This window comes from Felis catus, chromosome E3, assembly GCF_018350175.1.
Source record: "Felis catus isolate Fca126 chromosome E3, F.catus_Fca126_mat1.0, whole genome shotgun sequence".
In the NCBI taxonomy this organism is placed as follows: Eukaryota; Metazoa; Chordata; class Mammalia; order Carnivora; family Felidae; genus Felis; species Felis catus.
In genome coordinates, this window is record NC_058383.1 from 7,484,745 (window position 1) to 7,587,297 (window position 102,553).

General features: G+C 48.2%; 5 protein-coding genes and 2 long non-coding RNA genes across 18 annotated transcripts; 3 read left to right on the forward strand and 4 right to left on the reverse strand.

The window, feature by feature from the left end:
* Positions 1 to 1,456: 1,456 nt before the first annotated feature.
* LOC109495132 lies at positions 1,457 to 9,998 on the reverse strand. Its single transcript, XR_006591223.1, has 5 exons — positions 9,860 to 9,998; positions 4,292 to 4,382; positions 3,994 to 4,138; positions 3,510 to 3,627; positions 1,457 to 2,923 (listed from the first exon to the last, which is right to left on the reverse strand). It is a non-coding gene; the product is annotated as an uncharacterized LOC109495132 (long non-coding RNA).
* On the forward strand, positions 8,901 to 26,832 carry PILRA (paired immunoglobin like type 2 receptor alpha). The gene is made up of 7 exons (XM_011290397.4): positions 8,901 to 10,054; positions 10,377 to 10,766; positions 21,340 to 21,534; positions 25,447 to 25,477; positions 26,002 to 26,051; positions 26,280 to 26,311; positions 26,478 to 26,832. The coding sequence occupies exons 1-7, from the start codon at positions 10,000 to 10,002 to the stop codon at positions 26,610 to 26,612; spliced, it is 888 nt and encodes a 295-aa protein (XP_011288699.3). The 5' UTR covers positions 8,901 to 9,999; the 3' UTR covers positions 26,613 to 26,832.
* A 522-nt stretch (positions 26,833 to 27,354) lies between these two features.
* Positions 27,355 to 59,613, reverse strand: ZCWPW1 (zinc finger CW-type and PWWP domain containing 1). Its single transcript, XM_045047984.1, is given in 20 exon segments — positions 27,355 to 27,826; positions 28,376 to 28,525; positions 29,078 to 29,138; positions 36,925 to 37,028; positions 37,466 to 37,532; positions 38,380 to 38,463; positions 39,714 to 39,797; positions 39,880 to 39,984; positions 40,407 to 40,482; positions 41,243 to 41,363; positions 42,106 to 42,222; positions 49,376 to 49,439; positions 49,441 to 49,499; positions 49,681 to 49,838; positions 50,347 to 50,434; positions 51,285 to 51,363; positions 51,783 to 52,006; positions 52,746 to 52,804; positions 56,434 to 56,481; positions 59,070 to 59,613. Coding segments are annotated over 18 exon segments (1,977 nt in total). The 5' UTR covers positions 52,774 to 52,804; positions 56,434 to 56,481; positions 59,070 to 59,613; the 3' UTR covers positions 27,355 to 27,518.
* Positions 59,614 to 59,758: 145 nt separating this feature from the next.
* On the forward strand, positions 59,759 to 65,505 carry MEPCE (methylphosphate capping enzyme). Of its 2 annotated transcripts, XM_003998479.6 has the most exons (4): positions 59,759 to 62,695; positions 64,256 to 64,474; positions 64,653 to 64,779; positions 64,903 to 65,505. In XM_003998479.6, the coding sequence occupies exons 1-4, from the start codon at positions 61,025 to 61,027 to the stop codon at positions 64,953 to 64,955; spliced, it is 2,070 nt and encodes a 689-aa protein (XP_003998528.1). In that variant the 5' UTR covers positions 59,759 to 61,024; the 3' UTR covers positions 64,956 to 65,505. The 2 variants fall into 2 exon arrangements, 1 of the variants encoding a protein (XP_003998528.1); XR_006591212.1 differs by lacking the exons at positions 64,653 to 64,779; positions 64,903 to 65,505 and adding an exon at positions 64,067 to 64,150 and having other exon boundaries at positions 64,256 to 64,475.
* Positions 65,506 to 66,323: 818 nt separating this feature from the next.
* PPP1R35 (protein phosphatase 1 regulatory subunit 35) lies at positions 66,324 to 67,547 on the reverse strand. Its single transcript, XM_011290390.4, has 4 exons — positions 67,210 to 67,547; positions 66,877 to 67,129; positions 66,662 to 66,798; positions 66,324 to 66,575 (listed from the first exon to the last, which is right to left on the reverse strand). Exons 1-4 carry the CDS (start codon positions 67,444 to 67,446, stop codon positions 66,402 to 66,404), a joined length of 801 nt encoding a protein of 266 aa, XP_011288692.3. The 5' UTR covers positions 67,447 to 67,547; the 3' UTR covers positions 66,324 to 66,401.
* An 813-nt stretch (positions 67,548 to 68,360) lies between these two features.
* TSC22D4 (TSC22 domain family member 4) lies at positions 68,361 to 99,502 on the reverse strand. 11 transcript variants are annotated; one of them, XR_006591217.1, is made up of 13 exons: positions 98,996 to 99,502; positions 97,539 to 98,572; positions 95,271 to 95,437; positions 90,061 to 90,109; positions 87,165 to 87,488; positions 83,157 to 84,268; positions 79,434 to 79,563; positions 76,154 to 76,282; positions 73,594 to 73,748; positions 72,737 to 72,832; positions 71,412 to 72,216; positions 69,810 to 69,905; positions 68,361 to 68,656 (listed from the first exon to the last, which is right to left on the reverse strand). XR_006591217.1 is itself a non-coding variant. In XM_003998482.6 (5 exons), exons 2-5 carry the CDS (start codon positions 98,298 to 98,300, stop codon positions 89,457 to 89,459), a joined length of 1,188 nt encoding a protein of 395 aa, XP_003998531.1. In that variant the 5' UTR covers positions 98,301 to 98,572; positions 98,996 to 99,496; the 3' UTR covers positions 88,978 to 89,456. The 11 variants fall into 11 exon arrangements, 1 of the variants encoding a protein (XP_003998531.1); XR_006591214.1 differs by having other exon boundaries at positions 73,528 to 73,748; XR_006591216.1 differs by having other exon boundaries at positions 72,737 to 73,745.
* Positions 88,043 to 89,041, forward strand: LOC123382610. The gene is made up of 2 exons (XR_006591222.1): positions 88,043 to 88,168; positions 88,710 to 89,041. It is a non-coding gene; the product is annotated as an uncharacterized LOC123382610 (long non-coding RNA).
* Positions 99,503 to 102,553: the final 3,051 nt, after the last annotated feature.

The following is a 102,553-nucleotide window of genomic DNA, read 5'->3' on the forward strand; positions in this document are numbered from 1 at the left end:
CAAATATCGCCAACCCAAAACAGAACATCCAGGCTCCTGTAATAATAATCAGTTCAACTGTCTTTGTTTTGCTGTCATTTGCATAAAAACACATTTCTCAATTTTGTATTATGAAGGCATACTTCTCAAGGCAGAGAGATATTATTTGCCAAGTTATGATAACTTAAATATTTAGACATAAGGCACAGGGCTCTGGTTGTACTCTGGCCTTTTGCTGGCACCGAAAAATTACATTTCTATAGACACCACGAGTTAATAAAGGTCCGTGACAGGGTGTGTGCCTGGGAGCCATTTGCAGCTATTACCCCCAGACTCTGGAGAAGCCTCTTCCACCTGGGGTCCTTATGGGGGTCACCACCCACGCTCACTCTTCTCAGATGCAAACTCCCTATCTCGGGTCTCCTGGGTCTCACCCTCATCCCAGCTTGTGTTGTCCAAGATGCACTGGTAACCACTTTATCACAGTAATTATGCTCCAGTGAAAGATCAGGGCCACCAGGGCCAGCAGCCACTCTGCATCTGAACAGGGAATATAGGGAAGCCAATTGTCATGCTGGAAGGCAGACATGGGAGGGAGAGACTGCGTGGTGCCTCAACGGGCCCAGGACCCTGAGCCTGCTTTGAGCTCCAGAAACTGGGAGAGGCGGGAAGGATCCTTCCCTAGAGCCTTCAGAGGGGGCACAACCCGTCCACACCAAAACACTTTCAAACCAAAAACACATCAGTACCAGGGGCCAGTGACACGCAGTGAATGACGTGAAGTTTGAGGCCGACATGAACCAAAGTGTCACCTCAGCTGAGATCCGTTGGCCAGCTCAGGCCTTGTAAGAATGTGCTCAGCTCAGGCCACTAAAAACATATTTCAAATAAAGGAAGGAAAAAAAGGAGGAGGACTATGTGTCCATGATAATTCACCTTAAATTTGAATTCTGTGAAATGCACATCAACAAAAGCATTTTCTGGCTTTTTCTTCTGAATTTGCTAAGCCACCTGATGACCATGGATAAAGGGGATCCCACAGACGGAAACGTACTGGAGCTGATTATTAATTTGGGGCAATGTTGTGAGCCCTTTCTCAACACAGCCACTGTTAAATATTAAATATGTGTACAACAGTATAAATGTACCTAATGCCACTGAACTGTATACTTAAAAATGGCTAAAATGGTAAGTTTTTGTTAAGTATGCATTAACACAATAAAACATTTTTAATCAAGGGGCGCCTGGGTGGCTCAGTCACTTAAGCCGCCAACCTTGGCCCAAGTCATGATCTCACAGTTCATGAGTTTGAGCCCTGAGTCAGGCTCTGTGCTAACAGCTCAGAGCCTGGAGCCTGCTTTGGATTCTGTGTCCCCCTCTCTCTCTCTCTGCCCCTCTTCCACTCGTGCTCTCTCTCTCTCTCTCTCTCAAAAATAAACATTTAAAAATGTTTCCTTAATTTTTAATCAAGAAAAAAATATAACCTGGGGCACCTGAGTAGCTCAGTCAGTTACTCCTCCAACTCATGGTTTCCGCTCAGGTCATGATCTCAAAATTCATGAGTTTGAACCCCGTATGGGGTTCCACACTGCTAACTGTGTGGAGCCTAATGAGATTCTCTCTCTCTCCCTCTCTCTCTGCCCCTCCCCCCCCAGCACTGTAAATAAATAAATACATACATACATAAACCTAAAAAAAAAGAAAAATACAACCTTACAATAAATTATATTAAAAAGGAAGAAAGCTCGTCTCTGCCTACATAGTTTACCACGTATTACTATTATCTATGCTCTTGACGTTATTTATGCTGTCGCATCTGCATGGTGGGAATAACGTAGAAGCACCTGCCGCTGTGCATTTCTTCTTGGCTCAAATTCAGTGACTTCACATCGGGAGTCGTATTAGTCTGCTCGGGCTGCCATGATGAAATGCCACAGACCGGGTGGCTTAAATAGCAGGAATTTCTCTCAGTTCTGGAGTGTGGGAAGTCTAAGATCAAGGTTTGGCAGGGTAGGTTGTGTCCTGAGGTCACCGCCTGTAGCTTGTAGGCGGTGCCATCTTGCTATGTGTTCACAAGGCCTTCCCTCGGCAGGTGCGTGTGGAGACAGAGACAGCAGCACTCTGACGTCACTTTCTGTAAGGACACTAGTCCTAGAGGATCAGCCCTCCACCCCCATGACTCATTAACCTTGGTTATTTCCTTAGGGGCCCCACCTCTGAATACAGCCCTACTGGTGCTTAGGGCTTCAACATGGGAATTTGGGGGGTCCAGTGGGGATGCAAACATTTGGTCCACACAGAGGTAGCTAACTCCATACTGTGGGAGTTCTTGCACCATGGAAACTGGCAAATGCTATGAATCGGGGCTTCTGGAGAGCTGTTTGTGACACAGAGGGGAAGGGCGACAAGGGTCACCTCTGAGAGTATCCTTCCTCCTCCCTCAAGCTGGGAGGACAGCAAGGTCAGGAGTCAGCCGGTGCCTCCCAGTCCTCAGCCCTCTGCTCTCACCTCTGAGAGGCTCTGTTGGCATTTGCCACATTGATCAGGAGCTGGAATGCAGCCGGCGGCCATGAGGAGGAGGCTGACAGGTGAGGAAGTCTCGGTCACATGACAAATGAAACTTGTGAATGTGACAGTGGCAGACTCCACAGAAGGCAGCCCCTGGGTCAGACTGCTGGGCAAATGCCTTCCCTTCCCCGAGCCTCAGTCTTCTCACCTGTAAAGTGGGGATAACAGCTACCTCCCTTAGAGGGTCTGAGGGAGGACAGAATGGGGTAAGACAGAAAACACTGCACACTGACTGGAAAGCTACATGGATCGTCATCACCTGACACCCACCTCTGTGTTCTTTCCACTCACACCAGTCGGCACTGACTGCCCCGTGCACTATGCCAGGTGCCAAGGACCCAAAGCTCCATGCCCCGGTCAGTCCTCAAGCATGTCCCTGTGTAGCAGGAAGACAACACAGAAAAGGGAACCCTTGGGTGCTGATGTGGCCCAGAGGACTGTTGACGGTTGTCACTGCATGGGGAAGTGGGGGGAGCAGAGGCACAGACCCAACACCACAGCAGGTATTCAGTGGCAATGTGACCTTAAGTGATGTCACAACCTTACTCAGGACCTCAGTTTCCTCTTGTAAAATGAGGACCATAACAGACCCTGCCTACGGGGAGAGTTAACTCCTACTTTAAAATGTAATTTCAGGGGCGCCTGGGTGGCTCAGATGGTTAAGCTGCCAACATGATCTCGCGGTTCCTGAGTTCGAGCCCTGCTTCCGGCTCTGTGCTGACAGCTCAGAGCCTGGAGCCTGCTTCAGATTCTGTGTCTCCCTCTCTCTCTGCCCCTCCCCTGCTGGCCCTCTCTCTCCTTCTTTCAAAAATAAATAAACATTTAATATATATATACATATATATATATACATGTATATATATACATATATATATATAATTTTATTTGGATTTGTTTGAATCAGATATGGTAAGACACAAAGACACAGAAATTACTGTCATGAGGTAAGAATTTATACTCACTGATCCCTAGATCCCAGAGGCATGGAATCTCATGCAGGGCTGCATCGGGAGACACCAAGGTCGGGCAGGAAGCAGAGGAAGTGAAGGGAAAACACGGGCAGGAGCCTTTATCTAGTGTCTGTGGAAAAGACAAGGCAAAGCAGGTTAAGCTGGTTTAAGATTGGCCAGTGGGAATAATTTCAGCGGATTCTGCAGATTAGGGGCTGCCCTGGGGAGAATGGGCTGGAGGAATATTGCCCTCCTGGAGCAGAAGAGCCAGATGGAAGAGGTGGTTTGGAGTACGGGCTCTGGACTGGGCTCTGGACTGGTTGGTTTGCATATGAAAGGTGTGCTCCTGGGCAAGTCTTTGCCATCTCTAGGAACTGGCCAGCACTGAGAGGGGCAGTCTCTCCCTGGTCAGTGAGGCTCCACCTGTCAAAGCATCAAGAACACAGCAAATAAGCAAAACACCCAGCACCCAGTAAGTGGGAGATGTCATCCCCACCTGTTTCAGCATTGACTTTGTGGCCTCCCTCTCCTTGCTTCACACGGGTGAGTCTTCCCTTCCCAGCTGGGTCCTAATTCCTGGAGGGCTCACTGCATGCCTGCCCCCAACCAGGGCAGAAGAAACCCTCTCTGGGCGCTGTCCTCTGGATAGAAAACAGGAGGAAGTAAATAAACACAGTGCTGTTGTCAGCAGTGACACCAGGCAGTTCATGGGGAAGGGTAGAGACCAAGATCTGGCTCCTGGTTTCTCCTCCTTCCCTGTCCTTCAGGGAACCATTGTCATCTTCCTGCCTTACCTCATGCTCACATTCTGTTGCCTTTGTTTCCCCAGACCTTGACAAGCATCCAGATGAATGAAGCACTGATGAATGGCTTTCTCTAGAAGAGCTGTGGGAGGAGAGGGGACATGGCAGAGGTTAATCTCCTGGCTGAGCTGGGAAGAAGGGTAATCATATTGGAAAGCGCCAAGCACCCAAGGCACACAGATCTGAGCATTGTCCAAAGTCCAGGCCGCCCCAGTAGAGGGAACTAGAGTGAGTGAGGTGACCTGTCTGAACCTTAGTTTCTTCCTCTGATGGGTGGGAATAAAATTTCTTCATCTCACAGGATTGCCATGAAAAGTAAAGGTAACAGACAAGGCAGGTCCTGAAAGTCAGTGTCCTTGCCCAGGAGCAGTGGTTGTCAAACTTCAACAGGCTGGACTGGGGCCTGAGACTTCTCATTTTCACAAGTCCCCATGTGCTGCTGCTGCTGCTGGTCAACACAGTGATACCTGTCAGTGGTATGTGTATGTGGTACATGTATATGTATAGGTAGTAGGTATATGTTTCACTTTTTAAGGAGTGACTCAATCAGTTGTACCTCTTTACATTCCCAGTTGCTCCACATCCTTGCCAACAGTATGACTGATCTTTCAATTTTAGCCATTTAACAGATATAGAATGGTATCTCATTATGATTTTCGTTTTTTAACTTAAATTTTTTAGAAAGAGAGAGGGTGTGCACTAGTGAGCAGTGGAGGGGCAGAGGGGGAAGGAGAGAGAGAGAATCCCAAGCAGGCTCTGCACTCAGGGCAGAGCAAGACCCCATGACCCTGAGATCATGACCTGAGCCAAAATCAAGACATCTAACTGACTGAGCCACTCAGGCGCCCCGAACAGTATTTTCTTTAATGCTTTTGGTGAGAAATCTGCACCTAAGTCACAGATTTTCTCCTGTTGTTTTTTTTTTTTTTCTTGAGTTACATAATTTTAGGACTTAAATTTAGGCTTATGATTCATTTTGATTTAATTTTTGTATATAGTACAAAATATGAGGGGCATCTGGGTGGCTCATTCGGTTGAACGACCGACTTCGGCTCAGGTCATGATCTCACGGTTTGTGAGTTCAAGCCCTGCATCAGGCTCTGTGCTGACAGCTCAGAGCCTGGAGCCTACTTTGGATTCTGTGTCTCCCTCACTCCCTGCCCCTCCCCCACTCATGCTCTGTCTCTGTCTCAGAAATAAGTAAACATTAAAAAAAATAAAAACAAAAACAAAATATGAAGTTCATTTTTTTTATATAAATTTCCAGTTGTTCCAGTACCAGTTGTTCAAAAGACTATAATTTCTCCACTGAATTGTCTTTGCATCTTTGTTAGAAATAAATTGACCACATAATCGTGGGTCTCTTTCTGTACTTGTTTCAGTTCCATTGACCTATTTGTCTTGACACTAATATATCTTGACTACAGTAGTTTTACAGTAAGTCTTAAAGTCAGGTAACATAAATCCTCCATTTTTGTTCTTCAATTTCAGACAACTAGAGATAGCACTTTGAGTATTATGACTTTCTATAGGAATTCTAAGTACTAAGTACTTTGAATTTCTATAGGAATTTTAGAATTGCTTGCCAATTTCCACAAAACAGCCTACTGGGACTATGACTGAGATTGTGTTATATTTACATATTAATTTGGAGAGAACTGACTTCTGAACAGCATTGATACTGTTCATACTTATGTAGGAAATCTCCATTCGTCAATCTTTAATTTATCTCAGTAATGTTTTCTAGTTCTGTTCGGATCTTGCACATATTGTTATAAGTATTTCATATTTTTAAAAAATTTTTAATGTTTATTTGTTTTTGAGAGACAGAACACAGTGTGAGCAGGGGAGGAACAGAGAGAGAGGGAGACACAGAATCCAAAGCAGGCTCCAGGCTCCAAGCTGTCAGCACAGAGCCCGATACAGGTCCCGAACCCATGAACGGCAAGATCATGACCTGAGCTGAAGTCAAATGCTCAACCAACTGAGCCACCCAGGTGCCTCTAATATTTTTAAAAAATATTTTTTAATGTTTATTTATTTTGAAGAGAAAAACAGAATGTGGGCGAGGGAGGGGCAGAGAGAGAGGGAGACAAAGAATCTGAAGCAGGTTCTAGGTTCTGAGCTGTCATTTCAGAGCCCAACGCAGGGCTTGAACTCACGAACTGTGAGATCATGACTTGAGCCAAAGTCAGACACCTAACCGAGTGAGCCACCCAGGCACCCCTAAATATTTCATATTTTTGTAGCTATTGTAAGTGATAGTGTTTTCATTTGACTTCCACTTTTTGTCATTAGTATATAGAAAACAATTGATTTCTGTGTATTGCTCTTGATTCCTGTGAACTTGCTTAAGTCACTTATAGTTCTAGTAGGTTTTTTTGTTGATTCCATTGGATTGGCTACATAAAGCACCAAGCCATCTGTGAATAAAGAGTTTTTATTTCTTCCTTTTCAATCTGGATGCCTTTTGGCTCAATTCTTATACTCACAGAGTTTTAATTTATACAGGAGACTGAGTGATGACACAGAGAGGGTAATGACACTGAAAGGTTTTTATAACTGACATTTCTTGCAGAGAAGGAAAATGCCATGCCATAGAGGGCCACCTGGGGAAACACTAGAGGAGGCAGAAGCAAGACCAAGCGGAAGGCATAGATCACAGCCTTTATTATGTTTTCCCCTGGCAAGACAAGATAAGGAAGAGGAACCAGTTTAGGATTGGCTAGTTTGACGAATTTGAATGGGCCTTGGGTTACAAGTGCTATCTTTAGTTGTCTGGCACCAAGGACAGGGTTGACTCAGGGCAGAGGAAATACTGGATTGGTGTGTGAGAATTAGATAAAAGTAGTGTTTTAGAGTATGGGTCTCATGGGTTAGTTTGCATATGAAAGGCATGCTGGGAGGCTTTTCCCTAGATCTAAGAATAGGCTAGCCTTGGGAGGGGCCATCTCTTCCCAGTCAGCAAGGCCACAAGTGCCAGAGCATCAAGAATGCAATTAAAAAAAAAAAAAAAAAAAGTCAATACAATTGCCATGTGATGAATGACTGCCAAATACATAAATACAGATTCTCAGAAAACACAGAACAATTTTACCTCTTTGTCTTGCCTTATTGCATAAGCTAGAACCTCCACCACAATGAATGGAGGTAGTGAGAGCAGACCTCTTTGCCTTACTCCTGATCTTGGGGGAAAAGCAGGAGCAGGGTGAGGTGCCATGGAGGGGAAGGGACTGGGACAGTGACAGATGTGGCCAATGAGGAAGGGAGAACAGAAACTTAGGAGAACTTGGAGGAAGATGTAAGCCGTATTCTCAAATTGTGGTCCACAGCTCATAGCCCTCACTCTGTCCCTGACCCCTCCCCCACTCCTGACCCCTCCCCCACAGCCACCCCTTGGGCTAAAAACCTGCATTTAGGCTCTGCCCATCAGGGAATCACAAAACACCAGGCCCTCCTCCTTCCAGAAGCCCCTCTGTGAGTAGAGCCACAGCTCAATGCTGATTACAGGGCCCTCTCATGCTACCAGGACAAGAGAGGATGAACAAACACAAAGACCACACACCATCTGTGAGCAGAAATCATGTCTCCTAATTTCAAGTCTCATAGGGATCCCACTGGGGCCAGGGGCTTGAACATGGCATGGAATGTGCAGCTTGCATCTAGGGAGATCGTATATGGGAGAGTCAGGGCCTGAGGCAACCCGGGCGACAGGTACTCTGCCAAAGTGACCCAGAGCCTGTTGAGTAAACATGGCACGCTGCCCAACAGAAGGGGCTGGGGCACCCCCTACTGGGGTCCAGCCCCCTCCTTGGGTGACCTGGCAAAGAAGAGACTGTCCAGCCAGGTTCCACAGCCAGGGAGGTAAGGTGGGAATAAAATTCAGGTGTCACCCCTCAGACAGGGCAGGTCACCCTCTAGAGGAACTGCCAAAAAGGCAGTCGGTCCCTTGTCCTCTCTTCTGTCCACCTTTCCAGCTGTCACCATTCACCCAAATGTCTTTCACAGCCCAGTGGACTCCATGACATTAAGGCTGCTTCCTGATGGTGCCTCAGTTTCCTGATGGTGAAAATAGAAAAACAACAAATCCACCACCCAATGTTGTAGGGCTGAAAAATGAGGCAATGGATGTTTAGGGCCTGGCTCAGAGAAGGGGATTCCATGAAAATGCAGAACCTGTCTCCTGGGGCCTAGGAGGAAGTACAAGAAATGCAGACACAGGGACAGGGCAGGGGCTGCCTGGAAGGCCCTGGGAGAAGCGTGGGGGAAAATTAGGACTGAGGAAGCAACTGAGAAAGGAAGCTGGTCTTCTTGCTTCGGCCTCCAGAAGATGGGGCCACTTCCTGTGATGAAATCATGTTCTCCAATCCCCACTATCTACTGAGTAAGCCAATGCCAACCTCATTCTGGGGAGGGAGGGAGCTGAGCCTCCTAAAACCAGCACAGAGAGTCACCAATGGTCTCAGCCCCAGTATCTCGTCCCCACCCACCAGCAGTCACAGGCTGGCAGTGCCCTCGATTGGAGACGGTCCAGGGACCGTCCGGAGGGTGACTCATACTGTTCTGGGCCTTATTTCCCCCCTGCTCAAGGAAGGCTCCCAATTAGCCAGGGCTCTCACAGCTGTGGAGGGAATGACCTAAGGAGCATTATAAAAATACAGCCTCCTGGGGCTTACCCCCCAGAAGGGAGCCAAGGCCCTAGGTTGTGTGGTGCAACTTGGTGGGAGCATCCAGAAGGAGCAGAAGGCTCTGTGGACTCAGTGAGACTGGAGTTTGAGTCCTGGACCTGCCTCAAGGGTCACATGACCTGAGGCAGGGCTTCTCTGAGCCCTTGGTCTCCTCATCTGTGGAGTGGAGGACAGAGGGGCCTGCTGATCAAGTCTTGCCTCCTGTGGGTCGAGGCATGGGCTCCAGAAGGCCCACCCTCACCTCTTAACCCCAGGGATGGTGTGAGATTGCACAAAAGGAGCTGACCAGGGGAGGGAAGGAGCCTGGTAGGCCTGGGTCCTGGGCAGGGGAGCCCCTGCTGGGAGGGAGAGCCGCCAGGTGCAAGTTGGGTGTCCTTGGTGCCTGGTGCTGGGGTCGAGGCCATTTGATCACCAGTGGGTCCCTCCTCCTTCCTCTGGGGAGACATTAGCTGGGCAGAGACTCATGGCTGCCTGTCCTCTGGCTGGAAGAGCCAAACTGGTCCTGCTGCAGCCCCTTCACCTGGATGACACAAAGAGGCCAGGAGATGCCGAGAGCCAGTGAGAAGGAGAGCTGGAGAGACAGAGACTGACTCCTGAGGAGAGGTGGCCAGGAGCTGAGATGGAAGAGGCGAGGCCACAGATGGCCAAGGTGTGGGGTGGCCATGTGAAGAAAGAACCATGAACCATGGCCATGTGAAGAAAGGCCATGAACTATGGCCCTCCATGTGAAGAAAGAAGTTGGGGGCCTTTCTCATGGCTCTCTGTGCACTGACCACAAGGGAGGCGCTTTTGCAATGTAGAAAAAGAAGAAACCAGATTGATAAAGGAAGTGCTGGGTACTCCGGGGGCCCGCGAGCTTGGGGAAGCTCACCCTCCCTTGCTCTTCCGAAGGAACCTGATCCACGCTTTCCACGTTCCTCTGGACTCCCCGAGGAGACATGTCTGTAGGGCCTGCCCTCTGGCCTTGACAGAGCTGCTTGGCTTCTCCTCTCCTGGGAGGAGAGTGAGGCAATGGGTCCGTCCCTGCTGCTGTCCCTGCTGCTGCTGCCGGCATCTCTGCAGGCTGGTGAGTGTCCAGGACACCCTAACTCTGCCCCGAGGGCCAGGAGTCCCCAGGAAGGGCTGTGGCTGGGCAGCTGGAGAAGGGGTCTGCTGGGGTAGCCGGCCAGGCCTCCCAACTCCAGCGGGCTGGTCCCATGGTGCCAGGTCCTCCCCAACCCTTCACCCTCCTCCCTACCCCAAGCCCGGCAAGGGGGACACCCAGGCCAGAGGGCCGGTCCTGCCATCTGTCACACTTGGTGTGCTCTGTGAGCGAGGGTGCCAGAAGGTCTGGGGTCATCGTCCTCATCTCTCCCAGTGGCTCAAAGTCTCTCCTCTCTCTCCTCCAGGCAGCTCAAAAGAATGCAATCCAAACATTGACTTTGGGGTCAACCAACCAGCGTCTCTCTCAGCCCCCGAGGGTGGTTCCACCTGCATCTCTTTCTCCTACTTCCACTGCTGGGAGTTAGCCAAGGATCCCAGACTGAGTATAGCCGTCAGAAGGACAGACTTCCATGGAGAGGTCATCTACAACAGTACGAAGCGTTTTATCCATAAGGATTACAAGAACCGGATCTCCCTGGACTTGAGAGAGGATCAGAACTCCGGCACCCTGTATATACGGAACCTGCGGAAAAAAGATGAGAATAGGTACTTTTGCCGGGTCCAAGTGGAAACGCTAAGAGACGGCAAACAAGTGTGGCAGTCCATCCCAGGGACCAAACTCACCATTACCGACGGTGAGTCCAGCTGCCCGGCAGCCACCACACCCACCCTGCATGGTGCCCTCATCCCCCAGGCCTGGCCCAGGCCCCAATCTTCCTGCTTACCCCTTCTCTCAAACTCCTCTCCCCACCCCTCTCCCCTCCCCAGGCCTCTGCCAACTTTACTCTTTCTCCTGGATCTCCCCAAACCTGGGCTGCCTTCCTTGCCCATCCCCCTCCCTGCCCCCTCCGGAGCCAGTCCCCACCCCGCTCCCCCAGCCTCAGCACCTTCCAGGCTGCCCAGGAATCCTCCCTTCTTGCTTCAAGCTGACCTCCAGTCTTGCCTCCCTCCCCTCACCCCACGCTGTCCAGGTGGACTTGACTTCTTCAGGGCGTGGTCTGCCTTCCCTTTGTCCTGTGTCCCTGTGAGTAGCCCCTGCCAGCCCCCAGTCTTGTGTCTCCCCACAGTCGCGGGCTCAACCCAGCACACACAGCAGGTACCCAATCATGACCCAAGACCCCTGTCCCCTGGCCACGCCCCATTACCTCTTTTCCCAGTCCCCCCTGCCTCCTTCTCCTGCTCTGCTCCTCGGAACCTGGCCCACGATGCTCCCTGCCCCAGCCCCTTCCCTCCTCTCCTTTCCCATCCCCCTCTTCCCCTGCCTCCATCCTCTTTACCCTCCTTGCCTCCCCCCACCCCTGGTCCCCACCTCTGCCTGCACCGTCCCCACTGTCCGCTCAGATCTCACTCCTCCATCCTGGCCTTTGAGACATGCCATCTACAGCAGAAATATGGCGGCTGCCGCTTACCGTGCACTGTGTCAGGTTGAACAACTAGGTGTACGTCACCCTGGTTAACAACCTTCCCCGCGACCCCACAGTAACAGTAGGCACTGCTCTTATCTTCTTGTTACAGATAGGGAAACTGAGGCTCAAAGAGCCTAAACGCCTGCCCAGAGCCACACTCATGGCGCAGGCAGGACTTGAACCCCGTTTCACCCCCGAGCCTCCACTCTTAACCTAGTAGCTGCGCAGCTTCACAGCTGACCTGATCCTATTGTTGTCTTCACCTATTTTAACCCAGGAACGGGATGTGTTACAGCAGCAGATCTTCCCATGTTACCCAGCAGGCCTTGGGAACTTGAACCTAGGTTTGTCGGTCTCCAGAGCAGTTGGGGAGGGAGCCCTTCCCAGGAGCAGGCACTAGGGGATGCACTGTCTGTAGAATATTATCTGTAGAAAATTCCTTAAAAACTAAAAATCCCACGTCTTCTCTTTATAATCACTTGCACTGACAATTCTAACAACGTATCACTGCTCCTGGGTGGAAGGACACTCTCCGTGCCCCCACCCTTGGTAAACCACTGTCCCATCTGGCCACCGTGCTGGTTTCAGAGCAAATAGAAAGTGGCTCACAACCTGAATTTAGCAAGACAGCGTTGGATTTCTATTTCTGGCACCTCCTCCATATTCCCTTAAATGGCCTTTTTTGAGAGGTTTTCGCTCTCCCCAGACCCCTCTTCCTCCTTTCCTGATCCTCCAACTTTCCTCATTTCTCAGTTCAGTCACATTTACTATGAGTTTTTCATCAGTAAATTAATTTTTTAATTAATACAATTAATTGGATATCTATACTCATATTTTTAAAAAATACAGGAAAGTAATAAACGTTTTTTTAATCCAAGTGAGGTGCCACCATGCAAAGACATCACCCTAAAGGAATATTTGCAGCAAATAGAACTGATAAGTTTGTGGCTAGTTTAACAATGTTTTCTATATACAGATGTTTTCCTTTTGTAGGCAAATCTCATTGTATTCTCCTTTATAATTTTCTCTTTTATTTCTTAGCCAAAAAATCCTATATCTCCTAGGGGCTGAAAAGATTTTAATTTCTTCTGATTTTTTAAATTATTAATTTATTTTTAATTTTTTAAATGTTTATTTATTTTTAAGAGAGAGAGACACAGAGGGAGGGAAGGGCAGAGAGAGAGGGAGGCACAGAATCCAAAGCAGGCTCCAGTCTCTGAGCTGTCAGCACACAGCCTGATGCTGGGCTTGAACTCTGGAACCTTGCGATCATGACCTGAACCAAAGTAGGATGCTTAACCAACTGAGCCACCCAGGTGCCCCTAATTTATTCTGATTTTTATATGACTTCACAATAAAACACATTAATATAGTGAGAATTTATTTTGCTATATGGTATGAGGTGAAGAATTAAACTGATCTTCATACCAAGAAATGAATCAATTGTCCCAACCCCATTTATGGGATAATTTTTCTCTTCTCCATTGATTCCTAGGCCGGGCTTTTTGTAGAATAGCATCCTTTCTGGTCTGTCATCTCCATTTCACTGTTCTGTCTTTTCTTATATCACTACCACTCTGTTTTAGTGATTATAACTTGGTCATGTTTCAGTGGTTGACAAGACTATTTCCATCAGAACCACATTACTTCCTCAAAAACTTTATTATTGTTTTGGCCTATTGTTTCACACAAATGTTGGAATAAGTTTGCCCGGTTCTGAGGAAAACACCTATCGGTAGCACTTACACTGGAATTGCATTAAATCTAGAAAGCAATTGATGAAAACAGAAGTCAGTGCAATATACAATCTTCCACCCAGAAATAGTTCCTGTTTTATAGCCCTCAATAACCTTGGGTGTGTTCTTCTAAAGACCATGTCAACATCTCACAAGAGATATTGCTTTCCTTTAAATCTTTTATTTTTATTATTAATATGCAACATTATTTCTGAATATTCATCTTTTTAAACTTTCACTATAAAATATTGCACAAATTCTGGCCAAGACGGTAGGTTATATGCATGTTTACATCCTCTCCCTACCAAACCCTACTAAAATGACAGCAGAGATAATTTTTTTAAGTTCATTGATTTATTTTGAGAGCAGAGCATGGGAGGGGCAGAAATGGACAGAGAAAATCCCAAGCATGCTGATAGCATGGAGCCCAACACAGGGCTCAATCTCACCAACTATGAAATCATGACCTCAACCAAAATCAAGAGTTGGATGCTTAACCGACTGAGCCACCCAGGTGCCCCCCAAAGAGAATTTTTTAAGACAAAAATCCACAGGGACAAAAAAATATGTGAGCTATGTGGTGAAAAACAATATTTGGGAAGCTGGAAAGACATAGACTAATGTATCTGCTTAGGAGACCAGGGGAGCCAAGCCATAATCTGGCAGTGGGGAGCGCCAAAAAAAGGCAATTCTTACACTGCAAAACCCCTCAACGGTTTAGGAAGAGCCACCCCAGAACCCCTGACAGTGGGAGTAAAAGGGGGTTGGAAAGGTACTAGGTGATAATGTATTTAAGAAGCAGGGAGGGGCGGCTGGTTGGCTCAGTAGGTTAAGCAGTTGATTTCAGCTCAGGTCATGATTTCGCAGTTTGAGAGTTCGAGCTCCAGGTCAGGCTGTGAGTTCGAGCCCCAGGTCATGCTTTGCGCTGTCAGCAACCTACTTCAGATTCTGTGTCTCCCTCTCTCTCTGCACCTCCCCACTCACACTCTGTCTCTCTCTCTCTCTCAAAAATAAATAAACATTTAAAAAGTTTTAAAACAATAAAAAGAAGCAGGGAAACTTCTACACCCCCTCCCCACCCAGCAGAGACTGGAGATTTGCTTTCTAGAAAGAATGGAGCAGAGGGACTCTGGGGGCAGTACCCTAGGCATACCGGGGGGCAAGAGTTCAGTCTTTATTTTTATTTTTTTTTTTAATTTTTTTTCAACGTTTATTTATTTTTGGGACAGCGAGAGACAGAGCATGAATGGGGGATGGGCAGAGAGAGAGGGAGACACAGAATCGGAAACAGGCTCCAGGCTCCAAGCCATCAGCCCAGAGCCTGACGCGGGGCTCGAACTCCTGGACCGCGAGATCGTGACCTGGCTGAAGTCGGACGCTCAACCGACTGCGCCACCCAGGCGCCCCAAGGGTTCAGTCTTTAAAACTGGAGACTTGGTGAACTGATGAGATCCTAAATGCCTTACCCCCTTAGATGCCTCCTAGGACTCAGGATAGCCCAGCTGGTATCCCCTACCCTACCATGGCAAGAAATCAGGAGATTTTTCTCTAGGAAATCTATCTGATGGGCTCAGAAAGGATTCAGAAAGCCTAAAAGATCCTACAGCCCACTAGCTAACAAGCACTTTCTCCCAGACCACATACACAGCTACCAATCAGCGTGGCAACCAAGCGTGGCAACACACTGGCAACCAAGGCAGCAAGATGGGGTCTTGGCCTGGCATGGAATCCCCCAGTCCTGATGATTGACAACTTGCCTCTGCTGTGCCTGGAATGCCTGAGGCTAGAGACGCCATTTAAAAATATGATTACATTCAGGGGTGCCTGGGTAGCTCATTCAGTTAAGCGTCCAACTTCAGTTCAGGTCATAATCTTGCTGTCCGTGAGTTCAAATCCTGTGTCAGGCTCTGTGCTGACAGCTTAGAGCCTGGAGCCTGCTTCAGATTCTGTGTCTCCCTCTCTCTCTCTCTCTCTCTGCCCCTCCCCCACTCATGCTCTCTGTCTCTCAAAAATGAATAAATGTTAAAAACGATTTTTTTTTAAAATATGATTGCATTCAACACTTAAGGAATCCTTCCCCCATGAAATACACAGCAAAACCAATGCAGTGGGGAGAGGGGGGAGGGGGTTCCTGGAAAAAATCAAAATAATGGAGGAAGAATGAAACTCAGATAACTACCGTCCTCAGAAAGTTAAGAGAGTGCAAGCCTGTATAACAGAGGGAGCTTTCCAAACAAGGAGCTCTTGAGAATATAAGATATAACGGCAAATATAGAAAACTCGGTTAAAGATTGCAAGAAAAACTTGACGGAAATATCGCAGAAGGTAGACAAAGAGTCACGGATTTGGGAACTGGTGGGTTGGATAGTGGCCCCCACAAAGACGTGTTCATATCCCAGTCCCCAAAACTAATGATTATTACCTTCCATGGTAAGGGATACGATTCAGCTAAGACTTCTGAGGTGGAGAAACCTGGGATTAGCTGGATGGGCCCTACATGCAAACAGGAGCCTCCTTCTAAAAGGGAGGTGGAGGGAACCTATCACAGAAGGCAATATGGTCACAGAGCAGAGACTCAGTGGTGCAGCCTCGAGAAACTGGAGGAAGTAGGCAACAGACTCTCCCCCAGAGCCTCCTGAGGTTTGGCGGCCCGTGACACCTTGCTCACTGACCTCTGGCCTCCAGAACTGCGAGAAACTAAACTTCTGTTTTAAGTCACCCAGTTTGTGGTCATTTCTTCCATTTGCCATAGTAAAGTCATACAGAAACTATAAGATAAGAAAAACTGAGGATTGGCCCAAGAGCTCCAGCCTCTGAATAACAGGAGTTCCAGACACAGAGAAGAGATAAGGTCATGGGAAGAAAATATCCTAGATAACTCTAGAAATGTTCCAGAACAAAGAAGCCCAGAAAAATGGTTACAAATAAAAAGACCTACTTCAGGACACTACAACATGAAATTTCAAAACGTCAGGGATAAAAAGAAAGAAAATCCAACAAATTTCCAAGGAGGAAAGAAACAGGCTGCAGGAGATTCAAGAATCACAATGGCTTTGGCGGTCTCCATAGTAACAGAGGAAGCTGGAAAACAATGGTTGAATGGCTTGAAATTCTAAGAGAAAATTATCTCATGCATTCGTTCAACAAATATTGACTGAATACCTACTATGTGTCGAGTGCTAATCTGGACACTGGGGAAACAGCAGCAAAAAAAAAAAAAAAAAAAAAGAGCAAATCATGTGTACAACAATGCTCTTTGTACATAAGTGTGGATGAGCAAGAAGACTCAAGGGAAAGCCAACAAATTAATTCTGCATGTACAGTGGTGGTGAAAAGAGAAAAGGAGGGAACTGGAGCAGAATCTGAGGGATAAAGGTTGCTAAGGGTGCTACTCTATTCAGACGGAACATCAAAGGCTCTGGGAACATTAGTCAGAGTCCTGGCAGGAAGCAGCCGCTCAAACAGGATGACTGGGGAGAGTTTAGAGTAGGGCACAGGATGGGGAAACCAGTCAGGGATGGGAGACCCCTGAGACCATCCCCAGGACTGAGGAACAGAGTAGGAAGAAGGGGGACCCAGAGATGAGCTGTAGCCTCTGGGGAGATAGAGTCAACATATCTGGGATGGTTAGTTTTGAGCGAGCTTACAGGATGCTCAGAGATCTGATAAGACATTCTTTCTGGATAGTCTGTGATGGTATTTCCAGAAGAGTCTAGCAGTGGGTGGGCATCATCCAAACCCTTGAGAGAACTAAAGGAACAAAAAAGTAGAGGATGGGCAGGGATCTCCACTTCTGCTCTCAGACTTTGGAGCTCTTGGTTCTTGGGACTTTGGAATCTGACTGGTCCCCCTGGTTCTCAGACCCACAGGTCTGGGCCTAGAACTACATCACTAGCTTTCCTGGGCCTTTTGTTTAGAGATAGCAAACTCTGGCTTCTCAGCTATCATAATCACATGAACCAATACCTCAAAACTCCACATCTGTTTCTATATTCCATTGGTTCTGTGTCTCTGAAAACCCTAATATAAGACCTGTCAGACAGGGGACCAAGGGCTATGCCATGATCTGCCCTCTTCTCTCCTTCCATCTCTGGGTGATGACTCTGACTGGCTACTGACTAGGAACCAGCTGGTGAGAGAGCCCATGGATTGAGTCCACCAAGACCAGCCCCCAAAGGCACAAAGCAAGTGGAGAGGAGCTGGGGAGTGGATCTAAGAGAAGCCAGCAGAAAAATCCAGCCTAGGCACAAATCTGTAGGAAGTCAGGGAGAGGTCTGGAGAAGAATGTTCCAGTCAAGAGGGATCAGCAAGGGCAGAGGCCATGAGGTGGGACAAGTGTGTGGCTGAATCAGATAAAGAGGCTGATGGTGGCAGCAGGTGAGATCAGAACAGGCGGGGGGGGGGGGGGGGGGGGGGGCAGTCCAGTGTGGCTTTGAAAGTGAAGAAAAGAACTTTTACTCAGTGTAATGAGTCTAGTGAGGGTTTCCTGCTGTGCTGATGTGCATTGTACAAGTGTCCCTCCAGATGTTGTATGGAGAATAAGACTGTAAAGATGAGCAAGGTCACAAGCAGGGACACCAGTGAGAGGTGATGTGCCTGAAATAGGGTGACAACAAGGGCAGGTGAGATGCTGGTTATATTTTGAAGACTGAGCAGACAGGATTTGCAGATGATGGGATGTGGGGGGTAAGAAAGAGAGAAGAAGCAAGGGTGACTCTGAGGCTTTTGGCCTGAGCTTCTTACAGGATGGCACTGCCATTTACTGAGAGGGGGACATGCAGTAGGAACAGGTTTGGGAGGAAATCAAGAGTTCTGTAATTTGAGACATTACAAGATAAACAGAGGTGTAAGTAGACAGTGAGATACAGGATTCAGGAGAGCCAGGGAAGAGATGACTGGATATGTAAATTTGGGTGGGATCAGTTTGTCGCTGATAGTTGATGTCATGGGACTGGATAAATTATCTGGGAAGTGTGTGTAGATAGAGAGGGGGTCCTAGGACTGAACTGAGAAGGGCCCATGACTGTTATAGGTTGGGAAAAGGAGGAATCAACAAGCAGCTGCTAGAGAGGCAGGAAAAGAGCCACAAGAGAATGGTGTCCCAAAAGCCAAGTGAAGACCCCATCTCATGAAAAGGACATCGAATGCTGGACTGTCCAGTAAAAAGGAGAAAACAGGGGTGTGAGAGTTCTAAATCCTCGATTTCAATGGTAGGAAGTAAATCAACAATACTTCCAACCATTCAAGCAACAACAGTGTATGCTTGTGATTTAGAAATACAAGGTTAATGCCGAAAGAAACAGCTAAAAGGTTTTAGCACTAAAAGGTGCTAAAACAGTTGACTCTGTAGAGTGGGGAGGGAGTGAGAGGCTTATGCAGGGGCTGCTGTCTTTATATACTATGGAATGTGTGGACTTTTTAACTTACGTGCCTATATAACTTTGATAAACATTAAATTTTGAAAATAGTAAAGGTACTGGTAATACTTATACTGCCTTTTTAAAAATGTTCAAACAATACAGAAGGGAGTCGAATGAAAAGTCTATTCCTCCCTCTGCACTTTATCTCTCCAGCCACTACTTCTTTCTGCGGAAATGTCCTCTCTCACAGATATAGATACAGATATAGATACATAACACAAATAGAATCAAACCACATTACTATTCTGCTCTACAACTTATTTTTATTCCACTATCTTTCCAGTTCAGTACATGTACAGTTATGCTTTTTTTTTTTTTTTTTTTTTTTAAAGGCTGCAGGGAGGTGCAAGAGTGGCTCAGTCAGTTAAGTGTCTGGCTCTTGATTTCGGCTCAGGTCATGATCTCATGGTTTGATTCCTGGGTTCAGGCCCCACATTGGGGTCGCTGCTATCAGCTCAGAGCCCGCTTCAGATACTCTGTCCCCTTCTCCCTGCACTCCCTGCTTGCATTCTCACCCAAAAATGAACACACACACACACACACACACACACAGGCCACAGAATGTCTCCATGCCATAATGTATCACAATGTATCTACTTACTCAGTGTCCTATTTAAAGATGTTTAGTGGGAATGCAAGCTGGTGCAGCCACTCTGGAAAACAGTATGGAGGTTCCTCAAAAAACTAAAAATAGAACTACCCTAGGACCCAGAAATTGCACTACTAGGCATTTATCCACTGAATACAGGTGTGCTGTTTCGAAGGGACACATGCACCCCCATGTTTATAGCAGCACTATCGACAATAGCCAAAGTATGGAAAGAGCCCAAATGTCCATCTATGGATGAATGGATAAAGAAAATGTGGTCTATATATACAATGGAGTATTACTTGTCAATCAAAAAGAATGAAATCTTGCCATCTGCAACTACATGGATGGAACTGGAGGGCACTATGCTAAGTGAAATTAGAGAAAGACAAACATCATATGACTTCACTCATATGAGGACTTTAACAGACAAAACAGGTGAACATAAGGGAAGGGAAATAAAAATAATATAAAAACAGGGAGGGGGACAAAACAGAAGAGACTCATAAATATGGAGAACAAACTGAGGGTTACTGGAGGGGTTTTGGGAGGGGGGATGGGCTAAATGGGTAAGGGGCACTAAGGAATCTACTCCTGACATCGTTGCACTATATGCTAATTTGGATGTAAGTTTTTAAAAATAAAAAATAAAACAAGTAAAAAAATAAATAAATAACGATGTTTAGCTTGTTGGGGCATCACAAAGCTGCAAGGAACACCCCTAAATACAGGCCTTTGAACACTTGCCCAGCATTTCCACAGGATAAATTTCTAGCATTGAAAGCACTGGGTCAAAGGGCACACCTGGGTATGTTACACTTTACAAATGCACTCCCAAAGGTTGTACCTACCTATCCTTCCACTGCTCAATTACTGGGTATTTTCCTCCACTCAGATCGGTAAAAAACCCAGCCTTTTGTTGTTTTAACCTGCATTAAAAAATATAGATAGATAGATAGATAGATAGATAGATAGATAGATAGATAGATAAATTAGCATCAGGGTTATGTTATCATTTTACAAAACGAATTAGAATTGCCTCTTTCCCATATTTCCCTGTGTTCTAGAATCCATCTGGGAATTATTTGTTCTTTAAATTTTCACAAGAATTTACCCATAGGGACAGCTGGGTGGCTCAGTTGGTTAAGCATCTGACTTCAGCTCAGGTCGTGATCTCACGGTTCGAGAGTTCAAGCCCCACATCAGGCTCTGTGCTGACAGCTGGGAGCCTGGAGCCTGCTTCGGATTCTGTGCCTCCCTCTCTCTCTGCCCTTCCCCTGCTCATAGTCCTGTCTGTCTTGTCTGTCTCTCTCAAAAATAAACATTAAAAAAAAATTAAAAAAAAAATTTACCCATAAAGCCTCCTGAGCTTGGAATCTTTATGATAGGTAGTTTTTAATAGGGCTCTCATTTCCTTTTTTGTTTTTTTTTTTTAAGTTTATTTACTTTGTTTAATAATCTTTACCCCCAGTGTGGAGCTCAAACTCATGACCTAGAGACCAAGAGTCACCTGCTCTTCTGATTGAGCCAGGCCAGTGCCCCAAGAGTCCTCACTTCTTTGTTTACCTATCAGTGAAAGTGTCTTACTTCTTAACTCCATTTTCAGAAATTTTTGTTTGTTTCAGAAAATCATCCAATTCAGTTTTTTTTAAGTTTATCAACCTATAATGAGCATACACTCACAAATGATTTCAACAAACTCTTGTTAGGTTTACAAGAGTCTTGTCTGTTTTATTTCTTTCTTGTTTTTTGTTGTTTGTTTTTCCCCTAAATAACCACTCCCTGCACTTATTATTCTCTCTGTTGTCCTGTTTCCTAATAAATTCATTCCTACGTAGGTTTCATTAATTTTTTCCTCTGAGTTTTCTTAGGGCTGGCTTCTTTCTGGTTTTGGTACTTTTTCTAAGGAATTGACTATTCCATTCATTTTTAAAATTTCTTCTCGGAGTTCCTCCCCACCCTTAATATTCCCCAAACTAGGGAATGAGATGTGACAGTTTCATCCAAATACCTCAAGCCTCCAGAGGAGAATCTGCTAAATTCTCGTGTCTTCTCAGCTGCCCAGGCGACCACCAAGGGCACCACCACCGCAGCCACCATCACAGCTGACCTCAATGTCGTAGAGGACAATGGGAGCTCAGCATCTTCACCCCTGAGTGTGGGAGCTGCAGTCGGGGTGGCACTGGCTGGTGTTGTGCTCATAATAGCAGTTTTGGGACTGATTGTCTTCCTCAGGTGGAAGAGAAGCAAAGGTAAGTGGTTCTGGGCTACGCCTCCAACTTGTCCCCAAGTTTCCCAACTGAATGTTTCCTAGAATCCACCAGTATCAGAATGACCCCAGGTCATCCTACATTTAAAAATGCAGATCCCTGCTGGCCTTGAGGTCTGGGCTTGGGAATCTGCATTTTTAAAGATCTCAACAAGTGGTGTCCGTGTGTGATCCAGTTTGAGAACCACTGCTCCAGACCAGTCCCGCCCCACAAATCTGATCATTTTCTAGTTTTTGTCTCTTGACTTAATCATTTATCATCAATCTTCATCTTTTGTTTTTAATTTTTTTTTAACATTTATTTATTTTTGAGACAGAGAGAGACAGAGCATGAACGGGGGAGGGGCAGAGAGAGAGGGAGACACAGAATCAGAAGCAGGCTCCAGGCTCCGAGCCATCAGCCCAGAGCCCGACACGGGGCTCGAACCCATGGACCGCAAGATCGTGACGTGAGCTGAAGTCAGACGCTCAACGGACTGAGCCACCCAGGCGCCCCTAATCTTCATCTTTTGATTCACGGGGAGGGGAGGGTCAGCTCTTAGAAGAGTAAGGAGAGAGCAGAAGGGAAAGGAAGTTGGCTCAGCTCAGCAAGCATTGGTTGAGGGCTTATCTTCCAGGGTCTGGCTTATAATTGGAGATACAAGTGTAAATAAAGTGTGGGTCCTGCTTTCAAGGAACTCAGTGGCAGAGGGAGAGGAAAGGAGGTGACTGCCTCATTTGGAAAGAGCTGTGGTAGTCTAGGACAGAGGAGGGGAATCATGGAGAACTTCCCATAGGAAGTGACACTACAGAAAGTCTCAAAGAGTATAAGAGAATTAGCTAGGCAAGTGGTGAGGGTGGTGAAGATGTCACTGTCCCTGCAGGTACAGAAAAGCAGTGGGAGAACTCTAAGCAGCTCCATGCAGTGGAGGAGGCTAGAGATGGGAGAAGAGAACCTCGTAAATCACACCCAAGAGCCTCTGCTCCTAGAGGCAACGTGAAGCAGTTCTCCATCCAGATACATCTGGGATGGAGGCGCCAGAGGTGGGCCAGGCCAATCTAAGGCAGTAGCAGTGTGGGTGGAGGGATAGAGCCAGACTCTGGAAGAGTTCAAGAGAGAAAATCAGTAGGATTTGGTGATCAGGCTGGTACAGGGGCAAGGGAGTGGGAAGAACTTGGATGAAACCACCAAGCAAATTAGAGAATACAAGAGGTCAAAGACCATGTTTGGGGGCGGAGGGTGGGTGGGGGGTGGGGAATGATTCTTTAGCTTGGGACATGTTAGACATACCTGTGTGGCATCTGAGCCCAGAGGTTCATCAGAAATTTGGATGTATGCATTTATAGCTAAAAGAGAGGACAAGGCTAGAGACATTAATTATTTACACCCCAACACCCTCCAATACTAATTTGAAATTCCTCTAGAGAAAGATTTCAGTGAGAGGAGATTAGCCCTATCAGATATTAAAGCACAGAGGTGAGCAGCATAGAATCTAGACCGCCTGCACTCAAATCCTGGCTGGGGAAACTCTGGTGCAGTGGTTGTATTACTCTGTGCCTCAACTTACTCATCGGTAAAATGAGAATAATAATAGTACTCACCCTGGGGGTTGTCATGACAATTAAATGTAATTCATTGAGAACAGATCCTGGCACAGAATAAGGACTATGTGAGCACTAGCACCTGTAATTATTAAGCTGCAATAACTAAAATGATTCGATGCTGTCATATTCATACACAGATAAACCAATGTATTAAAAGAGAAAAGCCCGAATATAGGCAGGACAAACAGGTCAAAATATATTCAGGAATTTAGTAGGTTAAAATCTGGCATTTCTAATCAATGGGGAAAGATGAGTAATTCAATACATGGTGAGGGAACAATTGAGCAGCCATCTGAGAAAATAATATTATCTCATAATTTGCACCAAAATAAATTCCATGGAGATCAAAGAGTTAAATGTGGGGGGAAGAACTCTAGCACCAGAAGAAAGCATGTGAGACTATTTTATAACCATGGAGTGTTGATGATCTCCCTATATATGACATAAACATAAAAGCCATGAATAAAAACATTGATAAACTCAAAGGTATAGGAATTGTTTTTAATTCTGCAGAGGAAAAATCACAGTGGTTGTCTCTAGAGTGAGGATGGGGGTTAGAGATGAAGAAAAATGTGACATAGTCATTGAGGAAATGGAAGACAGTATTTAAGAATTCAACTCAGATGAGAAGCCATAAACTGTGTAAAAGCATCGCCACATGTTTTTCCTCATGCAGGTTAGAAGCCTCTGGGACTTGTTCATTAGGAGTTATGTTCACCTGCTGGCACCAGAGACCAAAAGTAACAGGGCTTAAATAAGACTGAGTTTATTGTTTTCCCTCATATAAAAGGATGAGGAAACAGATAGCAGAGGCCATTGTCCTTAGGCACTCAGACTTCTATTTTCCTGCTCACTGTCCTGGCCACTGGCTTTTATCCTGAAGGTTGCCTCATGATCCAAGATGGCTGCTCAGACTCCAGCCATTATTTCCGAATCCAGACAGGAAACAGGAGGAAGGAAGGGAAAAAAGACTATGCCACAGCTGTCTGTCCTCCTTTTAAAGAGGCTTCCTGAAAATCTTACCTCCAACTTCCCTTTGAATCTTACTGGCTAGGATGTACTCCTGTGTCCCACATCTATCAGTAGGGCAGCATACTGCCACCCCAATTAAAATCAAGGTTCTGTAACTAAGTAAGAAGAAATGAATGGTGGGGCACCTGGTTGGCTCAGTCACTAGAGCATGTGCCTCTTGATCTCGGGGTTGTGAGTTTGAGCCCCACGTTGGGTATAGAGATTACTTAAAAATAAAAATTTTTAAAAAGTAAGAAATGAATGGATATCAGGTAGGCAAATAGCATTCTCTGCCATCAGCCACATCCAGAATTAGAGCTGTGTCACCTAAGTGTGGCATAAGGATAGGGGAACACAGGCAGTCAAGGAGCTAGTGAAAGGGCAGGAGTAGAGAGTAGAGGATCATCAGGGAGCTTGGACAGCCCAAAAGAAAGTGGATTATCAGAGGGTCAAAACAAAGATATACCAAACAGGCTGATGGTAAAAGAGAGCTAGAAGGAAAGAAAGTTGTAGTATAAAAATGATGCTGGCATTTAATATTTCAGAGTTCTCAATCCCAGGGATAAAAAGGAGTCCAGGGTATGGCTGAGTGGAGTGGAGGTCACTAGAGTTGGGGGGACATAGGAGTCCCATGTGTTCAGAGGGCTGTCCCTGTTGATGATGGGACCTCCCAGGATAGTGTTGGGTGGTGGAGGGGATGTCTGTGAACCAGGGGCTGATCCTTGGGAAATGCTGTAGACAGACTCAGAAGGACAGGAGGGGAGATGGTGGCAGGGGGACAGCAGAGGTTTCAGTGGCAGAGGGTGGAGAGAAACTGGCTGCAGCACAGACAGATTCCAGCCACGAGGTTCAGGAGAGGGGAGAGAAACATGGAAAGCCAGTGTATCAGGGCATGAGAGAGCTGTGAGTCTATGATAAAGGCCAAAGGAGGGGGAGGAGGAGGTGGGTGGGCCAGGGCTCAGCAGTGGAAGGAGCAGGTGGAGGGATGGGTGAGGAATTCAAGGAAGGGGAAAGGAAGCAAAGGGAAGGGCTGAGAGAGAGAGAGAGAGAGAGAGAGAGAGAGAGAGAGAGAGCAGGCAAGAGCGATTCTCTTGATTTAGTGTTGAGGACAACCACGGAACAGGGTTGGGCAGCCTCAGAGTGCCAGCAGGTGCCACTCAAGAGTCCCAGGTAGGTCCAACAGAGCTGTTCCGCTGCCCTGACCTGTCTAGGGGTGGTCTCAGAGCACACAGAGCAGGAAGGCAGGGAGGAGAGATGCCTTCTGTGGATGGCACCCTGACATGCTGCTGTTCCCCTACAGGTCTGCAGACTAAAGCCAGAACCGTAGCCGGGTGAGTGCTTGTCCTGTTTGGGAAACAGGAAGGTCCTTATGGGGACAGCAGCTCTCCTCCTCACCTTCCAGTGGGCACCTCTTTTCTCAGAGCCACTTCCCTCCTCAGCTTCTAGCCTCACCTCTCTCTCCTCCACCACCAGGCCTTCTCCCTCTTTCCCTCCCTCCAGAGCTCTCTTCTTCATCCTCCCCTTTCCTCCAGCCCATCTTCCCTATTCTATTCTTTCTTTCCCTCAGCCCCTTCCCTCCCCTCTCTCCCTTCCCACCTGGGCACCGGCCAGAAGACCATCACACTTCTGATGGCTCTTCCAACAAAGCCGCTTCTCCGGGATGATCTATCTTCAAGGGAGTCTCAGGACGTCTACTGGCTACACGGCAAACTGCCTCTCAATCTTCTCCCAGGCCTCCTGAGAGCCTCAAACCTTGGCTCACCTGAGTGTCAGGGGGTTGCAGAGCTCCCACAGAGGTTTGAACCCACTTCTGCCCAGCCTCTAATGCACTTCCCGCCCTCTCCTTCGCACACAGGGAATCGGTCCAAAACACTGAGGAGAAGTATGAGAACATCGGGATTACAGGTAAATTCTTACTGTGACACTCCCCTCTCTCCACCTTGGTTCGCCCTTCCTCACACACCCCCTGCCCACACACCTGCCTCAGCATTCTCCTCTTTCCCTGTCCCACCCATCCCTCTGGCCTGACCCTGGTCTTGACCTAGCAGATGATCTCACTCCCCAAGGCCCCCGTGCATCTCTCTGCCCTGGCTGACATGCCACCTGACCCCAGCACACCTTGAATTTTTCTAGGACAAAAAACAGAGCCCAAGCTGGACCCCAAGGTAAGCAGCCCAGACTAGAGCCTAAAGGAATTAAAAAGAAGATTGGAGAAGGTGGGGTAGATGGAATAGAGGAACTGTGGTGTTGGTGGGGCACTCAGTTACGGGGTTACTGCTCTAAGTTGGGTACAGCTCCCCTTCCACTCACGCCCTTCTTCATTCTCACCAGGGTGAAGCCCAGGATGACGGTGGCATCCTCTATGCCTCCCTCACCCTCTCCAGCTCGTCACCGGCAGCCCCTCCCTGCACCCCTTCCAAGGAGAGCCCGCAGGAGACCCTGTATTCTATCGTAAAGGCCCAGTGAGCGGGACTGAATGGGGACTCCCTGAGACTAAGCTGCACAGAAGGTCACAGCTTCTAGTAATAACCCTGGCCAGACACAGACAAAAGCCAGTGGGTGTGGAAGGCCACCAAGGACCAGAGAGAAACAGAGCCATCTGCTTCCATTCCCTCTTCAACTGCCCAGCCCTTGCCCACAAAAATAAAAGTACTAGTAGGATTTGCTGAAGGCACCTAAGGAGAAACTGATGGCATCTTCTGTCTTTTCCTTCTCGCCAAAAATGAGCTGTGAAAGTAGCTCACACCCAAGATCCCTCCTCCAGGGCTGGTGTTCAGTGACTGCCTTCAGGCCAGGTGGGGGACACCAAACACTGGCAGCCAGCCCAGAGCCCAGACTCTGCCCCCTTATCTAACCATTCTACTTCTGCTACCATAACATGTACCGCGTTAAGTGCATCACTCATGTAAGCATCACCAACAACCTTATACAGTCCTGGATGCACTCACCGGAGGCATGAAGAGAAGACCCAGAATGGTTAGTGCTTTTCTCAAGGCCACACACCTAGTAAGTGGCTGAGCCAGGTCTGAACCCAGACCTGCCCTTCTCGACGGCCTCCTTCCAGGACTTGGGTCTCACTGCCTTCCCAGATCCCTGTACTGTGCCGGCCTCCCACCAGAAACAGGGACATGCCACAGGGACCGGGGTGGGGGGGGGGGGTGGGGAGAGAAGCCAAGGGAAGCATGTGGTTAGAGACGAATGGAACCACTTAAGCCGGTAACCTGTTTTATTAACACATAAACTGCAGAGCCGTGACTTTAGCCAATTGACCTGTAGCTGAGGAACAAACCCCACACTTAGTAGCTTCCCAGGGACCCTCTGAGGGGCTCTCTCTGCTGCTCCTGTGGAAGCGGGTGAGGCAGGAGCACACAGCTATTCCTCAAAGAAGGTCGTGGTGAACTCCCCAGGGTCATCTCCACACTGTGGCTCCTCCAGCTGCTCCGGCTCTTCTCCAACATCTTCCAGGAGTTGCTCCAGGTCCAGGTCACTGGAGGCTTCATCGTCATGGAGGACACTTCCAGCCTCCTGAGGACACTTTGAGCCTTCTTTCCCCACCATGGGACAAGCCCCAAGACGAGCTGGTGGGGTCGGGCCCTTTGGCTCCATCCTAGCTTCTTTGTCCTCAGGGAAGTTGGTTCCTGCAGCTTTGCTCTGGGGAGCTTTAAATTTTTTCTTAGGGCCTGGATGAAAAAGTGATAAAACTGAGAGCCCTATTAGGCCATCTGTCCTGGCTTTTTACAAGTCAAACCCCTACATTCCTATTTACAAAAATATCTCTAGGAAATATGATCTTTCTCAATAGAAATAAAATGGGCTTTGAAGTCAGAAAGACCTGGATTCTAGCCATATGCTAGTCATATGCCTGTCATGGGTCTTCAGCAAATTATAAACCCTTTGGGCCTCAATCCCCTTATCTCTAAAATGGCAAATGTCCAGTCACAGAGATATTGAAAGATTCAAGGGAGCCAGCAAATGTCTATCTAGCCAGCCCACAGCAATACTCGATAAATGTCTGTTCCCCCCTCCTCACCATTCTCCTGTGCTTGGATCAAATCAAACGAATAACCATTATGTTTCTACAGTGTGTACTGCACTCTACCATCTGAGATGCTTAATTCTTATTCTTTTTAAAAGTAACAAAAAGATATAAAGTTAAGAAACGATCCAGGGAAGGGAGACACAGACTTGAACCTCATTTCCCATAGTTTTTCCCAGGACTTGAGCCTTACCTGGCTGGTCAGGCTCTGAATTCCTGTGTCCTTCTTTCCTTCCCATTATGCGTACAGGCGTTGCTGCAGATTCATTTCCCAGAGATCTCTTCGTTGTCTTCCTTTGCAGGATCCCATCTCGTCCATCTGCTATGCCTGCATCACCCCCACCAACAACCATGAAGGACATTTGTTTATTTCTCTCTAAATGACAGCTCGGCAAGGGTCCATAGACTTCCCACAGTTAGTCTGTGCCCCACATCCTCTGCTCATTCTCAATCTAGTGACTTTTTTTGGTTCCTTCCTTTTCCCCAAATATTTCTCTCTCTCTCTCTCTCTCTCTCTCTCTCTCTCTCTCTCTCTCTCTCTCTCTTTCTCTCTCTGTCTCTCTTGTTGTTGTTTGTTTGTTTGTTCTGGATCTTCTTCTCTATATATTTTTCCTCATAGACTGCCTTCTCCAGGAAGCCATCCTTCTTGGCTAAGAATTTAAGACATTCATTCCACCTTTAATCTAATATTTTATAATCAGTGCACAGAAGTGAGGAGATGTACTCGCTTGGCAGAGGACAGCTTCCCTGATGACACAGTAGGAGCCTTGACCATTTTTGCAGATTTTAAAGCTGAGACAGGCAGTAAGATCCTGTGACCTGCAGACCCTTCCCATTGCCTATTTCTGCCCTGCCTTAATGGTAGCACATACCTGTTCCCAGCTGGCTTGCTTACCTCTTGCCTTGGGGTTTTTTGTCTGAATTTTGGCTGGCTTGGGACTGGGCAAAGGTGAGTCCTGAAAATGGGAGAGAAAAATAAGAAAATATAAATTAAGTCACATAATTGTGCTTTTAATAGAGTGGGATGCTACAGAAATGATGGGTGGGGTAAGGGAAATCAAATTGGATTCTGTGAGCCTGATACTGTTTAAATCAATGACAACAAAGATAAAAATGTTCATCTTTCCCAGGGTACCTGGGTGGCTCAGTCAGTTAAGCATCCAACTTCAGTTCAGGTCATGTTCTCATGGTTTGTGAGTTTGACCCCCGAGTTGGGCTCTGTGTGACAGCCCAGAGCCTCAAGCCTGCTTCAGATTCTGTGTCTCCCTCTCTCTCTCTCTGCCCCTCCCCTGCTTGTGCTCTGTCCCTCAAAAATAAACTTTAAAAGAAATTTTTTTTTAATGTTCATTCTTCCCATTCTATTTGATATTAGTCAGTATAAGGCTTTATGTACAAGAGAAGGAAATAAAGCTAGGCCATTAGCATGGCCTGGTAAATTAGGGGCACATGGGTGGCTTAGTCAGTTAAGTGTCCAACTCTTGTTTTTGGCTCATGTAATGATCTCATGGTTCATGGAATTAAGCCCCATGTCGGGCTCTGTGTTGACAGCACAGAGCCTGTTTGGGATTCTCTCTTCCCACCCCCTCTATGCCCCTCCCCTGCTCGTTCGCTTGTTCTCTCTCTCTCTCAAAATAAATAAATAAACTTTTAAAAATGCTGTAATAGAAATGAAAAAAAATGCCTTTGATGGGCTTATTAGTAGATGGAACACAGACAAGGAAAGAATCTCTGCACTTGAGGATATCTCAACAGAAACCTTCAAAGCTGAAAAGCAAAGGGAACAAAGAATGAAAAAAAAAAAAAAGAACAGCATATCCAAGAATTGTGAGACAACTATAAAATGCATAATATATGCACAGTGGGAATACCAGAGAAGAAAAAAAGAAAGAAACCGGGGCACCTGGGTGGCTCAGTCGGTTGAGCCTCCGACTTTGGCTCAGTCATGATCTCACAGTTTGTGGGTTCGAGCCCCGCATCAGGCTCTGTGCTGACTGCTTGCTCAGAGCATGGAGCCTGCTTCGGATTCTGTGTCTCCTTCTCTCCCTGCCCCTCCCCCACTCGTGCTTTGTCTCACTCTGTTTCTCAAAAATAAATAAATGTAAAAAAATAATAATAATAAAAAAAGCAAGAAACCCAAGAAATATTGAAAACAATAATGACTGAAAAGTTTCTCAAATTAACGTCAGACACCAAACCACAGATTCAGGAAGCTCAGAGAACACCAAGAAGGATAAATGCCCAACAACTATACCTAAGCATATTATTTTCAAACTACAGAAAATCAGAGATAAAGAAAAAGCCTTGAGGATTAAGGTGCACCTGTTGTGATGAGCACCAAGTGATGTACAGAAGTGCTGAGTATAATAATGTGTACCTGAAACTAATATTACACTGTATGTTAACTAACTGGAATTTAATAACTTAAAAAAAGAAAAAGAAAAAAAAGAAAAAGCCCTGAAAGAAGCCAAAGGAAAAGAACACCTCACCTGATATGCTAAGGAAGGGGAGAAAATGGAATTATATAAGGTGCTCGATTAAAACCACTTAGGGCAGAAAAAGAGTGGAAGACAAAAATAGGAAGAAAGAACAAGGGCAACAAATAGAAAACAGTAACGAATATTATAGATATTAATCCAACTATATTAATAATTACTGTGAATGTCAATAATCTAAAAGCACCAATTAAAAGACACAGATTATCAGGATTAAAAAACAAGACCCAGCCATATGTTGTCTACAGGAAGTCTACTTTAAACATAAAGCTATAGGGGCACCTAGGTGGCTCAGCTGGTTAAGCGTCCGACTTTGTCTCAGGTCATGATCTCACAGTTTGTGGGTTCAAGCCCGCGTCGAGCTCTGTGCTGACAGCTCAGAGCCTGAAGCCTGCTTTGGATTCTGTGTCTCGCTCTCTCTCTGCCTCTCCCCTGCTCATGCTCTGTCTCTCTCTGTCTCAAAAATAAATAAAACATTAAAAAAATTTTAAACATAAAGCTATATATATATATATATATATATTTAAACATAAAGCTATATATATATATATATTTAAACATAAAGCTATATATATATATATATATATTTAAACATAAAGCTATATATATATATATATATATATAGAGAGAGAGAGAGAGAGAGAGAGAGAGAGAGAGATTATAAAAGTAAACAGAAAAATACACCATGCTAGCACTAATCAAAAGAAAGCAGGAGTAGCTATGCTAATTTCAAACAGAGCAGACTTCAAGACAAGGAGAGTTATCAGGGATAAAAAGGGCATTACATAATGATAAAGAGGTCAATTCTCCAAGTACTTTAACAACAGCAGAATACATATTCTTCTCAAGTTCACATGTAGCATTCGCCAAGATTGACCACATTCTGAGCCATAAAACAAAACTTAATATATTTAAAAGAATAGAAATCATTCAATGTCTGCTCCTGGACCATAACGGACTTTAACTAGAAATCAATAACAGAAAGATAACCAAAAAATTTCCAAATACATGGAGATTAAATAGCATACTTCTATATAACACATGGATCAAAGAAGAACTCTCAAGAGAGATTTTAAAATATTGAACTAAGTGAAATTTAAAATATGAACTAAATGAAAAGGAAAACACAATTTATCAAAATTTGTGGGATACACAGAAAGCAGTACTGAGAAGGAAATTTAGCACTGAACACATTTATTAGAAAAGAAGAAAGAGGGGTGCCTGGGTGGCGCAGTCGGTTAAGTGTCCGACTTCGGCCAGGTCACGATCTCGCGGTCCGTGAGTTCGAGCTCCGCGTCAGGCTCTGGGCTGATGGCTCGGAGCCTGGAGCCTGTTTCTGATTCTGTGTCTCCCTCTCTCTCTGCCCCTCCCCCGTTCATGCTCTGTCTCTCTCTGTCCCAAAAATAAATAAACGTTGAAAAAAAAATTTTTTTTTAAAAAGAAAAGAAGATCTAAAATCAACAGTCTAAGTTTTAACCTTCAGAAACTAGAAAAAGGAGAACAAGTTAAATCCAAAGTGAGCAAAAGAAAATAAATAATAAGAACTGGAGTAGAAATTGATTAAATTAATAACAGGAAATTAGTAGAGAAGATGAATGAAACAAAAACCTGGTTCTCTGAAAAGATCAATAAAATTGGTAAGCCTCCAGCCAAGCTAACTAAGAAAAAGAGAGGAAACAAATGACTAAAATCAGAAAATAAAAAGGAAGTCATCACCACAGAGTCCAAGGACATTAAAAGGATAATAAAGGAATACTATGAATAATTCTTTTCTTTTTTTATTAAAAAATTCTTTTAATGTTTATTTATTTTTGAGAGAGACAGAGACAGAGCACAAGCAGGGAAGGGGAAGAGAGACAGAGAATGTGTAGCAGGCTTCAGGGCCTGAGCTGTCAGCACAGAGCCCAATGCAGGGCTCAAACTCATGAACCACGAGATCATGACCTGAGCCAAGTTGGACACTTAACCAACTAAGCTACCCAGGCGCTACTGAATAATTGTTTTCAAACAAATTTGATAACCAAGAAGAAATGGACCAATTCCTTAAAAGACAATCTGCCTAAACTCACACAAGAAGAAACAATCTGAATAGGGTCTGTATCTATTAACAAAATTGAATCAGTAATTAGTAGTTATCCTTCTAAGACAGAAAGCACCATGCCCATGGGTTCACTGGTAAATTCTACCAAACATTTAGGGAAGAAATTCTGCCAATTCTCTATAATCTCTTTCAGAGAAAAGGAGCAGAGAGAATACTTCCTAACTCATTCTATGAGGCCACCATTACCTGAACATCAAAACAAAGACATTATGAGAAAAAAAAACTACAGAGCAATATCTCTTATGAAAAGAGATGCAAAAATACTCCATAGTGATGGCCAAAAATATTAGTAAATTGAATCCAACAATGTATAAACAATTATACACCATGAACAAGTGGAATTTATTCAAGGTATGAAAGACTGGTTTAACATTTGAAAATCAATTAATGTAATCCATCATATCAACAGGCTAAAAAAGAAAAATCACATAATCATATCAATAGATACAGAAAAAGCATTTGACAAAATCCAACACCCATGCATGGTAAAAACTCTCAGTAAACTAGGAAAAGAGAGTAACTTCCTCAAATTGATAAAGAACATCTACCAAAAACCTACAACTAACATTATACTTAATGCTGAGAAACTAGAAACTTTCCCACAAAGATCAGGAAGAAGGCAAGGATGTCCCTTCTCATCACACCTTTTCAACATCATATTGGAAGTTCTACCTAAAGCAGTAAGACAAAAAGAAATAAAAGGTATAGATACTGGGAAGGAATAAATACAGTTGACCCTTAAACAATGCAGGGGTTAGGAGTGCTGACCCTTTGCACAGTGGAAAATCTGTGTATAACTTTGGACTCCCCCAAAATTTAAGCACTAGTAGCCTACTTTTGACTAGAAGCCTTACCAGTAACAGATAATTCACATGTATTTTGTCCATTATATATATTATATACTATATTCTTAAAGTTTAAAAAAAAGAAAATATTAAAACCATAAGGAAGAGAAAATACATTTATGGTACTCCAGTGTATTTACTGAAAAAAATCCACACATAAGTGGACCTCCATAGTTCAAACCTGTGCTATTCAAGGGTCAACTGTAAAACTGTCTTTGTTTGCCGATAACATAATTGTCAATACAGAAAATCCAAGAGAATTGACAGAAACTCCACAGCTATTAAGTGTTTATAGCAAGGTTGCAGGACAGGTTAATATACAAAAGTTAATCACTTTCTTATATACCAACAATGGACACGTGGAATTTGATATTTAAAAACACAATACCATTTTTATTAGCACCGAAAAAATTAAATACTTACATATAAATTCAACAAAATGTGTACAAGATCTATACGAGTAAAACTACAAAACTCTGATGAATAAAATCAAAGAACTAAATAAACAGATATTCCACATCTGTGGATAGGAAGACTCAATATTGTTTAGTGTTCATTTTTCCCAGCTTAATCTAATAGGATCAATGCAATTCCAAACAAAATCCAAGCAAGCTGTTTTGTAGATATCAACAAACTGATTCTACAGTTATGTAGAAAGGCAAAAGACCCAGAATAGCCAACAAAGCTGGAGGACTGACCCTAGGCAACTTCAAGACTTACTATAAAGCTATAGTAATCAGGACTGTGGAATTGGCAAAAGAACAAATAGGTCAATGGGACAGAATAGAGAGCCCCAAAATAAACCCACATAAAAACAGTCAGCTTGGGCGCCTGGGTGGCTCAGTTGGTTGAGTGACCGACTTCGGCTCAGGTCATGATCTCATGGTCTGTAAGTTTGAGTCCCGTGTCAGGCTCTGTGCTGACAGCTCAGAGCCTGGAGCCTGCTTCAGATTCTGTGTCTCCCTCTCTCTCTGCCCCTCCGCTGCTTGCTCTGTCTCTCTCTCTCTCTCTCTCTCTCAAAGAATAAATAAACATTAAAAAATTAAAAAATAGGGGCGCCTGGGTGGTGCAGTCGGTTAAGCATCCGACTTCAGCCAGGTCACGATCTCGCGGTCCGTGGGTTCGAGCCCCGCGTCGGGCTCTGGGCTGATAGCTCAGAGCCTGGAGCCTGCTTCCGATTCTGTGTCTCCCTCTCTGCCCCTCCCCCATTCATGCTCTGTCTCTCTCTGTCCCAAGAATAAATAAACGTTGGAAAAAAAAATTTTAAAAAATAAAAAAATAAAAATAAATTAAAAAAACAGTCAGCTGATCTTTGACAAAAGAGCAAAGGCAATGAGTCTTTTCAACAAATATGGTGGAACAACTAGACATCCACACACAAAAAAGTGAATCTAGATATAAACCTTACACCTTTCACAAAAATTAACTCAAAATGTAGTATAGATCTAAGTGTAAAATGTAAAACTATAAAACTCCTAGAAGATAACATAGAAAATCTAGATGACCTTGGGTATGACAATGACTTTTTTTTTTTAACGTTTATTCATTTTTAAGAGAGACAACATGCAAGGGGCAGAAAAAGAGGGAGACAGAGAATCTGAAGCAGGCTCCGTGCTATCAGCACAAAGCTCAACATGGGCTCAAACCCACAAACCGTGAGATTATGACCTGAGCCAAAGTCAGATGCTCAATCGACCAAGCCACCCAGGCACCCTGACAATGACTTTTTATATATAACACTAAAGGCATGATCCATGAAATAAATAATTAATCGGCTCGTTGGTAGAAGATACACCTGATAAAGGACTGTTATCTAAAATATACAAAGAACTCCTAAAACTAAAAAAAAAAAAATAAACAACCCAATTTAAAAAATGGACCAAACACTTTAATGGACAACTCACCAAAAAAAATATACAGATGGCTAGTAAGAATATGAAAAGATGCTCCAGATCATATGTCATCAGGGAAACGTAAATTAAAACATCAATGAATACCAGTACACACCTATTAGAATGGCTAAAATCTGGAACACTGACAATACCAAATACTAGCAAGGATGTGGAACAACAGGAAATCTCATTCAATGCTGGTGGGAATGCAAAATGGTATAGCCACTTTGGAAGACAGTTTGGTGTTTTCTTACAAAAGTAAACATATTCTTACCATACAATCCAGTAATCAAGCTCCTTGCTATTTACTCAAAGGAGTTGAAAACTTGTTCTCACAAAAACCTGTAAGCAGCTGTTCATAGCAGCTTTATTCATAATTGTCCAAATTTGGAAGCAACCAAGATATCCTTCAGTAAGTGAATGGATAAATAAATGTGATACATCCAGAAAATGGAAAAATTCAGCAAAAAAAAAATATATATATATATATATATATAATATGTATATGTAAATAGGTATATATATTATGTATATATACACACACAACTAGCTATCAAGCCATGAAATACATGAAGGAAACTTAAATGCATATTTCTCAGAAGCCAGTCTGAAAAGGGTACATACTACATAATTCCAACTATATGATGTTCTGGAGTGGGCAAAACTATGGAGACAATAAAAAGACCAGTGGTTGTCAGGGGTTGCGGGGTGAGGGATAAATAAGTAGAGCACACAGGATTTTTAGAGCAGTGAAAATACTCTGTATGATACTATAATGATGTATATGTATCATTATATATTTGTCCAAACTCAGACTATAACACCACCAGAGTAAACCCTAATGTAAACTATGGACTTTGGTTGATTACAATGTGCCAATGTCAGTTCATCAATTGGAAACAAATGCATGACTCTGGTGGGTGTTGATAATGGGAAAGGCTATGCATGTATGGAGACAGGGTATGGAAACTCTGTACTTTCCTCTCAATTTTACTGTGAACCTAAAACCACTCTTTAAAAAGTCTTTAAATATTTTTAAAAAATCTATATTTCATATGCTTGAAAATACCCAAAGGAAACAAGTGAATGAATATCTTAAGTGTGTACACAAGGAAGAAGAGAGTGTAAACAGAGGCACCCTGCTATTCTCTGAAATTGCTCTAGTAAGAACCAAAAACTACATTAGGAACTGGGATGATAATCAAGAAATAAATTCCTAGAAATGTGAGACATTAGAGAGAATAACTGAGGAAAAAAGAGGGTCTCCTTCCCTGAAGACCCCTAGAAGATAAGACCAGCTAGTCAGGTCCACCCTGAGGCAGGAATAGGATGGTTCCAGAGTAAATATAAATCCATGCTAACCAGACGTCCTACAGGAATCTCCTAAAAGGAATCCCCAAGATCACTCTTACTTTTTCCTCTTCTTCCTCCTCCTCCTCCACCTCCTCCAACACGGCCTCTTCCCCTTCTTTCTCCAAGCGGGAATCTGGGCTGTTAGCCCCAGTAAGCGTTATGTCTAGAACAGGAATAGGAAAGAAAGGCTAAAGAATTTATCCAATAAATTAGGTGATGAGTTAATTGAGCTGATCCCAGAGAAGCAGTCTTCTAACTCTGCCTCTCATGTCCCAGTGGCATTTCTTCCACAAAACACGGCCCTAGGTTATCATGGTTCCCACCTTTTCAAACACCCACCACTCTTTAACATGTGCCCTCCCTCCCCATCCTCTTTTTCTCTCCATTCTTCTCTTCACCCATCCATTTATCCATCCATCCCTCCCTCCCAGATACTTGGGTCAATGGCATTCATGGAGAGCCTCCTATTAGAATCCAGAACTAGATGGATGATATCGGATATAAAATGAAGTTTCAGTTCTGCCTTCATGAAGGACCATCTCCCTCTCTACATCCTCTCCCCACCTCCCTCACTAATCCTTATCCTCTTACTGATCCTACCTTTTCCTTCCCGACTATTGTCAGATCCATTGTATCGGCTCCGGAAACCAAATAAGTTAACCCGTTCCTGAGGGAACCAAGAAACAAAAGCATCATCCACTATTCTCCCAAGGATGACTTTTCCCCTCTGTCTTCAAGACTTTAGTTATGGGGGTGCCTGGGTGACTCAGTTGGTTAAGCATCTGACTCTTGACTTTGGCAAGATCTCACAGTTTGTGGGCTTGAGCCCCATGTCCGGCTCCGTGCTGACAGCACACAGCACGGAGCCTGCTTAGAATTCTTTCTCTTTTCCTCTATCTCTGCCCCTCTCCTGCTTGAGCTCTCTTTCTCTCAAAATAAATAAATAAACGCTAAAAAAAAAAAAATACTTTAGTTACATACTTTATATTCATATTCCATACCATTTTCACTTAAAATTTCATATTCTGTTTATCTAAATTTTTACGAAGATTAACTATAATACATTATAACATTATTTTTATATTATATATTTACATTATGTTATATAATTATATGCTGCAATATATTCTTATAATAATCTCTTTTTCCAGTTTACTTATAATTGTCATTCTCCACTGCACACCCAAAGGCAGAATTTGAGGGTAAACACTGCATAAAAGAGAGGTTAAGACTCATACATCTGAGATCTAAAGTTAAATACGGAGGTAGGATGCCCCCTACTACAAACTGTCTCTATGTAGGATGAGAGAAGATCCCATTTGCCCAAGGGTAGGAAAAAGAATAAATGATTTAAGGAGCTAAAGTAATCTGTCCTGGAAAGAAAAGACTAGTTCTAAGACTAAGACTGGATGATGGGGAAGGACAAGCCACTTTTCTTTAGTAGACAGTATATGGTTTGCTTTGTGTCCCAGGTCCCAAAGAGGGGCAGGTATGTAGTCTGAACACTCTCCCACCTGAATACTGATCTGTTCTGCCTCCTGAGCCATCGTCAGGGCCACTCCCAGTTTCTGACTGCAATCCTTGTTCCTGCACCTTTTCTGAAATAGAAGAAGATTAGAGTCAATGATAAATAGTAGAGAAATAATTCCAACAGACTGCTACTCACCAGACATGATCTTTTCTGGCTCCTGATATTGACATGATACTCCTATTCTTAATCTTTTGAGCTTAGAGACATAATCTCCCTTTATCACCCAACACACTTTTCACCAATTCCTAGCAATATTGTCAACCAACATTTTGGTGGCCTCTCCAAAGTAAATCTCATGGAAATGTGAAAAGGCAAGATTAAAGGAACTCAGGTAATTCCACTTTTGAGCTTCTCACATGTTTCTTCAGATCCAGCTGCTTGATTTAATACTCACTGCCTGATTTTCAAAAGCCCCAGAGCTGGTAGGCCTCTTCTCATTTCTTTTCTTTTTTTTTTTTTTTTAAGTTTATTTATTGAGAGAGAGAGAGCACAGAGGAGGGGCAGAAAGAGAGGGAGAGAGAAAATCCCAAACAGGCTCCATGCTCACAGCACAGAGCCCAAGTGGGGGCTCAAACCCATGAACCATGAGATCATGACCTGAGCCAAAATCAAGAGTCAGATGCTCAACTGACTGAGACACCCAGGCAACCGTCTGCTCATTTTTAAGGCTGACTGAATCCAAAGTGATTACAGGGAAGAAATATTTTTAGTTAATATTTTTAGTTTCTCAACCAGGAGAGGTTTTGCCTCCCAGAAGATACTTAGCAATGTCTAGAGACAATGTTTTTGGTTGTCACGACTGAGTCCAAGGGCAGTAGCACCCCTTGGCTAGACACCAGTAAAGACCAGAGATGCTCAGGGGCGCCTGGGTGGCGCAGTCGGTTAAGCGTCCGACTTCAGCCAGGTCACAATCTCGCGGTCCGTGAGTTCGAGCCCCGCGTCGGGCTCTGGGCTGATGGCTCAGAGCCTGGAGCCTGTTTCCGATTCTGTGTCTCCCTCTCTCTCTGCCCCTCCCCCGTTCATGCTCTGTCTCTCTCTGTCCCAAAAATAAATAAACGTTGAAAAAAAATTAAAAAAAAAAAAAAAAAAGACCAGAGATGCTGTTAAACATCCTAAAATACATAGGACAGACTTCCACAACAAAGAATTATCTGTCCCAAAATGTCAATAGTACCAAGACTGAGAAATCTGAGTTAACCTGTCCTCATTTCTGCCACACCTGCCTTGGCTAAACTGTAGAAAACCACAGTCTTCAGGAAGGCCCCCCGCCTGCAGGCAAGGAAGGAGACTATGAAAAATCATTATCCTGCTGCAAACCTGATAGAAAGAAGAGTCCCTCATGAATAACCTCACCCTTGCACACTTGGTCAGACATGGTACTTTCTCCCAACACAGCTTCTCCTGGAACAAAATCAGGTTTAATAAAGGGCAGATTTAGTTTTCAAGTTACCTGTATCACAACTGACCCCCAAGGGCTGCTTACCACTCCAGCTAGCTCCAGGGACAGCTCCTGGAAGTTCTTCAGCATGTTAACTGGGATCCAAGCACGAGAAACTGTCTCTCCAAAAAATGTCACATGGTACTTAGACTGAAATAGAAAAATGGTTCTCATATGGCCCCTAGTCCTTCTCTTTGCTTTGGCCCTCCAACCCGAAAAGGTGGAGGAAGAACTGAGGATTCACAAGGAAAGAGGTGTTGGGCTTCATCTGATGCCATAAACCTGACCCACCCACCTCAGACTGCTGTTCTTCCATCCTGACATCAAGAATCCCAACCAAAGCATATTTATCACAATCATAAATGTCCTGGTAATGACTAAATATTTCATTAGATACAAGTTTGTATTCTATATGTGGGTACTTGTTTCTGTGTTTGTCACTCTAGCTAAGTGTCGGTTTCTACTCATGTCTTCTGGCTATGTCTATGTTTCTAACTCTGCACATCTATTAGGATGGATTTGTTCATTATTTTGGCCCGAGCACCTATATACCCTAAGCCAGGAAAACTCACCGGCAGGGAATCAAGATGAGAAGCAAAAAGAAAATATTCCCCCAGGTCAGGATCAGATTCTACCATGCCTGGCCACCTGGAGAAGACAGATGGGTATAGGGAACAGAAGAGGAAGGGTTTACCTGGTTTAGAGGAACAGAACACAAATTCACCAATACACATGTACATAAAAGAGCAACATGTTTTGCAAACACAGGATCTTAAAAATAGACCTCCACCCTTGGTGATCTCCCCCAGTAGTCACTACCAAATGACTAAAGTGACTTCTATCAGTATACAAAGAAGCTCAGAATCTTCCAAGTAAGAGTATATATATATTTTTTCCAGTAGGCTCCATGCTTAGCATGGACCCCAATGTGGGGTATGAACTCAAGACCCTGAGATCAAGAGTCAAATGCTTGACCAACTGAGCCACCCAGGCGGCCTCTAGTAAGAGTACCTTAACCTAGGCTTTCCATCAACCCTGAGAAAAACATCTTCTGACTAGGACATCTCCAAAGAAGAAACTATCCCACCCTTCTTTGTCCTCTCTACTTTATATATCTCTCATATCTCAATGTTTTAAAAATGCCATAAAGCCACCTTCCTTTTTCTTGCCCACCCAGAGTAGAATTGTCAGATGCTTTTTTCCAGGGAGATACCACCTCCACTGTGAAACCTTTAGAAAACACGTTCTTTCAAAGCCTCCCAGCTTGGTACTTTATCTTTTCCCTCATCCCATGTTCTTTCTAAGGCAGGTACCATGTCCATTATAAATGCTTTCTATTTCTTTCCCTCTTTGCTTGAATCTACCACTCCCAAGTTCATGAAGGATGTTCTATGCCATGGTGCCCTACCAAGGATAACCATATTGCTTGGCCCAGATGATAGATCCTGGAATGTAGGAGGCATAGGCCACATCACTCTCATGCCCTATCCAGGACTCCTCAGGGATGTCACAGCGATTATACTTCAAGTCTGCCAAAAAAGAGAAGGAATGAAGGGAAGGAAAGAACCTCATCAGGTAAAAATCTAGACAAGGGCAGGAGAGAGGACAAGAGTATGCACCAGGTGGGACCAAAAGGGCACTGGGAGACAGGTATGGACAAAGAACAAAGACCCATGGAGGAAATGCAGCTACAGCTAGAATAAGAGTGCTGCCTCTATGTACGTTACAGAAAGAGATTCCAAACTTCTGCCTGACCCACATTATTTGACCCTGCTTCCATCTACATAACATCATGACAGCAATTTCTCTGAGACTCTGTTACCTCATCCTTAAAATAACTGGGCTGGGTTAGATCATCATACTCTTCCAAGTGGTTTCAAACATTTTAGAATTCTAAACCACTGGCTGTCTCTCTCACCCACTTTTCCCCATGGATCCCATATCCCTTCTTATCCACCAACCCAACACCAATAACCTAATCAGGACCAGCAGGGTCAGACTAATGCTGAAGAAGATGGAATCCACTTAGAATGTACGTTTAGATTCCAGGCCCTTCCCACAATATAACTCTTCAGGGTGTCTTCTTCTAGCCCATTATGTCAGATTCATCTTGATATGACAAGGAAGATCCCTTCCTCTCTCCCAAACACTACAAGGACCCCTGGGATTATAACTACATCTATGACATATTTAATCTAAGGGATACATACAGAGAAAGAAAGGAAAGAACAATAAAAACAAACAAACAAAAAACTCTCCAGTCCATTCTACCTGTATTCTGATCACAGGACCAATTATCTGGAAGCACTGAGGGGTCAATGTTCCCACAAAGCCGCCTCCACTTCTCACAGTTTGGGGAGGAACACTGGACCCAGACGAGACACTGACCTGCAACAGAAAAAAAAAAAAGTGAGACAAAAATATGCTCTTCCTTCTTCAGTCCAACTAAAATCAATATACCTTCACTAAAATCATAGAGCCTTAGGGGTCAAATAGTCTAATCCTAGATTTATAAGTGGGAAAACTAAGCTCAGAGAAGATAATTGACTTGCTGAAGGTCAATCTAACTCAGTGGCAGAGCTGAACTTGGATCCCAGGTCTCACATCTCAATCTTTCTCCTATACCATACTATCATCTCTCCTTCCCCCCAGGAGAAAAAGCAAGTGTTTCCCATATTGACAGTTCTTTTTTTTAATGTTTGTTTGTTTGCTTGCTTGTTTGTTTTTTTATTGAGAGAGAGTGAGCAGGGGAGGGGCAGAGAGAGAGGGAGACAGAGAATTCTAAGCAGACTTTGTGCTGCCAGCATAGAGTCCGATGCAAGGCTCAAACCCACAAACCATGAGATCATGACCTGAGCCGAAACCAAGAATTGGATACTTAACTGTGCCACCCTGGCACCCCAATGTATTAACAGTTCTTGAAAAGGTTGGCTGGCATCTTTCTGGCTCGTGCCTCGTTCTCCACTGGCCTGTCACTACTGGAAAGTTCTTTTGAAGGGCTAACCAGCATCTTTCGTGTACAACATCCAGAGTTACTATCTGAATCTCAACTGATTTACCTGTCACCAAATCACTGCAGTGAATGGTAGCAGTCTTTGGAACCAACAGTCCTGAGATTACCCTCCTCCAAAAGACAGAGATAAGTCTATCAACTCAATCAACTATTTACTTCAGGCCTTGATCAAAGGCCTAGCATTCCTTTTATCTATTACCTTCCAAACCATTATCCCCACCAACATCTTCTAAGTTGACCCAATTTTCCTCACAGCCTCTCCTCTCTCCATCCCAAACCTTTCCACTATGTTCTTTGGAATTCTATACAAGAGCAACAAAAAGTCCACATATCTTCAACTTTTCTGAACATCCACCTCCTTTTTGAAACCTGGTGATGCACCGATGACACTGCCCCTGCCCAACTCCACCCCACCCACAGCTCTCTAAGTGGAGTCTGTTCCCTCTCACACACCCCAGGCCAGAGAGTGGGGTCAACATCATCCTTACTCCTCATCACCACTTCCAGACCTTTACTATCCTTCCCATAAAAACCCTCCCTCCCTTGAGATCTATGCCATGGGACTATGCCACCCTCTCATCTCCCTTGGAAAGATGCTGGCATCTGGTTCAGCCTTCTCCTCCTCCTTCCACCTCCTGCCCTCATTCCAGACAGCCACTGTTTTCATAGGAGTAACTCAAAAAGCACCCCATTCTCTGAGTTCCTTGACCTTTTCCTCTATGCCACCTCAGTAACGCACTCCACTTCAGTGGTGCACTCCCCCTCCTGCATGCCCCATCCACTCATCCTTAGGAACCATACACTCCCCTGAAGCACTGATCCAAACATTCCTCTCTGATGAAAATGCATGGTCTCCCATCTCACTTGCTCAAAGACCCTTATAGCAACTTTCACTTTACCCAGGTCACCAATCTACTGGCCTCTAACTTCCTGCCAATCTAGTGGCAACCTCCTTTCTTCACTCTGTTCTTACTCAGGTTTGACTCCTTAGATTCTAGAGCAGACATCTTCAACTCTCTTGCCCTCCACTTTTCCTCCCACTCAGCTGGGCAAACACAACCCAGAATGAACACATGCTACCTTTTCTGTGCCTACATTCATAGAAACTGAGCATTGCTAAAGAAGCAGAGCATAACCATGCACATAGGTATACACCCTAGGATCATAATTAACAACACCAACCAACATGTTTCTCCACGTAAGTTCACTCTCCCGCTGTCAAGTTTTACCTTAAATGCCTGAACATAAGGGATGCCCTCCATTCCACTGAAATCATCCTTCAGAGAAACAGCTGACTTACATTTGGGTCCTTTCAAAGTATCTCATATTTAAGGTTTTGAATTACTTTATTTTGAAAAAAAAAGTACCGGTTGAGAGTGATACATTAGTCTGAAAAGACAGCTGCCCAGCCCGGGATGCATACATGCGTGCAGCACCACAGCTGCCACTGGGGGCCACGGAGACCCGCACCTCCCAGGCTGCTCATAGGCGAGGCCTGCAGCAACCGGCAGCCAACTGTGTCACTCCAGGCCTGCCTTCTTCCACGCTGCTGCCCCAACCCGAGATGGCAAGAACATCCAGCCCAAACAAATCTGTACCTTCTGCCTCAGCAACCAGAGAAAGTTGATCAAGGACCAAGACAGAAATACTATGATTCAGAGTTGGAAGCTAATGCGCTGGGCTACCCAAGAGAGCCCCCACGGACCTGACTCATGCACAGGCCTCCTGTGAGGGCGGCCACCAAGCCACCCACCAGCCCTGCCTCTGGACCAATGGACAGACAAGTGGCAGCAGGACTCTCACTGGCCAAACTGGCCCAGGTCCACTGGAAGCTTCTGTACTGGCTTCCTACCTGGTTTTCTTCTGGTCACTACATGCTGGCATCTTGTATCTTTGATATGATAAATATAAGTCTGGAAACTTTGTATACTAAAAGCAAAACAACACTGTCCAAAACAAAACAAAACAAAAAACAGCTCCCAGTAACTGTTTTTGATGTTTATAGAGGTGATCTACCAAGACTAGAAAAAAAGAGTGGGAAAAGGGGCCAGAGACCATAAAAGTAAACACAGATCAATAAAATAAATGGTTGGTTGTGAAAAGAATGAATATTCCTGAGAAAATGAATAGGAAAAATGAATCCTAATGATGTAGAACTAAGGATTTGTGGCTTGAGATAAAATTTCCAATAAAAGAACACACAATTCTTTAAAGTTTCCTTTCATGGGCTCCTGGGTGGCTCAGTCGGTTAAGCGTCAGACTCTTGATTTCTGCTCAGGTCATGATCTCATGGTTCATGACATTGAGCCCCACCTCCTGCTCTGCACTAATCGGAGTCTGCTTGGGATTCTCTCTCTCCCTCTCTCTCTGCCTCTCCTCTGCACTCCTGCACGTACACACACTCTCTCTCTCCCAAAATAAATAAAGAAATAAACATAAATTATAAAGTTTCCCCTCAAACAACTTAGAAGAGAGGATGATGTGCTCCAGAAAACTGCTTGAGGCTCATGACGCAGTTCTATGATAATGAAAACTGATGTCACAGACAAACTACGAGTATTTCAGTTGACACCAGTTTCCTTGGGTTCTATGATCTCCCCCTTCTTCATTTCCCCGCTCCCCGCATCTTTCTGGCAGCTCCCTCCTCATTCTCCATTCCATCTCTAAACCCTGGGGTTCCAAAGCCCAGTCACGGCCTTAGTTCCCCATGCTACACTTTTCCTGAAGCAAACTCACCCACTCCTATAGGTTTGAAACCCATCTTCATGTCTGACCACATACAGATGAATGATGCATCTAGCTTTTGTTCTGAGTTCCAGATTCCTACAGCCACTTTACTCTTTGAAATCACCATTTGGATGTGTCACAAAGAGCTCAAACCTAATGGGCCCAAACCCAAGTGCTTGATCTTATCTCACAAATTTGTTCTTTCTCTACTTTTCCTCACTCCTCTCAAGTAACTGCTCAAGCCAGAAACTGATCATCTTAACATATTCTTGCCTCTCTCTCACCTCCTCCCATATCCAATTCATTACCAAGTTCTGACAAGTTTACATACAAAACATATCTTAAAACCATCCACTTCTGTTTCCACTTTCAACATCCTCATCTAAGCCACCAAAGTATCTAATCCTAGGACTCACTTGTCTACTCTTGTCACTACATACTTCATTTTTCAATTAATCACAAAGGGAGTCTTTTAGAACATTAATTTGATGATGTCAGCCCCACTCGGAGCACCTGGGTGGTTTAGTTGGTTAAGTGTCCAGCTTCAGCTCAGGTCATGGTCTGTTGAGTTTGACCCCCGCACCAGGCTTGCCGCTGTCAGCACAGTGCCTGCTTTGTATCCTCTGTCCCCTCTCTCCCTGCCCCTCCCCTACTCACTCTCTCTCTCTAAAAAATGAATAAACATTAAAAAAAAAAAACCTCATCAGTGGCTCCCAATGCACTTAAAATTCTTACTTTGTACATTAATCCGGAGCCACTTTCTTGCCTTACTTCCCCTTGGTCTCTGAACTCCAATCATACTGGCTTCCTTTCAAAACCTGGAATATGCCAAACTGCACCTTCTCTAAATTCTTTCTCTGCATCCTACTCCTCCTTCAGATTTCAGCTTAAATGTCATTTCCTTACAAGTGTGTTCCCTGACTGGCCCAATCTTGATTAGGTCTCTGTTATTTCCTGCCATGACATTCCATTCTTTTCCTTCACTTCACCCAAACTGATTGTATTTATCAGATACCGCCCCTTCTATTTCCTACTGTGGGAGGACTCATCTCTCCCTGACAACTGTAAGAAACAGGAAGAGTGGTTCATTTATAGCAAGAGGCTTACACATTCACGACAATCACAATTCGACTCAACAAGCACTGCCAAAGGAGTGGACTTTCCATCTCCCAGTGAAAAATCCAATCCTTGCCCTCATACCAAGAGGTGCAAGAGATGGAATGGCATCACCGAGGCCGCCCAACTTCCCAAATTAGACGTACATCTCTGGCTCCTTATGTTACCATGTTATCATAACACACAAAGTAGTTTATTGCCTTGGACTATCTTGTGTGATGTCTACATAGTCTTCCTAGAGTTTTCTTTCAAGTATGTACAAGCCTGTTTTTGGTGCAAGCCTGTTTCCCCCCAGATTGTTAAGTGTATTTATTTTCAAAATTTTAAACTTACTAACATATTGTCTAATATATTTTATTTCTCATTTTAAAATTTCCCAATACTGGGGCAGCTGGGTGACTCAGTCAATTAAGCATCCAATTCTTGGTTTTGGCTCAGGTCATGATCTCACTGTGAGTTCGAGCTCTGTGCTGGTAGTACAGAGATTCTCTGCTTAGGATTCTCTCTCCCCCTCTCTCTCTCTCAAAATAAATAAAATTTAAAAGAAAAACACTTTAAAATTTCCCCATATTACCATGGTTATTTTCTACATTTGTTTATTACCTGAAACACTAAAATGGTAAATTCTATGAAAGAAAGGATTATCTATTTTTTTCACCACTATATTTCCAGTACCTAGCACAATGCCTGGAATAGAACATAAGGCATTAATAACTATTGTTAAAAGAATAAATAAATCTATATCCATGTTTATCTGCCCTCCATCCAATATCAAAGGCTAAGTGTCCTTTCTGAGTAAGAATAAACCCTCTGGCTCTCTTCTCATTCCCTTCACTCTCTCCTCCTTTATAAATAATTTTTCCTCAACTTATTCATATGCTCATGACACACAGGCCAAGTCTCTTTTTTTTTTTTTTTTAAAGAAAGCTTAAAGGGGTACCTGGGTAGCTCAGTCGGTTAAGTGGTTAAGCATCTGACTTTGGCTCAGGCCATGATCTCACGGTTCGTGACTTTGAGCCCCGCATCAGATTCTCGGCTGTCAGCGCAGAGCCCGCTTCGGATCCTCTGTCCCCCTTTCTCTCTGCCCCTCCCTCACTCAATCTCTCTCAAAAATAAATAAACATTAAAATATAAAATAAATTAGGGGCGCCTGGGTGGCTCAGTTGGTTAAGCATCTGACTTCAGCTCAGGTCACGATCTTGCCGTTTGTGAGTTCAAGCCCTGCATCAGGCTCTGTGCTGACACTTCAGAGATTGGAGCCTGCTTCAAATTCTGTGTCCCATCTTTCTGACTTTTCATGACTTCCTACCTGTAATATCGTTGAGCATTTTCAAATTTTTATCCTCTTTGATGTCTCTGTAGCAGCACAAGGCTAAACACTCCCTCTTTCTTGACATTCTCTCCTCCCCTGGCATCTGTGATGCCATACTCTCCTAGATTCTACCTTTCTGAGTTTTCTCTTAGTTCTTAGTTTTCTTCCTGTGCAGCTCTTCCTCTGCTTAACCCTAAACATTATGTTCCCCCTAAACATTATGGGTTTTCTATTCATTGCTCTTCTCTTTGCACTCTACACCCTCCTCTTAGAAAATTTCATCCATTCTTACTGATGCAGATGATTCCCAAACCTGTATTTCCAGCCCAGACCTCTTTCTTAGATGCAAAAGCTCATCACAGACCCTCTAACTTGTCCAAAGCTAATTCACTGTCTGAAAATGTGCCCTTTCTTCTATATTCTCCATTTCAAATAATGGTTCTTTCAAGCACTTAGGTCAGAAAACAGGATCATCCTCAGATCCCACTGGTAACCATATCATACTGATCTTTCCTCCTAAAGATCTCAAATGTGTCTCTTCCTCTTCACTGCTACTGCCTATCTTCCTTGTTTAGATCACTATTTCTGTGGGTCTAGTCATGCTCCCACTAATCCATCTCCCATGCCAGTGGCACAGTGAGCTTTCTAAAATACAAATCTTACCAACTTTCCCCTAAAGAGGTCAATGGTTCCTCTTTACCTTTAAAATAAAATTCAAATTCCTTAGCCTGGCATGTAAGGCCTTTTATGATCTGGCCCTTGCATGCCTATAACCTTATCTCCCCCTACAACATTCTATCCCCCGCAAGGTACCTAAAAGCTACAATCATTAGCTCTCCTCCATAACTTTGCCAATAAATATCACTCTGACCTTCATCCCCACCTCAGTTCACCCTACTAAATGATACTTCCAACACATGGCTCAAGTACTATCTTTTCTTGTTGCTTCACTATATACTAACTAATTTGGATGTAAATTTTAAAAAATAAAAAATAAAGTTAAATCAAAAAAGAAAAAAGTAGTATCTTTTCTTGGAAACTTTTTCAAGTCTACTCCCACCTTGTAGCTTTCTTTTTTGCCTTCCTCACAAGCCTATTTCCCTTCCAACAGGCATTTATTAATTTATTCTACATTTACTCAGCACATCCTAAAATGCCTGGTACACAGTAGGCATCCAACAACTATGGATTATATGACTAAATAACTGAATAAATGAAAGCCTTCTCTTCCACAGCAGCGTATCTCTTACAAGTAGCTGTGAGAGATAAATTATTTTGTTTGCAGAATTTCCTCTAGCAACCTAACCCTTGCCTCTGTCCTCCATCTCCAATTTTCAAGCCCAGGTAGGTTTTCCAAATCATGCTGAACTCACCAAAACCACTGCCTTCTCCTTTTTGTTGGTTTCTGATCCGAGAATGATTTTGAACTGTTTTTTTTCAGTTGAGCTTTCTGTCTGGGCTCACGTCCACTTTGGGCTTTCTCCATTTTCTCATCTTCTGGGAAGATAAAACAAAACACTCTATAGATAGTGAGGGCCAGTGAAATAAGGAAGAAGGATCATAATCTAATAGTTTCAAGACCTGGGTTGAAAATTTTCAGCCTGCCCACTGTCCCATTCCCTAATTTTGTGGAATAAGTACTTGAGCCAGATGTCAAAGTATATCTGACTATACTTACGGGCTCCTTTCTTTCCTTTGCTTAAGGAAAATCTATTGAATTTCTTCTCAGAAGGTGGAGGATCTGGCTGCCCTGGCTTAGGTGTCTCTATCACAGAGGTCACTCCAGCTTCCTTAGTGGCTGAAATCTCTAGAGTATGAGGTACCATTACCTTCTCTCTGAAAATAAGATTTTCTTTTTAATGAAAAGGCAAAAAGGAGCCATTTGTCATACCTTTGTTTCAAAACACCCAAGGATAAAAGTCAGGAGTATAGAAAAATCTAGGCTCTCCACAGCCTCCTGAGGCCATCTTATCCATCTATTTGCCTACTCTTCCCAGTTCAAACAGGTATCTGTCCTGAGCTGAGAGAAATCCATAGAGATACAAAAATGACTAGATAGACTTGGATCACCTGGGTGGCTGTCAGTTAAGTGTCTTACTTCACCTCAGGTCATGATCTCATGGCTTGTGGGATTGGGCCCCGCATCCACCTCTGTGCTGACAGTTCAGAGCCTGGAGCCTGCTTCAGATTCTGTGTCTCCCTCTCCCTCTGCCCCTCCCCTGCTCACGCTCTCTCTTTCTCTCTCAAAAATAAAATAAAATATAAAGAAAATGACTAGATAGATAACCATTTACCAATGCTAAATCTACCCTGTGATCAACTTGCCTCACTGGGATAAACTTACCCATCAGCATTATCATTATCAGTAGAAGAAGCAATTCCTGGTTCCTTGTCTAATTGGGTACGTCTTATGGGCTGGGCACAGGAAGTCTCTGAAAAATCAAGGCTAGATCCCATCTCTCCCAAAACAAAATACTATAAGCAGAGAAACAATTAAAGAAAATAATGACTCCATTATTTCCAAACTGCAACCTTCCGTTAAAATGATGCCTAGAAGAGTCCATCTTTGGAGTTTTGTCCAATAATAGACCTTTAAGCCTTAAAATTCTCAGGAAAAACTACAAATCTGTATCTTTTGGCAAGTCTTTCCAGATTGATCCGCCTTGCTCCAGGATAGCCAAGTAATGTCAATTTTATTTTGTGTACATAAAATAAATCTTATGTAATGTATTTTAGACCATTTGTTCCTCAAACTTTCTCTTGGAATAGAAGTACACCTAAGAATAGCTGAAAACATCAGACTAGTCTCCTTAGCCTCAGGACATATGGCAAAATCCTCAGGGTGTACACTGTAGAGTTCTTTATTCCAAAAATCAAATCCCTGAGCATATGTTAAAACAGTATTGGAAACAAATACACAAGGGTAGATGGAAACTAAGTTCTTCAAATCTAGTAAATACAATTTATCTTTTCTAAGTAGATTGTAAACATGTGAAAGTGAATTTAAGTTACGCTTAAAAAAACTATCTGAGACTGTATTTATATTCTGAAGTCAACGTAATCTATTTCAACTTAATCTATTTTTCTAGAAGTCTGTACCCCGTAAGGTAGTTTAGCTATAGTCCTGTTGATAGATGAAATATTTAAAAATATTTCAAAGCCATCTAATATTTCCTTACTTATAGGAAACTGGAGGGAAGGAAAAAAGCTGTCAATTTACTCTACCCCTTCAGATAACAGTTTGTCTAACTGAAACTCTTTTTCTCTCACTATAAGCCATACCCAAACACTCCTGGAGGGACTTCCGTAGCACAATCTGGACAATCTCCTCAAATTCTGCATTGGTGAGACTTAATTTTTCCTGCAGAGATAAGGGCAGAGAAGGAAAACCATTCATCTTTTCCCAGGTCTCCTCTCTGACCAGCCCTTAGATCAGCCAGTAAGTTCACAAGGCTGAGAGCATGAAGGTATTGTCCCTAAGGATTCTATAAACTCTGTCTCAGATTTCCTGGGAATAAAGGAGTCAAAGAAAAGGAAAATTTTATAAAGCCTCTGACCACATTTACTTTCACCTCCATTCCACCTCAATCCCTACCCACCTATTATTTCCAGCTAAAAGCTTTCTTCAAAACATTTTTCACCTCTTTAAGAAAATAGAACCCCCAAGAAAGGAATAAAAAAACTTAAAGTACAGGGTAAAGTTCCCCTACATGAAAAGACTGTCTAGACTGGATGTCTAGAAGAAACTGTCCCACTAGAACCCATCAATGAGACTGATACCTTTGCTTTCTTCTCTGCTTGCTTGTCTTTAGCCTTTCCTTTTTTCTCCTGGCCACTGCTTGGACCATTTTCTGTGGTTGCTTTCTGCTCCTTCTTCTCTAACCTGTCCTTTGAAGAACTGATCCCCAGGGTCTCCTCCTTGGGTGAGTTAGGGCTATAGCACATCAGGCTATGCATTTTTTGTACAGGTGGGGCGAAGGTTTTCTTTGACCCCTTCCCATGTTCTGAAAGAAATTTGATCATCAAATGGATTTATGAAACATAGAGTCTAGCACAGAAAATGTCTGCACTGCCCATTGACTGGCCATATCAGAATTACCTGGAGAGAGCTTTTAACAAAATCAGATTACTAGGCCTCTCCTTTCCCACCCCACCCCACCCCTTAAATTCTAAATAAACAGTTGGGAGTGAGGCTGAGGAATCTGTCATTTTGCAAGGCCACCTAGATTATTCAGCCAAGTTTACAAACTACTGAGTAATTAAAAGGTGACAAATATAAACATACAGAAAGCTGAATTATTCAAATGTGAAATTTAAAAAATTTGTTCATTTAACTTTAAAGAAAATTTTACAGGAAATCAGGAAGTTGAAAGAAAAAAAAAACTAGTGCAATGAAAATTACACTGATCCTCCCAGGTATAAACAGTATCTCTTTCTTCTGAGCTTCCATAACATTTAATACTTCTCTGCTGGCATTTATCACATTCGAATTTGTATTATAGATATTTAATGTCTTTTGTCTCCCTATGAGTTCATATATTTCTTGAGCTAGACTGCTTCTAAGTTGTATATATTTCACTCAAAGTTTCTAGAAAAGTAGTAACTTCAACAAAGTGTATACCAAATATATATAGACTGAACTTCCCTTTGGTGGGAAGTGTATCTACATTACCAGGGACTGAGAAAGAAGGAAAAAATGAGGGAAATGTACAAAAAAATGAATCTCCCTCATCCTTGACTCACCTTCTTTACTCTGCAACGTTGCCATCATTTAGCTCAGAAGCTACACTTTCTTTGTGCCTCTGTTAGAAAAAAGAAATTAACTGCTGTGACTTTGATTGAACTTGATTTTAAACTTTCTTCTCTATCTTGTTGGGCTTAGGATCTTTACCTGGGACTGCTGTACTACATTTTCTGCCCTCTTGTACTTTTACCTCCTCAGCAGTGCCAATCACATGCCAGGGGATAATGAGAGTTACTGTTTTAAAGATTAGCAACATTCCTTCATGTTTTAAGTGCCTAGAGTCATGTCCAACGTAAGGTCGGCATTTGTCAGTAGTGGTAGTGATGTGTTAAAAAAAATTCACTGAGTAAATGTTGAAGATCTTATTGGCTTCATTCAGTGATTCATGAATTGGGAAGCATCTGACCTAACAGATAGAAAGAACTCTGAGGAGCTGTACAAAATGAAAGACTTTTAGGGGCACCTGGGTGGCTCAGTCGGTTAAGCATCTGACTTCGGCTCAGGTCATGATCTCATGATTTGTGGGTTAGAGCCCTATATTGGGCCCTGTGCTCACAGCTTAGAGCCTGGAGCCTGCTTCAGATTCTGTGTCTCCCTCTCTTTCTGCCCTTCCCCCGCTCATGCTCTGTCTCAAAAATAAACATTTAAAAACATTTTTTTTAAATGAAAGAGTTTTTACAGGCAGAAGGGAGCTGGAACAAGGAAGTTACACTAGGCAAACAAGCAAATTACCTATTGCAAGTCTACTTTCCTATAGGAGATGATAGGGGTCTATTAGGCAGATTACCTAAATAGTGCTGATCAAGTGATTCCTGATTGACTATAAACCAAAATTCTATTTCTGGGAGAGCCAAAACTGTTTAGTCTTGGTTTGGTGACATGGGCTTAACATAACCAACTGAGTTTTGGGGCTGTTTTTAATAGATGGAAGTATAAAAAGTAGTAGTAGTAGTAGTAGCAGCAGCAGCAGCAGCAGTATGAACAGTCCTGAGAGTTAAAAAGTGAGAGTGTTCTTCATCTCACAAGGTTTTCCTAAATACTTAAAACACAAATAATCTGGCAATTCTCTGACCTAATTCAGAGGTCCCTATGCATAAAGAATCCCCTTTTTAACCCCCTTTTTAACATCACTATAATCTTTACTTAGATCTTCTAGTCCAATAAATTTTCCAATGTGCTAGATTCTAGCAATCCCTATTCAAGGCTCAGAAATATTTGGTAACCAGCAGCCATCCCCAGAGAAGCTAGTCATAGGCATCTAATACTTTCCACTCTATATCCTGAAACTATCTACCTGCAGATGTTCTATGCTACATCAGTATGCTTCATTATCACCATCAAAATCGTGACTAATAATAATAGGTGACACTTACTGAGCATCAACCATATTCTTTATCCTTTACATATGTCATCTCACTTAATTCTCCCAGTAAATCTATGAGATAGGTACTTTTTTACACTTGGAGAAATTTAGGCTTAGAGGGACTTAGAGATAATAGGTAACTGATAAATAGTAATTCAGGATTTGAACCCTCCTGATTTTTTTTTTTTTTTTACATTTTTTTAACGTTTATTTATTTTTGAGACAGAGAGAGACAGAGCATGAAGGGGGAGGGTCAGAGAGGGAGACATAGAATCCGAAGTAGGCTCCAGGCTCTGAGCTGTCAGCACAGAGTCTGATGCGGGGCTTGAACCCACGAACCATAAGATCATGACCTGAGCCGAAGTCAGAAGCTTAACAGACTGAACCACCCAGGCGCCCCTGAACCCTCCTGATTTTAAAGTTTACGCTATTAACTATGGTGTGCTATATCCCAAGAGTCTAATTCAGTGCTTCACAACCATTTTGATATTATAGCACATGTGGAAAGCACACATTAAAAGTACACATTGAAATACACAGAAAATTCTGTTTCCAGATACTTTGGATTTAAGGACCAGGCCTTTCACAGTGATAGACAACTGAGGGTTGGGAATGGGGAGACATCTAGTCATACAAAAGGCTGAAGAGATTTGTCTCCACACAGTTATGAGCCATTCGTGGCCCAGCAGAGTGCCAAGATTCCTCTTGTGAAGTTGCAATAATTTATACATTTTTTTCCAGTTTACACTTCCACTATTGATACTATTTCTACTAATTAGAAGAAAAATATGTTTTTTTTATCAGCTTAAACTTCTTATAACTCTTCTACCCAGTTTTCTTTAGGCTTAAAGCATATAAGCCATTCTTATTTTTATAACAATTATAACAAGCATTGTACCTCTGGGAGGGTCCGCAGAGGTGATAAAATGCCAGCTCACCTTTTTACAGATCAAAAAAATAGGCAAAAAGCAGTTAAGTGATTTTCCCAAAGCCTCAGTGTTAATACATGGTAGAGACAGGATGAACCCAGACTTTTGCCTCTAAATTCTACTAATAACACATCTATTCTTCTCAATGATCTTATTTCTGGCTGTTGGTTTTGAGTAATTTGAAGGCCCTGGACCTGAAACTCAGTCTTCCAACTCTATCATCTCCCATTATAAACAGACACAAAAGTAGCATAAAATGGATCTTATATATGAGACATCTATCTATCTATCTATCTATCTATCTATCCATCTGTGTCCCTTTAAAGGTGAAAAATTTAAGACCTTCAAATGACCAAATTATAGTGAACATTTGGTTGCTCAGGGTATAGAGTTCCTCTCTCTAGATCCCAAGGTGAATTCAAAAAGTACTGGGGGCTTGACTTAGTGTGTCCACAGCATGGCTAAATGTATTTTCAAACTATCTTTTGATATTTTTTGTTCCTTGTCTTCTATAAATGTGAATAATTCAGATGTGCTGTTCTGCAGCAACTACCTTTCCTATATATTGAGGGCAACATATTTTTTTCACTGTTTCCATCTTAACTCATCACCACCAACCCCCTAAGTCTATTTATTCTAGGAAAAAAGGCAAGTGGGATATTGAGGGAGAAACACTGCAGCAAATTGGTCTTCTTTCTGATAATTCTAAATAGAAGCTAAAAACTGAATACAGTTAAGCTGAAAATGAATATTAATTTGATCAAAAATGACAAATACATTTTCTTCCAGACTCCAGAATTCTAAAAAAGATCATGAGAAGTCCCTATGAAGGTAATATAAATTACAAGATGAGCTATACTAAAAGGGGAAAAGCAAAATGAAAATTAGTGTATTTAAAATGACAAAATTTGATTTTTTTTAATGTATATCTACCTAATATGCTTAAACTTATCCACAAACTATCTATGGAAGAATACACAAGACACGAACCTCTAGGGAGTAGAACTGGGTGGCTGGGGGTGCTTTTTAACACACCCCCTTCTATATCTCTAGCATTTTGTAACATGCCTATATTACCACTTCAAAAGTGATTTTTTTTTTTTAAATTCCAAATTCCTTAGAGTGTTTTGATCCACCTAAAAATGCAAAAATTTTCCAGTATTTAGGTTCAAATCATTATCTAAACCTATACTGACCTCTCTAGGCCAAAGTGTGTTACTGGAGCTCCAACCAACTGGATAAAATCATGGATCCTTAACAAAATAAAGTAAATCTATAAGCAGTGATACATAATAGTTCCCCTTAATCTAGAGTGGAGGATGTGATGAAGAACATTACTTTTAAAGAAAATCTCTAACCTGGTTAATAGAGAAAGAAAAGCCAGGAGTCACTCACTTTATGACAACTCAAGTCTCTGGTCCTCTGTTCCAGATGAATTTTCTCCTTCCACATAAGGAATATTAAAACAAAGCACAAAGAGAGAGAGAGATTTTTAAAACCAGACAGTTAATAAGCACACAAAATACCACCAACTTTCATTCTGACTAGCTATTAAATAACTGGGGGCTCTAGAACATTTGAGGGGTTTTGTTTTTGTTTTTACTTCAAACGAAACAGAGAGGGAGAAAATTCAATAAAGTTTTAAGTATGAAAGTAAAAGAAAGTTCCATAAGTCAGATCCACCACTCAACATAAGAAAGGAGGATGAATAAGAACAGAAAAAGAACTTAGAAATAATGAATGAAGGGAACCAAGGTAAGGCGAATGAGGTGTTCCAAAAAAGAGTAAGTTTTCTTTCGCTTAGAACACTGAAAGCCATCAGTGATTTTAAGTTGAAATCATCTCCTTCAGCAGTTTTCAAAGTGTGATCCAAAGACCCCTGGGGGCCCCCTCCCTGTTCCAACTGCTTATCTGTATTAGGCTGGATTTTCTCATACATTTCAACCAAAACAAGATATCATAACAGACTGAAATCAGAAACAGATGAAAATCCAGCTGTCTTCTATTAGCCAGACATGAAAGAGACTTGCAAAACTGTAAAACACCACCATTCTTTGCACTAAATTTTCTTTCATTTAGGAAAAATATGTTTTCCATAAAGTTATTTAGGTCAACATATCATTATCATTTACTATTAATTATAACTTATGATTTTAAAATTAATAATTTAATATTTTCCCCATTTATTCTAATATGTTAATATCAACATAAATAAAAGATACATAGCTATTAACCAATCTTTGGAGTCCTTTGTAACTTTTAAGAACACAAGAGGGTTCTGAGACCAATAAGCTTGAGAACTGATCTAGCTAAACAACAATTCAGTCTTGTCAATATTTTTCCAAAACCATTAATCCCCCTCCCCCCCACTTAGAATGTGTTCACAAATTTCTCTCTCTTAACTACCCAGTTATTCCCTCTTTATATTGTTCCTGGACTCCTTGGTTGAAGAGAATAAAAGCAAACCTGTTAGAATTGTCCTCAGACACACAGTCCACACAGACTCCATGAACCTAGAAAAGTATATTTAAAATCTCCTTTATGTTTGGGTGCCTGGGTGGCTTAGTCAGTCAGGCTTCCAACTCTAGTTCATGATCTTGAAGTTCATGGGTTTTGAGCCCTGCCTCAGGCTTGTTGCTGACAGCTTGGAACCTGGAGCCTGCTTCAGATTCTGTGTCTCTGTCTCTCTCTGCCCTTCCCTCACTCATGCTCTGTCTCTCTCAAAAATAAACATAAAAAAAATTTTTTTTAATCTCCTTTATGCTGAGTCTGATTTCCTTTTGGCATTAATGTCTAATGGCACGTGGACTCCTGCTTACTTTCATGCCACCATTAAGGGTCTCATACTCTTCTTATCAACTGAGCTAGTCAGGCAACTCATGCCACCATTAAGAACCATAGAGTTTATTTCCTTCCCCCCGCCTTTCCTTTTTTTTCTTCCTCAGCAAGCATGATTTCACAAGAGTGTAAAAACAGGATTCCAGCTACTTTCACTACCCATACCTAACATAACAAGATATTTACTGTGGTAACTACCTGAACTAAACCTTGTACAGAATCCTATCAATAAATTAATGGGGGAGAGGGGGGGGGGTGTGCCTGGGTCGCTCAGTTAAGCCCCCCTCTCTAGATTTCGGCTTAGGTCATGACCTCACAGCTCATGAGATTCAAACACCCTCCACCCCACCTCCCGACCCTCACCTCAAGCCTGCTTGGGATTCTCTCTCCCTCTCTGCCCCTCCCCCACACGTGCGCCCACGCATGCCCTCTCTCAAAATAAATAAGCTCTTTAAAAAATAAATTCATGGTGAATTTAAAAAATAAATTCATGGTGATTCAAAGGGCAAGGAAGCACAAAGATATGGCCACTAAGCACCAAAACACAGGCTTTCTTTCCGGAGTGCTGATATTCTAAACCTTGCTGTCTGCCGACGGCAACACTTCCACAGGTGCCGCTTACCCACCTCACATCCGCCTTTGTGTGTTGTTTTCACATTCCCAGGAACCCCTAAATCCCCGCTCCATCTCCCCTCACATGGGTGCCAAGGTCTGAAACTCTAACTCCGCCTTTCAAACCTGCGGTTAGAACTCTTGGTGATCCCCATTTTCCCTCTTTTCTCTCACCAATTCTCTCTTAAGGGCAGCAATTAATACCGGAGTTACCAGAGTCAAAAGTCCTTGATTCCCCTCAATGGGTAAGACAGTACCTTTCTAGCTTCTCTTCCACCTCAAGAACACCCCGCCCCAGGAGATTATTTCCCTCAGCTTCCCGCCTGAGCCCGCACCCCCACCCCTGAAGGAAGCACCAGAATCCTCATTCCCGCTCACTCCGTCCTTGCCCTCCAGGATATTGGATTACTTTTGTTTGTTGAGGGTAGGTTTGCGGGCGGGGGGGGGGGGGGGCGGAGGGGGTGGAAATTCTAAGGAGGGGTAAAAGTTCGTTGTCGCCCTCAAGAGAAAACTTCTCCTCAGGAGACAGAGGACTAGCAGAGCCCAGCCCTTTCATCTACAACCAGAGAAGAGCCAGCTACCTTCTGGAGCAAGGAGGGCCTAAAGACGAGGAGCAGAGTGAGCCACTGCAGCAGTTCTGCAAGCCCCCCAACCTCGGCTCAGTTTTCCCGCCAACAAGGAAAGGCGCGAGGCCACGCACAAGCACCGTTCCCACCCCAGGGGAGTGGTCCGGGGACTGAAGCGCAAGCGCAGCTGAAGCTGCTTCTGCGTTTGCGCAGCTGTCATTTCCGCCATCTTCCAACCAAATGACACGTAAAACTACAAATCCCATAATCCTCGATGGCCTCACTTTCTTAGGCGACAGGAGCAGCGCCTGATCGTTCGTGAAGCACATCTTCCGTTTACTAACTTTTCCGTCTGTCCCATACTGCCTTTTCCTTCCTCCTTTCGTTTCTTGATTCCTAATCTAACTTTTAGTTTCCTCCACGCCCTATATTGATATTTTAGTTGAGACTATCCGCAAGCCCACTCTCGCCTCTCCCGCCTTCTCTGCCACCAGGACCCGCTCCCTAAGCCCTGGCGGCAGGGAGAACGCGCAACCTGTGGAAAGGGCGCCGAATAGCTTCTTCCCCATTGGCCGAGGCAGGGGGCCCAAAGCAGACCAACCCTCTTCCCCGCCCACACTCGTTTTTATATAAGGCTGCACGAAGACACCGTGTGCTTGGGAAGGCCTGCGTGCGAGGTGGCGGTGGTAGTAGGGGGTGTACTGCTATTGGTGGCCGTGGTGGGCGTCGGGTCGCAGTCCGAGGGCTGGGGGGATCGCACACAGGCGTTGGGTGGTGGGAGGGGGTGTTGGTGCCAGGGCTGTAAGTGTGGAGGCGAAAAGGAGGGCGTGGTGTCCTCAGGTGATCGCGATTGGGGGAAGGCGGAGGAGCGAGAGAACGACTCGGCCGTTTCGGGGGAAGAGGAAGTTGGACAACATCGGCTGTTTTAGTGCCTTTTTTTTTTTTTTTTTTTTTTTCAGTTCAGCAGAGAATATTTCTCAGGGGGGTGAGTTACAATGACTTATTGTATTTCGCTGAGGACAGTTTGTAGGAAAGCCGTCTGTACGCTCCTCTCCTTCTCTTCCTCTACTTTTAGGTTTACCCCTCCGTTCCCTCGGAAGCCTTTCTAAGTAGGTAGGCGGGGGGGGGGGGGGGGACCAAATATGAATAATTCATGAGGTCCGCCCCGCTCTTTTGGCCACGCCCCTTCGGATCGTGCTGACGCGCTTGCGTGAACCAAATCTGAGGAAGCGACGTAACAGTTCCCGCCTCTAGGGTGGAGGGCGGGGTGTCATCTCCAGCACGTGCTGTTTCTACCCGCGCAAGCCCAAAGGGTGTGCGCAGGCGCTGCCCGCCAGGGGGAGGAAGGAGGCGGGGTAGGGAGGTTGCTGGGTTTAGAGCCGGGCGGAGACCGCTGAGACTCATTCCTCAGGAACAAGGGTCGGGTGTCAAGGAGACCTTTTCACACCAGCTCCCCGTCCCCCGCCTACGGTGGGTGGGATCGCGCGGCAGAGACAAAGGATATCAGTAGGGACGGACATAGCTGCGAAGGGAAGTAGGGTGTCAATTTGGGGTGGTGGGCTTTGGGGAGGGCTGAGGTGGGCTATATTTAAACTCCCAGAGCCGTTAAGTTGGTTCGTACTCTGATGCGCGCGCAACCAGGGTGGTGGCGGAGTGCGCATGCGTGGTTCAGGGGCAAGAGGAACGCGCTCTAGCAGTGCGCGCTCGCGGCGAAGCGGTAGTGGTAGAGGAGAAAGAGCTCGGCGCACGCGCGGTTGACTCCTCGAGTTGTTCGGTTCTCGCGGGCATCTTGTTTTGGTCTCGCGGGCGAGTGGGGCGCGCTTCGGGGGAGGCGCGAGACCAGGCGAGAAGAGCAGAGCTGCGCGCGCACTCGGGGAAGGGGGGGGGGAAGAGAGCGGGCTTTAGGGAGGGGGTTAAGCCCCCTAGTCCCCTCTTCGTTGCCCTCGCCTGGGACGGAATAAGGGGAGGAAATGATCGAGATGGCGGCGGAGAAGGAGCCGTTTCTGGTGCCGGCCCCGCCGCCGCCGCCGCTCAAAGAGGAGTCGGGCGGAGGGGGCGGCCCCACGGTGCAACCGCACCGAGAGGCCGCCTCCGGGGAGCTCTGCGGCGGGACGCAGCGTGGGCCGGGCCCGCGCGCTCATTCGGCGGGGACCCCGGCTTCTGGGGCTGGCAAGGAGAGTCCTGGGGCTACATCCACTCGGGGAGGCCAGTCGCAGCAGCATCGAGGGGACAGCCCCCAGGCGCAGTCGCACGGGGAGGCCCGCTTGTCCGATCCCCACGGGCGAGCCGCTCCCCCTGACGTTGGGGAGGAGCGACGGGGAGGGGGCGGAACAGAACTGGGTCCCCCTGCCCCTCCTCGGCCCCGTAATGGCTATCAGCCCCACCGGCCCCCTGGGGGAGGTGGGGGCAAAAGGAGAAATAGTTGTAATGTAGGAGGGGGTGGTGGAGGCTTCAAACATCCAGCCTTCAAGAGGCGCAGGCGGGTTAATTCGGACTGTGATTCTGTGTTACCCTCCAACTTTCTCCTGGGAGGCAATATCTTTGATCCACTGAACCTGAATAGTCTCCTGGATGAGGAAGTGAGCCGCGCACTCAATGCAGAGACCCCTAAGTCATCTCCACTTCCGGCCAAGGGGCGAGATCCAGTGGAGATCCTCATCCCCAAAGATATTACTGACCCGCTCAGTCTCAATACTTGCACTGATGAGGCCCAGGTAGTACTTGCATCGCCACTCAAGACTGGTCGGAAGCGGCATAGACACCGGGGACAGCACCACCAGCAGCAGCAGGCATCTGGAGGGAATGATAGCCACTCTGTACTTCCCACAGCCCCCCTCACTCCCTCACTCCATGGGGAGGGCACCACACAGCAGCAGCGGCATAGGGGCCAGAACCGGGATGCCCCCCAGCCCTATGAACTCAACACAGCCATCAACTGCAGGGATGAGGTCGTGTCTCCCCTTCCATCTGCCCTACAGGGTCCCTCAGGCTCCCTTTCAGCCCCTCCAGCTGCCTCAGTTACCTCTGCACCCCCGTCTTCCTCCTCACGACATCGCAAACGTCGCAGGACTTCCAGCAAGTCAGAGGCAGGGGCCAGGGGTGGAGGCCAGGTTCCCAAGGAAAAGGGCCGGGGGAGTGGGGGAGGCCGCCACCACCACCACCTCTACCCACTACCTGCAGCAATCTTCAAAAAGCAACAGTGCAAGTTCCAGTATGGGAATTATTGCAAGTACTATGGTTACCGCAATCCTTCCTGTGAGGATGGGCGCCTGCGAGTGTTGAAGCCTGAGTGGTTTCGGGGTCGGGACGTCCTAGATCTGGGCTGCAATGTGGGCCACCTCACCCTGAGCATTGCCTGTAAGTGGGGCCCATCCCTCATGGTGGGCCTGGATATCGATTCCCGGCTCATCCACTCTGCCCGCCAAAACATCCGACACTACCTGTCAGAGGAGCTGCGTCTGCCACCCCAGACTTCTGAGGGGGACCCAGGGGCAGAGAGTGAGGAAGGGACCACAACCGTCCGAAAGAGAAGCTGCTTCCCAGCCTCACTGACAGCTAGCCGGGGTCCCATTGCTGCACCCCAAGTGCCCTTGGATGGAGCAGACACATCAGTCTTCCCCAACAATGTTGTCTTCGTCACGGTAAGGGGGTCTGAAGGCTCTTGGGATAGGGGCCAGGTGTGAAGATGAGATTAAATAGGAACAAAACAGAGGAAAGTTATGACCCAGAGGGATTTCTGCATGCACTCCTTGCTGGGAGAACCAGATCAAGAGAGGGGTCTGAATCTGTGACTGCCTCTGCTGAGTGGCACTTTCCAATCATCTGGAAAGCTGGGGGCTCTACCTGGGCTCCTTTGTCATGACTGCTGGCCCCAAGATGGGGTCTGACTCCTTTTGCCCTGCTCCTGGCCTGGCCTGTAATCCAGACTGAAAGTTTGCTCTCCAACCCACTGAATAAAGGTGCATTAAGGGATAGGTGTCAGACATGGAATGTCTCGGGGTGGGAGGAGGAGGAGGGTAGTGGCTGACTAATATTTTGAGAGGGACTTAGATCCAGATTTGGTTGAAGAGTGTTGGTGATCAGGACCCGAAGTGTCTTGGCCTTAGATCATCTCATGTTGACCCTAGATGGTGGAATGGGGAAGAGTCAAAGTCCTCTGCAGGAGGAGGGGGGTATTGTGTCTTCAGTGTCTGTCTCCTGACTGCACATAGCTCTCCATAAAACATTCCAGTTAGGCCGTCTGCAGGAACAGTTGGCAATGTGTTGGGTTAAGCCTGCAAGAATGGACTTTGCAGAGGGTGTTGATGAGCTTATCATCTAGAAAAGGTTTCCTAAGGGATGGGGCTCTTCACTTCTCTCAGAGAAAGGAAACAGGCCTGGAACTCTGCCAGCTTCAACTACAGGGAAGGAACTACAGGTTCCCTTTCAAACCTGAGTTAGGTCCTTTTGCAACGTTGAGTCACTCAGCTGACTTGAGTGGTCTCCCAGGTCAATGTTTGTGGGGTGGAAATAAGTACTGGATGGAGTCTCCCGAGAATCTGTGTTTTTTCTGTGAAGTTTCACACCAGTTTTGGAGACCTTGTGGGTAATTTGCTCAGTTTAAAATTATTCAAGCTCCTTTTTTATGTTTGGCTTACCACCAACAGAAAAGGGCAGGAGGGTGGAAAGCAAGAAAATGAGACTTGGGGCCCCCACGCTGGCTCAGTCGATACCATGGGACTCTTGGTCTCCAGGTTGTGAGTTCAAGCCCCATGTTGGATGTGAAGCCTACTTAAAGTTAAAGAAAAAAAAAAAAAACAAAACAAAACTTGGGGAGGGGGCGGTGCCTGGGTGGCTCAGTCAGTTAAAGTCTGACTCTGGAATTTGGCTCAGGTCATGATCTCACAGTTTGTGAGTTCAAGCCCCGTGTTGGGCTCTGTGCTGGCAGTGCAGAACCTGCTTGTGATTCTCTCTCTCCCTCGCTCTCTCTCTCCCTCCCTTTCTCTCTCAAAATAAATAAACTTTACAAAAAGAAAAAAAGAAAATGAGACTCAAAGAGGGCACCATTTGGGAGTTAGTCTCACAAGTGTCAGAGAAGATTGTGGCCAAGGGCTAAGGTGAGGCTGTAGGACTTTCTGTCTTAGAGGCTACAGGGTGGGTTGTGTGGGGGCAGTGGTTCTTTTATTGCCTCTGTTGACCTTGCTCCCAATTCTTGCCCTCAGGGTAACTATGTCCTGGATCGAGATGAGCTGGTGGAGGCCCAAACACCAGAGTATGACGTCGTGCTCTGCCTCAGCCTCACCAAGTGGGTGCACCTGAATTGGGGAGATGAGGGGCTAAAGCGCATGTTTCGCAGGATCTACCGGCATCTACGTCCTGGGGGCATCCTGGTCTTAGAACCCCAACCTTGGTCATCTTATGGCAAGAGAAAGACTCTCTCGGTGAGTTGGGATTTTGGTGGAAATTGGGATATCCTTCCTTTAGTTGAGACAAGAAAGGCCTCAAGGAAGCAGAAAGAGAAGTACTTTCTGAACAAGGTGAATAGGCCCCCTGGGTGGGCATCATTCCACGCCAGGGAAAAGCCAGCAAACTGAAGTGGTCCCCTGCCCTTCTCCCTAGGAAACAATCTATAAGAACTACTTTCGAATCCAGCTGAGGCCAGAGCAGTTCACTTCCTACCTGACCTCCCCAGAGGTGGGCTTCTCCAGCTATGAGCTTGTGGCTACACCCCACAACACCTCCAGAGGTAAGGTTGGCTGATTTGGTGAGAATGGGGAGGGATGTCGAGGCTGACCCTGAAAGAAAACTACAGACCCTGTGGAGTCTTGAAGTCCTGCCAACCCCTACTAATTGCATACTCTCTCCTCAGGCTTCCAACGTTCTGTGTACCTGTTCCACAAGGCCCGTTCCCCCAGCCACTAAGTGGCCCCCTGAACAGAAAGTGTGAAGAAGCTACCCACTGCTCTTAAGGACCTGGGGGAAAAGGAAAGTACCCCAAGGTCTTTCCTTTTTGGCTCCAAAAATCGTTTCCTTTCTCGGATCTACAAAGAAAGCTTCTCCTATGTTGCTGCCCCAGCCTCCTCCCTCCACCTCTGCAGCAAGCCCATCCGTGCTGGAGTTACTGACATCTTCCTCTCCACCCTTCCCCACCACCCCCCAGCTTACTGGGCTGGATGGCATGGACTGTTTGCTGACCTGTTCTCCTCGGGTATGGGAGGTGGGGGGTATCAAGTTCTCTAGCCTCTTCCTTCTGTTCTCCAAAGGAGATTCCCATTTCTCCTCAGCCCTTGTCCCTAGCTGCGTTTCAGTGGACCACAGATAGATGGACTGAGGGTTAAGAGGGGGAAGTTTGGCAGGGAAGCATGCAGGTACTGTGAAAATCGTTCCCTCTGCTGACCCCCATTGGGAGAGGGGGTTGGGTCTGGAATGTAAGAACAGCACAATAAATTGATGTTCAGGGCAGTGGCCCCCACGCTGGTTTCTGGCACTTTCTAGTTGGTGGGGAAGGGATGGTGCTTCCCAGTAGAACCTGTGCTTCCTCTGCCCAAACAGAGTCTCAAGGAAGAGGACAGAGTTTTCAGTGAGTGTTGAATGCTAGTGACATCCACACACAGAACTCTAGTCTGGAAGAAGGGGTATAATGTGAATTCTTAAGTGGAAATTGAGAAAAGAGGCCATCTCCCCTCCCCAAAAAATCTCATTGACAAAAATTATTTTGTGGGAGCTTTGGACAAAGGCAAATTTACAACTTAGGAAAAATGAACAGTGGAGTTGAAGTAGAACTAGAAAAAAGGCAGTATGGACCAGACTGCCCACCTGCTCCAGGATTACCCACCCACCTGTTTTGTAATGTGCAACTAGATGAATAGGCAATTTAACATGAAGCTCTTTAGCAGCTTGTCAAGCTGTTTCTGGAACTTGGAATATTCATTCAACAACTATTGAGCTCTCGTGGATGTGGTGAAACAAGCTGAGAAGGCTCTAAGAGGTAGAAGCAAGGAATTAATTTAAATAACTGGGTGTGAATGGCTAGTTGCCTTGCAGGCTCCTTGAGCCTTTAGGGAAGAAGGCCTCCCTAAAGGGTTACAGACTGAGACCCACATGTTAAAGTGACCCGAAATAAGTAGCGCAAAGGAACAAATGCAGTGTCTGTGACTGAAGGGGGTGGGGAGGGTGGGACAGTGTTAACTTGCTAGCACTACCAAGTTCCTAAAAGACCAAAAACTTGACTTCCAGACAGCTTCCAACCTGAGGCTTGACCTCATTTTAAGGCTCCCAAGAAGAGTCCCATTTGTTAGCAAAGCCACTTTATTTTGAAAAAGTTTTTAACACAAATATACGAACTAGCAATCCCGGGAGCCTTCACGTCTACGCTTCCCATCGCCTCAGTGTCCGGTGCATGAGAAAGGTATCTTCTGAAGGGCGGGGCCGGAGTTGGAGACGCAGAGGAGGCAGACCGTCCACGGTCAGGTGTGGAGACTCATAAAATAATGTTTCTGGGTCACAAAGGATGGTCATGTCTGGCCCTGGCCCAGGTGGCTCCTGTTGGGAATTGGGAGCCCAAAGTGAGGTTACACTCGGGAAGGGGAGGAGGGCACAAGGCCGAAACTCAAGCCCAGGTCCCTCACCTTTGGGGGCGGGGCTCGTGCCTGCGGTGGTAGGAGCGCCAGTTTCTCCCTCAGCGCCGCGTTCAGAACCTGTTCCTCCGGCACCTGCAGGCTCACCAGGTCTCGGAAGAGCCGCTTGGAGCGCGGCACGTTCAGCCCTGAGACCGCAGGGGGAGCGGAGATGAGCGGCGCCTCTCAACCCCACTCCCGCGCCCCGTCGGCCGTCTCTCTCTCACCCTCGGCCACGCTTTCCTCCAGGCCGCAGCGGGTCTGGAACGACTTTCTCAGCTGTTCCTCCACGGCCTTCGCGGCATCGAACTGGCCCTCGGCGGCAGCCCGCGCGGCCTGCAACTCGAGGCTCAATGCCAGGCTGCTCTGCTGCGCGGGCGCCCCCAGGTCCTGCGGCGCCGAGAGCTTCTCGCTGGGTGCGGCGGCGGCCAGCAGCGGCTCGGACCGCACAGGGGAGAGCGGTGCCAAGCGAAAGCGTACCTGGGAGCAGAGAGTGGGGCGGTGAAGAGGTGGGCGCGGGCTCGTCTGCGGGCTGGCGGGCAGGCCTTCCCCCAGCTCACCTGCCGCCCCTTGCGGGCCCCGCCCCGCCGGTCCGCCCGCCCCTTCCGCCGCCCAGGGCTGCAGGTCGGCCGTTCGGGGGTCTCGGACCGTGGGCTCAGGCTCAGGCTCAAGTCCAGGCCAGGCTCGGGAACTGGGGCTCTGGGCTCCGGGGCGCGCGGTTCCGGGGGTGGCCCTGGGGCCGCCACGGCCTCCTCCCCTTCGACCAATTCCAGCCCTGGCTCCTCACAGCCCATCATCTTGGTCTGGCTACCAGAGTGCAAGGTCTCTGGAGGCCAGGGGTCACAGAACACAAACTCACCGCCCCCTCTCCCCCGCCCCTCCCCTTCCAGACGCCGCTACCGGAAACCGCTTGCCCCGACCCAAACAGGGCGGAAAGACCAGCCCCTGCCCCACCCCATCGGCGCTTCTAAGCGTCATTTCCGTTACTCCCCTCCCTGTCTCCCCGAGGGCTTCCGCCCACAAAACCTCGGCCCCACCCCTAAGCCGAAGTTTCAGAGCTGGAGCCCGTGGCGGCCCTATGGGTCCTCACGAGGACCATTTCTTCTTTGGAAACCTGGATGTGGCGTCTTTTTCCTGCAGTCTTGATCTGACTTCTGCTCGAAGCCGGAGTGTGCGTGTGTCAAGTCTTTTATGCCAAATGGGACAGCTTTAACTGAACGGTCAGGCGCCCCCACGTCGGCCCTCCCTACTCGGTGCCTTCACAGCATCTCCGTGTGTTTCGTCGCCTGCCAACTGCGACGGGAGCTTCCCAGTATGAGTGAGGGAGAAGCTCTCTGACCCCCCAGACCCGACTTCTTCCCGGGACTCTGGGCGTTCATGGTTGCCTCGGCAAGAACTGCCTCGTTCAGCCTTGCAGCCGTTTGTGACTTTTTCCCCTTCGAGGGCTCTCTAAAATATTCGTCTCTTTAAAATCGGTGTCTGTAGGGGCGCGAACCCACTCTTAATTTCGACTCAGGTCATGATCCCACGGTTGTGGGATCCAGCAGGGGTGGGGCTCTCCGCTGAGTGTGGAGCTGCTTGAGATTCTCTCTCTCCCTCTGCCCCTCTCCCCTCCTCGCGCACAGTCTCTCTCTCTCTCTCTCTCTCTCTCTCTCTCTCTCTCTCTCTCTCTCTCTCTCTCTCTCAAATAATAAATAAAAATAGTTACCTGTATGTTGAGTACAGTTTTTAAAAAGAAAAAAAAAAAGGCTCGGGGGATTGCAGGGCAGGAGACTGGATCGCTTGCCCGTTTCCTGTGTTCCTTGGGCCAGGTCCTCTCAGTTCTGTGAGCCTCTTTTGTCTTGTGTGAAATGTGCTAAGTTGGGCTCATGACTCTTGAGGTTCTCCCCAGATGGGTTATTACTCCGTCAACAGGCATGTTTGTCTGCCACTTTGCAGTTTGAGTGTTTTCACATGCTTTATCTTACTGAAAACTGCTGTGGAAGATCCGGTAGAAGGCATAGATAGCTACGTGCATTTAAAAAAAAAAACGAAAAAAATGTTTCTGAGGATCTCAGGGGTGAAACACTAGAGGCTATTCTGTCTTCAGCAGGAAAGTATACAAATTCCTCTACTATTCATTTGTGACAGGGAGTGGGGAGGCACAAATGTAAATCCCTGCGTTTTTTTTTAAGTGGAAATATAACTCAAAAACTTTGTAAGAAGGAGCGAACAAAATGAAAGCAAAAGAGGCTAGACTTTGATATACTCTGTTTTGTGTGTTTGACTTTGAAGCCTATGTTTTCCATACTATATGACAAAAATTAATTTTTAAAAATCAGTCCCTATGGGGCATCTGGGTGGCTCAGTCCCTTAAGGTCAGACTCCTGATTCCGGCTCAGGTCATGATGTAACAGTTAGTGAGTTCAAGCCCCGCATCCGGCTCTCTACTGTCAGCACAGAGCCTGCTTTGAATCCTCTCTCCCCATCTCTCTCTGCCCCTCCCCTGCTCATGCTCGCTCTCTTTCTCTCAAAAAATAAAAAATATTTTTTAAAAATCAATCCCTAAAAGTTGAAAGTAAAATGAAATAAATGAATCTAAATGTGATTCTACATGGTGGCCTAACTTAATACGGAAGGGAACTTTTCTGAATGACCTGAAAACACATAAATTTAACTGTACATCCCAAAGATCTACCCTAAGGACAAAATTAACTGCCATTAAAAAAAAAAAAAAACAAAAAAAAAAACACCTGCCCTAAAGTCTTAAGTTATATTCAGTAGTCATGTGGGAAATAGGTAAAAATGTGTAGGACAAAACATACTTATGTTAATAGTATCAGAACTGGAATTTTCACCTAGTAGAAAAGAGATACATATATAAAATCAATGATGTCATGCAAATATTCTGCCATATTGAATTTAGGCAGTATCTTATGAACCCCTGGTGTATTGTAGTTTAAATTGAAAAGTGTATCCTAGTTCTGTCCACTGAAAAGCTGTTAGAAACAATGATGGACCCAGTAAGCACCCATGGCCCCCAGAATGTGGTAGCTAATTCCATAGCCCTGAGCACTTCAAAACTCATATACATGGTTATAGCAGCTTTATTCATAATAGCCAAGAACTTGAAACAACCCAAATGTCCTTCACCAGGTAAATAGTTAAATTATGGAGGTACCTGGGGGGGCTCAGTTGGTTAAGTGACCAACTTCATCTCAGGTCGTGATCTCCCGGTTCATGAGTTCGGCCCCACATTGGGCTGTCTGCTATCAGCCTAAATAAACAAACAAACAAACAAACAAACAAATAAATGTTAAACTATCGTATATCCATACTATAAAATGCTACTCAGCAATCAAAAGGAACATACTATTGGTACACAACAACTTGGATGAATTAGCTAGGTTATGCTGAGCCAAAAAAATAGTAATAAAAGCTGGGGTGCCTGGGTGGCTCAGTCGGTTAAGCATCCGACTTCAGCTCAGCTCATGATCTCATGGTTTGTGGGTTTGAGCCCCATGTTGGGCTCTGTGCTGACAGCTCAGAGCCTAGAGCCTGCTTCAGATTCTGTGTCTCCCTCTCTTTCTGCCCCTCCTCTCTCAAAAATAAATAAACATTTTTAAAAATGCATCAAAATCTCCTGGATGGCATGTTAAAACACAGAATGCCAGGCTCCAGCAAAGAGTTTCTGATCCAGTAGGTCTGTAGTATGGCCCAAGAAATTGAACTTAAAAAATTTTTATTTTATTATTTTTTTAAATGTTTATATATTTTTGAGAGAGAGAGAGAGAGAGACAGAGCATGAGCCAAGAAGGGGCAGAGAGAGAGGGAGACACAGAATCTGAAGCAGGCTCCAGGCTCTGAGCTGTCAGCACAGAGCCTGACACGAGGCTCAAACCCACAAACCATGAGATCATGACCTGAGCCAAAGTTGGACGCTTAACCAACTGAGCCACCCAGGCGCTCCCCCCAAGAAATTACATTTCTAATAAACTCCCAGATGATGTTAATGCTGCTGGCCCTAGCCCACATTTTGAGAACCACAACTGGTAAGTGGTGATGCCTCAGCCTACCTTGGCCCCAGGGCCTGACTACCCAGGCTCTTACCCATAACCCCCAGTGCTTCCCAACCTGCAAGTGGGGCAGGTGGCATGAAAGAGGTCTTTGGGCAAATACTATTTGGGATGTACAACTTGGGGAGAAATGTGGCAGTTCCCCCCAGACTTTGCTGCTCCCCCCTCCCACTCCCAGGTAGGCCCATCCAGAAGCTACTAAGCCTTTGGCCTAGGGCTAGTCCTGGGCCCTCTCCTACTTCTCAATTCCTTTCCTGGCTGATTTCCACAGCTCCTAGACCAAGCGATCAACATCTGTAAGTGTGTGCATTTGGGTGAAGGGTGGTGTAGGAGGCTGAATAATGACCTCCCAGAGACATGAGGCCCAATCCCAAGTCTCCTTAAAAGAGGGAGGCAGCAAAGAGGAGACAATGTGAGAGAGATCAGAGTGGCCACCAGAGGCTGGACGAAAGCAAAGAATGGATTCTCCTCTGGAGCCTCTGGAGGGAGCACAGCTCTCCTTGCACCTTGATTTTGGCTCAGGGAAACTAATTTCAGACTTCTGACCTCCAGAACCATGAGAGAATGAATTTATGTTGTTTTAAGGCACTGAGTGTGTGGTAACTTGTTATGGCAGCCCCAGAAAACTAGTACAGTTGGGGGAAAAGTCTGGGCAGCACCTCGGGCTTGGGTCACCGTGTTCCCCAGGATCTCACCCACACTCTCACCTTGGCAGCATCCCCATCCCTTGGGGGGCTGAGATTGGAGGCCCCTTGGTGAGAAGGATCTGGTCATGAAGGACCATCTTGTCCTGAGAAGGCTTTCCCAGGCTCCAGAGAGTTACCAAGGGAAACAGGTAAAGACAGGAGGAGGAAGAGTGGGACGCGGGAGATAGACAGGTGGTGTATTGGAGGCACTGGGGAGGGAAGCCTGGTGTTGGCATTATAGAGGAATAACTCACTGGGGTCCCTCCATGTAGGGAAAGGGATGGGGGCCATATCAGCACAGAGGGAGGGGCCATTAGGGGAAGTCTTGTGTGAAGAAGTTAATGGTGAGGGTCTCTGTCCAGCAATACCCATCCAATGGCCTCCAACATCTCAAGGTCCAGGGAGTAGCCACACAGCTGGTCACTGATCATGTCCAAAGCATCAGGCAACCATGGCAACCAGGAAGCGTGCTCAAGAAACTGAGGCCTTAGATACTGAGTTTTAGGAGACCAAAACCTGGGCTGCTAGCAGAGCCCTAGGAATTAGGACCCAGCCCCCACCCCACCCCTGACAAGCTCCTCTCTGCCATGCACTGTGTCAGTCCTTAACCCAAGAAACCCCCCAAATGCCCAGCACATTTCCTATCTGCATCCTAGGCTGAAGAAAGGCGTGTTGCTCTGGCACCAATGAGCTGAGCAAAGATCTGGAATTGGGTTGGTTCTAGGCTAGAGGGATGGAGGGGCCACAAGCAGGAACCAGGTAGTCCAGCAGGAAGTGAACTTGGCAGAGAAAGAGGCCTTCCACACTGCTGTCGCCAAAGATGTGCCTGTGGGCATAGATATCACATCTGCTGCCCCAGGTCCGTAGTCCACGCTTAGGGACAGAGAGAGGAATAGGAGGGACTCACATCCCAGAGAGGACTGGGCCTGGGTCCAGAAGCCAAAGGACTCCCCCCCACCCCCACCCCCTCCAGCAACACCATCTCTTTCCTCTTTAGGCCTTAGTCTTCTCGTTATTAAAGGTGGAAGTACTATATTCGTTGATCTCTGAGCAGCTTCTGTTCCAGGCAGTACATCCCCTCCCCCAAACACCACACACACACACACACACACACACACACACACACACACACAGTTCAGTCTTTTGCCACCACCCAGGGGCTGGTCCCCTCCCCTTGGCATCTCCTGCAACCAGCCCCTTCCTCTCTCCTTCCCAAGACTCTCACTTCTCCCCAGGACTCTAGCATCTCCCCTCCCCACCAGCCATGGCAGTCTCCCCAGCCAGCCCCCAGCCAGGAGTGGCAATTCAGGATGACTGGATAGATGTGTCCAACCAGCCAGGCCTACCAGGCGCCGCAGGAAGCAGCGAGTATCCTGATGCAACTTAAAAGTGGCAGGTCTGAGGATGGATGCTGGAGATCAACTGCTTCTTGGCAAAAAACCCTAGAAGCATAAAGTGGGTGCAGTGAGAGCTGGAGCGGTGGAGCAGGTCAGATCTCCTGCCAGGAGCAAGCTCCGTGCTTTGGGAGTGATCCAGTGAGCAAGGAACTGAGGTAACACAGGGCACAGGTCAAATGGAGGAACAGGAGAAGCCCTGGAATGAGAAGCCATCATTCCAAGAGAGCCCCACCATGGCCCGAAGCTAAGCTGGGACATTGGGCACCAAGACCAGGGTTCCTCAATCTGATCAAAATCTCCTCTTCCTTCTCTACCTTCAGGCCAGTGGTCCCAGCTCAGGGTGTTCCCCTTACCCAATGCAGCCTAGATATCTCTCCCCTCCTCCACTTCCAAGAGACTGGTCCTCCATATCCTTCTCTTCCTCTTCTCTAGATCCTAGGCCAGCTTCTATCACTCCACTCCCAGCATCATCTCTGCCCCACTTGGCGCTGGAGGCATCCATGCAGTGAGCTGGATGTTCCTGAGACCATATCCATCCTCTCCAGATCTTCTCTGCCCGCCCTCAAATCTGCAGGGTGCCCAGTGTGGTTCTGGGAGGGTGGGGGGGGAGTCCTCTTCATAGCCCTTATAATATCAGCTTGGAGGATCAACATGCCTGGTTCATAGGGCTCATCCACTTGTCCTGTACGCCCCAGAGATCCCACCAGGAAAATCTCATCTTGCCTACAAGACACTCTCACCTGCAAGGGGTAGTTATGCTTTGGCCGATGAGGTGACCCCCAACACACACACATGTAAGCATGTACTTGTTAACAGGTACAGGTCCCACTGAGGAGCAGCATCAGGTCATGTCACAGAGCACTATCCATCAGAAGAGAGTAGATCCCTTGGGCCAGGCTCTATGAAGACCTCCATGGTCCTGTAGAAAGCCAAATTCGGTGTAGGATGGCAGATGCACCTGCTGGGAAGAGGAGGAACAAACTTGGAGAGATGGTGCAGGGACACTGGGGCAGCCCACAAGGCAATTTTGTGCAAATTAGAAAAATGTGCCCCTTTTCTGAAGCCCTTTACTGCTATGTGGTGAAAAATTGCCCTAATGGTTCCATACATGTCTGTTGATTGTAGAGTTGTGCAGTGCACAACCTACACAACAGTAACCGTTGGCCCTGAAGGACGGAGAGAGAAGGAGGAGGGGCCCCTAGGTTCAGTCAGGGAAATGGGGAAAGCAGTGATCAGTGACATCCAATATCACTAACTGTGGGATCTTAGAGGTGTTACTGAACTCCTCTAAACCACAATTTACTGATTTGGAAACCAGCAGTGATGGCCTTAGGGCCTAAGAGACAGTCTGCCTTCAGGACTAAATGAGGTGATGGATGCAAAGCTCTGTTAGGCATGAAGTGCGAGCTCCGGTGATGGTGGACATGGCAGCAAGAACAGTAGAGCAAGAGGGCGAGAGAGGCTAGCTGTTCCCGGGCAGGGGACAGGTTTCACTAGCTTGTTGAGAAGGGGTGTGTGTGTGTGTGTGTGTGTGTGTGTGTGTGTGTGTGTGTGTGTGTTGTGTTGTTGTTTTGGCTTTATTTGAGAGCGCGCGCGCGCGAGAGAGAGCTGGGGGTGTGGAGGGGTGGGGGGTTGGAGCGAGGGGCTCGATCCCAGAACCTTGGGATCAAGACCTGAGCCGAAATCAAGCCTCAAGACGCTCAACCCAAGCCCGGAATTGTTTTAACTAGAAATTAACTGTCCGATGGAACCAGTGTCCAACGGCCGAAGTTACCACGGTGGGCGGACCCCGAGGACACAGGGCAGGGGCAACGTAGGGGCCGCGGCGAGGAGGGGCAGGGGCTCGGGTCTGAGGCTCACACAGGGACGCCTCCCTGTTCGCGGACACTGCCAGGAGGCCCTCCCGCCCCTCCGCCGCCGTGGCCGCCGCCCCTCCAGGCCGCTGCCAGCTCCTACCCTGGGGCCGAGAGAGGAGCGGCGAGAGGGCGGTGGCAAAGCCTCGGCGGATCGGACGTCCGCGCACGCCAGCGCCACCTGGAGCTCAGGAGAGCGAGGTGGCGGATCGCGCAGGTCCCCCAGCTCGGCGGCCGGCTTGGTGCCGCGCTGTCGTTCCACCCGGACATCCCACCCGGAGCTTGGTGCCCTGGGGCCGGGTCTCCCCGCACCTACACCAGTCGGACCGAGGGAGGAGGCGGCAGAGACCCCCGGGGCGGCCAAGGCCTCAGGGGTTGTGGGGTGACGTCACGGGGTTGGGCCGGTGGCCAGGTTTGGCACGCACTGCCTTCATTGTGTACCCTTCCTCCCCTTTCCTCAGCGACTTCAGGGTAAAGTGCAAATTCCTTCAGCTTCCAGCTTTATATCACCTTTCCCACCCAAAGGAAGTCCCCAGGACCCCAGGCTGGAGCCTTCAACTACCCAAGGGGCCTTCCATGACCTTTCCCCAGGGCAGCTTCTGGTGCATGCCCCCCCCCCCCCACCCCATCTCAGGTTAAAATACAATTCCCAGGCCTCACTTCAATCCTGGCTTTGAGGCCAGGGATCTGTATTATTTTTCTCCTTTTTAATGTTTATTTAGAAAATTTAATGTTTATTTATTTTTGAGAGAGAGAGAGACAGAGTGTGAGCCGGGGAGGGGCAGAAAGAGAGAGGGAGACATAAAATCTGAAGCAGGCTCCAGGCTGTCAGCACAGCCCAAGGCAGGGCTCCAACTCACAAACCGTGAGATCATGACCTGGGTTGAAGTCAGATGCTTAACCGACTGAGCCACCCAGGCACCACAATGTTTATTTATTTTGCCCCTCACAAGCAGAGGAGGGGCAGACAGGCGGGGGGCACAGAGGATCTGAAGCGAGCTCGGTGCTGACAACAGTGAGCTCCATGTGGGGCTCGAACTCAGGAACATGGAGATCACGTCCTGAGCTGAAGTTGCCCACTCAACAGACTGAGCCACCAGGTGCCCCAGAATCTGTATTTTTAATGAGTTCCCAGGTGATTCTGATGTGTCTGAAAGCTTCGGAATCTAATGGTCTGCATTCCCGCTCAATATGGCAGTGGTTCTCAAACTTCGTCTGTCTTGTTAAAACAGATGGGTGGGACCCGCCCTCAGAGATTCTGATTCAGTGGGTCTGGGGTAGGGCCTGAGAGTCTACGTTTCTACCCATTTTCAGCGTGCGGCTAGTACAGCTGGTCTAGCACCACACCCTGAGAACCACTTCTCTGGTGTGTTTAGAAGACCTATTCACCTGCTGCCAATTCACCCTGTATCAAGCCCTGTGCATGGCACTTCACATTCATGCAGCCGTGTGACATTAAGTATTTACTGTATTTTCCAGATAAGGAAAGTAAGATTCAGACAGGTTAACTCACTTGCTCAAGGTCACACAGCTAGGAAGGATGGGTTTTTCTGAGTTGGCTGTATCTCTTGTGCACTGCTAATGATCTGCCCCCTGAGGGTTTTGCTTGTCTCTAGAAGTCAACCCCGGCACTCCGTGAAGCCTGAAAAGGTACAGGAGAGGGCTTTGAGTCCCGTTCCCACACTGCCCTGGGTTCAGGGGACTGATTTTGTTGGGTGCCAGGTTCTCTGCTCAGAGAGTTCATGAGGAAGGGACTGAGAAGCCACCTTGTGTGGTGCTGACCCCTACTTCCTTTGCTCCCGCTCACATCGAGAGTGGAAGATCCTGACTTCTCCCTGATTGGCTCCAGAGTCTCCTGGACATTCACCAGAGAATGGGAGGAGGGAAGGACACAGAAAAGGATGGAGGCAGGGCCATCAGAGAGGAGAAAGGAGAGGCAGTGCCGCACAGGTGCCCCGGCACCTGTCGGTACTGCCTGGAGGTATTGTCCCAATAAGTCCTGGGTGGCAGCCTGTCCTCAGGGGCAGGGACACACAGGTGGAGCCACAGCTGTGGATGGGGTGGAGAGGAGAGCAGGTAAAGGACAGTGTGGTGAGGGAAAAAACAAATCTGAGTAGGCTGTTAGGGACGAGGAGAGTTCTCACCTGTGACTCCCAATTCCTGTCTATTTCACACCGGGCTTCTCCCTGGTCACCTCTGAACCCCCACTTTCTGTGGGGTAGACCCGAGACAAGGCGTCAACAACCCGTCTGGACAGTGCTTAATCTCCCCTGGCTCTCCCTTCCAACCCCAGGCTTTGTGTTTCTCCCTGCTTGCTTCTGGGTCTTGAAGGTTTTCTTGGGGAGGGGAGCACAGTCAGGGAGCCAACGGCAGGACCCCAAAGGGAGTGAGTCTGAACCCTGAAGCCCATCGAGTGGACAGGCCAGGACCAAGTAGTGCATACCCAATGAGTCAGCCTTCCCTACCCCAAACATCCATTGAACACCTCTGCGTGAGGGGCACTGTGCTAAGGTAAGCCTGGGACCCTGGGACACTGCCCAGGGAGGGGGCGGGGACTCAGGGAAGGCTTCTCTGAGGAAAGGGGAGAGAAGCTCTGAAGGGGGAATGGGAGCAAGCCAGGTGAAGAATGTGGGGGAACAACTTTCAAAACTGAAGAATCAGCATCTGCAAAGGCCCAGGGGCAGGAGGAAATAAATGGAAACCAACCAAGCACACTGGAAGTGACAGCAAGGGGAAACCCAGAGAGATGAGGTCAGGCAGGTGGACAGGGACCACCGCCAGGAGCTGAGGTAAGGGGATTGGGTTTCATCCTAAGGGCTACAGGACACCCTGAAAAGGACTTACACGAAGAGACGACGTACTCCAAGTTGCACCGCAAAGATCTCTCTAACCCCATATAAAATTTCAAAACTGTATTTGTTTGGTGAAAAATGAGTAAATAAGCTCATACCTGTTAGAATGTCTGCCACCAAAAAGACAAGAGGGGTTCCTGGGTGGCTCAGTTAAGCGTCCAACTTCAGTTCAGGTCATGATTTCTCAGTCCATGAGTTGGAGCCCTGTGTTGGGCTCTGTGCTGACAGCTCAGAGCCTGGAGCCTGCTTTGGATTCTGTCTCCCTCTCTCTCTCTGCCCCTCCCCTACTCACACTCTGTCTCTCTTTGTCTCTCTGAAAAATAAATAAACAAACATTAAAACACATTTTTAAAAAGACAAGAGATTATAAGTGTTGGTGAGGGTGTGGAGAAAACACAACACTTGTGCACTGCTGGTGGGAATGTCACTTGGTGCGGCCACTATGGCAAATGGTATGGAGGTTTCTCAAAAATTAAAAATAGAACTACCATGTGATCCAGCAATGCCACTTCTGGAGATTTATCTGAAGAAGAAACAAAAACACTAACTCAAAAAGGTATCTGCACCCCCATGTTCATCATAACATTATTTTTTTCATGTTTATTTATTTATTTTGAGAGAGAGAAAGTGAGCAGGGGAGGGGTAGAGAGAGAATCCCAAGTAGGCTCCACGCTGTCAGAGTAGAGCCTGATGCGAGCCTTGAACTCACCAGCCGTGAGATCATGACCTGAGCCAAAACTAAGAGTCGGATGTTTAACTGAGCCACCCAGGCGCCCCCATCATAACATTACAATAGTCAAGACATGGAAGAAACCTGAAGCTCACTGATGGACCAGCTGAGGTAAGGGGATTGGATTTCACCCAATATATATGATGGAATATTATTCCACAAAAAGAAAGGAAATCCCGCCGTTTGTGACACCATGGATGGACTTTAAGGTCATTGTGCTAAGTGAAATAAGTCAGAGAAAGACAAATACCGTAAGATCTCACATCGGTAATGAATAAACTTTAAGAAATTAAATATATGTCAAGTAATTTTTTAAAAAGTGCCACCTCTATGTGGGAAAGCTGAATAAATGGTATATAGGCACTCAATATTATATTATTTCTGATGACTGCATGTGAATCCACATTCTTTCAAAATAAAAAGTTAAAAAAGAGGATTGTGTTAAAACATTTGCAACTCATATCACAGAAAGGCTTAATGCCCTTGATATATAAAGAGCTTCTAGGTATCAATAAGAAATAATAATAAAAACAAACATGTATTCAGCACATACTATGTGGCAAGTACTATTCTAAGATTTTTCTGTGCATTAATTCATTAAATCCTCACAACATTCCTACATTACCTCCATTTTGCAGATGAGGTGACGGAGACACAGAGAGGTTAAGTAACTTGCCCGAGGCCATACAGCTGGTAAGTGGTAGAGCCAGGACTTAAAACCTGGTAGTCTGGCTCCAGAGTGAAGGCTCTTAAATTCGATATTAAACTCTGTGGGCCTCTAGAAAGGACCCATAACCCAGCCGAAAAACCTGTCAGAGCATATAAATAAAGGAAAAACAGCTGGGCCTATTTTTACCACATGGGTAAATGTAGAGGCAGAGAGAAAGCCAGAGAAGGGTAGTACAGACCTGCCCCTTCATCCTGGGGACCGGCCTTCTTAGGGCCTCATCTGTCCCAGCTTGGGCCAGCCACTGTCACACCTCAGTTGTGCCCTTGCACAGACTCCTTCAACGCAAAACATTGAGCCTGTCTTGCAAAACCCGCCCCTCTACAGCCACTCACTGCAGGAGGCACTGAGGGAAAGGGAAACAGGCCATGACTCAGCTTTCGCAGGGATACAGCATCCCAGGTGAGGGGGGCAGACAGGTGTGGGACAGGAGGGCTCAACTCGTGAAACAAAGAGGTCTAAGAAGGGAAGAGGAGATCCCTACCCTTAGGCCATTCCCAGCACCCCAGAATGACCCCCACGGGACAGATAGGCAGCTCCAGCAAGGGGCAGACAGCATTTTCAGCCCTGGGATGTACAATCTTCTCCTTCAGTTAATCTCAGTCTTGCCGCTCCTGAGGGAAAAATGGAAACAAGTGAAAATATAGCTACAGATACCCGCAAGTACATACAGGCACACACATCTGTGTACATGCAGCTACACACACACCCTGTCTGCATGTCTGAGAATAACTGAGGCCGAAGCCTTCGTGCCTGTAGGGGAAGTGAGGGCTGGCTCTCCTTCCTCAGGGCTCAGATATGACAGCGGATGAGGGTGGAGCAGGGAGAGTGACGTGGGTGAAAAGAAGATCTGGTTTCCAGGGCTGAGACTTTTGTCTCTGGGTTCAAAGGTTTAAACCAAGAATGTTTTCCCTGGGTTCGACTCTCTTCGCGGCAGCTTTGGCCTGTTAGGAAACAAGGTTGAGGGAAGCTGAAGGCACCATGTGTCTCCCCAACCCTGAAGGCTATGTGGTGGATAAAGAGAGCACAGGACTCAAAGCAGAACCCCTGGAAGCTGGCAGGGAGCACAGCAATCAGTTGCTTCAATCCATTATTTTCTTGGAAGAGCCTGAGGCCCAGTGAAGAAAGGTGACCAGCCCAAGTCCCGCGGTGAAGTGGTAACAACACTGAGTCCAGAACCAATGGCTTTTGACTCTCTGTCAAGTGCTCTTCCTGGTACTCGCTGCACATGGCGTTCTTGGTCATTTCCAAAATGGCATGGCGCCCACAAGACAGCTGGTGGGAGTGTGCTTCCCACATAATAGGTGAAGGTTTACTTTCTGTTTTATTCAGTACTGTTTGGGGCCATGGGGATGGTAACCATACACTGTCACTCTTAACTGTTATCATAATAATAACAGCCTACATTTATTGAGTCCTTATACTGTGCTGAGCATCACTTCCTGGATCTTCATGACAACCCTGTGATACAGGTACAACTGCTTTCCCCATTTTACAGATGAGGAAACCAAGGCTCAGAGAGGTTAACAGATTCACCCAAGGTCACACATCCAGGAAGTGTTAGTTTAAACCACTTCCCATGCATTTCACAGCTGCCTCGCAAGTACACTGGTAAATAAATATAATTTCAGATACTGTTAAGTACTAGGTAAAGATAAAGCATGGTGGAAGGCAGAAGATGGCCAAGACGGTGGGTCTCTCCTGATCTCTAGGTTGTCAGGGAAAGGGTTCCTGAAGACGTGGTGACATTTGTACAGAATCCAGACTGGCAAGGAGCCCACCGTGCCAAGATCTGAGAGAAGGACATTTCAGACAAAGGGAACAGTTTGGATTTTCTTCCAAGAATGATTGAAAACTACTGGAAGGTTTCTGCAGGGGTGTAACACGTTTTGCTGTGTGGCAGAGCTGGACAAAAGATTTGGAATCTTCAGGAAATCCGATGATCTCGGAGGAGAAGGGGAGATGGGGCAGAGAGCAAGGGCATGTGGGACCAGCACTCTCACTTTGCTGCCCAAATTCCCAGGGCCCTTCTAATAGGATGGGTAAGCTTTGAAAAGAAAGAAGGACGGTGGTCCCAACTCAGACTATCCCTAGTCCTACCACATCTGCCTCATGGGGTGGAACAGATTTGATGGAGGAGAAGGGCCTGGGGTCTGATGGGGATGGGAGGGGAGGGTGTCCAAGGTGGGAGTTTTTCACAAGACTGTCATCAGGAGGCAGATTTCTGTGGAGGTCACTCTGTCCCACACTTCTTTTTGCCAGGAGAGGGCTGGGGTGAGTAAGCATCCTTCCCCGCAAATCACTACCCCCAGGAGATTACTTCTGCTTCCCTCCCCATTGGGAAGTTCCTCTCCAGGGCTCTAGGCTGGATTATTTAGGATTTGGAGGAAGGAAGCCACTTGGGTGCACTGAGACATCTGGGAAAAGCAAGTTCTGTGGACTTGTCTTCCATCCCGCCCCTTTCTCTCAAGCAAGTCTCTGTTCCCCTGTTTGGCCAAGTCAAGACAGGACTCCATCATGTCTGGGGAGGGAGAGAGTGGCGGGAGGTGCAAACAGCTCCCTTGGCTGCTGGCTGAACTCACCTTCTTCCTTTCCTCCCCTCCCACTCCCAGGATGTTAAAGAAGCCAGAGAAAAATGAGAGCAGTATTCCTTCCCACAAGCCCACAGGCTCAAGGCTGGAATGGCTCCTGGGCCTGTAGCTACTTGCAAGGCTATTTGCCAGTGACCCTCAGGGGCACCCTTAACCCTGCTCCACCACCCTCTCACTGAAACCTTAAGGTCCCCAGTAGGAAGAGGACTTGGAGGGGCTGATCCTGAATCTTAAACAGTGAGGCAACCATTCCAACCTCTGGACACAGACCCTGTACCAACGCCATTCAGGTCCAGAATGGTTCCTGGCACATAGGGAGATGTGAGGAATAACTGGTAATTGAAAGCTCCAGAAATGAGCCAACTGTGTATCAGCCCGTTTTGAGGCCACACCTGAAAACAGGTTTTGACTTCATGCTGACTAAAGTCCAGACAGATTCCCAGTGAAGTCACTTAATGCACTGAACACCTGCAGTGTAACAGGTATGTGTGTGTATGTTTAACATGTATGTGGGGCGCCTGGGTGGCGCAGTCGGTTAAGCCTCCGACTTCAGCCAGGTCACGATCTCGCGGTCCATGAGTTCGAGCCCCGCGTCGGGTTCTGGGCTGATGGCTCAGAGCCTGGAGCCTGTTTCCGATTCTGTGTCTCCCTCTCTCTCTGCCCCTCCCCCGTTCATGCTCTGTCTCTCTCTGTCCCCCCAAAAATAAATAAATGTTGGGAAAAAAAAACATGTATGTTACATGTCCCCTCTGAGCTGGACTCATTAATTGGATCAATGAAAGCGGCATGATCTTATTAAACATGACCCTTCTGTCCCTGGTTTCTCTTACAAAAAACGGAAGCAATAATACCTCATCATAAAGCTGCTGTGAGAATTACTTAGAACAGGACATAAAAAATAGTTGCCATAGGTGCTTAATAAGTGGTGGCTGGTATCACTGTGGCTGTAAAGGTTGAGGTGTGGCGGACAGCTAATAGGCTCAGGGTAGCAGAGCTATAGGACTGGGCAGCCAGGTGCAGTTCCCGACTTTTGGGAAAGATGCCCCGGATTCCCAGCAAGGGGGCCCAACTCCTCCAGAGCAGTGAGGGATCGGGAAGCGGTGAGGGGAGTAGTTTGCTGACTCTTCTAGTGAATTGGGTGCTTCCAGCAACCCTCCCCGTTGCTCCTCACTACCTCCCGCCCACCCCCTATCCCCCAATCCCCGCTTTGCTCACGCCCACCGCCTATTCACCACTAACCTCTACGTGAGCAAGACCTAGCAACACAGCCAGCCGCACCCTCCCTCCTCCTCCCCTTCCCCCCTACCACCCCGCCCCGGGGCCTCTGCTGTCATCCCTTCCTCCTTCGCCAAGCCACCCCCAAGGCCCGTGAACACTGAAATCCCCTAATTTTGCAGACTTGTGACATATCCCTGCTTTTCCTTGGGGAGCCACCTCTGCGCCTCCGCGTGGACCAGCAAAAGGGCGGACTAAGTCCGAGAGGGGACCTGCGGTTCCACGGTCTCCTTCCTCTTGCCTCCCGCCACCACCCCTCCCCCCCCCCCCTCCCGCCTCCTCCAAACCGCCTCGGCCTCCCGCCGGGCCGTTCGCCCCGGGGCGCCAGGCTGACACCCTACCGGGAAGCAGGACTCTCGGCCCTGGGGCGCCTTTGCCCATCCGCCGCACCACCCCAGGTCTCCCCTGCGTCCCCGCGCCCCCGCCCCCGCCCGTGGCACCGCTGGGAACCCTGGGAGGTGTAGTTTTGCGCAGCTCTCGGCAGGGGCGCGGCCAGCTGGGCCTGCGTGCTTTCCCCACCGTCGCGTGTCCGGCTCCCGGGTAGGAGTCTTCGGACCCACCAACCTCGCTGCGGCGGAGCCCTCGAGCGCCAGAGGGGCTCGTCAGTGCGCTGGCCGCTGGAGCCGGCAGTTTCCAGCAGATCTTTGCCCTCCGGCTTTACACAACCCACTTAACCTCTGCAAAACACCCATCTTGTAAGATTGCCCAGGAGAGCATGGGCTCAGGACCTGATGCGAGGTGGCGTGTCTCTGTAAAGGGTGCTGCTGCACTCCCGGCCTGGCAGGGTTGCCAAAGGCAATTCAGCCCCTGGAGGTGGGTTTGGGCCTAGGGCCTGGATGTGTTGATCCCCCCAAAGCCCCCTCCCCCAAGCCCACAAACTTCTCCCACGCATATTTGGGGCAGGACCTGAGGTGCCCCCTCCGAGTTCCCCTCATTGCTTCTGGCTATCCACAAACACACTCTCCATTTACTCAGAAATATCTGATATTTATTTCCCAACTTTTGATAATTTTTTTTTTTTTTTTTTTTTTTTTTTTACAAATTGAATAAATGGAATGAAGGGGAATAAGTGGGACCCCACACCTGGGCTTAGGCTCCCGATGAGAGAGGTGACAGTATGAAAACTTCTCACACACAACTCCTGGCCTGCTGTCCTAACCTCTCCTATCAACCTTACCTAAGACTGAGGTGGGGCTTTTTGAGGATGTGGGGTTCCCCCCTAAAGGGGACTCCGGGCATCCTGTTTCAGGCCCTGAGCCGTGTCAGGCCGGGAGCCAGTGTGGGCCCGGATGTGGCGCCGCCTCCGCCTCTCCTGCCTGCGGGCCAGCTGTCGCAGTTGTCTCCGAATGACCCATAGTATCAGGTACACTTCCCGCAGCATCTCAGCTTCCGACGTATCCACTGGGGACCCAGACCTCATTTGGGAGGAAATGGAGGTAGAACTCACAGATGACTATGAAAGAGAGAGAAATGTGCATAAGTAGCTTGGTCTAGGGAGAAACCGCTGCTGGAAGCACTGCCAGATAAACAGCAACCGCCTTTCTAGTTCCACCTCCTCCGTCGGACCTCGCTCAGGCACTGCCTCCTTCAGGAAGCCTTCCCAGACTGCACTGGATGGTCTTTGTCTCCACCCTTATGTTTGGCCCATCTTGTGGCATTTCGTACACTATTTGTTCTGTGCACCTGTCTGCCTTCTACACTACAATGCGAGCTCCTGAAAGACAGGGACCATGTCTGACTCACCTTGGAGTCCTCACTAGGGCTTCATGGGGATTGTGTTCAAATGAAGGTCAGAATGGCACCCGATCTCTATCTCCAGTCCAGAGCTCCCTCCTCACCCCCAGGCCTGTATATCCCACTGCCTCCTAGATACCTCCGTGCAGATGTCCTAGTGGCATCTCAACTCATCTTGTCCCAATGCCCTAAACTCCTTACTTGCTCCCCTGAGTGTGCTCTTGCTCCTTCATTCTCCATCCCAGTGAAGGGCTCCAGCCTGCTCTGACTTCTGTCTCTCTCCCTTCACCATCATCCAGTCAACCAGCTGGTGCAACAATTCTACCTCTTAAAAAAATTGTTTTCTAATTTTCTTAATGTTTATTTATTTTTGAGAGACAGAGAGAGACAGAGCATGAGTGGGGGAGGGACAAAGCAGGGTGGGTAGACCCAGAATCTGAAGCAGGCTCCAGGCTCCGACCTGTCAGCACAGAGCCCAATGCAGGGCTCGAACTCACAAGCCGCGAGATCATGACCTGGGTGGAAGTTTGACACCCAACCGACTGAGCCACCCAGGTGCTCCCCCCAAAAAAAATCTTTAATGTTTATTTTTGAGAGAGAGAGAGAGAGAGAGAGAGAGAGAGAGAGAGAGAGAGAGAGCGCGCATGTACAAGGCCGAGGAGGGGCAGAGAGAGGGAGACAGAGGATCCAAAGCAGGCTCTGTGCTGACAGCAGACAGCCCAATGCAGGGCTTGAACTCAAGAACCATGAGATCATGACCTGAGCCAAAGTCAGACACTTAGCCACCCAGGTGCTCCAACAGTTCTACCTCTTAAATATCCTGCCTCTCCTCTAGTCCTTTTCTGACCTGCTCTCTCCACAGGGCAGCCAAGTGAACTTTATTATTATTATTATTATTATTATTATTATTATTATTATTATTAAATGCTGTAATACTTCATTCAAGGCCAAAATAAATTGGTTTGGTAGTGATCTAGACACTTCCCTTTTTATTATTTTTTATTTTTAAATATTTTATTTATTTATTGGGGGACGAGGGGCAGACAGAGAGAGGGAGAGAGAATCCCAAGCAGGCACCACACTATCAATTCAGACCGCAATGCAGGGCTCGATTTCACGAAATATGACATCGTGACATGAGCCAAAATCAAGAGTTGGATGCTTAACCAACTGCACCACCCAGGCACCCACAGGCACTTCCCTCTTTAAAATTAAGTTTCTGACTTTGAGATAATTATGGTCACATGCAATTGCAAGAAATACCAGAGTCCTCAGATATTCTTTACCCAGTTTGCCCTAATATTAAAATCCTGCAAAACCACAGTATAGTATCATAGGATACTGACATCCATAGTCCACTGATCTTATTCATATACCTGCTCCCCCACCTGTTGCTTGTACTCATTTGTGTGTGTGTGTGTGTGTGTGTGTGTGTGTGTGTGTGTGTGTTGAATTCTACCTGATTTTATCTCACATACACAGGTTCACCTATCGAACTGCCACAGTCAACATACAGAACATTTCTATCATCACAAGAATTCCTCATGTGGCCATTTTATAAACAAACTACCTCCCCACCACCTCCGCCCCCTCCCCCCCCCACCGCCAAACCCTAATCTCTGGCAAGCACTAAACCAGGAATCGAGTCTTCATTTCTACAATTTGTTATTTCAAGAGTGACATATAATACAAATAGAATTATACAGTATAGCTATAACCTTTGGGGATTGGTTGTTTTCACTCAGACTAATTCCTGAGATTCATCTACTTCAATAATTTATTTCTTTTTATGGCTGAGAAGTAGTCCACAGTATGGATATATCACAGTTTAACCGTTCATCCAGTGAAGGACACTGGGGTTGGTTTGGGCTGTTATAAATAAAGCTGCTAGGAACCTTTCATGTAGAGATTTTTGTGTGCACATAGTTTCATTTATCTAGAATAAATGCCCAAGAGTACAATTGCTTGGCATAAGATAATTACATGTTCGGTTTCATAAGAAACTATCCAACCGTTTCCAGAATAGCTACCACATATGACAGCAGGCAAGCTTTCTAAATTAAAATCTGATCGTACAAGGGCTCCCATTGCTCTTAGGGCCAAAGCCAAACTCCACAGATGGCCACTCACTCTGCCTTGCACAAGTTGGCCCTTGGCCCTAGGATTGCCCATACCCATCCCCTTGGGCCAGCACCTCCCTACCCCAGCCCACTTGCTATTCTGTCTTCATGGAATGCTCCCACCACTCCCTCCTCAACCCACCTGAGGCAGGCCCAATCCTTCAGGCCTCAGTTTCACCCTGTCTTCTTCTAGGAAGGCCTTCCTTGACTTCCCAGGTCTGGATGAGATGTCCCTTCCCTGGGCTCCCGCAGACCACTGACCTCCCATGTCACACCCTTAAGACACTGAACCCGCAATGCCTATGACCTTGTCTGTAGCTCCCTTGGCTCCCTTAGTCCTGCTCACCTTGTATTCTCGGTTGCCTGCCTCAGTGCCTGGCACTTAGGAAAGGCACACAAAATAAATGCTGAACAAGTGATGGGAGGGAGGAATGAGTCATAGGGGCTCTGGGAGGGTGGGAGGACCATTGGGAACTAGGGAAATATGGTGCTAACCTTCCAGCTGCACATTTGCCAGCCGCTCTGCAGGGCCGAGACCATGAGCATGGAGACAGACTTGACAGCTGTCCGGGGCAGCTGCAGCAGGGATCGGGCCCTATGACCCGGCTCCACCTTAGCCCTATCTGTTGCTTTGGCCAACTCGCAGGCATCAGCCACCTCGGGGGACTCCACCATCTTGGAAATCTTAGCCTCTTTGCAGGGCTCAACCAACTTGAAAGTCTCAACCACCTTGGGAGTCTTCTCCACCTTCAATACACTTTTCTGGGAATCATGGTGTTCCAAGAAGGTTGACTTAGCTTTTTGTTTCCAGAAGAAAACCTAAGAACCAAGACAGGGAGAGGAAAGACAAGAGGGGCACAGTGGTCGGCAGAAAGGCAAGCACAGAAGTAAAGGGGCAATAGGTGTCCCGGCCTCCTCCCCAGATGGGTTCCCGTGACCTCCAGGAGCAGCACCTCCAACCCCAGCATGTCATGAGGATGGAGCATTCTCTGAAACTCACCCAGGAAGTAATCTTTCGCCAAATCCATCGGAAGAACCTCATAACCACCGCCATTTCTCCCAATACACAAGCACCAAGTAGGGGGCAGGACAAGCATTTGGTACAAAGGGTGGAGGGGACCAGGCTGCAGGCCAGTGGCCACCACCTAAGGGGTCTCTTGGAAGCTTCAAGTGCAGCCAAGAAGAAAGAAATGGAGAATCTAGGGGGAAAACTTTCACCGACAACTCATCCTAAGCCTTTCCTCCCCTCCCTGAGACAGGGAGAGGAGTCAAAGTGGATGAGAACTCAGAGGAAGGCAGAGTTCTAGCCCATTGTGAGAGCCTACCTACCCCTGACCCCACCCCCCGAGGCCCTTCCAGGATCCCTGGAACCAATCCCGGAGCCCTCAGTTCTCCCTCCCCCAGGTCCAGGGAAGGGAAGCTAACATTTATTGAGCACCTGATACTCACTGGGCATTTCCCAGGTATGATGTCATGCAATCATCACAGCAACCCTTCCGGTAGGTATTACTGTCAGAGCCATTTTACCCGTAGGGAAGCTGAGATTCAGAAAAAAACAAAGAACCTGCCCAAGGTCATAAATGCAGGGAGCCAAAGGGTGGGAAGTCCAACCTGGGTCGGCCTCCAGTGTCCCACTCTCCCTCCACAGGTCCCCTTTAGTCTGGGGTCAGGGTGCTCTGAGACAGTTGGCTGCTGCTTTTCCCCCTTCCCCACTAGATGGGGTCCTTCTCTCTACCTGTCTCTGCAGCCTGGGATGGGAGCCCAGCCCAGGCTCTCAGGGAGGGGCCTGCTCACCCACAGGGCCCGTCCTCAGCCAGCTGGGGGTGGAAGCCACAGAGGCCAGCCAGGCCTGGCGAGGGCACCGTGTGCCCGGGGAGCCTGGCCCACACCCAGCGCTGAGACAAGGGGCCCATTCAGGGCCCCCGGCCCCGCCCCCAAGCCACCACCGGGATCCAGCCCGCAGAGGGGACACGCTGGGAAGCTGGGGGTGGATCCTGCACAATTACCAAAGGCCTCATTGTTTCCCTGCCCCCCCCCCAGCACGTGGGCTGACGCCCCCCTCCTCCCCCCTCCACTCCTTCTGTCTTGCCTGCCTGCCCCTTCCCAGGACCCAGGCCACTGGCTTCCCCACCCTCCCCTCACCCCCTTCCACAACTCTTTTTCCGACCACTCTGTCTGAGCCACATTCAAACCTTCCCAGTCTGCACAAGATCTCTAAGGGAGCCCACAGCCTCAGTCTTTCCCCCACGAGTGGAAATGCCACTGCAGGCCCCATCTGGACACAAGCAACGAGATGCCAACCTCCAGATTCAAGTTTCTTCGGATTTTTTTTAATTATAATTATTATTTTAATAACAACCTGAATCCCAGAACTCGCAGACTGTCCATATTCCCTCCCCTGGGCAGAGGAGAGGGGGTACTTTGAGGGAATGAGGTGGGGATGGGATGTCTGCCAGGGAGACTCCAACGCCCCCAGCCATCTACTGCCAGGGGTCCCAGAACACTGACACCTCGGGAGGGAGGAGGGCTCCATCTAACACCCCATCCTGAAGCCCTCCCTCCTCCTTCAAGGCCTGGAGATGCCGCATGCCGCAGCTCAGTCCCTGGGCACTAGGGGGAGATTGAGGAAGAGTTGTGGGGGGCGGGGACAGGCCAATTCTGAGCCTTCAACTCCCATCCCCAGGGATCAGGAGGCATTAAAGCTGCATAGGAAGAGGGGGCAGGCAGCTGGCACAAGGCCTGGCAGCTGTGGGAGCCCCCAAAGGCACATTGTGAGGGAAGGGAGGCTCAGACGGAGGGCCCATTGGGCGCAGGGGGCCCAAGCCGCGGGACCCCCGAGGAAGGCAGCTGGGCCAGCTGCTCGGGGCTGGCCAGGGCACGCAGCAGTCCATTCTCCTGCTCCAGCGCGGCATTCCGCTCGGCCAGGTCTCGGATCTGCTCCTTCAGCACCTCCACCTCCTCCCGGACCGCAAACATGAGGTGGGACTTCACCAAGTCCTGGGGGCCCGGGACAGGCAAAGGGTCAGGGGTCCCAGGCCACCCCAACTGCCCAGTGCCTCCAGGGTCTGGGTGTGAGAGATGCCCCTGCTCCCAAATGATGAAGGACCACAGGAGAAGCAGCAAAGCAGGGAAGCGGTGGGGAAGGCGGGGGGCACGGAGCGGAAAGAGGGGACAGAGACAAAGTTAGGGCTTAAAGACAGAGATGGGGGCTGGGTCAGAGACCAAGGGAAATCAGGAGTTCAGGTGGAGACCGGAGGGGGTGAAGAACCCAAGGGAACCCAGCTGGGAGTCAGATGAGGAGCTGGGAGTTAGTATTCCCTAATGAGGACAGCAGAGGAGGGGCAGCAGGACATGAGCTGGGACCACCTGGGACCAAGATGGCTTCTCTTACCATGGCTTGTTCGATCTTGTTGTCAATGCCAACCAGGCTTCCGGAGCCGCTGGGGAGACACAGGGAGATGAGAGGTGAGGGGGAAGAGCAGGTGCCAAACCAGGTCCAGGTGTCTGGACACCGCAGCCAGCTGCCCTCTGGGTCCTTCTCAGAGCAGGCTCTGGCCTCCTCCACAAGCCCCATTCACTGCAGCCTCCCACCCACACCCCTGTCTGTACCTGTGACAGTAGAGAATCAGGGAGAGGAGGGTTTTGTCCATCCCCCGGCGGGGTGAGGGCCGCTGTCCAGGCCCCCCCAGGCCCCGGTGAGGCGGGGGTGCAGATGCCCCTCGGATGGGGGATGCTCCCCGAGGAGAGCAAGGAGAGGAGACACAGCCCCTTTTCCGGGGAGGCCCTGGAGCCATCCCCACCACTCGGGTCTCATACGATGACACCAGGGACTTGACAGAGATGCCTGGCTGGGCCATTCCCAAGGGAAAGGGCTTTAGGCAACCCCCAGAGGGAGAGGGCTGTATCAGATGGACTGCCTGGGGGGCTCAGAGCCCCCCGGGGCAGAGCGGGGTCTGGCTGGTGCCAGGCAGACGGAAAGGAGACAGTGCCTAGGGGGTGCTGGTCTGAAAGATATACACCGCCCCCCAGGGCAAAGCCTGGCTGCTATTGGCTCCTCAGGGACACGGGGACCCCCTCCCACCAACCTCCATGGTGGGCGGGAATTCCCAGACACGGTCAGTGCCAATGTCCCCTTCTCACCCTGGCACCAATCCCAGAGCAGAGGGAAGGGGGCAGGCTGAGGGAAGTCAGCTGGTGGGCTGGGTCGGGGGAGGGACTCCGGGGCCTGAGGCTTGGGTCAGAGAGGGGTGTGAAGGGTGAGGGACAGCCTGGCCTAGGGAGACGTCCCCACTTCTCCACCCATCCCATCCCCTCTGAACTAACACTGGTCTCCCTCAAGCCCTCCGCTCCACTCTGCTGGGATGGGGGTGGGTGGTGTGGTGTTTCGGATTAACTTGTCATCTTCCTTGGACTTGTAAGCACCCCCTGCCCCAGACACAAAGCCCACATCATGGGTGACCCTGGGGCCTGGCCAGAAGGTCTCTGAGGGAGAAGAATGGAAAGGTTACCAAAGCAATGAAAACAGAGCCCTGATAAACAAGCACAGCCTATGGATCTGGAACCGGGGTCTCGGGTCTGGGGTCTTGGAGGGAACAAAGACTTGAGAGGAGGTGGGAAAGTGAGGCTGGAGATGGGACATGGAGAATTGGAGCAAGGGTTTTGAAGGCCCTTGGGAGCCAATGATAGGGGAGAGCAGGCCTGGCTGCAGTTTGTTAAGCGGCCACCAGAGGTCGACTCAGGCCTGGCCGAACGGTTCCAGGGCCGGCCTCAGGATCCCTCAAGCAAGTCTTGCCCCTCTGAGGCCACGGGAGGCCAAGAGTCTGCACAAGTCTCTCGGCCTCGCCCTATCCCCCAAGTCTCCCTCTTGTCACCACTTGGGTCTCAGCCTCCTGCTTCATGCCCTAGCTCATGACCCGCACCTGACCAACCTCTCCCTCAGCCACCTCAGCCCTGGGGCCACCTCTACACCCAGGCCCGCCCCCCCTTGTGCTGCAGGATCACCCATGATCCTGTCCTCCAGCCCTCAGCTTTGCCCCCCTCAGAGTGGGTGATCTCAACATGCGGCATCCTGCACTCCTGTGCTCCGGTTGCAAGCCCTTTCTCCTGATGGTCGGTTCCAACTCGCTTCCCTGTGGGGGGAATTAGCACTCAATTCAAGGTGACCCTTGGATGAGGCCCTGCAGCCAGGAAGGGAGCATAAGGGAGCTGGGAATTTTCCATTTCCTGTCCAAGCTCTGGGTGCAGAAGGCGCTGACAGGTGGAGTAACCAAGGGGGTGACAGGGCCTGAGAGAGCAGGACAAGGGTGGGATGGGCGAAGGACACCAGGGACTCCTGGGGTTGGGGGGACAGGACAAGTTTAAGAGTGGAGGGTGAGCCAGCCAGCTGGAGAGCCATGGCAATTTTCAAGCTATTTCAATCTGAGACACCTGGGTGGAGCCTGGGCCACCACAGGTCACCGCCCCCTGCCCCCCTCCCCAGTACACACAAGACACACAGAGACCAAAGAGGGGAAGATTCACAGGAATAGGAACACTGGCCTTGCTTGGCGGACACTCAGGTAAAGATGCCAAGTAAGTTGTTTGTTCTTGCCAGAAATAAAGGAATAATACAACAATAAACATTTGTTGGCTGATAGATGACTATCTCCTGTTTGTCTAGTGCCGGAGAATTTTTGACAGCACTTTCCACTGTCACATTCTAACGTTAATACTTCAAGGGACCAGGACTCTGGCCGGCAACCCAAACGCTCCCCTTGAGAGCGCCCAGAGCAAGCAAGCTGCAGGCACTGTGCCGGAATCCCTGGGCAGGGCCAGGACCAGGAAGCTTGAAGTTAGCTGGGTGGGATCAGCCCCCACCACAAACCCAAAAGGCGACTGTGTGAATTAGAACAAAATGCCCCCCTTTTCAAGACACTTAGTGCCATCTTTCAGAAAACTCACATGACTTCCAAGTTTTGATGACAGTGATTTCAAATGTGAGCGGTGCCCCCTGGGGTTGTGCATGCATGGTATGCACAACTGGGGACTCTGGCTCTGTAGGACCCTTGGGTCTTGGGGCAAGGACAGCCCTAGAGGCTGGTCTTCCTTTTTGAAGGTCAAATGAAACATCCTCAAAATGAGGACCAGATGAAGAAGCGGGACACCTGGAAGAGGTGGAAAGGTTCTGATTCTGGGGACAAGGGCCAGCTCTACTCCCTAGCTATGTTCGGAGGAGCCCGCAGGGGATGGGCCTGAGGCCAACAAAGTGGCATCCGGCTGCCCTCTCTATACTCCCTCCCGGATCTGTGGTGCCTTTGGGGTGGGGCCAGGCCAGAGTGGGGGGTGGGGCAGGGGGGTTGGCTCCTTGCCCAGCTTGGGAGAGCTGTCCCTGCCTCTGTCCTGGAGAGAAAGGGCATCCTAGAGAGGGCTGCCTCCTCCTCTTCTCTTGGGACATAGGCATCCCAGTAGGAGAGTGGAGAATGTGGCTTTGGGGTCAGACCCAGGCTCCGAATGCAGTCCTGTCACTTACTAGCTCGGTGACCTTGAGCAGGTTTCTAAAACCTTTCTTCTCTGAGTCTCAGTTTCTTCATCTGGAAAGTGGGGATCATGGGGTTGCTTTAGTGAGGTGAGAGGTAGCACCTGACCCAACGGAGGCACTAGATAAATAAATGTACTTTTTCTTTCCCAAGTCCCTGGGATTCATTCCCTATAATGCCTGGAATCCCCATGCTGGCCATCTACCCACACATTCCCTCATCCACCCAACTATTTATCCATCTATCCACTTATTCAAGTACCTTCCAACTGCCAGGCCCTGTTGTGGACACATGGTTCTTGCCACCCAGCAGTACATGAGCAGTCTGAATTCACCAGGCACCCTCTGTTCTCCCATCCCCAGATTCTGAGATTGGCAGGCACCCCCCATTCGCCATCTGAGATCCAGGCACTCAACTCCCCAGCCCACTTTCTCTTTGAAAGGGAGGTTCCATGCCACTCAGACCCTGTTCTCCTGCCAGCTCTGGGCACACCAGAGAGGTGAGGTGGGGGCCACATGGCTCATCCCAGGGGACCAAGGGGAATGGCCCAACCCAATCCTACTGGCCCAGCAGGGTGGGGCAGGAGAGGGGCTGGGCTGGGCCAGAGCCCCAGAGGCTTGGAGTGGAGCAGGATAAAGTGAAGCCTGGGTGCCTGACCGGTCAGACTGGGGTGTGGGGAGGGAGTGGGACAGAGGGAGGGAGGGAGGGAGGGGACAAGCCAAAAGAATAGAGCTGAGGAGGCTCCTGGAGGCAGAGCCCTCTAAGAAGGAGAAGTAGGAGGTTGGTTCTGAAATCAACATGGGTGGGGAGGGACAGGGAGCCCTCATGCCAGGGAACCTCCCAGTGGGAGGGAATAAGGGTGGGAAGCTCTGAGAATAGCAGCCATGGGGGCAGGTGACTCCCCGGCCCTGGCCAACCTCACACCTCACCTCATACATTCCTGAGAGCGGGGGAGCCCAGAAGCAGCAATGCCCTGCCCCACTGTGTCCCTCACTCTGGAGGAGCCACCACCAGGCCCCTCGCCCTCCATCCCACTGGCTCCTGGCCACCCCTTCTCTTTCCTCTCTGCCTCCCGCCTCTCCCCAAGGCCACGAGCTCTTTTCTTTGGTGAGACTTAGTCCCTGATTCGGGGTGGGGTGGCGCCATGAAAGACACAAGCAGGCAGGAGAGACTCCCTTCTAGAATAGGTCTCCCCATCACCCATAAAACTCAAGGCTAAGCCCCACCCCTTATTTCCTTCCAAACAGGAAGTCCCTCCCCCCCGAGCCTCAAACAGGAAGTCCCACTCCTCCCTCCAAAATAAAAGTGGTGACTCCCCAGCCTTTCTATCAGTCCCCAGCCAGAAGGGAGCTGCGTGCCTATCTGACTCGCAATTTCGTTCCTCCCTTTTCAGCTTGCTGACATTCCTATGTTGAAACCTGGCCCTCGAAACAGGAAGTTCTGCCCACCGTGCCGCCAAACTGAACGCACATTCTCCCCTGAAGGGCAAACTCCTGCAGATCCTGCTCTCCTGTGCCTCCCCTGTGCCCCACAGCCATCCTCTCCAGATTCTGGCTTGGTGGCTGCAGGGAGGACTCAGCCCTCCTGGTGTTCCGAGCACAGAGAGCAGAACCTCAGGGACGTGCTTTCTTGGCACTAGAAGTCCTAGGATCCTAAAGTAGTGTACACAGTGTCTGAGGATGTTACCTCCAAAGGCTGGCGTTCCATTCTCCTCAGTAGGGAGAAGGAGGTGGGAACCCGGAGGAGACCCAGTCCCTATTTGCCTCTCCAGCGCACTTGCCAGTAAATTCTTAGGGTTGGCCAAATGATCGCTAAATCTGCAAGAGCTCTGGAATTTGACAACAATGACTCCCTTCAAACTCTAAAAAAAAAGTCTATGATTTGACAATCCTAAGCCAGGGAGTCCCACCCAGCTCTCTCCACAGAGAGGGAGTGGGTCCCAAATCAACTTTGCCCAGTGGTTGTGCCCAGGCCAGGTTTCACTGTTGAAGAGGTCCTCTCCAAGTTCAACTTGGGGGAAGGACACCTACCAGGCAGTTTCATGCAGTTGGCCCAGGTGCTGGGTGGAGATCTAGAGCCCACCTACCTATCATCATCGCTGTCCAGGTGGCCACTGATGGCCAGCATGGAGCGGGCCAGGCTGAGGCTCTGGGCTGCTGCTGCTCCAAAGGGGTCTGGAGACTTGTGAACCAGACTGGCATCGGGGAACAAGTAAAGGGCTGGGGAGCCGGGGCGAGAGTCGAGTGGGGGCACCTGGAGGCAGAGAGGTAGGAATCATCACATCAAGCGCAGGAAAAGAACCGGCCACCTTACAGCTTGCCTAGTAGTCTTCCTCATCTCTCCCCACATACATCCGTTCTCTTCCGAGGACCCAGGAGTCCTGACCCAAAGCCCTTCTCTCGTGCCCAGGTCTGGTGAAGGCATTAGGCAGGTATCAGAGGCAAGGGAAACAGTGTGCATCCCTAAGACTGAGTGTGAGCAGCTTCCAAAAAGTGGCTCACGGGGTACTAGAGTACTAGAGAGGGGGTCTGGCAGGCACTCCGGTACCCTTCCACCAGCTGAACCAGGACCCCCCAACCAGAGGCTAGTCAGAGAGTGTCTGGGCCTTCTGTCATCTGACTTACTAAAGCAACTCAAATGTCACTTCCTCAGAGAGGCAGTTCCCCATCACTGGACTAGTGAATTCCACTGAACTGTTCTATGTGTGTTTTTTTGTTTGTTTTTTTATAGCACCTAATAGTATCTGAAATTAAAGTATTTTTGCCTCCCTGCTACTAAAAGGTAAGCTCTAGAGGGTAGAGCTTATAGTTTGTTCAATAACTATTTGTAGAATGAATGAATCCTCAGAAACTGGTCCTCCGCCCCCCCCCCCCCATCTTTTCTAGTCTCTACTCTCAAACTTCTCAGATTCAGGTGAGGTTCTGCTCCTGCACTGGGCCCTGGGGGTGGGGGGAGCGGTTAGGTTGCGGAGATGGGGGGAGAGGTGGAGCCTGGGCATGGTCCCACACAGCCCAACAGGCGCTGGGGGTGGCTGCAAAAGGGCGGGGGCCACAGGAACAAGACGCCTCTGTGAGGCCCCAGGAGGCCCCTGCTTCTCGGAAAAGCCAAGAACAGAGAGTCCAGAGTGGTTAGAAGGACACAGCAGAGGAAGGGGGCCCAGGTGGTGTCCCCCCGCCCTCCTCCCAGCCTCTCTCCTGAGAGAGGGGAGCCAGACTTCGGGGCACGTGCACACAGGATGTGGGTTGAGGAGAGGGGTCTGGGGGCACTAAGGACAGACGGGCAGGGTCTGCAGGTCCAAGGGAAGCTTGGCCAGGGCTTAATGACAGAGGGACTGGGGCAAAGGGGACTTGCTTTGTAACAGCATGGGGACAGGGACCAGTAAAGGAAACAGCATCTTCTCCCCTGGAGTAAGAACTGACTCAAGAAAAGTAGGGGGCGCAGCATGAGAGATGTGAGCTTGAGGCCAGGAGGGGGTGGGGGAGCCGGTCCTGACCGGTCCTGACAGGGCCCAGACATCCAGTCCCAGGTTATTTTTATACTGTGGTTTGTGCCCAAGGCCAGGAAGGGGGAAAAGTTCTCATTCTCACACTCCCTGCCTTTTCTTCTGCAGTCCAAGGTGTTATTTTCTCCTTCAGGACAGACACATCCATCCCCCACACCCCTGGCTGCCCACCCCCACCCCAGGGACCCAAGCATCCTGCCCCCCAGCCCAGACTTGTTCCTCTTTTGGAGACAGGAAGCAGAAAGAGCAAAGGATTTAACTCTCTCTAGGCTGCTTCCTGCTTTTCTCCCATTCCCCCGTGGCCACCCCCAGTTATCAGTCGTGGAGAGGCCTAGATGCAGGGTCCCAAGACACACAAGTCAGCCAGGGAGACAGTGGGACGACCACTTTCTACCCCTCCCTGCCAACCTCGGCAGCTCCCAGAGGCCCAAGCACCCAGGCCCACCTAGGACCTCCACCCTCAATGCCTGAAGCCAGAAGGGGTGAAACCAAGACAGAAGGTAAGGGCCAAAGTGAGGAGGCCACATCTCTGTGATGGAGAGACAGGACTGGGCTATTAGGAAACGGAGACCTGGGCCAAAGGTAACAAATTAAAGGCTAAAGAGAAAGAAAGAAGGTGCAGAATGTAGGGGAAGAAGGAGCCTGAGAAAGAAAAGAAAGGCTGTGTGGGGAGAAGGATGGGCTTCCCAGGGAAAGGGCAGGAAGAGAAAAGAGAGGCTACCTGATGGGACAGACAGGTGGGGAGAGGGTGGCATGGAGGTGGAGGCAGGAAGGCCCAGGCTGGGGACCCAGGCTGAGATGGGCAAGCACCACCCCTCAGGTGTCTCCCCCATCCCAGAACCCAGCTCTTACCTGCCCCATCTCCTCTGGAGCGACCAACTCCATCCTCAGCCGCAGGGCTCCATCCTTTGACCGGGACAGGGGAGAGGTCCCTGTTGCTGAGCCCCCAGCCTCCACTTCCACCCTCAGGGATGGCAGGGGCGTGGCAGCCCGGGATGGGCCCGCGCTATCCCCAGTCCGGGGCTCTGGGGGGCGCTGCTGGGGTGGGGAGGCTGACAGTGGGGGTGTCTCCACCTTGGCCTTGCCAGGCATTGCCAGCTGGCCCAGCCCCCCGGTTAAGGAGCGGGCCTGAGGTCCAGGGGAGGTGGGGGGCGGACGGAGCCAGGAGGTGGGGCCCTGAGACAGGCCTGGCTGTGGAGTTGGGGCACCCAGGCCCAAGCTGGCCAGCTCCAACCTGGAATCCAGAGATCTGCCCCCAGTGCCTCCTGAGGCCCCTCGAATTCCCTCCAGGAGGCGGCCAAAGCCTGGGGGCTCCAGGTCTCTCTCGTAAACATCCACACACGTCCAACGGCCTCGGCGGTAAGGCTCTCCCAGGCCGTGGGGCAGCTTTACCACCCGGAAACGGGAGGCAGGGGCCCCAGGCGGTGGGGAGCCATTCCGGGGGGTGCTCTTGCCCCCCTGCTCGGGGTTGGGCTCCCCATTAGGCAGGCGGGGTGGGGGCCCCGTGGGGGTGGGCAAGGCAGGGGGCTCAGAACCCCCTGGGCTCCCTGGGCCCTCATAGTCCGTGGTGACGCTGGTGATTTGGAAACTACTCTTCTTCTTGCCCCCACTCATGGTCCCTGGGGCTAGGACTCGGCCAAGGTGGGCGGGGGTGCAGCTGGGGCTCCTCGAAGGGGCTCAGGCACCCCTGGAACAGGGGGGCCACATGGCGGGGGCATCAGGGCCCCTGGGGACATCTGGGTCCGACATGGCCGGAGGGCCCTGCAGGAACTGGGGGTGCTGGGTTGGTGAAGGGAGCACAGGGCAGGGGAGGCGGCAGGAGGTGGGGGCAGGGGCAGGTTTTTCCTGCCGCTGGCGCTGCCCAACTCCAGAGCTGAGTTTGCAAACTGGAAAAAGAGAGAGAGAGAGAGAGAGAGAGAGAGACTGTGAGAAAGCAGTGGGCAGGCCACCTCTGGGGCTTCCTCTCTGGGGAGCAGAATGGGGGAGGAAGGGGAAACCGCCAGAGACCCAGAGACAAAGAGACAGAGACGAAAGAGACCAGGAGATCCCAGCCGTCCCACAGAGTAGGAAGAGGCAGCCCAGACCCAAAGTTGGGCATTTCTTCCCTGGGATTCAAACTCGCAAGACCCAGTTACCCGAGGGCGGGGGGCTCCGGGGCCTTGGTTGAGCAGGGGTGAAGCAGTTTTTCAGCCTGGCCCCGCCGCTGAGAGGCCTCTGCCGGGTGTCCGGGCCCCCGCACCCCAGCTCCCCCATCCCTGGGGCAGGCCCTGCCCCGCTGCCCCAGCGCCCCGCCCAGCCCAGAGTCATACCTCTCGGCCTCGGCCACCGAGCTGGGCCGGGGGTCCCGGCCGCCTAAGATGTCGGGTTGTCCTTCCCCTGGGGCCTCTTGGCCCCAGCAGCGCGGGGGGCGCAGGCGGGAATCAGAGGCTGTCCAGTTCTCTTCGGGGACCGCACTTTGCCCCACAAGGCATCTCAGTAAAAAGTTTGCTCTCCGGAAAAGAAGGATCCCCCGCCTCCTTGGTGGAACCCAGGCGCGGCCTCTGAAGCCCCAAGGGTCTCCAGACCGGTGCGGGAAGAGGCGGCTCTGCCCCCCCCCCCGCCCCCCGCCCCCGATCCTCCAGGTGGAGCCGCCTGGGTGGTTGGGGCGAGTGGGTCTCCCAAAACTCCTCCGCGTGGCACGGCTGGGTCTCTCTTCGCTTCTCGGCTCCTCTCGGTTCTGTCTCTCTGCCTTTCTCTTTCTGGGCTGTTGACAACCCCCACACCAGGAAGTCCTGCCTCCTCGGGCCTGCTGACTGCTCCTCTCCTCCTCCTCCTCCTCCTCCTCCTTCCCCTCTTCCTCCCCTTCCTCCGCCCTCACTGCCTCCTGGGGCTCCTGGCCAGCTGGCCCGGGGCCAGGCCTGCCAGCACCGCTGCTGGTGGAGTTGCTGCTGCTGCGGCGGCGGCGGCGGCGGCGGCTGCTCCCGGGGCCCCCAGAACCGGCTTAACCCCACACCTGCTGGGCTGTAGCCCAGCGCTTCCTCGGAGGGAGGGGTTGCGGAGGGCGGAGAGAAAGGGGAGGAGCTTGCGGGTAGGCCAGGGATTCCCTTACTTGTAGGCACTTGCTGCCATTGGCCTACCGATCCACAGAAGAGTGGGAAGGAATTTACCCGGGACTCTACTGGGTGCCACCCCATGAGCACCCAGTCAGTGTTTGGGTGCTGCTGCAGCTGTTAATGTATCTTTACTGGTTTCTACAGTAACGGTATGAGGAAGGTCCCGTTACCCTTCTCTGTCCTTATTTTAAAAAGTGGATTATTATGACAATCTGCAAACATGCCCCCAAGTAGAGAGGATGTGATAAAGTCCCAGGTACCCATCATGCAATTTCCACAATGATCAACTCACAACCAACCTTGGTTCATCTATACTCCCAATATCTTTTGTTGCATTGTGCTGGAGTATTTGAACCAAACCCCAGGCACCGTAGTATTCCTCTTTTTGGATGTGGATATTGAGACCCTGGAGGTTCAGAAGGCTGTCAGTGGTGCAGCTGGGACATCCTGCACACTCAGGTGTGCCCTTGTCTGGCCCTCCCGTGGAGAAACAAAGATGTGCTCAGAAAGGTGCCCACTTGGACTTGCACTTTCTCTCCAACCCTGGTCACCTATACATGTGTGCATATGCACACACAGCCACCCACACAGATGCACCTGAAGACAAACCCAGGGGGCCTAAAGCACCCCACCTCTCCCATCCCCTCCCTCCTTCACCATGGAGAATCCTCACACAGGCTTGAAGGGTTTACTGAGTGCTAGGTTTGAAAAAATAAGCCCCAACCGCCATTTTCTCTTTTTTGGCACCCTCAATCAACCATCTGAGCAAAAGCAGTGTCTAAACTGTGAAGGCCACAACTGCCTTCACTCTTGGGCTCATTAGGAAATGGATTCTGATTCATTTTGGTCAAATAGAACTATTCTTGAGCACATTAAAAATTCCTCATAATGGTCGGCTTTACATAGTTATCTCATGGATTTTCAAAGCATGAGGCTAAGCTGCAGGGTTTAGCTCCAGTGTTTCTGCCGAGGTAACTGGGGCTCCTAGGCATTCGGTTATCTGCCCTAGGCCTCGGAGCTAGTATTTGATGGCATGGAGACCAGGACTGGCTGACACATCCCCTTCTTCTTCAGCTCATGGAAATTTTTTTTTTAATTTTTTTTTCAATGTTTATTTATTTTTGGGACAGAGAGAGACAGAGCATGAACGGGGGAGGGGCAGAGAGAGAGGGAGACACAGAATCGGAAACAGGCTCCAGACTCCGAGCCATCAGCCCAGAGCCCGACGCGGGGCTCGAACTCACGGACCGCGAGATCGTGACCTGGCTGAAGTCGGACGCCTAACCGACTGCGCCACCCAAGCGCCCCAACTCATGGAAATTTTTAACCACTCTTCAGGGTTAGGGGAAAAAAATAATGCCTCCTGCCTCCACGTTTATATATTTATTCTGTATTTCTTTATTAAAATGCATCTGCACTCTGCCTCTATCCCTCCATGGTAACAATAGCTACCACAGCCAGGTCCCAGGCCCTCCCAAGTCCTGAGGTCCAGGAAGCAGCCGCCCACACAAACCCCCCACTCCTCAACTCTCTCCCCTTTGGCAATATTCAGAACACCGCCCTGCTGCTCCGCCCCCAGATCCTCCTTCCTTCAGCGCTGACTCGCTACAAACTATTCGAAATTTATCTTTGGACGCTCCCCGTCCTACGAACTCAGACACTCGGCCTCAACTTGGACTCCTCCGCGTCTACAGGCCCTGGGACATTGCTGGTCCCGGCGCCAAGTGTTTATTGCATGAATACATAAAAATTCATTCACACTAAGGTGTAAATGTGAAAGGGCTGTTATGTATTTTAATGGGTTACCTTTGGGGGGGGGGACAATAATACCCCTTTAATGTATTTTACGACTTACAAATCTCCTTGTATTAATTCTTTTGCTGCCCCAACAACTTTAGGGAGGTAAATATGAGATGAGGCATCTTTCAGAGAGGTTGTGTGATTTGCCCAAAGCCACACAGCACATCTGCAAAGATCTGCCATATAAGGTAACGTGCACAGGTTCCGGAAATTAGGGGTGGATATCTTTCGGGGGTCCCTTTTTCAGCCACTTAGGGGTAGAACCCAGGTCTTCTTGCAGCTAATGTGTGGCAAAGGGATTTCCGAGGGAGGATTCCTCCGAGCTGAAGAGAAATATGATGGGGGACTGAGGAAGTGGGCGCGAGCTCGCGACCCTGAACGGCCGCCTCGTCCGCACCCGGACCGTTGCTACGGTGGTCCCAGTCAGAGGTCGACCCCTGGGGCACCCAGGACCTGGCGGGCGCCGCTGCCGAGTCAAAAATTACTGGGGAAGGATGATTTGGGCTCCGGGGGCGGACTGGAGTAAGCCTTTGAGCTCAGGCGGTGAAACGAGGTCCGGGCGCCCGTGAGTCTTCAGGGATAGGCGAGTCAGCTCCGGTGCCTTCCCCGCACCTGGGGGGGGGGCGGCAGGAAGATGGGGTGCAGCCAAGGGAGCTCGCCCCCTGCTGGGCAGAGACTCGGAGGGTCGGGCTCGCTACTCTCCGAGCCCCTCGGCCTGGAAAGCGGCACCCCCTGCCGGCCTCGTCACCCCACTGCACTCAGGGCCCCGCAGCCGCAGCCTCGTCCCGGCCCCACGCGGGGTGCGCACCCGGGAAGCGCCGAGCGCGCACGGGGTACGCGCGGGGGTGCAGGACCCGGGCTGCCACCGGGGGGCGCCGCTACGCGCTGCGCCCCACTTTGCTCCGCCGGGGCTTTGGACACCGAACCAAACACCGCCCAGCCGTGCAGGGGCAGAGGGGCGACGAAGAGCGGACG

Coding starts and splice junctions, on each gene's coding strand:
- PPP1R35 (XM_011290390.4), bottom strand. CDS start 67,446: ATGATGGGCTGTGAGGAGCCAGGGCTGGAATTGGTCGAAGGGGAGGAG. Junction 67,130..67,209: donor GGGCCCGCAAGGGGCGGCAG/GTGAGCTGGGGG, acceptor CTCTGCTCCCAG/GTACGCTTTCGCTTGGCACC. Junction 66,576..66,661: donor CACGAGCCCCGCCCCCAAAG/GTGAGGGACCTG, acceptor AATTCCCAACAG/GAGCCACCTGGGCCAGGGCC.
- PILRA (XM_011290397.4), top strand. CDS start 10,000: ATGGGTCCGTCCCTGCTGCTGTCCCTGCTGCTGCTGCCGGCATCTCTG. Junction 10,767..21,339: donor CAAACTCACCATTACCGACG/GTGAGTCCAGCT, acceptor GTGTCTTCTCAG/CTGCCCAGGCGACCACCAAG. Junction 21,535..25,446: donor CAGGTGGAAGAGAAGCAAAG/GTAAGTGGTTCT, acceptor GTTCCCCTACAG/GTCTGCAGACTAAAGCCAGA.
- MEPCE (XM_003998479.6), top strand. CDS start 61,025: ATGATCGAGATGGCGGCGGAGAAGGAGCCGTTTCTGGTGCCGGCCCCG. Junction 62,696..64,255: donor ACAATGTTGTCTTCGTCACG/GTAAGGGGGTCT, acceptor TCTTGCCCTCAG/GGTAACTATGTCCTGGATCG. Junction 64,780..64,902: donor ACCCCACAACACCTCCAGAG/GTAAGGTTGGCT, acceptor CTCTCTCCTCAG/GCTTCCAACGTTCTGTGTAC.
- TSC22D4 (XM_003998482.6), bottom strand. CDS start 98,300: ATGAGTGGGGGCAAGAAGAAGAGTAGTTTCCAAATCACCAGCGTCACC. Junction 90,110..95,270: donor CTGGACAGCGATGATGATAG/GTAGGTGGGCTC, acceptor GTGTCTCCCCAG/CGGCTCCGGAAGCCTGGTTG. Junction 89,667..90,060: donor ACAAGATCGAACAAGCCATG/GTAAGAGAAGCC, acceptor CCGGGCCCCCAG/GACTTGGTGAAGTCCCACCT.